Source organism: Populus trichocarpa, chromosome 11, assembly GCF_000002775.5.
Source record: "Populus trichocarpa isolate Nisqually-1 chromosome 11, P.trichocarpa_v4.1, whole genome shotgun sequence".
Classification (NCBI taxonomy): Eukaryota; Viridiplantae; Streptophyta; class Magnoliopsida; order Malpighiales; family Salicaceae; genus Populus; species Populus trichocarpa.
In genome coordinates this window covers 1631776-1768976 of record NC_037295.2, presented here as the reverse complement: position 1 = coordinate 1768976, position 137201 = coordinate 1631776, and the positions used below count along the sequence as shown (strand labels likewise).

Genomic DNA, 137201 nt, shown 5'->3' with positions numbered 1-137201 from the left:
ATTTTTTTCATCGGTTTTACTGTTTTATTAACATCAATTATTAGTTTTTTCTCAGGTTTTGCACCCCAAGAACCCATTTGCGCCTACTTTGCATTTCAATTATCGATACTTCGAGACGGATGCTCCTCAAGGTATTACTTATGCCCAATGCTCTGACATTTCGTCTCCATGCTCCGTTGTTCTTGTATTGGATTGCATAAGTTACCCTTTTGTTCTTGAATTGGATTGCAAATGTTACCCTTTTTGGCCCTTTCTTTTTTGTTCTATTGTTGGTGTTCTTAGAAGAATGAATTGGAAAAAATTTACTAGTTTGGACTAATGTCAAACTGGCTTTCTTGTTGGCTTTATGTGAAGATGTTCCTGGGGCACCTAGGCAGTGGTGGTTTGGGGGCGGGACTGATTTGACTCCTGCTTATATCTTTGATGAGGATGTTAAGCATTTCCATTCGGTAAATAAATGTTCAATTTTGCATTGCTGGTTCTATTTGTGATATCATATCTTGCTTCCAATGGTCTGCATTGTGATATGGATAAGTGAAATACCTAGTTTCATTTCTGTCTTACTTATTTGGTGATTTAATTTGTCTGTTACGTTTCTAAATTTTACCACACGTTTGTAGACTCAAAAAAAGGCCTGTGACAAATTTGATCCTACCTTTTATCCACGGTTCAAAAAATGGTGTGATGACTATTTCTATATCAAGGTACGTGTCTGTTTTAGGTGCTTAAATTATAGTACTATGGTGTATTTCTCTTGATGCATGGTTTCTGGTTCTTGAAGTTTATGTTTGCAATATTTTCCTTATTTCAGTTTTGCTGGCTAGTTGCAATTGTCCCCCATTCCCCCAACACCCTACACAAAAGGGGCAAAAATTTAACTGTTTGCATGCACAAAAGGGAGAGGGGGGAGTTAACTGTTTGTGTGCCACTGGATCTGCTGAGGCTACTGTTTTCTCACACATTTAACTTGTGCATTTTGAACTTGTAAACTGTGAGGTGGAATGAAATGGACAGGTCTGGTTGGATAAGAGAATAAAGCATAGCTTTGACAGCTATTGTTTCAGACTTGTTCATTTATGGGGCTGTTTCAAACTTAAAAGGAAAATTTCCTGCCATTGATGCTTGAAGTGCTGCGGCAGTTCCTTACCTGAATAGCCAAGCTGCTTAAATGGCTTTTTCTAGACTTCTTTGTAATGGATACCTGATTGATAGATTGATTTTGAGTCTGCTGGTGAAAGTGGTTGGACTAGAGTTTAGCTCCTGCAGGCCATGAATTTGTATCTATAACCTTGCTGTGCATTTTTTTTTCCTTCGTTCTGCTAAAAGGCTGCACAACATATAAGGTTGTATTAATCTTCTGCTGAAGTAGACTAAGAAGCTGGAAGAGACTTGTTTTATAATGACCTTATGTATTTGGGCTCATATTGACTATTGATGCTGTGTGCAGCACCGAGGTGAGAGACGAGGGCTTGGAGGAATCTTTTTTGATGATCTAAATGACTATGATCAGGAGATGCTTCTATCCTTCGCCACTGGTATTTTGCAATGCTAACATGTCTTTGTGGTTTTATCAAGAAAAAAGTCCTAATTCTCGTGAATTCCAATTTTACTAATTTATGCAATGTTTTTATGAACTCCAGAGTGTGCAAATTCTGTGGTACCTGCATACATTCCCATTATAGAGAAAAGGAAGGACACACCATTCACAGATCATCACAAAGCATGGCAACAATTGCGAAGAGGACGCTACGTAGAATTCAACTTGGTACCAAAACTAGTTCTGGAGAATCTAGACAGAAATTTTAACATAAAAAGCTCTTTTATATTGAGCCTTAAATGTTCTCTCACTTGCTTTTTTCCCCATAGGTTTATGATCGGGGTACGACATTTGGATTGAAGACAGGAGGTCGTATTGAAAGTATTCTTGTTTCTCTGCCACTATCTGCACGATGGGAATATGATCATGTAAGTTTCCAAGAACTTTTGTGCGCAACTATTTGATATGCATGATTAGGGGGTATAAGATTATGAACTGACGGCAAGAGGCTTCCTTGTTTCTTTGCAGAAACCTGAAGAGGGAAGTGAGGAGTGGAAGTTATTAGATGCTTGCATCAACCCAAAAGAATGGATCTAATTTGTCTTTTCTTTTAAAAAATGTTTCATTTGAGGTTTCCCCTTTTTTTCCCCGTATTTGTTTCCTCCCTTCTCATTTCTTGTAAGCTTGTATTTTGTTTAGCAAAGTGGTTTTGCTGCCGGAATTAGAACTTAGCATCCAGTTGTGTAATCTATCGACGATGGAAGTTAATAAGAGGATCTATAATATGCATTTCAATCCCAATCTTTCTGATTTCGTTTTTCTTTCTCCATATTGGAACTCGTAAAAAACAAAATTAATTGGAGTGGAATTTACTTAGCTATGATAGTTTGGAAGTGAACCCCTAAGATGGGAGATGGCTTCCTGGTTTCTATTTATCATGTCTGTGGACATACCAAAACTTAAAGAGTTTTTTCAACTCTCTGTGAAGAATGAAGATGTTCTGTCCCAAAAGAGAGTACAAATTTTATCAGAAACATTATCAGAATGAAGATGTAATCTCAGCATGCCCTAAAGCTCTTAACATCGATCAACTATTCCTTGAAACATTATCAGGAACTCCTCTGAAAATTTCCCAAAGAAGAAAAAAAAGATTCAGGGAGATTAATGATAATCGATAGAAAAGGAGTTTGCAGTACTGCAATGGGATGATTCTTTAACCCCTGTGCTAAAGCTTCTATACATTTATAACTCATAAGAGTTGTCTAATGCTATGTGCATAGTTGCTGACTTGCTTCCTTGCCACTACTCTATTTTAGGAAATCTAAAATGGAAACATCAGCTATAGAACCTCCAAGCAGCAAACAGAAAAACATAGTAACTCCAGGTATCACTCTAAGCAGAATCTTGATCTTTTCATAGTTTACGATCATCAAATACATTGGATTTTCCCATGCTCTTCTAAGCCATGTCTCTTAACAGTTCCAAAAATATCATGGCTTCGGAATACTAACAAAACAGCAGCAGAGTTTTATAGCAAAAACTACCAAGCGCACACCCACAACCAAAAACAGAACTAGCTCCTAATGGTCATTGGCTGCTGGCTTCCAAAATCTACGGTGGTGATCAAATAATTTCTTATCCATTATTGGCATTACTGGCTGGCCAATCAAGGAACTTGTAGCCCTGGAGTGAAGGTGGTAAAAAGCTCTGGTTTGCGGTGGGGTTATCAGGAGTGTAGATATAGTCCTTCCCATACCCAAGCTCTTTCATCAACTTGGTAGGCGCGTTTCTCAAATGAAGCGGCACTCCCTCGTTTTGTCCAACAGATTCTCTAACAACCTTCTGTGCAGCCCCCATTGCTCGATAGACAGAAATGGATTTTGGAGCCAAAGCCAAGTAAGCTACACACTGAGCAAGAATCACATTGCACTCAGGCATGCCCAAGAAATGGCAAGCTTGGTAGCAAGCAACAGCCTGGTTAAGTGCTAAAGGATCAGCCAAGCCAACATCCTCACTTGCAAACCTTACCAAACGCCTCGCAATATAAAGAGGCTGTTCGCCTCCTTCCAACATCCTCACCAACCAATAAATGGATGCATCTGCATCACTTCCTCTCATAGACTTGTGAAGTGCACTGATGAGATTGTAATGCTCTTCCCCTGCTCTATCATAAGCAAGATGCTTGCTCTGAAGCGCCTCCTTGGCATCATCCAATGCAACACTGGCCAACCTCAAATCACCATCACTTCCCACTCGGGCAGCTGCAGCTACAGCAGAAATTTCCAAGGCATTCAACGCCACACGTGCATCACCATCGCAATTCGTGGATAAAAATTCAACAGCGTCCTCACTCACATCAACTCTCAAACTCCCTAAGCTCTTGGACAATCCCTTGTCAGGATCATTCACCGCGCGCTTCAAAATGGTTTGAACATGGTGAGGCTTTAAAGGGCTAAGCGTGAGAACCCTACAGCGAGAAAGCAATGGCGTAACCAAATGAAAAGAAGGATTCTCAGTAGTGGCCCCAATAAACACAATGGTACCGTCTTCAATAACAGGCAAGAAAGAATCCTGCTGGGACTTGTTAAACCTATGAACCTCATCTAGAAAAAGAACAGTCCTTTTACTATTCTTGAGTTTAAATTTCCTAGCATCCTCAAAAGCATCCCTAACATCCTTAACCCCACAAGTAACAGCAGACAAAGAGACAAAACGGTAGGAGGAAGAGCCCTGAGAGTTAGCAGAAGTGACAATGGCACGAGCAATGGATGTCTTACCAGTTCCAGGTGGGCCCCAGAGGATGATAGAAGGGATGCGGCTGCAACGAATAGCAGAGCGGAGGAGGGAGTTTTGGGAAAGAAGGAGGTCCTGGCCGATAACATCATCAATGGTGCGAGGCCGCATGCGTTCGGCCAAGGGCTCATCATTGCTGATAGTATGATTATGTGGATTTGAGGGGGGTGATGGAGCGAATACTTTGGGACGTTTAGAAGGGGGAGGAGTTTGGGCTGATAGTACTTGATGATGAGGTGGTGGTGGTGGTGGTGCGGTGGTTGTTTGGGTGGGGGAATTGGAGGGGGAGGAGGGTTCTTGTTTTGGTTTTGATGATGGGAAATGAAAGAAGCGGTCTAGTTTTGGCTGCTGGAATGATGATCCATTTGGGCTATTATTGGGATGAGGATGAGATGTTTGGGAGAGAATCCACTCGGTGGCTTTCACTGTTGATTTGCCACCGGTGGCGGCCAGAGCTTGAGCCGCCAATTCACTAGGAAAACCCATGCTCAGTAGCTGCTCCATCTCCATTTCCCTTCTTCTCTCTTTGCTCTCAACGCTTGCAGATGCTGTATGAGGATGCCTCGCTATGCCTGTGCTGGCTTTGCTGCTGCTGGGGGCAAAACAAAGTGTCCGCCGACCGCCGACTGTCTGATTCGATGCCGGTTCGATCCCTGACCGAACCGACTCCTTTATCTCTCGTTCTGTTTCCTTAAAAATATTAAGGATTTTATAAATTTCAATTTAACCCCAAAAATATAATATGAAGGCCATCTCTTATAATATTTTCAATTTTATCCTACTTATAATCATCACCGGACAATATCATTGTCACCCCTTTATCAGTAAAACACTAGAAAGGTTGCCGCGAACAACCCTTTTAACATGTAAAAAAAGTTTTGTCAAAGTACGTGCATACAATGTTAACACGTTTTCAAACAGTAAGAAAATTTTAAAAAAATAAATCAAAATGCTATTGTTTTTTTTTACTAATATCTTGACAACAGTATAATGAATTTACTTGGATTAATCCCTTTTAAATACACACCCGTTTATAGACTCGATTTAATTCAATCACTTCGAATTTTTTTTAAATTATATTTTATTTAATAATATAACAATAAAGATAGATGTTCATAAAAAAAAATTTCATCCCACAAAAAACCTTAAGAAATTTTAAAAAATGCGGTTGTATCACGATGACAAGTTCATCAGCAATCAAAAACAGCAGAAAACAACCAACGTTATGATAGGGACAGCAACATCAGTAGGAGGAGGAAAATGAAAGTGATGATATGATGATGATGCTGCTGCATAGTTGTCTTGTAAGGCAAATATGTAGGAAAGTGAAAGTGATGATCTTATGCTGCTGCTGCTGCTGCATAGTTGTCTTGTACGGCAACGCCTTACTCTCAACAGCCACTTCTCCTCACTATCCACCGCAAGCAAAGTGCCTGTCAGAGCTCTTTTCCTGGGCAGAGGCGCCTCTGATCAACTTGTTGGTGGCATCGAATAGATAAGGCTCCACCCATCTCCAGCTACTGCCTTACTCTTTCGCTCTTTCTCCAACCACTGGCCAACTTGTTGACAATGGCAACAAATAGGGAGTGATTGTGGTGGGCCGTGGGCATTTCTGTTTCACTGGCAATTCTTGCTGATGGTCTTTTTTGGATACGGGGCAAGGGGGATGGAGGCCGTCTTGGCTTTGTACATGAGAATCCTGCTTTTCTTCCTACTCCAAACCTTTTTTTGGATTCCGTTCACTCTATTGCTTTGGGTGGCATTCGTTCTGTTGCCCTCACTTCCACTGGCCAGATTTTTGCATGGTTATTACTACATCCCTCCATCTATTTCCTTCCGTTGCAATATTTTTTCCTTCTTTAAAATGATTCTGAGATAAAGAAGCACATTAAGGATGTCTTTCTGACATAAAGTTTGCAGGGGCTATGGACTACGGTGGTTTCGGTGCATTGGGGCATGTATCATAGAGAACTGTTCCCTAGACTGGTGGAAGGTTCTTGGGATGGAAAAACACGCTACATTTCCACTCTGGCATACATACTTCTGCCATCACTGACTCAGGTATTCATTCTTTTCTTGATTTATGCAAACAAGTAGCAACCTTTTGTATATCTCAATTGCAGTTTATATATGCTTAGGAGATACATTTTCCACGTATCTTTTACCTGTTTGCAAATTGCAACTGATTGATTGGCTTTTATGCTGCTTTACTTGGGGATTCTGTGTTTAACCCTTCCATGAGCCCATGTCCACTTCTCTATCTAAATCCTAAAGTTTTGGATCACCTTACAATGTTATCAACAACTGATACAGGATTGGGAAGTTCTACTCTATATGATAGTAATGATTAATGGATATATCTTTGCTGACTTTTTGGTGCACGTGTGTGAACATAGTTCTTTCCCTTTAGCAATGCAATCTTTTCATTAATCTATTTGAGATGTCATTCCCTTGTTGTAATTGGGAATTCAATTGTTTTTCTTATGAAGAGAAAACGCATGAGGAGATCAAGGAGTTACAACCAATCCGTAAAGGATTAATTAATCAAACTTCCTCATACCTGGCCAAGTATAGACTTCCTCGTACATTAGTTCATATTTTGTCTTTTGCTTGCTGTCACTCATCTGGTTCCTACTATGGAAACAGGGGAAGTTTATACCTCGGGTTGAGAAGAAGGAGATGGCAGATTAGGCCTTGGCCCTGGTCAGGGTCCAAATGAAGGGGGTGGACTTAGTATACTCTGCAAAGTAAAGGCATTTCCGGTGCCTGTGGCTGCTGTGTCTTGCGATGATTTTTTCAGAATGGTGCTGGCAGAGGAGGGGCAGGTTTGGAATTGGGGAGGTGAGGATAGTACTTTTGTTTGCAGGATGTTCTCTCTCTTTTCTATATTCCTGCTTAGATGCTAGTATCGGTTTTATTTTTCAAAATGTAGCGAAGGAGCTTTATGGAGCAATATCATGCACCAATTGTTGTTTAGTGTTTGGAGGAAAGAAAAAAGAATAATATATATTTTTTAGTTTAGTCGAACAACCTATGAATTATCTACTGAAAATCTTGTATTTGTAAGACTTGAGATAAAGGATGGCACTACAGCTGTAGTCATGTGGTCTCATGCTTCTCGGGTTAATTCAAAAGGGCTGCTGCCATCTTAGGCTGTTACATGAACTGTCGTTTGCCATTCAGGTTATCTAGGGATGTGCAAAATTTTATGTTTCTCACTGCTTCTACTTTATTACATTTGTGATTTTGGCCTTCCTTGTGATTCTGTGTTAACTTACGCTGAATTAAATTCTGTCATTCCATTTTATTGCTGCCTATGTTGCACATGGCTAAAACTGTGCAGGCGTATGCCCCTCATCTTGTTTTCCATTAGTACCAATTATATGTTCTTACAGAGTTTTATTTATGCACTTTCCTGTCCTTGGAGTGTGTTAAAATCCTGGCTGCTCATAGACAACATCAATTACTGTACTAGGCACTTTCTGTGAAGGCTTGAGTAGAGTGGATAGTTTCCTCTGTCACAAAAGCACTATTTTTTTGTGGGCACTGTTATTATGTAAAGGTTTGTTCTGTGAATTTGCTATGGTAATAGATGGCTATGCTTTAAAGAAAGACGAGGTGAATGCTTCAATTTTAATGAAAATCGTGTCTCATCGTGTTCAAGATGCTGTGGAATCTTTTTGTTTGCCGAGTTTGATTTAAATTTGTCAAGACCTTTTTTGGGCAGTTAACCAGTGTGACAGCTGATGCATTTTGTCATGTTTTCAACATTGACTGAACATCCATTATTGCTGGAACAAAAACAACATAAATAAAGTGTCTGTGAACTTGGAAGAGGTGACAGGGTCAGTGCTTGGAGACCAAAACCAATTCCTAGCCTCAAAGATGTTTGTATCATTCAGATAGCAGGTGGTGGATATCACTGTCTTGCCTTGACTGGTAAAGTGACTCCTGAACGTCATGGTTACAGCAGCAACTGCAACTCTCGTTCCCTTTTCTTCTTTATTCTTTCCTCCTCTTTTTAGATTGTGTAGCCTTTTCTACTATTTCTGATTCTTGTTTGTGTTATCAGATGAAGGTCAAGTACTTTCGTGGGGGTTTGATGGACATGTTCAGCTGGGCCATTCTTCAATTCAATGTCAGAAAATACCAGCAGTGATTGATGCTTTGGCTGATCAGCATGTCATTCATGTCACCTGTGGAGGTTCATCGTTGGCAGCTATAACTGGTAAGTTGAGGCATGATCTTGAATTGCATCTTTGGTACACATTCTTTTTTTTTTTTTTTTTAATGTAACAGAAACTCTCCAATCTTGAAATCTGGTATATTCTACAAGGGTGCCACATGCTCTTATCATGAGTTTCTCCTTTGGTACATTAGAGTGCTGATGATATTATATATATTACTGTCAATTTTTGTACTGCTATGAAGTGATTCTAACTTAAGAGACGTACTCTTATTTTATCTCCTACATGAATTGGTAATTGGTTTGAATGTGCTCAAAACTCCACGCTAGATGGCTGGACTGTGATCTAGATGGAAAGTCCACCCAAATCTACCTGGTTTGTTATTTGGTCCTGCTGCCAACCTATCTGTCACTGCAATAAACAGTTTATTCTCCACCATTTTATGAATTGGTTTTAACTGTTTATGTCAAGTGTTGCTAATATGTTGACTAACCATTATTTTTTTTCATGTGAAGTTTGGTATGCCCTCATACAGAATCTAGCCTATCCAGCAATTTACTTGAACTTTTGAGCCAGTTGTTGTAGGTGTCTATGTTCTGTTCCTGGTTGCCTTTCATTATCAGTACACCAGATGTCACTGCTGTTTGTTGTTTAAACAAATATTTTTTTAAGGAGAAACTTTCATAGTTGGAGGCAATTGTTTTAAATTAATTAGTTTTTTTTCTGGTCATTAATAATGTAAAGCCAAGCTTGATATTTAATTGAATCCTGTTTGTTTCTAATCAGTAAGTTTATCTTTGGTTTGTTGATTAAAAACAAACGGGATTGATATGATTTCTGAAATGATCCCATGTTCTTAATTTTTCCATGGAGGTTGGAGTTATGTCAAGTTTTTATGATAGTTTAACATGGCTAATCTCTGGTCTTGTTGCTTTTTGCTGATGGATATGGTTTGGTTTGCTGTGTTTTGTAACCAAGCAAGCAAGCGAGTAACCTATGCTTTTGTTTAATTCTTGAAGAGGATTGGTGGATCTGGAATGGATACGAGGAGCAAAGCAAGGGTATATAATTTTATGCTTCGATTTTGTCATTGTTGTTCTTCTTGTCTAAGCTTTCTATTTAATTTAGCAGTGTTTGATACTGCAATCAGAAAGTACTTTCAAAAAAATTTAAATTTTTTTTTATTTTTTTCTTTGCTTTAAATTAATATGTTTTTCAAATCATTTTGATATGCTGATGTCAAAAATTATTTTTTTAAAATAAAAAATATTATTTTAATATGTTTTGGAATGAAAAACACTTTAAAAAACAATCGCTGCCACACTCTCAAACACCCTTAGTAAATCTAATGTAAATAATTTTTTAAAATTTTTTTTTATGTAAAGACTCTTTCTGGTCCGGTTAGTGATCCTTCAAAGCTTCCCAAGTGGAACTATGATGGTTCTCAATTTTATTGCAGTGCTGGCACAAATGCAAGGTAACCTCTTCATCTCATATAATTCTTGCTATGGCTTCATCATACGTGTTGTCCCAGTTGCAAGCACAATGTCTAGTGAATTTTGAGCTGGTTTTTATAATCAAGTAGCGCATCTATAAATTGCTGTTATCTTTTCTTCATTTTGTCTTTAGGCATGAGTTATTGCTCCATTTCCTGAGTTAAAGTCTGCATGAGACAAATCCATGAAATTGATTGTTGTTCAGTTGAAAATGGTGGTAATTGACCAGTCTGGCAGTCGGAATCAGTGTTGAAATTTGTGTGATTTATTATAGAAAAAAGACAAAAAGAAAAGAAAATTGGAGAACACCTAAGATATGTTTTGTGTTTGCCATAAAAATTTGATGTAGTTGAAAACGGTAGGATGAGAACATGTTTGAATGCTAACAATCACACAATCCCTCACACACTAAGTAACTCTAAATACCATTATAACATGCCTTTGATATCTAGTCACAGATGATCCTATAATTAACAATCCAGTGTGCTTTCTGATCCATAGTCCATTCATGCATTATTTGCAGGATCAGATCATTGTTATTTTATCCCCTTTCTGGTAGTGGGATGTGATATCTGCTAAAGGAAAAACACTGTTCTTGTAAGAAGTGCACAAAGGATCTCTTTTATCATATGCAGCTACTGGTTCTTTGTGAAAAAACGTTCCTAGAATGTTCTAACTATGATATTACTAGAGTTGGAATGAATGAAGAGCAAATTGGGAGCATGATCTCGCTTTTGCTGAATAGTATCTGTGAAGAAACGAATATAATTAATCCCATGAAGCTTTGAGCGTGCAGCCATCAATTGTAAGACATTTGATGTAGCTCCTCTTCTGATGCTAGACATGGTGCTAATGTTATATGTTGTAGCTGCATATTATCATATGAAATCATGGGGATTGTGCAGCTACTCATGCTATCATCAGTTGGCAGAAATCCATCATGAGAATGATCCCCATAAGTTTGCAAGTCCTGTATAGGTGGAAAGTTTGAAGCAGAAACTATTTCTTTCATGTTGCCCATTTCTGATACAACTCGTTGATCATCAAAAAGCCTATTTTCTGCAGAGACTGTTCTGTACGCGTTTTCTAGAATTGTTTGCATATACTTTCTCTGTGCATCAATTCTCTTTTGAAGGTGGTGCTTTACCTATTAGGACAATGAGAACAGAATACTCGAAAAGGTAAGGAGCTTTTTCCCCCCCTTTTTAAGACAGAGAACTTGAAATTTTTGTCACTAGCCTTAAGGTTTTCTGTAATTTCTTAGGATTTACCTTTAATTGCTCATCTAAAGTCCTCTGTGCTTGTATTTGCGTTCCAAGCACTTCGTTTCGGTGGATGTTCCTGATAAAATGTTGAAGGAAACCTATGAATGAAATGATGATAGTTTCCATGGTCTAAAATATACTTGAAACTGTTGTGAGTAGAAAACACTGGCTGAGTTGCCTTTATATACGTACTTGTTCAAGCCATCACCGAAGATTCTGGCTGTAGCAGCATCCTGTAGGTTTTTTAGATGACCAGTTGCTGCCAAAAAGAGAGAGACTGAATTAGATTACATACCAATACAAATGCCACAAGCTTCCAATTGCAGGATTGTAGAAGAGAAGTAGACTAGCAGCAGGAATTGAAGGATATATAGACTAGTAAGCAGAAACGGAGGCATGATGGCACCCTAGTTCCTTACCATCTCTAATTGCCTGTTCATTAAGATAGTTCTGTGGTTGCTTTCCAAGCCTAAATTTCTGTGTTCATAGTCAAAAAGTAACAGAAATAAGATATCCTAAGATGGGAAGATATGTGTAGCTGAAAATCTAGAGAAATGAAGGAGAAATTAACCTGAAGGTGGCTCTTCAAGTGATAAAGGGTCAGACCCTTAACTCCCATAATTCTCATAATGGCCTTAGGTGTGGCCTCTAGATTGGGTTCAGACATGGAAAAGAAAGCAGGAGAAACAAGGTGAGGATTCAGGCAGATTGTCAGTTAACAGTCAGTGACACAAGATTATTATATATATATAATACTCCATGCATGCGTGATGAATTCTTGAGCATATATATATATAGTGAGAAGAAGAGTTGATGACTAATTACTGTCTGGTCCTCCAAGCAGGGTGACAGCATCGACAAATCGTTCATGAAGCTCGAGAGTCCATCGGAGACGAGGCTTGGGGTCTGTTGTGATCAGAAGATGGTTGCTTTCTCTTTGAAAGCAGGGTGGCTCCCTATCATGTGTTTGCATCAGTGCTGAGGGCATGTTGGAGTGCAAATTGTTTGCAGTGCCATGAGATGAGAACAAATGCTATATATATAGAGAGTGAGGGAGGGAGAAAACAGGAAATAATCTGCGTATTGAATTCATCTAGACATCAATTATTAGATTTGCCATGTATAAATCATCACATATTTCCAAAACATATCGATCCGACATGTCAACCTGGAAAATAGGCTTGTTTAAAAAAACATAGTTTCAAATTAAACCAAGTGAGAGTTGATCATATTAACCTGACGGCTCAATTTATAACTTAATCAATTCGGTCAAAATTTAGTTTGATTTTTTTTAAAAAAAACATTGTTTTAACTTTTGTTTATAAAAAAATCTTCATACGTTATTGTTTTGAATTGTTTTAAACCGATCCAGGTCAATCTGTTAAATTCATAAACCAACAAAACTGTGGAAAAAGGTCGAGGAGACCCTACCATCTAATTATATATTCTCATCTTCTGTTTTGTTTAATGGGAGTAAAAATCATGTTGGTATCCTGTAAACTTAGAGGGAGCAAAATTCACGGGCTCTTTATTAACTTTTTACAAGTACTAGTAGTAATTAAAGACCCAGGAATCTTATATTGGTTGATCTAATGTCCTATCATTACCTACAAAATTGATGTTTGAAAAGCAAGACTTATTTAGATATAATATATAAAATAATTTATGGCATCAATGATCATCCATCTTATTCACTTGTTTACTGTTCATGATTGACAAAAATCTGAAAATTAGAGTGGCTAGTGTGAATTATATAGATATGAGACGTAGTAGTCAAACGAGGCACAACAAATTAATATATATGAATTCAATGTGGGGATGATATATGTTCTTAGACCTCCTCAACTTCGGAGGTTGATCCGAGACGTGTTTCTCGGCCGAGTTTAAGAAATTCTGAGTGGAAGTATACCTGGTAAAACCTGGGTAATGTTATCGAAATCTGTTGTAACTTTTGTTTTATGACTTATTTGATGTTAAATTAATTTATGTGGTTTTTCTTATTATTATAAATACATATATTAGATAATAAATAACACTGCTAATTATTTTTCTATTATTATTAAAAAATATCAGCCAGTTTTTCGATATTTTAAGGGGGAGATAAAAAAGAATAATTTAACGAATGATTCAATCAATAATATATATATATATATATACAGGAGGAAAATGCACAGTACTATTGATGTGGCCCAGATAATAATAGTTGCTTGCTTTTGTGATGTCATGATCATGGGAGAATATTTTCCTTTTCAAATATTCTGTACGGTTTACTAATTATAATATGCAATTCATCTGTATACCAATCCAATTATTAACATAAAATATTCACAGAAGTATTAGATATAGTAAAGTACTATGTATTGTTACATTAAAATGTTATTTTACCCTTTAGTGAAAAAATAGAAGCCTTGATTGTAGAGTAGAGGTAATTTGATCTTTTTAGATGTTAATTTGACCGCAAGTTATTTAGTTTTTTTCAAGAACTTTAAAATAGTTTATATGACAAAGTTGTTTGTGCATGCTCATTACAAGCTTGCACGTCGGTGGCACATGTGACGCCATTCGGAGACCGAACTTGCCCTTTCGCTGTGTTCTTAGAAGTATTATCATGTTATTTTCTCGATGACATGGCACATGGCAGTGGATGATGGATGGTATGTCGCCGATGATTGTTTCTTTTTTTGTTCTGCCTTTTTTCTCTCTTTTTCCGAAGAAAGCACAAGTTTGTCTTTTTTTTTTTATTATTTGTCAATTCTAGTCTTTATGTATTTTATTGCTTATTTTCATCCTTAGCTTTTTTATAAAAGTTTTTTATATTTTTAATTTAGTTCTTAAATTATAATTTATCATATATTATTTTTTTAATTTGATTCTTATTTTTTTAATTTATAATTTTTTTTCCTTGATTTTTTTGTTAAAATTTTATTGGTTTTTAATTTGAAATTTCGATCAAAATACACACACACTGTTGTGTACATATATGAAAGACAAATATCATACATTAAAAAAACACAAGTGAGGAGTTTATATAAATAAACTCCCGCTCTTTGGTATTGATCTCTTAACAAGGTGATAGTGGGGTATAATAAGTTTGTGTTTAAAAATGGGTTAAAACAATTTATGAATTTTTCTTATAATTTTGAATTGTTTTGATGTGCTGATATTGAAAATAAATTTTAAAAAATAAAAAATATATTATTATGATACATTTTCAAGCGCAAAATACTTTGAAAAACAACAATATCAAATACAATACAATATTGGTGCAATGAATGTAACCATCGAAATGAGTATCCAATAATGCAAGGGATTTCGTAAAATTTCAAACTCTTACTATGCTCTTTCCAAACAGTGTATTGTTGTTTTAATGGAAGGTTGGGACACCAAAGAAAAAGGATTTTGAAGCATGCATGATTAGGCTTTTTACAAGTAGCCTAGTTACAAAAAGGCACGCTGGCTGGCACTAGTGGCATTGATCAGCTTTGAGAAAAATCAATCAGAGACAACTAGCCAGCTTCTTACATCGACTTCTTTTGATTCCCTCTAAGAATCAATGACTTGTTTATTTTTATATTTTAAAAGTTTTTAAAAAAAATATTAATTTTTTTTATTTTAAATTAATAGTTTTTAGGTGTTTTCATATCATTTTAATGCATTAATATCAAAAATAAATTTTAAAAATATTATTTTAATATATTTTCAAATAAAATATACTTTAAAAATAACTACTATTACGCTCTCGAACATCGCAACTCCAGCACAAGGCAGGGTATCTAAGTCGAGATTGAAACCAATCATTTAAGATTAATCAGCTTGGATCATTACGATTAATTGGCTCTTTAGCCTTTACACTCTACATGTGTGATTGATCAATGTAGACGATGAGTAATACATCTATAATTCAACGTTTTTATTTTTTGTTTTTATTTTTTAAAAATAAGAATAAGATACGAAGATTTATTAGTCTTTATTATCAAAGTTTTTGATGACTAAGTGATTCAATAAAACTTGTTTTTTACAATGTTAATCTATAATTTAAAACTTGCAAGAAGATTAGATTAATATGGAATCTAAGGGTCAAGTTAGAACCAAATCTAAAATGCTTAGAAATTGTGTCGAGACATCTAAAATATTGGTTGGATTATGGTCAAGAAATATCTTTGAGTAGAGTTGGAATCGGGTCATAATGTTTGAAGGTCAATTCAAGATCGGGTCTTTGATCCTGAGTTGGAATAGGCTAATTCAGCTTTGAACTCGTGAGTTTTCTATTAAAAAAAACTAAAAACTAAAATAAAAAAATTGCAAAACATAAAAGAAAAAAAGGGTATCAAATGCTTTTAAAAGAATAATTGCATGTATAAAAGTCATAATCTGAGTTGTTAGGCCAGACAATTAAGCCAATATCTTCATTATTGTGGCTAAAAGGGCATGCCATGTGTGCCTAATTATCTTGGAAATCAAGCATCATCCAAATCCCAAAGTGCATGCATGCTTTATTGTCGAAAGGTTTTGCGCATTTCTCACCTGATTTGAAGTGACCATAACTTGAGTTAAAATCAATTCATTTGTTGCAGTCGTGCAATACACAGAAAAATGTTGTACATATCTTTCGGTAAAAAAAAAAAAAGGAAATTAAGTAATGAATGATTTGAAGTCGGTGTGTGTTTTGTACTATGATGCAGAGTTTTTTTTAATTTAAAATTTATTAAAATTATATTATTTTATATTTTTATTTTATTTTTGATATTAGTATATTAAAATTATCTAAAAATACCTAAAAAATTTAATTTTCAAATGAAAATTAATTTAAAAAACAAGTTTGTACATGTACTTGCAAAATGTTTGATACATTATGCTTTTTAAAAATATTTTTTATTTAAAAACACATCAAAATAATTATTGATACTATCAAATCAAATACATTTTTAAATGCAATTCTAAAATAAAATAAAAATAGTGGCTTCAGCGTGCACGCGCATGTCCATGCTAATCCACTAGAGGGCAAAGTCCTCTGCAGTACTGCTGTCGAATCTCTGGGTCATTTCTTTGATTGAAGAATAAGCAACACTACCACATGCAATGCAATGGATATGGTGTGATTTTGTGCTTATATCCAAGCTCTGTTAAAATCGTATTTTTGACATAATTGAGGTTTTTCACCTCCTGGAACCAGTCTTCTGGCCAGGCTTTGCCACCACTACTGTCATTCTTGATTGATTATTCTAAAACAGAATGATCCCATTTCCATTTTTTTTTTTTTTTTTGAAATGCGTCAAAATATAGCATGGAATGGATCATCCCCGATCCCTCTCCACCCCAGTCTGAATAAATAATAATAAAAAACCCCTCCCCATAACAGTGCCGCTACTGTGATATCACAGTGTATATAACTTGTGAGTGATTAAGTTAGATTACACACATCTCAACTAATCTCTTGAGATTCTGAAGTTAACGACCATGTAAGTCTTCAGTGGCTCTAAGATTTGTGACACTCGAACTGATGATATCTAGTGAGCAAATCTAAAATCTAACCAGTTAAGCTATACCCTTTTAATTATATTATTTTAGTTGATACTTACCCGGTGCAAAAAAGAGTAAAAATGTCTAAAAATACAAGTGTACAAGGACAAAAACAAGCAGAACAACCTATTATGGCTGGTGAAGAGGACTCCGCTGCCGTTCGTCGATGATGGGAAATTAAAAAAAAAAGGATGCTGCTAGTGGTTGATTGTTGAACGACAGAGAGTAATAGACTAAGAGAGGCTACGAAAAATGTTTATTGTTGCATTGCAATATATTATATTTTAGTTGAATTGTAAGAATTAATGATTTTAAAATCATGATTTTTACTTGATTTTAATCTGATTTTTGAATTTTTAAAGTGATTTGCATGTTAATGATTTTAACTAACGTTTGTTTAAATCCCATCTTACAAGTACAAGGCCTTACCACTATAGCTTGAACAAGACATTGCTCGCTCCCGATCTTCAAACAGCAGAAGCTGGAAGTAAAAACCAGAATAGGCACCGTCTCCGTTTGCACGCAAGCAAACCACGTTCTTAATAAATTTAATTTTTTTTATTAAAAAATAATATTTTTATATATTTTAGATTGTAGTTTAATGTACTGATTTTAAAAATAATTTTTTTAAAATAAAAAAATATCATTTTGATACATTTCGGTACGAAAAGTATTTTAAAAATCAACCGCAACTACACTCTTCATGTGACGTTATAAATTTTGTACAGAGATTTTTATAAAAATAAAATAATTATTCTAAATTATGTACGTACAAAGGTTTTTATAATATTCTAATTCAAAGTATTATTCTAAGATATGATTGGTCCCATGATGATGACAACTAATTTATTTTGCAGGACCGTTGTAATATTTTTTAAAAAAAGATGAAGTGACAAGTGTATGGTTTTTAAAAAATAAAGGTATCAAATTCAAGTATCATATGTTACAATTTTATTTATTTTTTCATTTAATTTCTTCAAGTGGGTTTGTGATAGACCCACCATTTAAATAATCGGGTGGGTTTTGTTTTGTTTTTCCGTCCGGTTTTACAAGCTTTAAGGCCCTGTTTGGGCTTCTTCTTGCGGTTATGCCAAGAATAATAACATTATTTTGATGCTTTTATTTTTAATGCTTTTGGAGTGGGCTCCCATGACAAAAAGCAGGAGAGAAGGGTGCCCAAAACGAGCACTAATTAATCTTTAATGTCGACCATATTGATTAGATGGCCAATTAATTAATAGGATTTAATTTGATCGGATTAGATCCGGAGTTGTTAACACTCATGCTTGAATAAATTAACAATAAGTTCACATCAATTTGTATGGTAGGAAAATGACGGGAGGGTAGGCACACACAAAACTCAAAACAAGCATGTGCGTTATCTGGTGTTTGATATTGTAATAAAATATATATTTTTTAATTTTTTAAGTTTTAATTTTTTTTGAATTTTTTTAATTTACTAAAATAAAAAATTAAATTTAAAAAATTAAATTATTTTAATATATATTTTTTAAAACACAAAACTCAAAACAAGCATGCGCGTGGTGAAGATAGTGTTTGGCGTTGTGGTCCAATTGTATATTTAAATTGTTTTTAGTTTTAAATTGATTTTTTTATATTTTTAATTGTTTTGATATTCTAATATAAAAAATAAATTTTAAAAAATAAAAAAAATATTTTAATATATATTTTTTAAAACACAAAACTCAAAAACATACACGTGTGTGGTGAAGGTAGTGTTTGACATTGCGGTCCGGTGCATTTTTAAAAATAATTTAGTTTTGAATTAAAATTTTAATGTTTTTTAATTGTTTTGATGTAATTTTAAAAATAAAAAATTATTTTAATATATATTTTTAAAAAACAACCTCTGAAAAGTATAATCATGACCGCTTGTAAATTGGAACTGTTCAGTGCGTGACAAATATCCGTGATTTATTTATTCATCCATTAATATTTTGGTGTTATTATGTAGATGGAGTCACACCTTTCTCGTCCTCTACAATATTTATCGACTTTGTACAATAAATTTCACGAATATGAAATACGTACCAAGCTAACAATATATTACTATCTTTAAAAGAATTGAAAACATCATCGTGCTTCATTATGAACAGTGAAGTGTTTCAATTTTTTTTTTAAAAAATTTTCAAGCATTTCTCCATTTATTTATTTTAAATTCTATCTTCCGATTTTTTCTTTCTTTCAATCTAATCCTTTAATATTTTATTGATTTTAAAATCATCATAATTTATCTCTGTTTTTTTATAAGGTTATCGCAGTCTCAAAAATAAATGTTTTATCATTTGATTGATACTCAATTTTTACGAGTATATGTTTTTGTTATCATATCATCAAATAAAAAAATTAACTCAATTGAGTTCATGATTCAGATCGTGAGTTTTGCAAGTAAAGTTATAAAATCTGGATTGATCTAATATGCTACCGTCTCAATATTAGAAGAATATCATTTTAAAACTCTTTTAAAGTCAAATGAATCTTTTATCAGTCATTCAGGTTGTTTTTAAACCCGTCTAGTTAACTGAGTCATGGAAAGTCAACTCCAATGCTGGTTAATTTTAAACTCGGGCTAAATAAGGAATCATGTTAGAAGATTTCAAGGTCGACCTATTAGGTCCAGTTTAATAACAAAGTCAAGTAGTTTTATTTTTTAAAAAAATCCATCTTCCAATTTTTTTTCTTAAGGTTGAATCATTTTTTTATTTTTTAACCAATTTTATCCTTCAATATTTAGTTGATTTTGAATTGATCTTTATAATTTGTTCTGGTTAGCTTTTTATGAGGCTATATGAGCATCTATTTTTGTTATCATATCATTAAGTATAAAATAGTTTAAAAAAACAAAGTTGTTACACATAATGAAGTCAATGATCCAGATCTCGAGTTTTGTGGGTTAAGCCATGAAACTTGGGTCGATCTAATATGTTGTTATCTCAATATTAAAAAAAATATTATCTTGAACTTTTTAAAGCCAAATCATGTTTTTTACAAGTTGTTTAGGTTATCTTTGAACTCATCAAATCAACTAAGTCATGTCAGAGCAACTCTCATGGATTGATTTTAAACTAAGGCTGGATAACAAGTCAGATTGGGAGAATTTAAGGTTAACCTGCTAGATCGAGTTAATAATAATGTCAAATAGTTTCCTGGGGTCTAAATTTTTTTTTCTAGATTAATTTTTCTTTTTAATTCAGCTTGTAGCGTAGTAAGGGCCACAACACTAGAATTTAACTATACATGCTAGATTGATTAAATCAAATCAAGCCGTGTATGGTGTTCAAGCTACAATTATTAGAGGTGTTTACTGTCTAGTTTGGTTTGAGTTAAAAATATCCAACCGAACTGGGAGATGCTATTTTTTGAGAATATGACCCAAATCAAATTGAAAACCGGTTCAAACTGAACGGGTTTGGATCAGTAAAGATTAGTTTTTTTGCATAAAAAACCTTGAAACCAAAAAGTTTCTTTGAAGTTTTGTTATTCTTGATCCCATATATATATATATTTAATTAATACACCTTGCCCAATTGGAATTGGAGATGACTGTTGTCTTTATTGCTGTAGTGTGAATAACTTAGAAACTATGCACTTAATTTGTATATTTCTCTTGCCATGCATGTATGATCTTGATCCTTAATCAGTCATATAAAATTGATCAATAATTGTTGGAATTTGGATGTTATCTTGAAGAAATTTTAAAATACTCAATAAATAATTATCAACATTTATTTAATGAGATCACTTTAAAGAGAATTATAGATATAAGAAGAAGAAAAAAATTATATTGGAACCCTCATTTAGACATGATTATTTTAAAATTTCTCTGTTCTTCTTATGTATACCTCTCCCCTATCCAGTATTGATGGCTACTCCAAAAAATTGTGAATGTTACATGTTATGATCACCCATCAATCAATGTTAAGGTATAGATCTTCCATGGTTGAACACCACACATTGCGACTCTGGCCTTGATAGCTGCTCGCCATCACTGGCGGCGGGGCATCCCTTGAACCCTACTGATGGAACCATGCAATTATACGTCAAGCATAACGACACTGTATCTGGCAATCCCAACCCTGCTTCCAATGGAAACCCTGTTATATAATTATGTTGCAAGTACAATGTCTTTGTGCTGCCTCCGTACACATTCTTCACGTACTCCTCCGGGACCCTCCCCGTCAGACGGTTGTTATTCAAGAACAGCGTCTCCACCGCGGCCAGAACGGGTGATAATTCACCTGTCAGGAGATTGTGGCTCAAGTCCACGATTGATCCCTCGCCGTACATTAAAGATGATGATGGTAATGATGATGGGACCCCACCTGATAAATTGTTCCGTTGCAAAAACAATGAAGAGAGGGGGGGCCTCAAGAGAGAGGAAGGTATGGGCCCACTGAATTGGTTCATGCTTAAGTCGAGAAACCCTAACTCCGACAACGATTGTAGCCCGTCGAGTGGGCCCCACATCATGTTCTTCGATGCTGACAAGTAACGGATCGTTGACGGCAGCCTTAACGGCAATGTCCCTGTTAAACTGTTGTCTTTCAAATCTAAATGCAGGATCTCTGCTGACACGATTCTTGGCAACTCGCCGGATAATTGGTTTGAAGCCAGAATCATGACTTTCAACTGGGACAACCCAGTGAAGAGACCCGGCGGGACTGTCCCGGTGAGCTGGTTGTAACTCAGATCAAGAGTGTGTAAGTTGGGGAGCGAGGATAGTGAACTGGGTATGGGGCCTTTTAAGCGATTGTTGGTTAAGGAGAGAACTCGGAGGTTGCTGAGCAGACCCAGTTGAGGAGGGATAGGGCCAGTGACGAGGCCGGGGTAGAGGACGAGCTGGGTTAATTCGGTGAGGTTGGAGACTGAAGGGGAGAGGAAACCAGCCAGTCCACGTGAGCTAGAGACACCAGTGCCGAGTGTGAGAATGGTGACTCGGTTGAGAGAGCAAGTAATGCCAGAGAAGGCTGAGCAGGGATCTGGCGAAGTGAAGTCCCAGGTGGAGAAGAAGTTTGAGCCTGGAATGTCCGTCAGGCTGTCTTTTACGGCTGCTAGAGCTGCAAGATCATTGCTGCTTATCTTGTTTTGGTCTTGTTGATGTGAGGGACGACAAGCATCGACAAGAAGCAGTAGCAGAAGCAGGAAGAGAGCGTGTGAGTTGGCCATGAACAGAGAGAGATGTTTGATTTGTGTGAGCTCGAGCAAAAAAGAAAAGAAAGGAGGCTATTGCATTAATTGTACTGCCACTGAGTACTGTCTGGACAGTTGATATTGTGCAGGGGATTGTTGGATGGATCCACTTACATGTATTAATGGACATGGAAGGTCTAGGAAAGATTTGGGATAGAAGACCTGTTGAATTAATTTGTGTTTAATCTTCGATGCAGTTTGTTTTTACATTTAAAATTGTTGTTGACTGTATTTTAAAAGTGTATTTAGCTTGAAAAAGAATATTAAATTATTATTTTTTTAGTATTAAACTATTAAAATATACACTGCAACACCAAACTCATATTATATAAGTGATGTTCCTCATTTCTTAATACATTCTTTATGTTGAAAAGGAAATACTTTTCATCTTTAACATGATTAACTACTTTCTGTCTAGACCATTTGCATAGCACCGAGCTGTGTTTCCACTTTTCAATCTTCCCTTTTATTTTTTCATTGGATGAATTATACCTTCTGAATCTTTCAAGATCGTGAAGACTTTATTCCAATTAAAAAGAAAGTGTGAAAAATCACCAATTATCTGTGTGCAAGAGATACATGTGAGCTGAACCGGCCGGTGAAAGTAAAGTTCATATACAAGCAATTAAAGGGGTATCACAAGAATTATTATCATAAATTATAGTTAGAAATAATAATTTAATTTGAATTCGATAGATATTCAAAATTGTTGTTCGACAAATAATCAATAGAGTATAGATATTATATTAAACTCAATTCAAATCCTATCCGAATTATATACATTAATGTATATATATAATGTTAAGTAATAAATAAATCTTAAAAATGGATACACAAGATCTCGATGAACTGAAAATGGGAATCAATGCACAACCTAAAAGAAGAAGTCTTGTATGTTTTTTCAAGAGATTGAAAGGAGACAAAAGGGGTTTGAACATAAGTTTGACCATCGAATAGTATTATAAATATAAGAACGGGAAGACAATGGTCTAAATTCTTTGAATTAAATAAATAGGCAGGGATTATATATAAGTAAAGATCAGAAATGGCAGGGCATGAGTAGATTCAGGAATAAATTATTGCTCGGAAGTGGTGAACGGAGAGAGAAGGGAGGTGGCAGCACATGGAAGAGTTGAGTGGTTGGCATACAAAATTGTTTCCTACGCAAGAAAAATGGTGGGGCAGTAAGGTATGGACGTACATGAAAAATTATTGATGCAGCTGAGACGTGTAATGTGACGGGTCCGCGCTCTGAGGAGGTATATGAGACGAAAATATAGTTACCATCTTTGTTTTTATGTTCTTAAAAAAATTAGATTTTATTTTATTTTATTTTGGTTTTAAATTAATATTTTCTTTATGTTTTTAAATGATTTTGATGTGTTAATATCAAAATAATTTTTTAAAAAATAAAAAATATATTATTTTAATGCATTTTAAAAAAAATATACTTTAAAAAACAATTACTATTATACTCTCGCACACTCTCTAAGATCCGACAAGGTTCATAATTTAGTGGGTTGATAAGATTCTAGTGTAGAATGTTTTTGTTTTTTTGCTTGAAATTATATTAGGGTGATTTTATAGATTTTTATTTATTTTTAATTGAAAAAAACTATAACATATTGATTTGATTCTTTTTTAAAGCAAACAAACTTTAAAAAACAACTAAAAGCATAAATTACCGTACCATCAAACAGGACCTTTATTTTATTTTTTTCAAATGAATTAACATTGTTTTAGATGTGTTTTTAAATAAAAATTAGAAATAAAATAAAAATCATTGATCTAGATCTCCCGCAGATGATGGGATCAACGGGTAAACCCAGTAGCCGAGTTTGATATATATGTGTGTGCGTGTGTGTGTGTGAAATTGCTTATATTATAAGGCAAATAGGACTGCTAGTTTTGGGATCTGCGCTATAGGATTACTGTTAGAGAATCTCATCCCTACGGATTGATGAATGGCCTTGCGTGACGATACAGTTGGACAGATTCCCTCCGGCCAGTCTCCTCCTCGTTCTTTAACAAGAAATGGCAGGAAGATGAGTATACGGTGGAGGATGAGTAGAGACTGTGGAGTCTTCATTGGCCTCCTCCTCCTCCCGCATGCATGCATGCCTGCCTGCCTGCCTGCCTTTTCTCTTCGTCAATGCCAATCCTGCTGAGCTGACCATCCTTGTTATTATGGACCCATTTCTTTCTGTGCATCAACAGAAGCTCCTCACGTCATAGCCGCCTCCTATTCCCCCTCGTGGGTCTCCGTTCATCATTACGCAAAAGTAAAGTTTTGGATCAATAATTGATGGTGCTTTTCTGGGTTGATGATAGATGTTTCTGTCGTCTAATAAGTTACCATCTTTTGCTTCAACAATAAGTTGTCCTCATTTTTTTATTTTTTTATTTAGATATGTCCACTCTTCTTTTTTTATATTCAAATTTTAAGATTCACACTTAGTTAATTTATTAAATTTGGGATCAACATTGTTTATATGATCTGGTTTCTAATGAATAATCTAATCAAACTGATTTTTTTTTAACGTAACCTAATAAAATAACCAAATTAATTCACCTTTTAGCTGGATTATTTCTTACTAATTTTGATTTAACATGCCTTTAGTTTATAGAGATATTTTTTGGTTTCACTCGATTTAATTTTTTAATTTTTAAGATTTGAAATTAAAACCGAAACAAAAAACAGTTTTTTTAAAAAAATCTTCGACCAAAATAATCCATTTAAAAAAAAACATTTGGTTGGTTTAATTTCATTTTGGTTTTACGGATATTTGGGTTAATTTGCTTGCCCTTTATTAAATTATTTCGGATGCATTATTGTAGATATGAAAGGAATCCTATAAAAGATCATTCGAGAAAACTTAATCTTGATTAATGTATAAACGGATTCGAGGATATTGATTTTATCATTAAAAAAAAAAAAAAACTTTTGCTTCAATGAAAAATATAATGGGCCGTAGGTTTTCTTTTAGTACAATACAACAATGGACTAAAGGCCCAAACAGAAAACAAGATCTATTTAACACAGGCAAAGCCGTGTGCCGTGTGTGGAGTTGTCTCTTCTTGTGATGGGTAATACGGTACCGTTTAATTTGATATATCAGCCCAATAAAAATAGTTTCCAGGCCCACCTCCTGATTAATGCTAAACCCAATTGGTCTGATCTAATGCTGGGTCTGCGTTACAAATAACAATTAACTTCAAGTCACATAATATAAATTTTTATTTATTTATTTATTTATTTATTATATCCTAATAATTTATTTTATCACTCAATGATTTGACTATCCTGTAATTTTGATCATTATGGATATTATAATATCATTATAACTTAAAAGATAAATTATCAATTTTAAAATATAAACTAATTATTATTCAATTTGTAATGAGTAAGTAATTACAGGATTCATAAGTAAATTCATTTAACGCACCGTTAAAGATTAGTTGATCTCTTTGGAATTTTGTTAATTTTTCTGTGATTATAATAAATAAAAAATTAACTATAATTTAAAAAAAAAATCACAGCATTAGAAAAGAAAAATTTATTATTTAAATTGTAAAAATATCATTTGTAAAAATTCACAGCAATAACTTAAAATGTATTATTTAAAACTGTAGAAATAGTTTCCAGGCCCACCTCCTGATTAATGCTAAACTCAATTGGTAGTAAAAAAGATGAAAATAATGAGAAGAGATTTCTAATAATGTTAAAATGAAGAGTCATGGTGCTGGAAATGATTTGAAAATTTAAAATGCTGACAATCTAGAGAATTCGAGTTGGTACTAATAATAGCATTATTGTTTATAATATTAGTATTAGTATTCATAGTAACATCTTGATATTAATGAATTTATAATGATATTAATGAATTTATGAGGAAAATAAAAACAATGAAACTAGTTTTAATTTACATGATACACCAGCAGATTAATTGTTTGAAGTTTGTTAGTTAATAAAAATTTATGGACATGAATAATTATATTGCATTTTTAAGTTATTTAAATTATATATAAATTTTTATTTAAACTATATATTTTAAAGTGCTTGAACTGGATATAAATTTTTATTTTATGATCTGATATAAAAAATGTAAGTATTTTTGACATCCTTGATGGTAGGTTTCTACGACATATAAAAGAAGCTATGAAAACCATGTAATCTGAAACTTCGAGCAGCAAAGCAAATAAATATGGTACATATTCTACTTAAACGAGAAGATTTTGACGTTTGCTTTTTATCCATAACATCCGTTTAGCTGAATGGAAAAAAAAAGAAAAAAAAAAAGAATGTTCTTTGCCTTCTTGTCTGCCAAAACTATAATTCCATCCTTTCACTTCTTTCATTGAGCTTTCGGTTTCTCAATCTTCACATATGGAAGAACACCCATGAAATGGACCACTTTGGGGGACCATCCTCGTTGCCGAGCACGGCAGAACATCAAGAACGTGTTTGCAAGGTATGAATTGAAACCCATAAATACATGCCACAATGCATGACCCTGTGGGTTGATAGGCCAGCTTGATATCTCCTTGCAGAAAATACGGTCGAAAAGCCAGCACAAAGTACCGATGAGAAGGGTGGCCACGTACATCTTTGCAAGCCGCTTGGCAGAGGCATCCTGCGTGTAAATGTAGTACTTATACATTCGAGGGATGCAGAGGAGGCAGAGGATCGCATAATGCACCTTGAAACCAATTCCAAAACGTACCACTGAATGGACTGCAGCAAAAACAACACCATACAGAAAGAGGAAGATGGGCATTGTACTGCGATAGTGCCAATCTGGTGAGTAGAGGATGTACATATACAGGAGCATCTCCCATACCATAGGGGTTTCATCACTCTGCTGTTGCCTGGAAACAAATTCCAACCATCATCTTCAAGCATGAATCCTCACTCTTTATAGATAAGCATAAAAAGTGTAGAAAGATAGAGAGGTTGTTGATTGAGGGGTGTCATTTCTAAGTGTTAGTAGATTGTATTCCAACGAGCATATGAATGTATTGTACTAAGCCTGCAGTAATGGTCACGGAGCTTTTAACCATTTTTATCTTAGGCATGCATAGCTCTTTTAACCAGACATGTCTGCTGTCAAGAAACCTATCTGTTTATAGCTGGACGACCGCCGAATGTTTTCATGAACACTTGGAGGCTGGAGCAAAAACAGATACTTCCACCCTATTCTCTTTCCCACCCTGAAGAAAATCTCTAATCAGACTCCGCCACTCTATTCATGCATATAACTCATGTAAAAGGGACTGTCCTAAATTTCTTCACATTCCAAAAAATTCCCTCAACTGCTACATCGGAATTTCGGCATCACTTAATCAAACATCATCAAATCCTTTAAGAGGGAGGGGAGAATAGGAGTTCACTCCTGGATATGGAAAATAACACAAACCTACAACCTAAATAAACTTTTGGTAAAAAAATGTCTTATCTATTCACGGCTCAAACAAGCAAAAAAATGCAATTTTGAATTTACTAGTCTTCACAGTGCAAATAAGAAGCTTGCACTGTAATACAACACAAACATTTCTCACATGGCAAGTTCACAGCCACCATGGCTCCACAAGCTCAGCTCGTAATGAGTTCTCTCTGTCTCACCATTTAAATGCTTTCTCCACAACCTATCCTACAGTAACCCTACTGATGTATACAAAACACCAATGCTCACATCCTTTTTAGCTCATGCATGGATACAAAAAAGGAAGGAGCCTTAACCAAACAAAAGGCAAGCAACGGTTCAACTTGCATCCTGTGACTATACACCGACGAGGACAAGAAAAGGTAGTAATGGAGTACTGCTATAAATTCTGCATTTTCAATATAAAACCCAACAGAAATAAAAACAAATTGAATCGAGTTTTATTTAGCTGGGAAATCCCGAATAAATTCCACAACTTTATGCATTGCATTGTTTTGAGATTTTCATTTTTTTAAGCTATCAGATGTTATACCAACAAGAAGCATGAAAAAGCTTTAAAATTGTTGAATAAGAGATGGGGAGTGATACTTACACACGTTGCAAAGTGGCGTGGAAAATCATGCTGCCAATAGCAAGAATCATGTTAGATATGTGAAGAACACTAAATCTCTTCTCAAACCGTTGCCTCAGCGCATTTATGAGACCCACGAGTGCCAAAACAATGCATGGAATGTTAGAAATGGTGTTGTGAAACTCAGCAATATATGAAGAATAGGCATAATTCTTCTCACAACACTCTGTCGTGGACGTTACAGGACCCCAGAAACTCGATATTCCTCCTTCAGCCATTCTCGCCAAAACCCTTCTACTTCAAGAAGATTGAGCGAAATCCCTGTTATCAGATCGAGTACCTGCAGATTCAGCAACCCAAAAATAAAAAAATAAAGATTGTTTTTAACTCTCAAAAATAACAATAAGATACAATCCAATCCCATTAATTAATCCTAATAATAATTCAGAATAAATAAATAAATCAAGCATACACACACACACACACACAAACCTTTAGGTGGTTAAAAGCAAAAGGAGGATGGTGCTGTTGCTGATGACATTGACAGCTGCTAAATAAATTAATCAATACCCAGGCGAGCAGGGGAGGAAGAGGGTAAGGGGAGGGGAGGGGAGGAAGATTCTCTTTTCTGCATTTCGAGACAAAGGGTATCTATAGGCACGAAGGGCCAAGGCGGAAGCGGCAGCGGCCAAAAAAAAAAGAAAACAGAGAGAGAATGAGAAAGGAAGAGACCCCGTTCCTTTCCTTCCCTTCCTTTTGTTTTGTTTTCCAGGACAATGCATCAAATTATTATGACATTCTCAATTTTGTAAATTAATTATTTTTATATTAATTTTATTCATAAACTATTAGCATTTTTTAAACCATGATTTGTGATAAAATGTTTTTTTTTTTTTTGAGAAAAAAATTAATGTGATGAATATATGAATGGAAAACCTTGAAATTAGATGAAAGATTATTTGAGATTTTTTCTTAAATCTTTGAAATAAAACAGATATCTTTTAGGTTTGTTTTATTGGGATTTCCCCCCTTTTAAATCCAAGATCTGAAACTTATATGAATTGGAAAAGACAAACTATACATTTTTTTTTCCAAATTAATTATTAAATTGAATCTAACACTACCTAAAGAAACATAAAACTAATGTTTTTTTAGTATTTTTTGTGATTTTTATGTAATGATATAAAAAGATATAAAAAAATCATTTATTTTCAATTATAAATCACTTTTAAAAAAAACACATTACACCATATTCGTCAACATGTCCTATTCATAAATATGGTGAAAATTGCTTTTCAAAATATTTTTATTTAAATATATATTAAAAAATTTTATTTTTAAAAAAATTATTTTTTATATCAACACATAAAAACAATCTAAAAACCATACCTTATGTGTTTTTCCATGTGTTCTACACACTCATAAATCAAAGTTGTCTATGTTTCCTGTTTTGTAAGGCAGTATTTGGAAACACAGTTCAAACCATGTTTCTCAAAAAAAAATTAAAAAAAATATTTAAAATTAATTGTTTTATATTTTCATATCATTTTGATGTGCTGATATTAAAAATAATTTTTTTAAAAAAAATATTATTTTAAAATAAAAAATATTTTAAATCACAATCACATTCTCAAAAACTCTTGTAATCATAATTATAAAGGCCTCATGCATCGAATACAGTCCATTGATTATAGGTTTAATAATACTTTTTTAGACTTCATTATACATATTTTATTTTTAAAAATAACAAAATTTGTTTTTATAAATAATTTATGATAAAAATAAATTAAAATAACTTTAAATCATAATTATGTTTTTACAAGATGACTTAAATCAACTTTTTTAAGGTCGAATAACTCAATAATTTGATATGTTGACTATCTCGATACATATGAGATGAAAATAGAGTTATGACGGGAGAGATATGAAAAAAAAAAATATAAAACGAACATGTTTTTAAATAAATTTAGATTGATTTTTTATTTTTTTGAGAATAATAAGGATATGAGTCCTATAAAGTTTATAGTTGAAGGTTAAATGAAGAAGCACAAATTATTTTTATCTTTATTTTTCAAGATAATAACCAAACGCTGTCTAAATATTAAATGATTTCAAGATTTAAACATGAGAAACATACATTTTAACCACCAAACCAATCATTTAAGAGGTTATTATTATAACTATGATGGATAGTAAACTACTTATTAATTCAGCTTTGTATTAAATAGTATTAGATGAATGAAAATTACACTATTATACTAAAATATATGGGGTTTCTTATGGTGTAATATATTTGTTCAATCATTTAGTTAACAATTATGTGTTGTAGCTTAATAATAATCATTTTGATGCAAGCCATGCACTATTTTCTTTTATGTGATGGATATTTTTTTTTTTAAAAAAAAGAATGAATAATCATTCACCTCGTATAAAAAGAGAAAAATACAGGCTTAAAAGTGTGGGCCTAGACTACTAATGATGGCCCATGCTCAATTCAAATTATTTTTTTATTTTTAAAATTTTTAAATAGAATTTGAATATGATTTTATTACATTTAAGATTTTTGAACATGTTATTTTGATATTTTTTGTTAATTTGTTTTAGCAATTATAAAATAATTTTTTGTTAACAAGAGACATGTTATTAAAAAATATATATCTTAATGGAAAATTTTTTAAACCAATTATATTTTTAGGTTTAATAATAATGTCAAAAAATTTCTTAAGACCTCAATTTTTATTTTTTTTTAAAATATTGGTCCCCCATAGCGTAGTGTTAGCATATAAATTAATGCTACTTAGAGCTTGTTTGTTTTGCGTAAAATATTTTCAAGTTTTCCTATATTTGTTTTCAGAAAATGTTTTCCTGTATTTGTTTCCCATAAAATACTTTACAAAAAACCTGCTTAACATAAAGTATTTTACAGTCAACTTTCAAACGTTGTTTATTTAACGAAAAATATTTTCAGCTCATGAAGTTTCGTAAAATATTACACGAATAATAATCCACTTAAAATACCTTGCAACTATTTCAACTACTACTCTCATCTCAACATTACTACAATCATCTCCCAACTACTATAATTATTTTATCATCACCATGATTATCACCACCATTAAAAAAATATTTTACATAATACAATATTTTACATTTATAATATTTTACATAACAATATATTTTAATGTTATATTTTTCAAGCCAAATATTAAATAAAATTTACAAGTAAAATATCTTATGAGAAATGTTATTACATATAAAACATTTTTCATCCATAAGATATTTTATGAAAAACAAAACCACCGTTAAATTAACTTAAATGATTGACTCGAAATGAATTAGCAAGGTAACCAAGCAGTAGCAAGTACTCGTCGGCACGTGAGGGATAAGGGAAACCGATAATTAAGTTCATTGAACGTAGACAGGAAGGAGCTCTGTGGAGTGATTAGATTCATTGAACCTGGACATGCATCATCCTATACCTATTCCTACTCCTCACCAACACTCCATGCGACTATTTTCCGCATCCAAAAACACATTTATCATATTCAATTTTGGGAATTACTCGAAATAGTTACTATTATTGGATTATTTACTTTTCAACTCGAGTTACTTTAATAAATTATTATTTTTTTAAATAATATTATTTTGTATTTATTTTTTGGTGGCTTGAGAGAGTTATCTATATTAATTGTTTTTATTAAAACATTGTTATTTTATTTTAAAAAAATTATTTAAATTTAAACAAATTAATTAAGTTACTAAAAATTTAGTTAGATTAACCATATTTACAGATAAACTCAAGTCAACTCGAGTCTATTATTATTGTTTTTTTTTGTTATGACTTGATCGAGTCAACTCAGACCAATTATTTTTATTAAAACATTGTTGTTTTATTTTTTTATTTTTTTATTTGGTTTTGAACATATTAATTGAGTTATTAAAAATTTAATTAGACTAACCTGATGTTATCCGGTTAATATTTTATTCCATCCAATTAAAAACTTGATTTGAATTACAAGTAGTTTAAATGAACTCATCAAATCAAGTCTAGCGGGATTTAACGACAACGTTTCCTACTATAATGTTGACATTCATTATAATCATAAGAGGTGGGCAATTAATCCTTGATTAGTCAAGTCTAAGCAGTGTAGACTTGACTAATTAGGCTCCATTGCTGGTCATGGATCCCAGCTCCTTCCAAATTATGGCATTAGCATGGCCTCATTACTATACTATTGGTGAATGGATTCAGTACGAAAGCCAAGCAGAAATGGGAGCCAATAGACATTAATACTCCATCATGAACACACATGCAACATGCAAGCTTCTTCTAAAACCCAGTTAGAAACTTATTAATTAATTAAAAGATTAATTAGGAGGAAATAAATTTGCCCATGTGAGGAGCAATATCCAATTCAAATCTATAGAAGACGTACGTACTTAACACTAATTGATGGACTCATACATAGTAATTAATTATGCGTACAAATCCTTGGAATTAAAGCCACATAATTTTAGTAATTAATCCTTGGAAAGCCACATCATTTTAATAATTAATTCTTGAGCATTAACCTTTTCAAGGAAACGAAGTTGGATGTGGCAACAATCAATGGTTAGGCATGAACCTAGACTCGAAGTAGCAGAGAGATTCATCGAAGGTTAGCATAATCAAGCCCGCATGCATAGACGAAACTGTCGTAGTCCCACACACTTAATTTTACCTTCTCTTGCCAGTTTCTGTCTTGCCTCTTGCCTCTTATATATATATATCACCATAGTATCGACATCTTTGTGCCATTGACAACATCATTTCCTCATCTCAATTTACACCATGCATCTTGATCTTCTTTTAAGTCTCAGATAAAAGTTAACCTGCAGACATCAAGCCCTTTCCAGAGTCTGCGTTTTCTAGACATCTAGCTACTTCAATCGTTCTCAAGAAAAGGGGAGGTCAAGAGAGTATACATATAAAGAAAAGGGTAATTGGATTTATATAGCGGTGAGACAAAAATGGCTAAAACCGGTCCAGTGAGGTTCAAGAGGGTAGCTGCAGCTTTCAACGAGGCATCTCGGGCTATTAGGCTTTGCGAGAGTAGTGGGAGCGAGCACTACTCTCCTGACAACAATTCTGCAGATCTTTCCGATCTTGTCAATTCTTTTATTGAGAGAGAGTATAGGAATCAATTTAGAGGCGGAGGAGATCACGACAAGAAGGAAGATGATAATCTTGCTCATCAAGATCAGAAAGATCATCATCGTCCACAATCAAAACACAGTATTGATCAACATGATGAGTCATTGGATATTTGCTCTTATTCTGAAACCAAGGATACGTTGGAGAATTTGCTAAATAGCATTGAAGATGATGATGATGTCAGACAAAAGATTCGCAAAGAGACAGAACTTGCATGTGGTATCATAGGAGAAAGATCCTCATTGTCGTCCCACCTCGACTTTAAGCGTGGATTAATGTCGCATTTACGCGACCGAGGCTTTGATGCTGGTTAGTACATCTTCCCATATATGTATAGCAATTATTGCAGAATTTTCGCAGTAATACAGGGGTTTTTGTGGTCAGAAATCGCACATTTTTCTTATTTAATCTGTTCTTGTGAATGACTCCAGGTCTATGCAAATCAAGGTGGGAGAAGTTCGGGAGGCATCCAGCAGGAGATTACGAGTACGTAGACGTGAATGTTAGTGGAAAACGCTACATTGTTGAAGTTTTTTTAGCAGGGGAGTTCATAATTGCTCGGCCCACCAGTCATTATACTGAATTGCTTCAAGTTTTTCCACGAGTGTACATTGGGAAGCCTGAGGAGGTTAAGCAGATTGTGAGATTAATGTGCAATGCAATGAGAGAATCAATGAAAGGAGTGGGAATGCCTGTAGCACCTTGGAGGCGATATGGGTACATGGAGGCAAAGTGGTTTGGTCACTACAAGCGGACAACAAATGAAGTGCCAAGTAGAAGAAAGGGAACAAAATCTGATCATGAGGTCATTTCTGCAAGAAGAGTTGCTGGGTTTGAGCCTTTGCCTGTGAGAGTTTACCATTGCAAAGATGATTTGGCAAGGAAGGGTGGTTCGGGAGTTAGCCATTTGACTGCTGCATTCAGAAGCGATGGCATTGATAGGTGATCATCATGATCGTTGTTAAATTAATTTCAAGAGGATTAAGTTTTGATTTGGTAGCAAGCTAGCACAGCTCTTCAACTAGCCAAAGGCAAAGGCCACGAGTAAATTAAGTTTGGCTTTGTGCATTGTGTATAGGGAAATAATTACCTCCCATTTGTAAGAGTTAAGGTGGGAGGAATATGGGTTTGAAGGTGATTGGATTGAAGGTGGGATGAATACGAAAGAACCCTTGATTTTGCTTTCTACTATATCATAATGTGAACGTTGTCTTGGTAAATAGATATATAGCTAGGTGAAATCATTGCTGTTACGAATGAATATTGCACCAAAAATTAAGTATAAGAAGAGTGTTTGTTATTGGAGTTGATCTGTATTTTTATAAAGTTATGAAATTTTTTTTAGTTTTGAATTAATTTTTTTATATTTTTAGATCGCTTGATATACTAATATTAAAAATAAATTAAAAATATATATTATTTTAATATATTTTTAAACTTAAAACACTTTAAAAATAACCTTCAATCATAATCTCAAACAAACACTAAAAAAGCAAACAACCACATGTATCCAGAAATGGCAAATCAGTTTTGTTATCTCTGTCTCTGTGCAATTCTTTTTAGTTTAATTACAATTATGATTTCAAGACTTTGATGATGATCGGCTGATAATTTATAATTTAATGGTAATACAGAGTATCCCAGTCGTTCATTTGAAGAATGATGCTCCAAGCCATAACTGATCATGAGTCCTAGGATCTTTTATTGTTTCATGCCAATGATCGTTGAGTCCTAGGATCTGTACCATAGTATACATGTTGACGATGCTAGGAGGTGTCAAACCTGAAAGTTGATTGCTGGCCATGTATAACTCTTTCAAGTTATTGGCAGACAAGTCCATAGCCTCCTTGTGATTGTGGGATGGAACCTGTGAAATAGTTCGTGAAGGACCCGAACCATGGTGGGATCTCCCCAATGAAGTCATTGAATGAAAAGCTGATGCACTTCAAGCGATTCAGTTGAGCCAGCTCAATGGGGATATAGAGCCATGAAAACTGCTGTTTCCAAGTCTTGGCCAACCAAGAAAAGATAGATCTCCCATTTCTGGAGGGATGGTGCCTGTAAGACGCATGCGAGTGAGATCTATAGCTGAATAATTTATAATTTTTACATCGGATCTTATACGAACTTTGATTTTGTAGAAACTAAAACCTGTTTTTCATTTATTTGCATGCGAAAATCCATCAAATAGTCTTTTAAAGGAGTTAGGACCTTCTGATATTTGAGAAGGTAAAAAGTCTGAGAAGACTGCAGCAAATAGTGCTGGCAACAAGAAAGAATATGGAGTTCTTGAAATAAAAGAAGAAATCCCTTGTATTAAGGGATATGATCAAGGCTATTTATAGAGCCCTGAGCCCATGTGCTATAATATAATCCTAGATTATTTAGGGACAAAAGGTCCATAAATCCAATAGGTTAATGTTAGAGCTGATGTTGTTGGCGAGGCTTGTGCTTATATCTAACGCACGCACTATTTATCTCTTTAATTGATGAAAGATGGGTTTAGGCTGATCAGAGAGGGTTAGAGCAGAACAGAATACTGTCCGAGACTTTTTCGACAATCTCAAGGAAAGCGGTTCTATTCCCATCTTAGGATAGAGAGTCTCCCTGATGAGTTTCTTACTGTGTCTGTACATGAAGGTCTATTCCTTTAGAGACGATAGGCCTATCGTTGCAATCCCAGGTATACAAGTACCAAGACAGCCTTCCATTGACCTAAGGCAAAATAGATCGGCTAGGAGTATCCATGTTCATACGGGGCATCCTTGCTCTTCAAATGACTTTTCTATTTTGTTTATGTAAACAGTAATTGCTAGGGGTGAGCAAAAAAACCGAACAACCGAAAAAACCGAGAAAACCGAAAAAAAAAATAACCAAAAAAACCGAACCGAAAAAAAAAACCGAATTAACCGATTAAAAAATTACAAAAAAATTCCGGTTCGGTTCGGTTTCGGTTTCTAAAGTCTAAAACCGATTAAACCGAACCGAACCGAACCGGTTCAACCAAGCCAGGCAGCACTTAAAAAAAGAAACGGGTATAAATAGCATGTTTTCCTATTCCTAAACCTAAATTAACTTTCCTCTAAAAACAAACCTAGCCGCCCCCTCCCTTACTCTCTGCATCTCTCCATCTCTCTTTTCCATTTGCTCCCTGCATCTTTACTTTTTAATTCTCCTTCATGCTCCTTTATTTGTTAAGCTTTGCTCCATGCTCCATGCTCCATGCTCCTCCTATTTGAAAGGCACGCCACTATCATCACTTTTGTAATTTTACTTTTAATTGTTTTATTCCTTCTATAGGAGACATGTTCCTTTTTAATTTTGTTTTTAATTTTTTTACCCTTCTTCTTTCTATTTCTCACATAATCCTGTAATTATTGTATAATTTTTCATGCATATGTAACCAAAGAAGATTATCATGTTGAACCAGTAAAGGGCTTTTCTGTGCTCTCCTTGATGTTGGTATTGTGAGAACAAAAATTCAAAATAAAGTTTGGCACTCGATGGATGATGAGCAGATGAGGATCTATGTAAACTATCTTTTGATCTTCCCTTTGTTTTTTTTTCTAGTCAAATGACCTCTGTTCTTTCCTTTTGTTCGTCATATATGCCCAACCATTTTAAGAAAAAGTCATGTTGAGAAAGTACAGATCTGTGAAAATAAGCACAGATCTGTGAAATTAAGAACAAGACGAAGATAGAATTCCTGAAAAAATATGGTTAGTGAAAAAACTCAGAATAAAAACTCAATTGAAATAATTTCGGTTTAAATTGGTTTGGAAGGGGAAAAAACCGAACCGAACCGAACCGAATATGGTCGGTTCGAACCGGTTTTCGGTTCGGTTCGGTTCGGTTCAAAAACTTGAAAAAAAATAATTTCGGTTTGGTTAATTATTTTGGTCCAAAACCGGACCGAACCGGAAATGCTCACCCCTAGTAATTGCTATATACATCGACTAACTACAGCACTCCTCGGAATGCCTCTATCTTTATCTCTGTGAAACCAGTATGTTCTCTTCTTGTTCATAAACTTCTTTGGCCTTGGACCGGCTAGAATCAATCAAGGCCGTCATCATCTGTACGATGGAATACAACAAAATTGTAAACCAGGTCTGAACTTGGAAAGGGCAAAATGCCTCACTATATTCTTCATCCTTTTTTAACAGATTGTTCTCTCGAACACTGGATTGAATGATACTAGTAGTGTCCAATAGAGTGGTTTTGTTGTCCATATGAAGAACAAGATTTAGGGAGAACAATCATTTTCTAAGGTGTTCGACCTGAAATTGTGAAAAGTTAAGACCTTTTTTGGTATTAACATGTGGGCAGAGCACGAACAACTCGTTCATCTTCTGGGATTTTTAGCTTTCATATTCCTTGGTTACCACTTAGGATAGTTTAAGTTGCTGGATATCACGGGATCGGGAGATAAAACTTTATTCATCAGTCATCAATAAGGTTAACATGCCGTTTCAAAATGTTCCTCCACCTCTTTGTTTCTTACTTAATGCCCTAATCCTAGGAACCCCAGCATGCCTAACCAGCAACCACCACATCTGGGCTGTTCTTGTCCTTCCACCAGGAAATGTTTCAGTTTTACAAGATCCCAAGGAAAGCTGAACTAGACAAGCCTGATCATATCAAATCATAAATCGAGTGACCTTTTATTGTTATAGAACATGGTTATTGTTTAAGGTTTCCACCAGATCGAGGAAAAAGTAAAAAGAAAGAGAGAAACTTGAGAGGAATAAATGTAGTCAGGGATAGACGCTCACTGCTGAGAAATTCGAAGCAGGAAGCCTGGAAAGTGACAATTGATCAATTTAAGAGAAGGGTCTCTGAAAAAGGCTAAATCCTATGCCATTTCCCTCTTCTCTCCCTCCTCTTCTTTCTTTCTGCACATGCCCCAGAAAGAGACAGAAAATAAACAAAACAAGAAGAAAATTTAAAAGAATGTGAGAAGCTCGGTAAGCAGATCTATCGATCGGAGATAGAAAATCAATCTCACACAATAGCCGGCCAGTTAGCTTCTCAGCCAGTTGGATTGATATAGCTACAGCCGCTTTGGCAACAAGGAGAAGGCCATTTTTTTAACACCTCCCCTTGGTACATGTAGCTTAGCTTAGACCTAGACAGTTCATGTACTATACTATGCAACATAAATGAAAGAAGATGATCAAAGGAAGGAGATCAGAAAGACAGACCCAGCTGAGAAAATTTGTGAAAGTGTAGATAAAACCCTAGAGCTGAAGGCTGCTATTTATACGAAGAGATCTTGGTGGTGGTGGTGGTGGAAGAAACATCTCAGCCGCCTAAAGATGTTATTCGATTCTTTCCTTTGTTTCCATTAAAAGGCCCATTGGACCTTTGCTTGGAATAGGTTGCCGGCCCGCCTCTTATCTTTTGCAGCCCCTTTTTGTCATACGTTTTACACCGGGAGTTGTATCCATAAAAACTTTAATTAAAATAATTATTTTTTTTAAAATTTGAATCAAATTAAATTGAGCCCAAAAAAGAATTATATTTATTTATTAAATTTTTTAGATTTAATTTTATTTTTATTAAAATTAAATAAGTTCAAATAGACTTTGATTAATGAGCTTTTAGTTAAATTATTTTTTATAAACTTTACTATACTTATTGATTCAATTTGGTCTAGTTTTTTTATATATAGAATTGAAAATCAAAACTAAATTAAATAAATGTTTTTGTGGTGTTTTAAAATCAATATAAAAATTTTAGTAAAAAAAAATGTTTGAAATTAAACAACAACATCCACATCATAGGCTAATAGAAAGAAATTTGATGGATGGATTCTAGGGTTTTAAACAGTTTAGGATATATATTAGTCATACTAGCTACTCATGTATAGGTTATTTAGCATTGCGATCCAACTATATTTTTATAAATTTTTATTTTTTTTATCATTTTGATTTGTCAATGTTAAAAAAAAATTTAATATATTTCTAAACGAAAAATATTTTAAAAAATAACATCCACCATCCTCCTAATAAACTTTTATGTGCTTTTCCAAAATAATCCACCTGCACCTTTAGTAAATAAGTTTTTTTTTAGTTAAATATTTTTAATTTTAATTTTTCACTTTTTGTAAATACATTTGATGTTGTGAGGGCTAAAAAAACGTATTGAGATACAAAAATTATTTCCACATAAAAACTAATAAAATAGTCATATATTCTGCATTAAATTGTTATTTTTTGTTAAATAAAATGGGTAATTTAATATAACAAATGAAAATTTTAAATGAAAAAAACTATTAAACTTCATAAGATTATTTTGAGCTAAAAAACAACCATGGATCGCAGTCTTCTAGTTTCACCTCTCATCTTCTAGCAACTCCAATCTCAGATAAGTGTTATCCGAAGATGTATCAAACTTATACCTAAAGAGTGTAAGTTTTATACAAGGAAATTAATACTCATTTAAGTAATTCAATACTCATGTGATCCATGGCTTAAACTTTTACAGGTAAATGCCTCACAAATCGCCAAAGTTTATAGTTATTATCAGAGTTTTTAAACTCGGCTTGATAGTCGATCCGACTCAAGATCCGGGGTTACCTGGAAAACCTCAATTTTTTTTATAAATTAAAACAATGTCGTTTTAGTTTTAAAAAATAAATAGTTAACGGGCTGCAACCGGGTTTTTGACCAGGTTTTGCCGGGTCAACCTGTCGGGTTAGCTGGGTTTTTGACTTTCCTTATTTTTTTCTTAAACCTGACCCGATTTCAGCCCTGGATTAGCCGAGTTCTAGTTGACTCACCAGGCCGGACTGAGTTTAAAAACTATAGTTATTATAGTCATTGTTTGACATTGTGTTTTAAACAAGGGTTGAACAATTTTTTAATTTAATTTTTTTATGTTTTTGAATTATTTTGATGTGTTGATATGAAAAATAATTTTTTAAAAATAAAAAAAATATCATTTTAATATTTTCAAATAAAAAAAACTTTTAAAAATAACCACTACCACTCTCTCAAACACTCTCATAATCTATTTGATGCTAGACTCCAAAAAAAAAAAAGTGTAAAATTATATATTCGACTGTGTTTTATAAAATATGCTCTTTTTTTATATTTGATGCTTTTTTTATATATTTATAATCAAGTTTGAACTTATCAATTAAATTATATAAAATAATAATCGAATTAACCAAATTTATCATGTTAATATTTCATTTGATTTAATAAAAGATATAATTTAAATTATAATTTTTTTAAAATTAACTAATGAGCCTGTCGAATTTAACAATTATATTAAAACCACTTATAAAGCCTTACAATATCAGCATCTATTTCTAAAAAGAAATAAAAATCCAAAAAATCACCAATTAATAAACCTTACATCTCCATCCTGGAAAGTGCCCCTGAAGTAAAATACCCATACCCGAAAACCCGAACCCGAAACCGAAACCGAAAACCCAGCTGTCCGTCCTCTCTGCCTATATTCGTTCCAAGAAAAATAAAGAAGAGAGGAGGCAAGAAGTCAATTTCAAAGAGAAGAAATTTTTTATTTTTTTTTCCCTTCTAATCAACTCTACAAGAAAAGAAAAGACAGAAAAAGATTAATACTTAGTTTTGGAGTAGTGGGTGCGCGATCCGGCACCGATTTGAAAGCAATAATGGAAGGAGTCGGGGCGCGGCTGGGGAGATCTTCGACTCGGTACGGGCCGGCCACGGTGTTCAGCGGGCCGGTTAGGAAGTGGAAGAAGAGATGGGTCCACGTAACCCCTCCGTCATCTTCATCAAACCATAACAACACTCATTCGCATCACCATAACGCTATTAGTAATGGCACTGCCGCTGCTAACAATTCAAGCTCTTCTAACGGTAATAACGGCTCCCATCTCTTGCTTTATAAGTGGACCCCTTTGTCTCAATCCAACGGTTCTTCTTCTCCTTCTCCTGCCACTAACAACAACGGTAACAGCAACAATGATGATAATAAAAACAATGCTAATCTCTCCAACGGCGACGCCCCCGATGAGCCTCCCAGGCGTAAATTCAAATACATTCCGGTACCTTTTCCCCCCTTTTGGTTTGGTTTCGATTGGGTTAATTTTTTTATATTTTTGGGATTTTGATTTTAGAAATTATTTGGGGTCGTGTGTAACTGGATTGGCCGATTTAGATCTGGGTTCTGGATGAACAGTGGTTTTGTTTTGGTAGTCAGAAGTAGAGATTTTGGAGTAAATTGTTAATGGGTTTTGTAAGATTGTTAGGATTTCATGAAATTGTGGGTCGGGCTTTTTGAAAGTTTTTATTTTTCTGCAGTTTTGTATTTTTGCTTGCTTGTTTTGATGTTTACTTTGGAAAATCTAAAGGATCTTTGAGTGAACAAGTCGTCCCGATGATGATTTTGTAGTTATGCGAGGATGGTTTGGGCTTGATAGGGAGAAAGATTGCGACTTTAGTAGGATTTCAAAGTTATAGTTCTCAATCACCCTAGGACAATGTGGACTTGGCGGTGAAAGATTTCTTCTTTAGTAGAATTTGTAGATTGTGAAGTTGAGATACTTTAACCATGTGACATTTTTTCTAGATTTTTCAGACATGTACTAGGGTATAGACTCCATTCTCATTCCATTGGTGGGTTTACAGCTAGTAATATTCTCCTGGTCCCAAAATGTTTTCCTTAGTCAGTTAGTTGTGAGGAGCATTACATTGTTGGATAGTGACAAGTACACGCCAGGTAGTCACAGTTATAAAGACTTTAAAGGATGCATTTGATTAAAAAAAAAAAACTTGAATGGGTTTTGATATGATTGGTTGTGTGGTAATCAGTATAGTTAGATTTTGGTTTAGATTCTAGATGGGTGCGACTAAGGTTGGCTTGATCAGCTGTGTTGTGTTTTGCGTGACCAAGTTCTTCTGAAGTCCATGTTCTTTAGCCATTAATGCTGTTGGATTTTGGCTGTTGACTTTTTACTTCTCTTTCATGCTTCATGATAACTCAGCATGGAAAGTAGAATAATGTTCAGCTGAAATGAATGCGAGAACAAAATCATGTTTATGCTGATCTTGTGTGTTTTCCATTTTTTTCATTCACTTAGTGCAAACAAAAGGGTAAACTAGGATTCTGGATAAACACTGGATAAACTAGAGGAAGTGCTGGTGGTCCAAGTCAGGCATCGGTGGATGCACTCAATGGTTCAATTGGAACTTGGGTTTGTCTGAGTAGCTAGCATATATATCAACTAACCTCGGGATATTTTCTTTTACTTTAAAGTGTATGGTACCCATGCCCTTGTTGGTGCTTTGTTGTCACTTCTTAATTTATTTGAATGGTTATAAGGACAAGGAGCTGGTAGATTCAGCTGTACAAATACCATATTTTGGAAAATACAGTTCAGCATCATAATCTCTATAAATGTAATCACCCTCATGTTCCAAGCTATGTTCAACAAGGCTTTTGAAATTGGAATGCCTTGAAGTAATCAACAAAAGCCTTCTTTGGAGAGATTTTTAGAGTCAGTTTTCTTGTCCTTGTTGAATTGAATTGCTCTTATCCTTAAGAATAAGAGAAACTGATAAACCGAGCTTGTAAATGATGATCTAGTGTGCCTAGAATTATTGTGGGTATTGTCAAAGGAATGCTATAGATTTTTAAATCACAAGGCAGTGGCAAAAATTATTGTTCAATTCTGTCTATTGATTGTTTGGTCAGTTTGTGAATTAATGTTATAGCAAGTCAAGAACCTGCAACTTGACTTCCTAGTTTAAGTTTAAGTGGTGATAGATCATTATTGGAATGTCAAGAAATATGCATGGCATTATCTGTCGTACAAAAGTGATTCAATGGATCTGACACGGCGTGCCTTAAAATTTTATACACTATGGGTATCTTTATAAGATTGAAGTAATCCAGTCTTACATCATATGTATAGGGCTACAAAACTATGCATCTTTAGAAACAAGCTCTATGCTCATCATTCTTCTAGCTTTCCAAGACATGGTGCTTACATGGTGGCATGAAGATGGTCCTACCACTCATTTTGAAACAGTTGCATGGACAAAATTCTTGTCAGTTTTTCTTCTGTTCTATTTGTTGCACACTATTAAAACATTGGTGTATTTGGTGCACATAAGGAGAGTGGTTTTTAATTGTTTGGTGGTTTGCTTGACCTGCGGGCCAAGCAGTAACTGGGTTGAAGTTGTTGTTGATAGAGATGCAGTGAAATGAAATTTTGATAGGAGAGTGCAAGGTCTGGAAACTGTGCTTTTTTTACTATTTTTTTTTAATTCACCAAAGGAAAATATGAGAGGCTGTCTGGAACCTCTTTAAGGGTGTAAACTTCTGTTTTTGAGGGCCTTGTGTAAACTTGAGCACACTGGTGTGATACTTGAATTTCATTGGAAAGCTAAATGGAAGAGCAGAAGCTTCTTTGGGTAGTGTTTTTTTTTCACGGAAGCTTATGGATCTTCGTGCATGGAACCATAGATTTCCATTGTGTTATGGTGGAACCAGTTGATAAGGAGCTTTTGGAGACTGGGAACTTTTGGATTTATGCGCTCTTACATGTCAAAATGTGGAACAAGGGTATGGCGAAAGACAATGGGGACTAAAGGGTAAGACCCCTTGGCAAGTATACTGTTAAGCGGCAGAAGTAATTTAGCAAAAACTGGTGGAAGGGTTTGGTTCCTACCAAAAATTAGTGTGATGGATCCAAGTTTTGTTTCAAAAGCTAAATGATTAATAATCAAATGGTCAAAATTCAAGAGATATTGGTGTGTGTTACTGTTGAAAATTGTTTGGGGGTGCTGGTTTTTTCTTTTTTTTTTCTTTTTTTTTTTTTGGGGGGGGGGGTGTTGTTGATGAAACCAGGTTAATTTAGATTTGTTTGGAATGACACCTGTTACTAATTTTTGTTTCACATGATTAATCATCGTGATAATACTACTTTGTAAAAGAGCTCTGCTTCCTCTGGCTTCTTCATGGAAAAATTCATTTTTTGAAAAAGCCAGAAAATGCATTTATGCTTTGGTGATGAGGTCCATTCAAGTATTAGTTTGCATTTGTGTTGTTAACTTAGCTTATTGCCCATTATTTTGGCTGTTTGACAACGCAGGTTGATCTGCTAGAGAAACAGAAGAAAGAGGCTGAAGAACAAGAGGCCTTAGAAAAGGTTGATGATGAATCTAAACTGAATGATACTGACCCTAAAGCAGAACTAGTTTCCAAGAGTGACAGCGCTGAAGAAAAACCTGACATAAATGATATACCCATGGAAGAAAATGAGGTGAATTGGCTTATGAATTTCTATTCTTATTTACCATCATCTATATAAGATTATCTTGTTTGAAAAGTCCATATCGCCTTCTTGACACCCAGAGTTTACTTAGCTTCAAGTTTTCGTCTAATTTTGGCTCAAACATTTACTTCATTCTCAGGATGATAATCAAGTGGTACGACAAGATCTGAATGAAAGCACTTTGGATTTGAGTTTAGGCTTGGTCTCTTGACGGCGACTCCGATTCAAAAGCAGGTCCAGAGATGGGAAGTTGAAAAGGGTTAAATTGAGTAGTGTTGGTACATTGCGGAATCCTTTCTTCAGATTATTTGACATATAGGATCTATGAAAAGGGTCTATTTGTTGGAGAGACAATTTCCCCAATGATCTATTTGCTTACTAGTTACCGAGGGCAAGTGTGTCAGTGGCAAAAAGCTTGTACCTTTGTAGCTCTCTACTGAGCTGATTGCAACTTGTACCGATTGCGACATCTATTTTTTAATCATTGAATTACTGAATTTTTCCCCTTCTTTGTTTTCGTTTTTTTTTCTCTTTTTTCCTGGTTATCTTGGAGATGGTTGGATCTTTATGTTGTAAACATAATTCATGACTTTTCTGAACTTTGATGTACCATGTTAGGATTGATCTGTGAATCAGTGGGCTTTGTTTCTTGACCAACAACTCGAATGCTATCTGTGAAGCTGCTTGTTAAAATTTGGATTGATGCCATACTGATGCATGCAGATGGTCTGCATTTATAAAAACCTACTGGTGTATATTTATTATAGTCTGTCTTCTAAAGATATAGATCATGATTGCATACAATGTATGCTGTTCGAACCTATGGAGCTCGAGGGGCAATAAAAACGAAAGATTTAAAAGCAATTTACGAAGTGAAATTTTACGGTGGCTCACACTGTTATAAACTGCAAATTATTAACTCAAGGGAAATGAGCAACGGTGAACACTTGTAGCTTGAAAAGCACAACAACAATCTTGATCGACGTGATGAACTGCAAATTATTAATTCATGGGGAAATGAGCAACGGCGAACACTTGTAGCTTGAAAAGCACAACAACAATTGCCATATTCAAATCATAACTAAACTATCCAAAGCCTTGCAAGAAGGCAGAATGACTTCATTACAGGAAGACCAAAGAGAGCAGCAGGTTTTCATCATTATTCCTTTGCAACAGCAGCTTCTTCCTCAGAAAAGTAATCGTGCCTGAAGATGTAGAAGAAGTGATTAAAAATCTGTCCAGCTAACGCCATGGCCAATAACAGTAGTGAAAAATGCGGACAAGAGTACAGCAAGAGAATCATGGATGATTCAACATATCAGGATGAGCTATCCGTAGCAATAATGGAACTAGAGAGAGAGAACCTAACTTTCTACTGCCAAGATTCCATAAGAAGATGCACAGCAATTCAAGAAAAACTTACTGTATTTTGCGACTGAGTTGGTAGATGCCTGTTGCAGCCATCGCAACATTTACACTAAATAGATTCCAATTTTTCTGCAATATGGAGCCAAAAAAAGGAAAAGGTTAAAATCAAATAACACAAATTTACAACCAACATGATAGCATATGCAAACATGACCATGCAAGGACCCACACCAGTCTACGTGCATGCACAAATCCTATCTTAAATGTTTGCAAGAAGTTCAGGGATAGCAACCAAAACAGATATTATTTTCCTTGATATGATACTAAGAAGGAAGAAGTGCAAGAGCAGATACACCATGCCCTTTCTTTTTCTTATTTTCGAGTTCCCTTCTCTGTGTTGGTTCAGCATCAAATCATTCACCTATGAGAATGAGAATGTGTATACACTATTCGTTATTACTTTTCTTTTCTTTCTTTCTCTCCAAGTAGCAAATTCCACTGCAAACAAGGATTTGATCACAATATACATAGAAATGGGAAATTAGCATCTGCTAACAAATTTTCAATTTCAGAGAAGTAATGCGCACAAGTGTTACTATTATTCCTATGAGATGAGAACTAGAATTGCATGATCCAATGCCTTGCCCAACTTGTCTCTCGTTTCCCAAATGTTGATGGGAATTCATTCATCAGACCAAATCAAGTTCCAGTGACTGCTCACCGAATAATACCACAATTTTCATTTAATTTATGGAGGAAAATTCCCCATGTTTTCTAAATGAGAAACTCACCGGAGCCTATCCATCATTCCACGGCACCAATTCAATTAAAATTACTAATAAAATTCAACCTTTTCCAATGAAAGCTTCTCTTGCAGGTTATCTTATAGAAGAGAAAATACACATGATCCACATACTCTTATTATAAAAGAGCAAATACATATGATCAGGCTATACAAACAGTAATCACTGGTTACTAGTATAACATTTCATTTAGTACTCCACCAAAATTCAGATTGCCCTCATCATCTTACCTAAAATCAGCAACTAGCACACTTATATCGTTCGGATCTAAATCTAAACTGCTAAAGCTAGAAACACCCAACATACAAATCACACACGCAAAGACAGGCATAACAAAAAAAAAAAAGGACCAAGTGGTTCTCAAAACTTACTGGTGTAATTACAGTACTGTAGCGTGACCATATAACTCCAGTACAAGTGACCGCTGGAAACCAACCAAATGACAAAAGTGAGAGTAAAATAGAGTAATACAATATTATCAGTATCGAATCAGGCAAGAGAAGAATAAGCTTCTGCTCTCAACGTGATGCAAGATGACGTGCATGACAGGTAGAGACAGCTATAGGCTTGCATACACTAAAAATGCACAACAACATACATGGAATATGAGTGCATAAAATATGAAAGAGACAAAGCCATGGATGGATGGGTACTTTACCTATTTGCTGAGGGTAGGACAGTTTTTCCGGAGGTTTAGCGAAGTCAGCAATATTGGCAATGCTAATACCCCATTTAAAAGTAGGTGCCCAAAAATGAACTGCAAAAACCAACCCAACAAACAATATTTATTGAAATCAAAATCAAACAGCATCCTCGCCAGCCAATATATTCAGAGTCTTAAAAGCACATTCTTTTAGCTTATATATACTAATAATACCAATATACCGCACCAGGAGTCGATGGCTTATACAGTTTATAAGCTATAGGTGCCACCTATCTACCCAGGACAAAACCCATCACGAGGCTGCAAGCCAAACTTGAGATAATCCCTCTTGATGAAAAGCCATTTAGCTGATTTGGGCCATCATATTATAGCCGTTCCCCGATTAAAATATATAATGGGATGAAAATCAATCCAATATTTATCAAAATAATTCTAAGAAAACAGAGAAGATTGATAAAAAAATAAAATACAGAGGAATGAAATTAAAAGAATTAAATTGGATTGTTTAACGTAGAACACACAAATCTGAATCCAATCTAATCGCAGGTGATAAATTTTTTAGTCGCGGATCGGATCGGATCGGAAGAAATTCTGAATAGCTAAGCTTGGAATGTATAATTCAGCGAAAGAAAAGAAAAGTTTTTTAGCAAAGGAAAACTGACTGGTTTTGGGACCGGCTGGGTGATTCCACAGAGCTTGTAGCTTCGATGTCGCCATGGATGAAGCAGTCAATAACCCTACCCTAGCTACCGAAGTAGAAAGAACACGAGGAGAGGTGACAGAGATTCGGTGTCGGTCGCCTTTGCCTGTTCAGTGGCTTGCCCTCCTCTATCTTGCTGGCGTCTCCGCAATCGTTTCGTGGTATGTGGCCACACGTTGACCCTCTTAATAATTAACAAATAATAATTAATAAATTAGCATTAACAAAAATTTGAAAAAAACTACAATAATATTTATTTATTTTTAGAAATCAATATGTTGGTAATTCACAGCTTGTTCACGGCATTATTAATATCATTTTTTTGGTTGAATATTTTTCACTGTTTATTAATTAATTATTATTATTTTTGTGATTGAATGTTATGTTGGAACATTCTTCTGCATTAGGGTTTGCTTCGCTTTACATGCTCTCTGTAACAAAATTTATTTTTACATCACACAGATTTTTATTATGAAATAAGATTATATGGTTCATTTAAAAAAAATATAAAAACAAGGACAAAAATTAATAGCATATATTCTATATTTTTTTTATGTTCAAGAGGCTTGCTTTTTTACAATTTAGTTCTTGTTTTTTTTAAAAGCTTACATTTTATTCATTAAACTTTATTTTTTTATATTTTAGTCCCTAATAATTGTAAGAGAGGAGATAAATTTTATGTTTCTGATGTTTTTTACTTTCTTGTACATTGTTTTCATCTTATATTTTCTTAATTTAAACATAAGACTTGTTTTGCAGTGATAAACTCAGTTACTTCACTAACCTAAGATTACAACCTATGAAAAACCTAATCCATTTTACAACTTCATCCCTAAACCTTATTATCTAAAATGAGAAGAGATTGATTCTTTTGAAAATAGAAAAGAAATTGCCCATAAAGATTATTTTTATTATACAAAAATCCAATTACTAGTATACGTCTGGCGGGTTAATCTGAGACCCGGACAACTTTAGCCAGGTTTTAAACGAGCAAAATTCAGGTTTGTAATTTGTTTTGGTCAAATCTAAGTGACTTGCCAGGTCAACTCAAAACTCAGGTGAGATCTATCTTTTATATTTTATATTTATAAATCTAAAAAATATAAAATTAATTTATGAATACATAGTGATGTGAGATAGCTATATATATAATTTATATCTATATGAAATGTTTTTTAACTTTTTAATGTAAGATAATTGTTTTTTTAACTTTTGTATGATAGATAATTATATATAATTTATATTTATATAAACTATTTTTTTATATAAAATATTTTATTTTTTTTAATTAACCTGAGACCCAATTTACTAGCCAGAACAACCTTGGCTGGGTTGAATAACCATGCTGAAATCAGTTAACACTTTAATTACATACCATTTTTATTTCATTTATAACTAAACCCAAAAAATTGGGAAATAATAATAATACGTTGAGAAAACAGGTTCGGTTTGGTTTTGGCAAAACAAAAATATAAAAAGGAAGTCGCCATGGAAGACCAAAAACAATGCATCAGGTTCTGCTCACACTCACAGCAAGAAGAAGGCCAATTGCAATCTTTTCATTAACCCTCCTCTTGAGCACCGCCATCTTCATAGCATCAGTTTTCTTGCAGTCGAAAAACCCTTCTTCTTCTCAAAAACAGCAATCCATGGCTGCTGCTCGTAGTTTTGTACTATGGCTTCATGGATTGGGTGACTCAGGCCCTGCCAATGAGCCCATCAAGACCCTCTTCACTTCTCCTGAATTTCGTACCACCAAATGGTCTTTCCCTTCTGCTCCTATTGCTCCTGTCTCCTGCAACTGTAAGCCCCAAGCCATATCCTTACATATATTGTAACAATGTTTCTGTTTTTGTTGTTTTTTCTAATGATCTTGTTCATTTAGTGCTATTAATTATAGGTTTTATGCCAAATTTAGTTTAAGTTTTTTTTTTTCCTTGTCTTTAAATCAGTGAATCTTTGTTTAGGGTTCTGAATGAAATTTCTAGTTATGTGGGACTTGTTGTTATGGGTGTGATTTATGGGTTTTATATATTTTTCCATCTTACGCATTGGTTTGCTCTTCAATTTTGATTGATCCCTTTTTGTGAATCCACTGAATGTAGGCTCTACCTATCGCTGATAGTGTTTGTATTTTCTGGACTGTTAATGGAAGAGATTAAGTGGTCAATTACATCTTGATGAGAATGAGATTAGATCGATGTTTTAAAATAGAGCATGTTAGCATTGTGAATATTGGTTATGAAGATAGAATTTTTATGAAGGCTGACAAGGAGTTGAAGTTCAAAAGTTGGAGATTTGATGCCTTTTAGTTCATTTATGAGCTGCTATTTTGGCGGTAAGGAAGAGAGAGTGTAAAATGAAGCTACCAAGAGTGGGAGAGGAGATCTTGAGAAGCCTATTTTGTTGCTCTGAGTTTTCAATAGTGTACAAGATTCATTACTTTTGGAATTTGAGACCGCGTAGGACATTGAATCAGTGGATAAAATGCAGCGATTTACCTTAAACAAAACCAATTTAATGGCACAATTCTCTGAGTTTAAGAATATCACACCATGAGGGATTTTATGGAGGTCTTTCCCTTGTTTCTTTTTTACACTGTTCTGTTGCAGTTCATCTGTTTTATGATTGTTCATGCCAATTATAAGGCTTATCACCTTTTGGTATTGCTTCATTTATGCTTACTTAACCTCATTTTTATGTGACTCTTTGTTGTTTTTTTTAACGATCTTGTTAATTTCAGTGCCTTAAGTTAAAGATTAACGATTCCATTTAGTTCAGATAATTGAGGAGGTGATGTGTTTGATTCATTTAATCTCTGACTGATGATCTGGACAACTTTTCTAGTTAGATTAGCCGGTCATTGTTGTGGGTGGTAGTAAAGGGTTTTCTGTATTCTCAGGAATTGATTTGCTTTTTCATGGTTCCCTCTTTGTGTGTAGTCATTGAATAATATTTTCATAGGGCTCAATATGAGAAAAATTCTCTGATCTTTGTGTGTATGTATAAAATTGTTGGAAATAGCTGTTGCATTGTTTGTTCAAAATGGTTAGACTGATCATGGAGGAGAACCACCTGATTGATCACTTCTCAATTGATGCTTAAACCCTGCTTGTTACCAGTTGCTTATCGATTAGGAATGATCTTAGAGTGAATGTTGCAATATACAGTTTGTTAGTACTGTGAATATTGATCAATTAATAATGTTAAGAGTTTGGCGGGGATTTAACAGGATGAGAAGTGAAAAGGCTGGAAATTTCATGTCTTTATCAACTATTTTATAAATTGTTATTTTAATGGTAACAAACAGAAAAGAATTAGTGAAAAGAGGATATCACTGTGAAGATCTTTACACAGGACGTTGGATGAGATAGTTTGCTGTCATTTCCCTGAAACAAATTAAATCAGTGGCAGAAGTGGGTTGAATATCATAGCATGTGGTGCTTTCTGTGTCTTTCTTTCAGTTGCTCTATTTTTCTTACTATTTATCTGTTTTATGATTGTTCAAACCAATTTGGCGGACTATCACTTTTGAATATTGATTTATTTTTTCATTGTTTCCATTTACTCTAATCTTTACAATCCCTCCTTTGTTTTTTTGGGCGGGGCAGGTTTTTACATAATTATAGAGTTCCAGACCATGTTCAGCCTCCTAATTTCCTTCTTTTGGGTGTGTTTTTCTGGTTGCTTGATGGATCCTATCCCCCCTTCTTTTCAAAATTTTTAAGTTCTGGTCTTATATACCAATAGCTTTGGAATGAGCTCATTCTGTGTGCGACCTTATAATTTCTTTTTAGCTGTAAGATATTTTGAATTTTTTTCTCCATGTAATCCATTGCTTTACTAATTAGTTTGTGATTTGTCCTTGTAGATGGTGCTAAAATGCCATCATGGTTTGACATCCATGAGATTCCTGTGACAGCTGTAAGTGAAGCTTTGTTACTTCTTTTCAGATTGTTCTCTTCAGACCTCTTGATCCCAATTCACCTATTCCAATCTCATGACATTAAACTATTTCATTGACACCTACTTTGTACTTTGAACTATTGCTGGAAATAAAATGGTGCTCGCAAGGGATTCATTGTTAATTCTTCTGGTTGGATATTTATTTTCCTTGCTGTCTGCAAATTTCTTAGCATAGGCAAATCCTTTTTCCACCTGTTGTTCTTGTTCTTTGGTTCACCAGCCAACTCTCTCCATCTTTTCCGGAAGAGTCTGACAACCCTTTTTGTCTAGCCATTTCAGCGAGAAGCTTGTGTACTCTTGCTTCATGGTGTTTCTACATCAATTTTTGATTGTTCACAATCCATTATTATCTTAATCTTCTGATACAGAAAGAATAGACCAGTTATATTTTGAATATTGTAGCTGGAGTTTGATTGAATTGTTACCCTTGACTGGCACGCACTATATCACTGGTTTCTTTGTTTGTTTCAGTTTTAAAATATCTAATTTTGTGTTGAAATAAAATATTCGCAGAGGACCTAGCTATGGAATAAGCTTTGCAAGTCTCATGCGATGTTGAGTGATAAAGAAACATATTTGTCATTTTTTGGTTCAAATCTTGAGATGGTCCCACCAGTATTTTCCTCAAACATCCAAGATGTTGGACGCTTTTGATGCCAGATTTTGCTTGTGTTTTAGTTAGTTTGTTTTGCTGACTTGCTCCAGGATTCTCCAAAAGATGAAAGTAGTTTGTTGAAAGCTGTTCAGCATGTGCATGCAATGATAGACAAGGAAATAGCTGCAGGGACAAATCCTGAGAATGTTTTTGTGTGTGGATTCAGCCAAGGAGGTCTCTTTCTATCCCTCAAACCCACACAACTTTGAAAATTGATCTCTTTTTTTTTTTTTTTCTATTTTTCAGGACCCCCTGATATCTAACAACTTCTTACAGGTGCCTTGACCTTGTCCAGTATTCTGCTGTACCCAAAAACTCTAGGAGGTGGAGCAGTCTTCAGTGGATGGGTTCCTTTTAATTCTTCTATCATGGAACAGGTTTCACCAGATGCGAAGAGGGTACGTCTTGCTAAAGACAAATGCTTTCTAATCTTAGAGTGGGAGCATGTTGATTCCCCAGTATTTTATTCGAAGATAGTTTCCTCTGCTGTCTTCATGTTTCTGTGGTAGCCAGCTACGTTGTTCTTTTGTAGTTGTATCCATTTATCATTCTCCGAGTGATTTACTTGTAACAAGTATATCACTTCTTGGATTTCATGAGATTGATCCATTGTTTAACTTTGCGCAGACACCTATTCTGTGGTTACATGGAATGGCTGACGCAACAGTATTGTTTGAAGCTGGACAAGCAGGCCCCCCTTTCCTTGAACAAGCTGGTATAAGCTGCGAGTTTAAGGTGATACATCATGTTCTCTCAATAAAATTTCATTTTTTTTATCATTCAATGTATGAAACCTGCCGATCATCTGCACTTGTGCAGGCTTATCCTGGTCTTGGCCATTCAATAAGCAACGCAGAGTTGAAATACCTGGAATCGTGGATCAAGACTCGCCTGCCAAGTTCTTCGTAGAGTTTTGGGTACTGTTGAACTTGCATAAGCTTCATGTCATAGCTCTAGGGTTATTTGGTAGAATCTATCACATTTAGGGGGGGGGGGGGACAAATATTCAGATATTATTATGCACGTTGTGGTAAAATGATTCCAGTGTCAAGCATTCAACTGCTGAAATATTTTGAGCATTGTCATATACTGATGGTGGATGCTGTATTTCTACAAACTCTTCTGCCCTCGACAGTTGGGTTGCGAGATCATCAAATAAAATGGTAACTCTGTATGCTTTATCCACTTCATGGGAATGCAAGCAAATGGCTTGAATTAAATCATGCCCCACTTATTGAGCTGTATTAAAACAATTCTGCTCAGGGATTGACATGCACCGGAGGCAGGAGGAAATTGCTAAGATGGCCACTATTTAGAGCTTGCGGTTAAACTGTCACAGCTGAAGACTGTGTGGCCTGTGGGACAGCAAAAAGTGAAGGTCTCGTGAATACAAGTACGAACTCGTGTGCTTATCTTCCAAGACATGGCTATGAATAATTTCATGGAAGCAAAGATGTGACCCAATGCTTGTTACAAGGGAATAATGCATAAATTTTTTTCAACATTATCAACCGTCCCAAGAAGTTTACCGGGGTGAAATTGGAGTTTTTGTCCAACAATAATAATGGAGAAAGAAGAGAAAAAAAAATGAAAGAAAAAATAAGATACTAGGGATACATGAAAAATATCCCGACAAGATAAATTTATAAACACTAAAAAAAACTAATTTAGAGTTGGAGGTGACTTACATATATCGTTTAAATAACCTACCAATGCTTGTAATGCATGTGCTAGATAAATTTTTGATGTGCTGATGTGTATAAAATTTTTTGATGTGCTAATATATATACTATATATACAGGTCATTAAATACAAAAAATAAAAATTTAATGTGTTAGTGTGTGTATCATATGGGCTAGGAAAAAAAATCATGTTAGAGGCTCTCAACCAATTAAATTATGAGAGTTTAACAATTATTTTTTTAATTAAAGAAAAGAACTTAGATATATTATATACAACTTATTAAATTAAATTGTTCTAGTTAGAAAAAAAAAATTTAAACTCTGAAAAAGAAATAATGTAAGATTATATACGTTTAGAAATTATTTCTTTAACTAAGAAAATAAATAAATATGCAATGTGGTATTGTTGGGAGAAATTCTTGAAATAGCCCTAATGGACCATCAATTCCACCACCCCTTTAACTGAAAAGCGGCGTCTAAAGAGGGGTAGTTTAGTGACTAGACAGGAACCACAGACTAAACATAACTATAGGTTCCGTAACACCGGTACTTACTTTTCTGTAATGTGATTCACTCTAACTCAGGTAATTGCATACTGTACTTTTTATTTTTGATTATATTTTAAAAATATATTTTATTTAAAAAAATATTAAATTAATTTTTTTATAATTTCAATGTGTTTATATTAAAAATAAAAAATATTTTAATATATTTTTAAATAAACAAACACTCGCAACAATAAATACATGAATCACAGCGTTGCCCACACGAGTTCTTTTTGAAACATTGGAATTTTTTTTGTTTTAGGTCAATTATTTTTTATATTTTAAATTATTTTCATATATTACACAATATTTTAAAATAGTTTAATATCTTTATTATTGTTTATATAGACATAAAATACTGTAAATTGAAGCAGTATAATGATAACTCAGCTATTAACCTAAAGAGTCGTAACGAAGCACGGTATCAGAGGGATGGGGTTTTAAAATAAAAAATATTTTAATATATATATATATATTAAAAAACATGAATTTAAAAACTATAACAAAGTGTGAGAGTGTTTGCCATTTGCCACACATATACTCTCTCCCCTCACATATATGATATGGCATCTCCTTCATCGAACTTTCAACGTCTTTAACTTCCAGTCTTTGCCTCTATTAGATAGCCCTCTACTATCCCCTTCTCCCTCCCTCCCTCCCTCTCTTTACAGCATCTATCCAGAGTCTCAATCATGAAGAAGCTATACCGTAAAGGCACGGTGCATCCATCGCCGCCAATAATATCAGACCATCTGTCCTTTCTTCCGGCCACCATCCTGACCCTCACAGCAGCTCTTTCTCCAGAGGACAGAGAGGTGTTGGCCTATCTTATCTCCTGCTCAAGCAGTAACAATATCCTCTGCAGCAACTGGTCCTATATGAATAGCCGCAAGAGTAGTTCTCGCCAAAAGACAACTTCTTACACCAAGAACAGCAGCAGCAGCAATAATGACCATCCTCCTATGTTTAACTGTGACTGTTTTAGGTGTTACATGAGTTACTGGATTAGATGGGACTCGTCTCCTAATCGACAGCTCATTCATGAGATTATCGATGCTTTCGAGGATTGGTTGTTGAAACAAGGAAAGAGTAGTTCTTCAAGCGGCAAAAAGAACAAGAAAGACAGGAAAAGGAAGGGAAATAGCCAAGGGTCTGGTGAGTTAATCAAGAGGGTAGAGTTGAGAATGAAGCACAGGATGGACGAGTCTAATTCAGTGGATGAAAATAGAAGCGGCGGGGGTGGGGGTGAAGTTGCTGCTGCTGCTGCTGCTGCTGGTGGCGGTGGTGGTTGTGGTGAAGAAGAAGTGACAGATAAAGGGTCTGTCAGGAGGTTTGTGAGCTTCATCGGGGAGAGGATTTGGGGTGTTTTGGGCTAGTGAATTAGATGGAACCAGGAAAGGAAGAGAGCTGGTGGGTTTAATTCGTTGTATAACCTGCAGGCTACTACTTTTCTGGCATTTCGCTATAAGATCATAAAGGGAAGGATTTTCTTCTTGTTTCTTTTTTATCTTCCTTGTTTATAGTCTTGAATCATCATCAATTTTGATGTTTTTCCCAGCAAATTTTATATCATCTCTTTAGCTAGGTAAGATAATCCATGAATAGCATTAAAATTAAAATCTATCAAAAAAATATTTAACATAACTTGATGATTTGTATGATCCAAGTTAATTAGGTGTTTGTTCTCTTTCTCATTAGAGTAGTAAATTTTGTTTGATAAATGAATAAAATTAATCTTGGATTTCACTGCTTTAGCAAACATTCAAGGATTTGGTAAGGGAAAAATCAAGAATATTAATTTAATCTTGGAGCATTAATGATTACTCAATTATTTTTGGATGTTTGGTAAGGTTGTTGAAAATAATTTTTATTTATAAAAAACATATTAAATTAATGTTTTTAAATAGTTTTTTATATATAATTTTAATGAGAATATGAAAAATACTTAAATAATCATTGAATCACAATCTCAAAGGGCAGAATTTTGTTTTATGCTTTGGTGAAGTTATTATTCATCAAACCTTTATATATCAAATTAAAGCTTTCTAAAATAACTTTTCACAATATGAAAAATACTTAAATTATCAATTCAAATAAATCTTTTAAACCAATATTACTGTTTATTTATTTTATCCAAATTAATATAAAAGACGATAGAAATGACTTGTCTCTTTATATTTTTTATTTTAAAAATTTAGAAACTTATTCTGAAATTATTTTAGAAATAAAATTATTTATATTTTCAAATCAAATATTATGTATTTTCTAGAATTAAATGCAACATAGTGTTTCGTTTTCTGCATAAAAATGGGAAGCAAATCCATGAAATTAAGGCTAGAGATCGAGGGATGGCCAAACATGGTTTCCAATTTTAGAACTCGAGTGGATAACATAGCATAGCAGAAATTGGCAGGACAAGGGTGATCACGTAGGCCACTAGAAGCATCGCTATCCCACAATTAGTGAGGAGAGAGCTAGCAACCTCCTCTTCGGCGGTGCGGTGGGGGAGGTGATGTTTGTGGTGGAGATGAAATGGAATAGATATAGGTGTCATCACTTATCAAGGTCGGCAAAAGTAGGCACAAGAATAAAATGCTTCGATTAAAGCAAAGGTGGTTGCATGTTCCCTTGCGTAATGGTAATAATGGGAGGTGCTTGTCATTTTAGTTTAACTGTATTTTTTTAAAAAAATTGAATTTATTTTTATTTTAAATTATTTTGATATGTTATTATCAAAAATAAAATTTAAAAATATTTTTTAATATTTTTTAATATATTTTTAAATAAAAAATATTTAAAAAGTATAACATACAAGCACCATAATTTCTTAAAAAGATGAATCTCCCAACAAAAAAGGGAAGGGAAAGAGGCCAGGCCACCCTAGTCCACTGTTCTTGTCCCCGCTTCAGTCCAGATATCTTTTCGTTGCTACATCAATGGCCACTGGCATCTATTCTTTAATGCAGAGTTTGTTTTTTCTGTTAAAAACGTATTTTAAAAATATATTTTGTTTTTAAAAAATATTAAATTAATATTTTTTTATGTTTTTCAATGAATTTGATAAACAAATAAAAAAATTTAAAAAAATTATGAAAATATATTTTTAAACAAAAAATACATTGCATCACAATAACCAATGCACAAGACTTCTTCCCATTTTCAAATTATTTTTACTAAAGTAATTAGATGTTTTTTTCGAAATAATTATCCTAAAATTTTGAGGAATGATTGGTTAAAAGTTTATGTTACGAGTTCATCAAGTTATCTTAACTTTAGTGAGTCAACTCAAACTAATTAAAATAATGTATTTAAGGTTTTTATTTATTTATTTATTTTAATTGATATCATTTTAAATAAAAAAAATAAAGTTAACTTGAAATGATCTCCCGTTGGTTTAACCGAGTTGCATGTTGACTCATTAATTGTCCATGTTTGGTACAGTCAATTCTCAATTCGTTTGAAAACAAGCCCGAGTGAGCTATGCCTCGAGTCATTAAGTCGACCAAGCTGAGTTTTTAATATTAGCAATGATTATATAAAAAAAATATTAAAAAAAATATTAACTCATGTTTAATTCCACATCAAGGGGTTAAATTGTGTTTTCATGCTTCCCAAAAATGTATTTGAACTCCAAGCGGCCTTTCCCGTGGGTGTAAGGGGAGATTCTCTCGTAATCTTCGGATAACCAGAAAGAAAGTGAAGAGCGTGTTTGGCAGTGTGGTTGCGGGTGTTTTTTAAATAGCTTTTCGTGCTGAAATATATACCAATAATATTTTTTTATTTTTTAAAAATCATTTTTGACATCAGCACATCAAAACAATCCAAAAAGTATAAACTACACTTAATTTTAGCACAAAAAAAATTTAAAATTCGATGAAATGCAGTTAAAAAATCATGAAGTGAAGTGAAGTGCTTTTCTTGAGGAGAAGGTTATGTCAATGTCAGTTGGATATTAATCTTTTCAGTCAACTAACTGTAACAGTAATAATGGCAGTGCTTTACATTTCTCATGCCAATCGCTGCTGATAAGTGGCATTTAGCAGCAAGACAGGATATATATGATGACTAGGTGTAGATACATTAAAAAAAACAAAGTTCTCTGGAAAAGAAAATACAAGAAGAAAAGTTAACTGCTTGCCAAGGTTTGATATCATCACTCCTTTTTTTATGTTCTTGACGAGCCCTTTTATATATATATAGTAAAGGAGAAGTTAAAAGGACTATATTGGATAGTTTTATTTCTTTTTTTTTTTTTATCTAAACTTTTGTATTTAAAGCTCACGGGACCTTAATGAATTCGGTCAAACCGAGTTGGCTCACTAAGAGATAAAACTTTTCCAATAAAAATGTGCTTCATGCATAAGATTCAAACTCAAAATCTTGTTTAAGAAAATAAGCACCGAACTGCTTGAATTAACCATTGTTGGTTTATTGGATAACATTTAACTATTAATAGCAAGGTTATTAAACCTAATCTAGAGTGAGGGTTGGCGTTAGGTTCAGATCACGGATAGGATCGGTTAACACCAAGTCAATAAAAAAAATTAAAGAAAGTTAATTGGATTTTGACTAAGTTGATCAAGTCAATTTTTGGTTAATTTTTTTTAACACTCAGCCCAAAACAGGAGGAAGATTAATTGGATCTCGTATCCATCCGTCGAACCAAGTTTAATAACAAATGATTATTGTAATGAGCATATATTTCACACCATATTTGATAATCTTACTAAGTGAATAAGAGCATCTTGTACTATCCAATGTTTTAGAGTGTAGTAATTTATTGTTTTTTTGTTGGTGTTTTCTTGATAATATCTATATGCTGGTACTGTTAAGAACAAATAGATAAATTTTTAAAAAAATTATATTAAAAAAAAAAGCACTTTCAAACAACTTCATGCACCACAATATTCAATCCAAGACACACACTAGGGCAGTAACCTACCGGAAAACATCATTGGAGTGAAGAGAAATGGATTGATCTCATGGCCATGGACCAGGTCAAAAGTCAAATTCAATTTTAATTTCTCAAGGTCCTCATGGATGCTCATGGACGTCTTTTGCGTAATTGGGGTAAAAAAGGTGGAGGGATCGTATCTTTTTGTTGTTGATGTATATCTATAGCTGGTTAGTGAAAAGGAGTGACCATCTTTGGAATGCGAATCTGCCTGGCTGCCTCCTCTGTGTTTGCCCAATCACATACAGGTGCGGCGGGACAACCAAGCCCCAGTTTCTTGGTAACCTCAGCTAATTTAAACGAAATAATATAGCTACAAAAGGTTCTTGATTAAATAACATAATATATACTTTTTGTATTTTTAAAATGTTATATATAAAAAAGTTGCGGTTATAAAACGTAACATTACATGAATATTGTGTTTTGAAAACGCAATAATCATCAAAACACTAGCAACTACTACATTTAATTGCTTTATTGAAAGGAATTGCTTACCTTGTTTGTCTTGGTATATTTCCAACAAGTGAAGGTAATTGGGCTAATGTTGTTAGAAAAATAAAGTGATTTATTATAATATTATGATTTAAGAATATCGCGTTTCTAAAATATATCATTGTAAGTTATTGCAATTTAAAATCACGTCATCATTAAACATCGCAATTGAAAATCATGTCATATATAAACACAACATTAAATAATGCTATTATGTCAGTATTTTTAATTTATTATATTATTTTTTTTAAAAAAAAATTCAACATGCATACATACTCACCCCAAACCTTATAAAGAAATTTAGCATTGGGTTACATTTTTCTATGTCATTGTTGGATTGCAAGTTATATAACAAAAATTAGAGTGGTTAAGTTTTTGTTATACCTCAATTTTATAAATATTTAACATTGATAATTTTTTTTTGTAATTTCCTATTTATTTTTTTATAATTGTATATATTAAGATTAACTTTATATTATATTACACTAAATTATCACATATTATTATTGAACCCACGAGGCACTTGTCATTCATTAAACATCTCAATGCTCCTAAACCCTCATATATTACTCACGAGCAATAGAAAAAGTTGTATACTGATCAAACCTATAACTATATTCATGCTCGCTAACTTTTAGAGATATAGCTCAACTGGTCAGATTTTATATTTATTCCCTAAAGGTCAGCAGTTCGAGTCTCACAAACCTCATGGTCACTGGAGGTTTACATAGTCGTTAACTTGAGAGCCCATGAGGTTAGTCAAGGTGCACACAAGCTAACCCAAATAACCACGTTAATAAAAAAAATAAATATTTTTATCTATTCATTTTTTTATGTTTATTTTCTTCTCGTGTTTATTATTTTTTTGTTGAATAATTGTTGATGGTTACTACTAGAAAACTATAAAATTCTTCAACTTGCTCTCCAATTTCTATATTATTATGTCCCAAATTTAAAAACACCAAGCTTGATTAAAAAATAAATAAATAAAGCACTGGATTGGACTTGAATAACCTATTCACAAAGGCATGCTTGAACTTGTCAAGTACTTTTATGATGCTTCTGGTGGGGATGCAGCCAAGATGAGCATCTCATTCGAATTAATTAACGATAAAGTCAATACCAAATGTCTCATTCATCTTAAGAGAGTGTATTAATTGGAATAAAAAGTTTGAATTGATTTTTGAAATGGTAAAGCAAAACCCAATAATGTTCTTGGTGATACCCATTCATGACAATGAGATTATACTTTGACTCTCTCTTTGTTAGGAATTAGTCAATAATCATAGAGTTAATTTCGGTGCAAGTCGACCCCAACAAAGCAACATCAACATCAACTTCATCCACATTTACATTACCCTCTCGTGATCTTTTGACATTACGGTATAATTTATACTGTATGATATTTTAATTTTTTATATATTTTTAAATCGTTTTAATGTGTTGATATTAAAAATAATTTTTAAAAAATAAAAAATATATGTACGTTTCTCAGAAAAAACACTTTGAAAATCAACTACAGTTACATTTTCAAACACCTCCTCATAATGAGTTATGTTTCAATACAACTTTGTATCTTTTTTTTTTTTTGTCTTTGCTCATCTGTTTGTTTTGTGACTTGAATTGAGATGAACAAATTAGCCTATTAAATTTAGATATTTGAATCCTATCAAAGTAAAAAAACATAAAAATAGATTTGAAATAGATTCTATTAAAAAAAATTAATAAAACATTTTCTCGTTGAAAGTTTCTATATGCCCCCTTTCAACCTATTTTTTTAGATAAGAACTCAGGTATTTTTTGTTTCTGTTTTGACTTGATTTTTTTTTTGTCTTTCATTGAAATAAAAAGAGTGGTCACATTCCACACACACAGTCCTTCATAATTTACACTTATAGTTTATAGATCAAGCAGCTTGCATCTCCATCCATTTGCTTCATTGGATCAGCCAACTTCTGGTCTCATCACAGTCAAAAGTTGAGAAATTCATGTAAGATTTGAATATATATATATATATATATATATATATATATATATATATATATATATATATATATGTTGTCATCTACTTTGAAAAGGGTAACTCATGATGCCCATGCTATCTAGTGGAAGTGCTCCATTGTCTTGCTTTTCTCAATACAATGGCATGTGAGCCAGCTGCCTAAAAGGCTCTTTAACCAACACAATTTACATAATCACTTATTATTGCTTAAACCCTTTCAATATTTCTTAGCTACAAATGAAAATAACACATGGAAATGATTCTAATATTAGTTTTTAAAGTATTATTGAACACTTAAAAACCAATGTCATAAATTCATAATCACAACTAAATTAGTGATTCCCAGACGATATGTTGTTTAGCTTAAATTATTTTTCCTCTGAGTTCATAATCACATTTTTTAATTTATAAATCAACTTTCAGCTATTTTTAGTGAAAAAAATACTTTAATTAGACAAAATATGGTAATGATTATTAAAAAAAACAAAAATATTGTCTGGTTATCGAACATCATGAGTAAGATATAGAGGTGATATGATATGAAATTATCCAATACAAATGGAGAACAACTAAAAACTGCTTGGATGATGTTACCATGGACGACTGTTGGAGGGAGAATTAATCATGGAGAAAAACAAAAGAGAGAAAGGGCAACAAAAAAGCAATAGCTAGTTAGCACAATTTTTATTTTTAATTGGATGAGGCATAGACGTGATAGATATTCTTCTATCGTGATTTAGGGCTAACCCTAACTTTTATGATGATCAATAATTAGGGTTGAAAAATGGTGGCATTAGGTGGAGATTCCTCTAACTGGATTGCTAGCTATCATATTCATCCATGATTGAAATTTGAAAATTTCTTTCTTTTTGGGAGACACAGACACCATATATTTACAGCTCTTTTCAAGATGATTGCTTGTGGGATGGGCCTATTGTGGGTCCTCCTCTTCTCTATTGGATAATTCAGTCTTTCTTCCTTGCTGTGGAGAATCCACAACAGGTCCAGCCTGCCTAACATTTCACCTGCTACAAGGGAAGCAAGGCTTCATTCAATTCCTGATGTATGAGCTTAATGCAAACTGAAAACAACATTGTTCATTGAAGAATTTAAACATAAGTTTTCTTTTACCCTTCTACAGAAACATGTTTGGTTGAAGAGATAGCGATGAAGATATAAAATAAATATATATTTGGGACAGTTTTGAATTGGATTTCCTGTTTTCTGTCTCAAGACAGGAATCAAACACTAATAGACATGCCACATTATCTAAATTAAGCGTAACAGCAGCATCCATGTTCAGTCTCTTCTCTAAAAGATTTAGCATTCTTTATAGTTCTTAAGAAGTGAAACAACCTTCCTTGGTCTGTCCAAAGTATGGAACCATTGGAAGGTGAATCCAAATCTGAGAGAACCTTATTGATATGCCTCCAGCATACCATAACCTTAGATTACTGGAAGAACATCATGTACAAGTGAATGGTTATAAAGGACTAGAGATATGGCAGTACCTTGAATTGGAGTTAGGCATGTACAGGTACAGATGAGCTCATGGATACGCAGCCTGTCAAGCGTTCCAGAATGGCATTCCGGCTGACGAGCCCTGAGTGTGAAGCAAGAGGAAGGCCTTCTTTGACGCACTCGTCGTACTTCTCCAAAGCAGAAACAATGTGACTAAAATCTGGTCGCTTGGATGGGTTGGCTGCCCAACAGCGCTTTATCAAATGTGCAAGTGCTGGCTGACAACTTGCTGGCAGTGGAGGCCGCTCATTCTGCCATGGAAACAAAAACAATTTATATAGAATTGGTCTGTTGCCCCAAGTTCTGAGGCCACAGGTTGCATTTCAGAGTTAAAAATATAGTTAGCAACAAAAGGATTATTTTCAATGGAAACAAAATGGGTCAGATATGTTTATCCCGCAGAGAGTTTTCCTTTTATTGTGAGATCAGTCATATGCATTCTAAGCTCCATCACATATCTTCTGCTACCACAGCTTTCCCCCATAATTTGAGCATAGGAGACTTACAAATGGTAGACCAGAGGAAGATTGCTCCCATAAAACTGACAGAAAATTACTCCAGACCATAGTTAAGACACCCAACCTGCAGTTTGACCCTGCTTAAGGCCCAGTTACGAGTTTGCCAGGTTAACCTAGCTTTATTTAAAAAAAAATAAAAAACTGAAACAGGCATCAAACTGCAGGATTTTTGAATCCAGGGTTTTCCACTAACTCTGCCTAGTCTAAGCCCCGGGTCGGCAGGTCAACCACCGGGCTAAGCCAAGTTTAAGAACCATGCTTATGACAGAACTTGAAAAAATAAGTATGGCATGCTTCCAGTTATTCACAGAGCCTCATATTGCTCAATTTCATCTAAAATTATGCTCCGGCTAATATGCCTAGCAGAGCCCTTTCATATTTCAAATGACCATAGTGGAAGCTCTCAGGTTCCATCCTTATAGTCCCTAAAATAAGTAACCATTTTCAGTTTTTATAAGCATTTCGACATGGCTCAATTGATGTCTACAAATCTTATTTTTGTACACACGGATCAAATGTTCTTTCAGAGAACTAGACCAGCAGCAAGAGTTTTGATGAGCAATCTCTGAGTCTTACCCTGAAAATACAGCATGATCAACCTAACCAAAACTGGTAATTGTCTGCCTTTTAGAATCTCCATTGAAACAAATTTAACACAACAGTAACACAGTTAAAGTTTACAGCCTCATAACAGATGGAAAACATTAAGTTTTGGAAACAGTAGTGGCAACAAGCAGCAGAACCCCGAATCATTTTATTAAGGCTCAAGTGGTCATAAAGCAATGTAAATTTACAGTATCATGGGGATAACAGAATTAGTCTACTCACTCCCTGAGGAAAAATTCAGGCAGATAAAGAAAGGAGATGCTCCTTCTGCTCATATGCCCCAAGGATGGAGAGGAATAAAGCTGAATATCAACTTTGTGTGATACATGCTCATCGAAACTAGTTTTCAACTTGAACTAATTTAGGAAAACTTGTTTTGCAGTACTGTGTTTGTAGCTAGATTCTGGAAATAATCTTTCTCATCATTTCCAAGTTCACAGAGCTTTTGCCCTCCAAAATTATTCTTCAAAGCAGATACCAAATTGAATGAACCCATCCAAGATAGTTCATTGTTACTGTTTTTGTTTATCCAATGGCCACCAATGAGTGATTTCACAAAAAAATTCAGATATCACCTAATTAATAGCAAGCATGAGTTCGGAAGGGGTGCATTGCTAAATAAGATACACATCTTGAAACTAGCAGATGATCAATAACATAGCAATACAAAAATAACAGACAAAATCGCCTCTTTTCTCCTAACGAGTTTTTCGTGCAAATTTTACTGTTTTAGATGATTGTTCTTTGAGATAATAGATCTCATTGATTTTATGAACAGTTGCTTTTGGTTAGCATACACGATAGAAGGGACAAATACTTAGTAGAAGAGACAGAGACAAAGACAGACAGAGACATAAATCCATGTTTATAATAGTTTTGGAGTGAATTTCTATTATTTCAAAACAGAGAGGACATGTCTCTATTCTAATTGTATCCGCGTCTCTAGTTTCAAGACTTTAACCAAACACTACCTAATATATTATGGGAAACTCCCACTGCTACAAGATGATCGTTTTATTTTTCTTTTTGGAAACATCAAATTGTAAGATAAAAGAAGCATGCAGGCAAATCTTTTTTCTACGAGAGCTCGGAATTAGCAAATGCGAGTTGAATCGAACAAAAATAATCTGCATACCTTCTCGGCTACAGCAAATGCAGCTTGGACAGGGGTCATTCCTTGAAAGGGAAGCAAAGCTGTAGTTAGCTCCCATAACACAATACCAAAACTATACACATCAACTTTCCGACTGCAATGTTTCTCCTTGATCATCTCAGGTGCCATCCAGCGGTAGGTTCCCTTGTTCCCTTTGGTTTCTTGGCACTGTGTTTCTAGACATGATGTGCCGAAATCAGCAACCTTAACCCTCATTTCATCATTCAGAAGCAAATTATTTGATTTCAGGTCTCTGTGGATGACTCCCTGTGAATGAAGATACTCCATTCCTCGTGATATATCAAGAGCTAATCTCAGTATTGTTTCTGTTGAAAGTGAGTATGGCTCTTTCTTGTTGAGATACATCCTCAGAGTTCCTTGTGACATGTATTCTGTGATGATACAGTACACAGGTGGCTTTTTACAAGCTGCAATGAACTGCAAAGAAAGCACTTTTACCATATTGCTATAACCAAAGCGAGGATGAGTTTTTAATTGAACATCCTTTCTCCGCCTATGGAAATTGAATATAAAGCAAGACTAAAGCCTAATTTTTTTCAGAAGCATCAATAGCATGAGCTCAGAAACTCATCGAAGCTTCAGGTTGAGGTACAAAGCACAGATACAGGTAAGAAATTTGAGGCCGTCTCAAAAAATCAGGCCAACCCAGTATGGCATCTTCTAAAGCTTGAAGACAACTTGGGATAACGAAGAGAATTCTATAAATCAACAAAGCTTTCACATTGGAACAGAGTTCCTTGTCCAAGTCAAGTTACAAAATTAAGCACATTAGACCAAGGAAATATCCGCAGGATACATTGATTACCTTTTATACCTTCACTAATTACTCATTAACATATTAATCATATCAACTACATCATTGCTAATTAATAAAAGGAAATGCTTTTTGTGCTTTTAACTGAATTGGAAAGCAAAACCGCACAGACCTGGACTATATTGGGATGAAAGAGACGCGAAAGCAAAGCAACTTCACATTTGAATTCCTGTTCAAGCAAAGTTTTAGTCTCGTCCATTTGGTTTGGAATCCTCACCATTTTGACAGCAACAGCTCTCTGCTTGTAAATACCACGATAAATCCTACTATGAGCTCCAGAAGCAAACTTGTTGCCTATAAATAACTGTGAAAGGTCAGCAGTCCATTCCTCTTCGTCCTCCTTTGAAGCCTCCCAAGTCTCTACATTCTCAGATTCCAGTATCATTGACCATGACTCCATGCTGTCAAATCTCTTCCTCTCCAAGTTCTCCATTTCAGAATTCAAATGGGATTTTGATGAGGAAGGAATTGTTAATGTTTTGCTCTTCGGTCTTCGAAGACGAAATGCATGGAAACATGAACTCGCCATTGAAGAACCTCTCTTGTTGTGTTTGATATGACTGCCAAAGATATGATTAAGAAAAAAAGAAAAGCTGTCAAATCAAACAATCAAAAGGAGCTTTCCTCCTGAAAGTGTGGATTGACTTTAGAAAGTGCATGAACTGATTCAGAAACATGGGTTCTGCAGAAAATTGAAAAGGAAAAATGGATTTTCATGAACTGATCAAAACCAGTACAAGAAACAGTCATGCACACAACAAAGAAAACACGCTGATCAAGTTCTTTAGCGCATGAAAAAACCAGCTAAATGACTACTTTCCATGCTGAAAATTTGTCAACAGAAGATGATAACTACCAATAAAGACAAGGACCAAACAAAGAAAGGTTATGAGGATTCATGGCATGAAGAACTGAAAAGTAAAGAGAAGAAGACAATTCATGAAAATGCAGGGGTGTGACTGTAGCAAAAAAAAAAAACAAGGAGAAGAGAGATTTTCACGGCAGGATCAAGAGATTAGGTCGTTTGGCAGTGGAAATATAGATGAATTCAAAGCAGAAACTTCATGGGGGTCTCGTGAATGCTCCAATGAAAAGTAAAAGATATCAAGAGAGAAGGAAAGAGAGGGGAGCTCTTTTCTGGACAGAAGCCAACTCCTCTGTTTTCTGCTGCATCTAATCTTCGTTTTTATCATCATTAATGCTACTAAGTGGGTACAGTGGCAAAGTGTGGCTTATGTTCATCAGATGATCCTGATTGATTCACATCTTCTGATTTTCTCCACCTCTTAAGCTAAGCTTTGCCTTCAACATTAGGATAAAGAAAAATCCAAACTTTAGGATACGCATCTTTTAATTACTGCTACACTACCATTTGTGCGCCACATACAAGTGGCTTTTACAGGTGGAAACCTCACAAGTGGCAAATCATACACCATCTGACACCACTGTCTGTTCTTAATTCCTTCTTGTGATGTCTTTGAACTATCTTCAAATATAGCAAGATCCCTCTGTATTTGGTTAAATAATTGCTCCCACACAAAAACAGTCATAATCTAGCCATGGTGCATGGTTACAAGACGCAATCAGATCTCTGACTAAGCCCAGGATCCAGATTTTAGATTAAACAACTAAACCTCTCTCATTTTGACTATGATTTTAAGATAAATCCCTTGTTGTTTTAGATATTTAAGTTTATCTTCTTCTATCTTCTAACATTAACTAGCTATGATCTATATATATTAACATATGTTTAAGGATTTGATGTGAAATGAACTCATTTATGTGGGTCGTCCCTTTCAGTGTACATAGAAGAGAGAGGAATGGATTCATCCAAGGGCTATTGGCAACTGTTTTGGTAGTCTGCATGTGATTTAGAGCAGTAAATGATGTTACGTACCACAGGCTATAATTTTATGATTAATATGTCTAAAACAAAAGCAGTGGCATATTCGATAATTAAGATCATAGTAATGAACATCGGCATCCCTTCAAAGTTCAATTTCTTTTTTCCCCCCTTCATTTATGTCTTCTTGTTTGAGATTTTAGTTGATCGTATTCGATGACACCAGTTAGTTATGCATGATTTGGTTTGGTAATTAGAGTGTTTTCAAAAGTAATTTTAAATTTTAAAAATATAATTATTAAACTCGGATCAGATTAACAAACAAACATGAAAAATACATAACTCAAAACCCAAATCAAATCAGGTTTTAAATTAAATAAAAAAATACATTAACATAATGAAATTCAGTTAACTTATGTGTGTTTTAATGATCCAGTTAACCAGATCAAATCTAATCCAAGTTTGACTGGATCACTTCCAATAATTTTTTTTTTAAAAATAATGAAAATAAAAATGATTACCCTAAACTATAGATTAATAAGATTTTCCAATGATTTAGATTTTTTTTAAGTAAATCAACTTATAAAACGAGTGTAAAAAGGCATTTTCATTTAAATAGAACATATAAGTATGTAAATTATATATATATAAAATCAATTTAGAAAAAAATCTGAATTGTATTACAAAAGCAAACTTTATCAAATGTCTAAGATTCCCACTCTGAAAGGAATATATATATATATATATATTACTAAAACAATATTAATTTAATATTTTTTATAAAAAAAATATTTTTTAAAACTTATCAAGAACAAAAGGTACCACGTACTCTCCCAGATAGGATCTAATTCTCAAACTCTCTCTTACAAAAGAGTATTCCCATCTTTTGATTAGAAAGAAATGGGGAAAAAGATTTTGGTTCTTTCTTTATTACTGGGCAAACACATATATTCTCATACTACCAAGAGAGTATCAATTTTATACCCAAACTATTCTTTTATGTCAATTTTATCCTCAAATTATTATTTTTTTAATTACGACTTGTACTATAGTTATTTAACCTATTAATTCTAGCTCCTTTTTATGCTGCAATGTGTTCTCACGATCATCATTATTTTTTCCAAATCGTGTTATTCCGTTAATATTTTTAATTTACTGTTACAATTTTAAAAAAATCAAATTATTTAAGACCCAGTTTGATACAATCCTCTGCAAGTTGTGGCTTCATGCATCGTCTTTGTCAGCTGTTCTGCCATTGTGGACTGGGTGGGATGGTGCTAAAGGGTCAAAACTCGGTCTGCAAGAGCTTAGACTACGAGCCTTCTTTATCCTTCATGTAATTTGATTTCAAAATGCCAAGGCAGCACCAATAAGAAAAGATACGATTCAATTTAGGCAAGGTTTATGGGCCATGAGAGAACCAGCAGCTCGAAACTGGACCATATGTGAAAGGTGCAAGAGGTTCTGTGGAGCTGGAATATCACTTCCATAGGCCACATCTGGTAGGGTTTGTGTTGAGGCTAATGCATCTGCCAGGTCCAGGTCCTCCTTAATTAGCTCAGGAATGATAATTGGACCCATTGTCTCCAGACCCACGATCACCATTATGGCCATGCTGCCGTATCATCAGCACCTGTATCTTGCCAAACAGTAAAACCTTGACTTGGCTGACGAGTCGATTCGTGACTCACCCAAGACATGAAACTTGGAATATGAATCAATCTAATTTTAAAAAGATAAAGGAAAAAAAAAAGTCAATTAACCTTATAAATCTGGTTAAAACCCGGCTTTCAATCCATTATTTTTTTTAAGAAAAAGAATTAGTTAAAATAACGTTATTTTGTTTTTTTAAGAAAAAAATTGGGGCTCGACCTGGGTTGACCCGGTTAGACCTTTCTGACCTGTGATCAGGCTGCAACCCGGATCAAGTTTTACATTTGTGGGTCTAACCTTATGTTAATTGATTTTATATTTTGTCAAAATATAGCAGTAAAACCTTGACTTGCTTGACGGGTCAATTCATGATCCACCCAACTCAAGACATGAAATTACCCAAGACATTAATCAATCTAGTTTTAAAAAATAAAGGAAGAAAAAATTCAGTTGATGTGATTGACCCAATCAAAACCCGGTTAGACTTTTTTGACCCGTGACTAGACCCTGACCCGGATCAGGAAGAAAAAAATTCAGTTAACCTTATGTTAATTGGTTTTATAACTGGTATAGAATCATACCTTCCATTTGCATCAATGGTGGAGCGTAGCAAGAGCAATAGTGTGTGTATTTGCCTGCTAGATAGGTATCTGTTAAGGAAATCTGTGGTAGAATGATCTCTAACCCTAAAATGGCTTGCTCAAAACAGATTTGCAGCCAACCTAGCGGCTGCAATGAGATTACAATTTTTTTGAAGTGCTTTTTTCACGGTAATTTTTATTTTTTAAATTATTTTTCATCTAGAAAAATTAGATATAGATTAATAAAATTTACAATAACAATAAAAAATCACCAAATAATAAATTCTTTTAAAAAAAGCTTTCGACATCACGTTACGAAACACGCATTAAACACAAGACATAGCATGAACAACCACATGCCATTGCATTAGAATAAATCAAGTGTATTTTTCTTGCTATGTCACTTGAAGATCACCCACCTTGCTTATGCAAAAGATATCCGAAAGCGATGGGAATGTAAGCAAAATATAAACTATACTTAATTAGGATTCCAGAACAGCGCTTGAAAATGTTGTCTCTCTCACTCAACCTCACTGACTACAAATCAAGCCCTATGTTTCCTTAACAGGATCTTGATTATGAGCTCCCTGTGCACTTAAATATTAATCAAATTCTCTCCTCTAAATCCTAATCGATCCAAGAGAAAGTGACCCCAGTTTTTGTAAATACACCATTGTTTTTATATTGGTGGTCCTATGCAAGCTAAGAGCAACCTATCACCTAACCTGTGGCCCATCGACATGTCCATGCATCTGAGAGCATCTCGTCTCTTATTTACTAGCCACTAGACTAGGCTTGAGGTGCCGACCATCTTCCACAAAATGAGCCTCCAAACAATCGATCGATGATCAATCCACGCTTTTAAAGTTCATAGGCTAATAAACTAAACAATGCCATACAACAATTGTCATCCCCGATTTCATGCCGTTCGTCACCCCCACTAGCTTCTTGTTTTTAGATTGTTTATGTGTTTCTTAAGTATTTCTTGATGGTTTTTCCATGCCCATATAAAATATTATAAAAAAATATCATTTTAATATACTTTTAATTAAAAAATACTCAAATTTTATATAAAAACACTCTGGTTCATCCCGTCCACACATGTGTGAAGGGATTTTCATTGTATTTATGATAGAGTCAAAGTTCAAGATATCTCTTAGAATATATAAATCTAGCTGAACTGACATAGACATATCGGTTTTATTATAATAAAGCAGCGGCAAAACTTGAAATCTAAGACCTTAAAAACTGAATGAGTATATATGATGCTACGTAAACTTTCTTAGTGCTAGATTTGTGAGTCTTCTAAAGACAGATTATAATATAGAAATATCATTAAACTTTAGGTTTAGAGATTTAAACTTGAAGGATAAGGAAGAATGAAACAACCTTTCTCAAGCACTATGCCCTAATTCCTCGAGTTATCAGTACAAGTCTACATAGAAAAACCATTCTTTTCCGTTCTTTATAGAGCAAAGAGGACAAGAAAAGATGCAAAGCTAGTAAAGGCTAGCGTAATTATGAAGGGGTGGGAGCAACGAGACAAAGAATCCTTTTGTAAAAGGAAATATGCTTAATGGGCACAGCAAAGTGACAGCAACGAAGCTTACCACACCGTTTTCTAGCTAGGAGGAATGGAATTATATTCACATTGGCACACCCTTGTAATTGGTTTGGTTTGGCTTGGCTTGATTTGATTTGATTTGATTTGGTTTGGTTTTAAATGAAAAGGAGATATAGTCATCGAAACCCCTTTCGAACACCGATGTAAAAAAGAGTTGGGATATTAGGTAAACCTGTAAATCATTATGCTAACCTCTTCTTTAAAAAAAAAAAAAAACCATGTGATTTTATTTTTATTTTCTTGGTAGTGATCTAACTAGTTTTAAATTGAGTTTGATCAGGGATACCATATTACTAAAAACCTAATCATGTTAATTGGGTTTTATTGAGTCAATGTATGGTTTGATTCAACAAAAACCCAATGACATGGACGAGAGCAAAGGGTTTTAACCAGATTTGTTACAAGTCGAGATCTTTAAAGGCCAAGAATATCATAGCTTTAAGGATAGACATAATATAATTAATTTTATTTATCAATATTTGCACTCGACAAAATGTTATTATAACGGTTTATGTGGAAAAAACTGGAACACTCAAGCGATTATTAATATAAAAAATAAAATAGGAAAAGTTATTCCCTTCAAACTAGAAAAACATGGTAATACAAAAAAGAAAAAATTTAACTAAAAAATATTTATATTTTTTAAAAAAGCTCTTGCATCAATCTTTCAACGTTAGAAGAAATTCGTCCTCAAGTTCATGCCTCAATCAGAAACAATCCTCCACCATCAATATCTTTTTTTTTATGGGGTCATCTTATTATGGGCTCTAATACTTTTGTGCAAGCCTTCTCATCATGAGTCCTTGTCACAATACTTATATTTATTGAGGATTGTCCCATTATGGATCCCATTACCAGGATTTTCACTAACAATAAATAACAAAAACAGAAACAACACACTAGCTCTTATATACCTCTTTCCTGATAGGTAACCTCCTCATCCCCTTCTACATGATCATGTCTTATTATGTGATCTTTTTTAACTATGGTTATTCAATAACAAACGACGATTAATCACCAGGGATTGTTGGGTCATGATACTAATTGACGCAAATGAAAGTAAATGATAACATAGTTTGTTAGAAATCCAAACCCTTAAATACCAAAAACATCATGATTACAAGGAGATATGTTACTTAATTTTATTCATCCATGTCTCCACTTAACGAAAAGCTATTATAACCCTTTATATAGAAAAAAAACTACAAAAACCTAGTGATACTGAATATAAAAAAATAAAATAGAAAAGCAATTCCTTTCAAATAGGAAAAAAAAATATAGAAAAGCATACCAATTCAGAATAAGAAGTATAAAATAGAGAAAAAAAAACTAAGAAAAATATTTATTTTTCAAAAAAGCTTATACATTAATTTTCTCAGGTTGGAAAGGACTTGTTCTTAAGTTTAGACCTCATTCAGAAATTATCTTCCACCACAAACATTCTTTTGTGTGTAAGTCATCCCATCGTGAATTCCTAAACCTTTGTGTTATATCATGGATCTCTAGCACAATACTGTGGATCTCTAATACAACACATTTGTGTGTGCCTCTCCATCACGAGTCTCACTATTAGGATTTCCAATAACAACAATTAAGGCGAAAGAAAATAACACCCTTGGTTTTTGGCATCTCTCTCCCAATAGGAAACCTCTCCATCCCCTCTTATATAAGCATGTTTTATTTTGTGAACTCTTCTAGTCATGGTTATTCAATAACACACTTAACCGCTAAGAATCGTTGGGTTTTAATTATAGTTTAATATGTCTTATAGTCAATCGGTTGGTTACACGTGATATTATTATATTCATACAAATACATATTTATTATTAATAAATGCTTAATTCATCTTTAATATTCATATAATATTAGATTAATGAATCTAATATTTGATTTGTGGATGTAGAGCAAAGATAAAGTTCATGGGAGAAAAAATATTTTGCAGGGAAAATTATAAATTTGTTATAATTATGAGATTCATATTGTATCAAAGCATTGTTCCTAAAATGTTATTGGTCGATGCTCTCTTAAATATTGGATATTTATTAGAGCCGTAAAGATTAGTACATATTGTGTTCTTTCATTTATGAAAGGAATCAATTGTTCTCATAAGTTGAGGTATAATTAAGAGATATCTAGAACTAATATGTAGGTGCTTGTCATAAAACATGTACATTGAATTGACCCGCATGAGAATTTCATATGAAGAGATCATTTATGTCTATGAAAAAACTCACATAATGGTTGTATAAATGATCTTTAAACTTTATATCACTAAGTTATTTTATATATAGAATGTTATTCTTTAATCATGTTACATGTTATCTTAATCGAGATAACAAAAAGACAGACATTGAATATAACATAAACTATATATATAAAAAAATATTCACTTTAAACAAAAACAAAAAATTGATAAAAGCATAATAATACAAAATAAAAAAAATTAACACAAAAATATCTATTTTTTTTATAAAAAAAAACTCTTAAATCACCCGAGCCATGTTAAGCTTCGAGCCTCGATCTGAGCCAAGTTCAACAACTAAAAAGCATCTCCAAAGATGCCAAATAGAACAAATTAATCAAAGAGATGGTGTTGTTTCCTAGCTGTGACAGTCCGTGTGGTTGCAACCACAGGCAGCCCAAGTTATGTTAGTACACATCAAGGTCGCGTCCAACCCTAACTACTTCTTCCTTGGTCCATGGAACCTAACCCCAATCATTTCCCACTTTAGAGGATCATTGCTATATAACAAACACGTTTACATTATTATTATTATTATTACACTAAATTATCAACTCAAAAATCTTGCTTCTTCTTCTTCTTCTTCTTCTGTTATTGCTTTGATTTTTCCTTCCATGATCGATGAATATGTAAAAAAATTTCGAGTGGAAGATAGATGAATTTTCAAGATTTACTTATTTAAAATTTAATTTTTAAAATACTTTTCACTTGAAAATATATTTTAATTGTAAAAATAATATAAATTATAATATCATCAGAAAAAAAATCACCACAAAATCAATAATCCACCCACCAAGTTGCACTTGTAATTATTAGGTTTAATCAAACAAAGCCTTGTTGTCCCTTTTCTAAGCAAAACCTTTACAGGGCTAAATCATTTTGTATTATTGTATTTATTTAACCCAGTTTGTTTTTAATGTAAAAAAATTAATTTAAAATTAACTGAGATAAATATTTTTAAAACAACATTATATTAACTATTTTAATTAAAATAACATTATTTTAATTAATCGAATTAACTTCCTCAATCTATAACTTAAACTTTAAATCTGGTGAGAAGCTGTTATCTTGAACCTCGGATTCTGTCAGCAGAATGAATCTTTTAACTGTTTCCGGAACAAGGATATATTCGACCTATGGCACAAACTTTGGTAACCACTGAACTGAAGCTGCCATCTCTATCACCACCGACTAACTTGGATAGGAACTTTCCAAAAATGCCCTCAAACTACTGGGAAATTCCCGCCACAGCTTAAAAACCATTCCTGCAATAAAATCTACTGCCAGTATATCCCTCCATTTTGCTTGTGGGAGCGTGGCCATCTTCTTGTTTTTAACTGCCTTTCATATATATATATATATATATATATATATATATATATAAAATGTGAATTGATGTGGATTATGGACATGTATATTACATCCAGTCTAATGGATTGATTGACCAAACTTGCAGTTAGAAGACTAATCATAGTCAAATTTTAAATTGAATTAATTTTTGATATTGACTTGATTAAATTTATAATTTGATTGATTGATTCGTCAAGCGAAACTCAATTTTTTTTAAATAAAACTAAACAACATTGTTTTTTTTAAAAAGCTAATATTTAAATCAACTTAATAACAATGATGAGTATTTTTGGTTTAATTTGGTTTTTGATAAAAAACCAGCTAAACCAAAATTTGTATTTTTTAAACCATGAACTGAACCTATCAACCGGTTCAAATTGAATGATTTGATTTGGTTTGTGGTTTTTTCTTTAAAAACTAGTTAGACCTATATCAATTTAATTGGCCTTTTAGGTCTTTTTATTATGGGCTAAGGTTTTCAAAACCTTTTTTTTGTTTTATTTTACAATGGAATTACAGTGTTTTTTTGGTTTTTTATTTTTATTCTTTGTTATGTGTATGAAATATTTTGTTGGCATTAATGTTTAGGGGTTCAAAATCAAACCGGTTTGATTCATCTTGGTTTAGTTAGTTTCAACTTTCTCATATTGAAATTGAACTAAATTAATATTTTTAAAAGTTTTATAAATTAGTTTTTCTTGATTTTTTTTGACTCGTTTTTTTACTTATCCCTACTCAATTATTCATACATTAATCCAACAATTAAGTAACTAGTGTTTTTTTTTACAAATAAGATATCTAACTGTGTACTTATACTATGACGGTAGATCTATTAGTATACTACGATTACTCAACAAGTCAATATATAGGAAGGTTATATTGGACACTCTCTACCATCCAAATTTAATTTCTTTTGGCTAGTCTGATTATGATTGGATTTATCTTGACCGTTCAATATGTCTAATCAAATTGCACAAAGCAACAATACAGATTACAGAATATACAAGGTCTTCTGGCAAGCAGATCTACACCGTAGAACCATTTGCAAGCAGCTAGACACTGACAGATGATAAGGAGCAGTGCTCCCCCACCTCCACTTTCTCCAACTCGGCCGAATTAACATCAATGATTTTTATTTTTTTTTTAAGAATGAAACTACAACATTTTAATAAATATAATTATTCTAAATTCATTCGATAATCAATGAGTTAACTTGGAAATTTAATAATCTAGTCTTTTTTTTCCAAACAAGTATCACGAATAAGCTTCCCCTTCTCTTTCTCTCTCGAAGAAAAGTGTGGTTAATATTGTAGTAGTTTTATGGTTTAAAAAAAATATAATATTTTTCAAACTTAAATTTTTATTATAATTTAAGATGAAAAATAAATTTAAACAATAAAAACCAAATAATTTTTGAAATTATGATTAATCTAAAAATATCTCTAAGCACACCGTACCACAATAAAAGAGTGTTTAATGTAATTTCTATTTATATTTGGAGATAATTTTTAAGAGTGTTTTTTAACTTGAAAAATTATCAAATTAATTTTTTTAATGGTTTTTGATGATTTTGATATGTTGGTGTTAATAAAAAAATATATATATAAAAATTATTTTAATATATTTTTAAATAAAAAATATTTTAAAAAACATATTTCAATACAATTAACAAATACCTCTAAACCTTTGTTTGGGAGTATGACCCGAACAAAAGTTAACTAATTTTTTTTATTTAAAATTATATTTTTATATTTTTTTAATATTAAAAATAAATTTTAAAAAATAAAAAATATTTTTTTAATATATTTTTTTTAAAATAAAAAGCTAATGATACCATAATCACAGACACCCCTGGACATAAGCCTCGAAGAGAAAATAACCCTCATAGTCCATTCCATACCATACCATACCATGCCATGCCATGCTTATATTGCCCATACCTAATTAAAACCTCAACAACACACACAAAAAAAGGTCTCAGTTCCATTTTCAAGACACATCATTATCACATTTCTCCAAGCCCTTTCTTGTCATTTCCCCCTTCACTACCCCCTTTCTCACTCCCTCTCCACCATCACCACCACCACCAAGCAACTGATCACATTACCGTGTCTTCCAAAAACGCTGTAAAGTTTCAAGCTTTGAGCAAATGGGTACCCGAATTCAGTCTCACCAGCTCAAAAGCGGGTTGGTGGTGTCGGGTCGACCTGGACAGCAACAAAAAGAGAAACAACCCACCATGGCATCACGCGCGGTTCCTTATACAGGCGGTGACATTAAGAAATCCGGTGAGTTGGGGAAAATGTTTGACATCCCGGCGGCGGTTGACCCTCCAAAGCAACCACCTTCACGTGCTTCTACTTCTTCAAGCGGATCCATGAGGAACTCTTCTTCAGGTCCCATGAGAAACTCTTCAGGTCCCCTGAACGTCGTCCTGCCGACAGGGCTTTTCACTTCCGGACCACTTGGTTCCGGCCCACTGGGCTCAGGCTCACAAAAGAGATCGGGTCAGCTTGACAACAGTGCTGTCGGTTCTGGTACAGGATCCGGATCAAGCAAGGCACTTTACGGGTCAGCAGTAACGAGCTTGGCTGATGATGTGAAGGTGGGGCTAAGGGTTTCTAGGCCAGTGGTGTGGGTGGTGATGGTGGTGCTTTTGATGGGGTTGCTTGTTGGTGCTTTTTTGATGGTTGCAGTTAAAAAAGCTGTGATCTTGGTGGCTGTTGGGGCTGTTTTGGTGCCTTTATTTGTGGGGTTGATTTGGAATTGTGCATGGGGAAGGAGAGGGTTGTTAGGGTTTGTGAGGAGGCACCCTGATACTGAGCTTAGAGGTGCTATTGATGGACAGTATGTCAAGGTTACTGGGGTAATTTCAATTTCTTTCTCTTCACTACTATTATTTATCATGTGTTTCTCTGTCTTATTTGTGATTAGATTAGTGCTAATTATGGTAAGAGTATCCAACCATCCATTAATCTAATTCCAAAGAATGTTAAACCGGTGTGCCTGCCGTTATTGTTTTATTATCTTCTGGTCAATTCTGACATTATGCAGGTCTATTTTCGTGGCTTGCTCTTAACTTAAAAGATTTATCATGGGTATGGAATTTGTCATTATTGAATTTCACTTTCAATGGTTGCTTGATGAAGAAAGGCAGCAAGGGGAAGAAAATTGAAAACTACCTAACGGAGAGATTTATGGAACAGATTTTGGATGAAAGGCCATTTTGACCTATGGACACGAATCTTCATCCATCAAGGGTTATTTCGGTGGTGTCAAAGTGGTTCCAGTGGCTTGTAGAAAGGGGGGACTTTTTTTGGTTGGAGAAATTTAAAGGAGGCTTGTGTATTTAGTACCAAAGGACATATCCTTTTGGATGTAGACGCAAACTTGCATATTATTTGGGTGGTATAGGATCGTTGTTTGCCTGGATGCTTTATCCAGGATTCTTTTCCGAAAGTTATTTATTGTGGGTGTTTTCCAAAAGGAGGAAATTTGATCTACTTGATGGGGTGGAGTTGAGCCAGTAAAGCTGTTATGAGCTTTTACTTTCTTGTATGTTGAGGCGGTGAGTGGACCATAATCTACTTCTTAGGGGTTAAAGTATGTAATTCTGAAAGCTGTCATCAATTTGCTTGATGAATTATTGCGAAGTGATTATATTTTTTTATGCCACTTTAGGAATTTACATTTTTGGTGGAGGCAATTTGTCGGTTTAGAATTCACATGACAACAAAAGTTAAGGAAGTGCAGCTGTCATGGTTGATTTTTATTGTTGCATGTGCAAAGTTGGAATTTGGAGGGAATCATAATTTGCTTCTGTCAGGGTTAAAGGATAGGAAAATGTGAGATGACTTTCAAATCTGCTGGAAGAATTATTGTGAGGTTCTTATTCTTTCTCTAGAAGAGCAGTTGATTCTTCCCCTAAATTTTCTTTGGAGTATATGTTCAAATCAATTGGTGCATATGGAAAAATATTATGAGGAAGAATGCCAATGAGTTCTGTGGTGTAGAAACAATTCCTGTGGCAAGTCTCATGGAGAAAAGTTTTGTTACCTGGAAGAAAATTTCTAAAGAGTAATGACATCATGCTTGCTTTTTTATGACATACTGTAACTTTTTGGAGTAGGGGATCAAGATGGTTGACATCTGATTTGTTAAATATGTCAAAGATCTACTGAGTTGAAGTTAGAAGGGCGTTTTCTTAATAATAGGCATGGGTGGTCCAGCTCTTTCTATACAAATATAAGAACTAAGCCATGTGAAGATGACCAAATGGATGTCTTGTCTATCATTCCTATCATTGTCTTGAACACTAAAGGTATTCTTGGTGACTTTGTTTCAACATGGAAAGTGGAAATAAGCCCATGTCATTTCGCACACACCGTAGACATTTGTATGGTGAACAGCATCATTGATTTAATAGGTTGAAGGCAGTGCTGAAATCATTTGTTGCTATGAAAACCAGTGAGCCTGAGTCTGTCACTGCCATTATTTTGTAGAGTATCATACTCTGAAAAGTCTACATTCCACATTGCAGTGATGCAGGCGTGGAGCTTGAAAGTAAAATTTAAGGGGGCAAAATTAAAAGATGAAAAGGGGTGTTAAGAAAGTTCAACAGAATGAAGGGCTAGAGGCAACATGGGCTCATAAGATATGGATCTCCACCATTGTGGTTATGTGAAACTTTGAATGCTCATTCTCATATGGAACTCATCATTAATGAAGTTTTCGGAGCTTGTTTAAGCTAGCTTTTTTTGCACTTGCAACAAATTTGTATCATAATTTGCAGTATAATGTCACAAATAATGTCTGATTTATCTTTTTATGTAGGTTGTCACCTGTGGCAGTATACCTTTGGAGTCATCTTACCAGAGGGTATCCAGATGTGTATATGTTTCATCAGAGTTGTATGAATATAGAGGGTTGGGTGGAAAGTCTGCCCATGCAAAGCACTGTTTTTTCTCATGGGGTTTGAGACATTCAGAGGTTAGTTTGCTGAGCTCTCATGTTGACCTGTCCAAATATTGATGTGGAAAACAGTTTAGGAAATGATGATTCAGCTTCAGCTCATGGCACTTAGGTTTTCATTAATGAAAGCATGATGAGTTCAATTTACTCAAATGCCAACAAATGTTTGAGCAATAAACAAAGCACCTGACACCTAAATTCTGTTTTTTATACTGAGATGTGGAGCTGACCGAGAAAATGTATTACTGACTAGGGGAAAACATATCAGGCTTTGGGGCAAGTTTATATGATATCGGAAACCAATAAGTTGACCAGCACTTCATGTTTACTGAATGCTTTGAGTTGTTAACACATTCATGACGATAAGCCGATAGGCGACGGGAGTTCTTTATATGATTCAGTACATAGCTATTTAATGAACCAGAAAATGCAGATAGTTCTAGTTTGTGTGTCATCAATGACAAAACATAATCTGACTCCCTATGATTACTGAAAACTGGGAAGAAAGTCTTTGGTATCTAATATTGTAACTGTGGTGTAATTGCGTGTCCGCCATTTACAGTAGCTAATTCTGCAAATTGCAACATTTCAGTTCTTGTTTTCCAAAGTTCTGTTTGTCTTTTCAAAAAAAGCCTCCAGCATTGTGGTGATGCTTGCTTTGCTTCTGGTGAACAGAAGTTTGTCGCTGATTTTTACATATCAGATTTCCAATCTGGGCTAAGAGCACTAGTAAAGGCAGGCTATGGAGCTAAGGTTGCTCCATTTGTCAAGCCAGCTACAGTGGTGGATGTAAAAAAGGAGAACAAAGATATGTCTCCCAGCTTTTTACGCTGGTTAGCTGATCGCAACCTCTCAAGTGATGACCAGATCATGCGTCTCAAAGAAGGGTATGGCATAAGAAAAGTGTTCAGCAAACTGATTCCTTGATTCCATGGCAGTTGTAGTAAGTGTTTTGGGTTGAATGCTTCTAAGAAATGTTTGCATCTCAGGTATATCAAAGAAGGGAGCACTATTAGCGTAATGGGTGTTGTACGACGACATGATAATGTGCTGATGATCGTTCCGCCACAAGAGCCTGTCTCAACAGGTTGTCAGTGGTTCCGATGCCTCCTTCCATCCTATGTTGAAGGCCTTGTTTTGACATGTGATGATAATCAAAATGCTGATGTGGTTCCTGTGTAGATATTTAGCTGTTCATCATCATCTAAGTTCTCTTTTAAACTGGATTTCACAAGTAAATATTTGAAGGGTGCCGACCAAGGCAATCATCAAGCACCCCAAAACCACTTGGTGCCTTCTTTTCAGGTTTTAAGGAGCATGTAAATGGCACAGAAGTTGCAAAGATGGAAGAATGAAGGCGCCATGTAGCAACGAAACATATTCTAGTGATAGTGCTAAAGAATTATGATTTTGGCTGATTTGTGTACATAAATCCCCCCAAGGGGTACGGAAATTGTTGCGTTCTTCTGAACTAAAATCTAGCAAATGTGCTGTAATTGTATTTAGGTTCCATCTAGAAGTTATAGAGGTTTAGGTGTGTTGTATTTGGATTGCTTGTTTTCTCTTTGGTCTGAAGGAGCCCACTAGGGCCTTGGATTGTGAACATGGCGTCTACGTACGTTAATATTCTGCTGTGCTCTGAAGGAGGCATATATATTAGTAAATTCAAGGGATAATCACCCTAGTATTTAATCTACTTTTTTTCGTTCTTCTATGGTTTTTACTATGTTATTGGCACGTCCAATGCAAATCTATGCTTCTTTAATAGAAAAAATAAATAAATAAAGTTTGGCTTGGCGTAACTAGTTGACTTATTGATCTAAAAAAAAAAATTTAAGATAATATTAAAAAAAAACATTAAAATAATAATATATTAGATTGATCTGAATTACTTTTTAAATACTTGATTCGGGTTATGAGATTGTTATAATATAAAAGACAAATTGAAATAAATTTAAAGTTCAATTTCTAAAAGATGAAATTAAAAAAAAAAAACTTTTTGAAAAGGAATAAAACCCGAGTTAACCTGAATTAACATGTTAAACCTATGACTTAAGTTATGAGATCGGGATAACATTATAGAAAGTAAATTAAAATAAATTATGAAGCTTAATTTCTAATAAACTCAATGTTGAAAGATGAAATTGAAAAAAAAATACAAAAAAAGACAAAAAAAAAACCTGCGTCAACCCTAGGTAACTGACCAAACCCATGAACCTAGTCATGAGATTGGGATAACTTCATAGAAAACAAATTAAAAAAATAACCCGAGTAAACCCGAGTTAACCTTCTAAGCCCATGCGCGACCCAGATCATGAGATTAAAATAACCTTATAGAAAACAAATCAAAATAAAAATACAAAGCTTAATTTATTATCCATCAATTATTGAATGATGAAATTGAAAAAAAAATTAATTTAAAAAAGACAATAAAATAACTCGGGTAAACCTGTAAAACTCATGACCTAAGTCATGAGACCAAAATAACCTCATACAAAACAAACCAAAATAAATTATGAAGCTTAATTTTCAATTAATTTAATATTGAAAGGAAAAAAACCAAATAAATAATGAAAAATATTCAAGTCAACCAGGCCAATCCTGTAAAGTCGCAACTCAAGTAAGGAGATTGGAATAATCATATAAAAAGTAAACTAAAATAAATCAATAAACAAAAAGTCGAAAGATTAAATAAAAAAAAACTAAAAAAATGAAAAAACAAAACATTATTATAATAAATAATATTTTACAAGGTGGTATACAATAATAAAAGTATTATCTCTTTTAATTTTTGTTAATCCATGTTTATTTAATATCGTGAAAGTTATTAGACTCAACTGAAGGTTGTTAAACTCAGTTAGATAAATAACACGACTCGATTGAAGGCTTGATTTACAGGGTGGGCAGGTTATTCAAATTTTTTTGGTCAAGAGTCAAACTAGCTTTAACTAAGTTGATCAGGGATTACTCTGTCAGGTCGACTATCCCACTACATCAACGAATCACCAGTTAACCTGTCAAATGGGTTTAACAACCCATTCTGTAATGAATCAGGATTCAGGACACTTGCATTATGGCAATCAAATGTTTTCCTTGCGTCAAAATATATATATGGATCCGTCTCATATCAAACTCTTTTTCAAGACTGCAGCATGATTTTCACACACAGCCACCAGCATATAATCAAATTGGGAGAAGTTGGATCAACGGAAAAATAATCTTTACCAAAAGGGAGGCGAACTCCCATCAAAACTTGAAGCAGAATACCAAAAGGTTCCAGCCGCAAGTCAGGTGGGAGAATACACGACTCCATAACATTCTGCCATGGAAATTATCTGATGAAGGGAATACATTGTGGCTTCCTCCATATACATTCTGTTCCACTTTTATATTTAACAAGCATATCACAAGTCAATCTTATCCGACAAGGAAATCTCAATGAAACAATGTCAATTTGCCTAAAAGAAATAAAACAAAGAGCGTCAGAGTAAATTTTCCTTTCATGAATTTATTGGCACGGGTTCTGAAAAATCATAACGTGTTTTTTATTCGGGTAAACTTTAAGAGAGGGAAACTAAAGTCTGGACGGCATCCCTCCAGCTACCACCAAAGTTTCTCCTGTTATGTAAGAAGCATCATCGGAAGCCAAAAAGGCGACTGCTGAGGCCATGTCGTCTGTGGTGCCAAGCCTTTTAAGCAAGGTCTGATCCTCAATCGTCTTTCTCTACAATATTTTGGAATCCAATTGAGTCCAAGACAGGTCAGCGGCTGCACTTTTTTTTAAATTATTGAAACAACTCAAAGCCAAAAGTGTAAACTTACAATGGTCTGATTGCCTGTAATGAAATCAGCAAAGTGTGTTGGTACAAACCCAGGAGCTATACAGTTCACTCGAGTGTGAGGAGCCATTTCAGCTGCAAGCACCTACAAAGTATCAAGAAAGTATTACGCAAAAAAATATTAGAAGCAATAGCCTGATGCTTTTGCATGCAATCCAGAAAGACTAAAAAATAATCATGTATTTGTCCATGTAAATTTATTGTCCATAAAATATAAGAGAAGAATCGGATTCTCTTTCTCATGAGTTTATTGGTAAAGGGAAGAATCATACATGCATATAAGCAGAAGAAAAGAAATATGCACATGATCCAGCTTATCTGTAATAAGAGATAGGTTAAAAAGAAAGCCGCGGTCTGTTATTTCAAACAAGGGTTATAACTTCAAGTTCATCATCATATTTCAGTAAGTTGAATTTGTCAAGTTCTTGATGAAACAGAAATGGAAGGAGAACACAACTGGAGGATACCTTGGTAAGCCCAAAAAGGGCTGTCTTTGTGACACCATACATAGCCATGGAAGAATGTGGATGGTAGCCACCAATAGAGGAAATCAGAATAACTGAAGAACCCTTCTTCATGTGAGGGGTCGCATCCTGAAAAAACAAGTGAATATCAAATAGGACTTGTATTACAAAACGACAACACATGGATACTAATGAGAGTAAACCTGACTGACCATGGGAACAAGAGCAGGAAATTCTAGGGGTGTAAACATTGAACAGAATCTCACAGGAAACACATCTGTTCTTGATGACATTTCATGTATTGATTTCTATATGTAAACATTATGTTAATCAAAATTACCTTCAGTAGGAGGATAGCTGCTTTAACATTAATTTCCCACAGCTTATCAAGGACAGATTCCTGGGTTTCCAAAATGGAATCTGTAGATGGATTGACAGCAGCATTGGATACAACAATGTCTATCTTTCCATATTTCTGAAACCAGAACCAGAAGCTTTCTATCAATCAAGATGATTAAATAATCAAACAAAAAACCTGCTCTTTCATTGCAAACAAACACTCTTAGGAGCTCGCAAAAAGAAACCAGATAAATAGGCAGAAACATATCACGTGCACAGAAAAGAGAACAAACAAGCTAAATGGCTAAACATCTCAAAATTACTCTAGTGGAAGCAAACAAATAAAGATTAAATGCAGTATCCTCTTTCATCTTACAGTCATCCTACATGAGCATGGTGGATGAAGAACACTAACCACAACCTTTTGTTGGACTAGTCTAACATTTACGAGCATTAACCAATAGTCCAATATGCAGCATCAAATTAATTAGACACCAATTCCCATTCCTGGTTACTTGCATACTATAAGAAACGAAGCTGACTTTCTCACCTGTACAGTAGTCTCTATGAGATTCTTCCTCTGTTGTGCATTTGATACGTGACAGACAACACCCAACACTTTGATGCCTTTAGCTTTGAGTTTCTCAGCTGCCTCATCTACATTTTTCTGGATCAATTCAACAAAAGACCAAAAGAAATTCCATCCCGAAAGTAATCCAAAGAAAAAGCCCATATCAGTTACGGCTAGAAAACAGCATAAAAAAGCTAACTTTAGTACTTCAATTTTCAAAATATCTTGTGATCAAATAGAACCAAAAGCCACGTGATACATGAATGAAAGATGGGAAAGGATGGCATCAGGAAGTAGCAAACTATGTATCGATACATCATTATTGGGGAGAAGAGGGTGGTGTGATTTTATCACTTAGCAGGATATCCTATTGTTATCTTGTAGGAATTTCGTATTTCTATATAATTGTAACAAAACTTATCTCGAGAGATATGGGAAATCAATCAATGAAAGTATGAAAGTCCTCTCTCTCACACATGTTCTTGTTTCTCTCTTTCCCTCTCTCTGTTATAGGCCGATTCTTTTCTACACCCCCTTGTGTGCTTAGCCAATTCTGGAAAACAACACTATCACAGCATTGATTCTCTACCAGTATCAATATATTTTGGCCCTCGCAATTTTTTCTTGCAGCACTCCATTTAGCAGTACTAATAGAATCACTTTCAGCTCATCCCATATGAGTTCAAACTTCAAACAACAAAATACAGACCATGATGTGTGCACTGGGAAACAAAACTAAATCCAATTCAAAGTGATGAATTAAGGTCATTCAACTGAACAGGATTTGGCATATCCTTGCTGCTCTTAAAAAATCAACATCTTCTAAACCATTTTAGGTGAAATCTAGTCCAAAGTCTATATACTTCCTCAAATCCAGTAGCAGCAGAAACCAGAAAAGGCCTAAGCAATCAAGATTCAAGAAACCAAAACAAACCCAGAAAAAAAAAATCAATCTTGATCGCTGAAAACAAGAAATCATATGATAAAGAAAAGAAAGGAAATGCTAAAAGCAATGAATATGGAAGAAAAAAAAAAGAGAGAGAGAAAGAGCACCTGCTTGCGAGAAGAGATAACAACAGAAGCACCTTCCAATCCAAACCTCTCAGCTATGGAAAAGCCAATACCTTGAGTTGAAGCGGTCACAATTACCACTTTCCCTTCAAATCTCTTTCCACTGATAATCTTACTAGTCATCCTTCCTTCTCTGATCTCTCTCTCTTGTTTGCAAATTACAAGACAAGACAAGCTTCAAAAACAAAGTTGGTTTTTAAAGGAAATATTGCTACTACTGTGATTAATGAAACAGATTAGTGATAATTTAAAAATATATTAAAATAAAAAAACATAAAAAATGAATTAATTTAAAAATAAATAAATTTTGACCACCCTCGACCACTTTATAAAATGGAAGGACGGACGGACGAGGATGACACCTTCTGTTCTGTCATTTGATCACACCGATGATTTTTTACTAACGAGATCCTTTTCCCCATTTCCATCCAACAATATGAAGATTGGTGTTGACTCATTTCATATAATTATTTACTCCATGATGATGGCATGGGGTCTATGATCCCTGAAGAAGGCGTATAAATCCTTACACAACATTAGGCAGAGTATAAATATAGGCTTAAAATCTTTGTCCAAGTTTGAAAACGCAGTGTGTTTTATAAAAAAAATTAATTTTTTATATTTTTAGATCGTTTTGATTTAATATGCTAATATTAAAAATATTTTTTTAAAAAAATTATTTTAATATATTTTTAAAAAAATAACTATTACTATAATATCAAACGCTTAGGAACCAAACACATGTCTAAAATCTGCTACTTGCTCGGGTTTATTGGCAACCCAACAACAACCCTAATCAAACTTGGTCCATCGGCCATAAACTAAGTAGACATCCTGGTATTTGTTATTAACAATATAGGGCTCAAAATTAACTTAATTTATCCTCAAATAATCTAACATATACATCTTAATTTTTTTTTATGTTTTTATTAACGTGAGTATTTAGATCAATTTACGTGTATCTTGACTAATTTCATAAGTCTTAAAATTAACTCAAACTCATAATTATTGATACTAAGGGTGTTTGACAGTGTGGTAGCAGTTGCTTTTCAAATAATTTTTTGTACCAAAATACATGCCAATAATATTTTTTTATTTTTAAAAAATTATTTTTGACATCAACATATTAAAACAATCCATAATATATAAATCATATTAAATTTTAATAAAAATAAATAAATTTTTAAAAATATGATTTACATCACGTTAGCAAACCTTAAGTCAAACTATGGGAACACACATTAATTGTTTTGTACTTGCATGACCACAAGGTCCACATCTACATGGATTTAAGGGTACATAAATATGACACATTCATGCATGTCAATTGTTTCAATTCATCGTTTCGTATTGGATTTTGCTTCAATCTTGTCATTATGTTAGATATTTTTATCTAAACTAACAAAAACACTCTTACGTGGAAAACTATAAACTAACATAATTCATTAAACAAATAACCATGAAAAAACAATGAATTATAACAAAAGAATATGTCATTTTCTTTTCAGATATATATATTTTCGATAAATTAAGTGGAGTTTGATCGAGTTTTTAAATGAGAGTATTTATACCCATTTGCATGAAAATGTCTATTAGAAAAATAGATAGGAGAATGAACTAAAATACATGAACAAGTCAAAATTAAGCAATTAGACTTGCAGGGAGAGATTGAAGAGAAGACATAAAATACAAAGATAAATCAAGCTAATTTGAATTATCACTTGAGAAATTAAATTTTTTTTATGTTTTTAGATCATTTTGATGCGCTGCTATCAAAAATAATTTTTTAAAAATAAAAAAATATATATTATTTTGATATATTTCTAAATAAAAAACACTTTAAAATATAACCGCAACCACACTTTCAAACAGGTTCTAAAACCTTGATTTATTAAAAAAAATAACTATGAAAAAACAATGAATACCACTAAATGACATTTTCTTTTTAAATCTATTTATTTAAATAAAGATAATGGAGTTCATGTTTCTCAAGTATTTGTATGAAAGAAACGTCATGTAACAAGATATCAAACTTTATTTTTATTCAATTTAGTTCTTATAAGTTTTATTTTCATTATTCTTTAATTTTTTTTCATTCTTTTCAAATTACATGTTTTCAAATAAATTTGGGGTGCTGGAGATCATTCCGAAGTTAAACGAGCTAGATACTGCATAATTTGATTTATGATTATTGTAAAAAGTAAAATAAAAGTAACAATAATCAAAACACAAATTAAAAGCCTTTTTTTCCATGTGTATTGTTCAAGGCTGCTCCATTTGTCAAGCCAGCTACAGTAATGGGTGTACAAGAAAGAGAACAAAGATATGCCTCCCAGCTTTTGACGCTGCTTAGCTGAACGCAAACTCTCAAGTGATGACCGGATCATGCGTCTCAAAGAAGGGTATGGCTTAAGAGAGGTGCGGCAAACTGATTCTTTGATTCCTTGGCAGTTGTAGCAAGTTTTCTGAGTTGCATACTTCTGAGAAATGCTTGCATCGATCTCAGGTATATCAAAGAAGGGAGCACTGTTAGCGTGATGGGTGTTGTTCGACGACATGATAATTTGCTGATGATCGTTCCGCCACAAGAGCCGTCTCAACAGGTTGTCAGTGGTTCCCATGCCTCCTTCCAGCCCGTGTTGAAGGCCTTGTTTTGACATGTGATGATAATCAAAGTGCTGATGCCGTTCTTGTGTAGATAGTTAGCTGTTCATCTTGATGTAAGTTTTCTTTTGAACTGGATTTCACAGGAAAATATTTGAAGGGTGCCAACCATGGCAATCATCAAGCACCCCCAAACCACTCTGTGCCTTCTTTTTCAGGTTTTAAGGAGCATGTAAATGGCACAGAAGTTGCAGAGATGAAAGAATGAAGGCGCCATGTAGCAACGAACATGTTATAAGTATACAGTAAGTGATATGGAAGAAATAGTATAAAATCTACATTTTCTATCTTTGCCAAAATATAAAAATAAAAAACTTCATTTTGATGATCTAAAAAAACAAGGTAAGATAAAATCAGCATCTATCTAACTATAGCCAATCCATTCCCATGTCATTTTTATTTTAAGCAATTTGATCCTTTAATGGAATCCCCTCAATTTCCCTTCCCAGATTTAGCACTGGTTTTTACTATTTAGAGAGAAAATAGGAAATTACACTAATGGAGGAGAAACTCTCTCAACTCAACTCAACTCACAAACCCTCAAATCTTTTCCCTGAAAATCTTCCCTTTCCATCCATTTTGATTTGCAGCTGTTTGTCTCCATTCATGAACAGTGATGGTGCTAAAGCATTTTGATTTTGGCTGATTTATGTAAAGTATATTTAACATTTTTCCCCTTCTTCTACCATTTGTATACATAAATGTAATGAAGTGGCAATTAAATGTTATGAAAGGAAATAAAATCTTGAAGCCGAAGACAAACGGGCCACACGTCAAGTGGGAGCATGCATGACTCCCTCACAATCTGCCATGGAATTGGAAATTATGTAATGAAGGGGATAAGTTATGGCTTCCTCCTTCTACATTTTGTTATGTTCGACAAGCATATCACACTCTAATCTTATCCGACAAGGAAATCTCAATGAAACAATGTCAATTTGCCATGAAGAAATGAACAAAGAGCATCAGCATGAATTTTTCTTTCATGGATTTATTGACGTGGGTTTTCGGTTGGTACCATGAAAAATCATAGCATGCTTTTTATTTGGGTAAACTTTAAGGGAGGGGAGCTACAGTCTGGACGGCATCCCTCCAGCTACCACCAGAGTTTCTCCTGTTATGTAAGAAGCATCATCGGAAGCCAAAAAGGCGACTGTAGAGGCCATGTCGTCTGTGGTACCAAGTCTCTTCAGCAAGGTCTTATCCTCAATGGACTTTTTCTACAGTAATTAGGAATCCAATTGAATCCAAGACAGGTCAGCAGCTGTTCTTTTTTAGAAATCATTGAAACACATCGAAGCCAAAAGAAAATGTAAACTTACAAGAGCCTGATTGCCTGCAATGAAACCAGTGAAGTGCGTTGGTACAAACCCAGGAGCTATACAGTTCACTCGAGTGTGAGGAGCCATCTCAGCTGCAAGCACCTACAAAGTATCGAGAAAGTATTACGCGCAAAAAATTTAGAAACAAAAGCATGGTGTTGTTACGTGCATTTGTCCAACTTATTGTCCATAAAATAAAAGAGAGGAACTGGATTCTCTTTTTCACGAGTTCATTGACCCAAGCAGAAAAACCTGGTAAAGGGAACAAGAAGCACACATGCATACAAGCACAAGAAAAGAAACACCCCCGTGCTCCAGCTTATCTATAATAAAAGATGGGCTGCTAGGAAAAGAGCCATGGTCTGCTATTTCAAACAAGGGTAATAACTTCAAGTTCATCATCATATTTCAGTGAGTTGGATTTGTCAAGTTCTTGATGAAACCGATATGAACGGAGAGCACAACTGGAGGATACCTTGGTAAGCCCAAAAAGGGCTGTCTTTGTGACACCATACATAGCCAAGGAATCATGTACATGGTAGCCACCAATAGAGGAAATCAGAATAACTGAAGAACCCTTCTTCATGTGAGGGGCCGCATCCTGCAAGTGGGGATATCACATAGATTTGTAGCAAAATCAGTTATGAACTAAAACTAGTGGAGGTGTATTGCAATGCTGTGAGTAAGGAAATTCTAGGGGTGTAAGCAATGAACAGAATATCACAGGTAACACAGAGCAAAACCAAGATGTTAGCCATCTTCACTGCAACCAAAATCAAAATTTCCCAGTAGTGTGGCCCGGTATGACATTTTGGATAATGATTTCTACAAGCAAACCTTTGTAATAAAAATTACCTTCAGTAGGAGGATAGCTGCTTTAACATTAATTTCCCACAGCTTATCAAGGACAGATTCATGGGTTTCCAAAGTGGAGTCTGAAGATGGACTGACAGCAGCATTGGATACAACAACATCTATCTTTCCATATTTCTGAAACCAGAACCAGAAGCTTTCTATCAATCAAGATGACTAAATAATCAAACAAAAAACCTGCTCTTTCATGGCAAACAAACACTCTTAGGAGCTCGGAAAAGGAAAACAGATAAATAGGTAGAAACATATCACGTGCACAGAAAAGAGAACAAACAAGCTAAATGGCTAGACATCTCGAAAACCGGGTAGTAATAGATCATTTTAAGAGAAATCACTCTCTATTGGAAGCAAATAAATAAAGATTAAACGCAGTATCCTCTTTCATATAACACAGTCATCCTAGAAGAAGACTAACCCGTTGTTGGAATAGTCTAATATTCACGAGAATTAACCAATATGTAGTCCAATATGCAGCTTCATATTAAGACGCACTTGCATACTATAAGAAACGAAGCTGACTTTCTCACCTGTACAGTAGTCTCTATGAGATTCTTCCTCTGTTGCGCATTTGACACGTGACAGATAACACCCACCACCTTGATGCCTTTAGCTTTGAGTTTCTCAACCGCCTCATCTACATTTTTCTGGATCAATTCAACAAAAGACCAAAAGAAATTTCATCCCGGAAGTAATCCAAATAAACCCGAAGAAAAAAGCCCATATCAGTTACTGCTAGAAATAGCATAAAAAAGCTAACTTTAGTGCTTAAATTTTCAAATATCGTGTGATAAAAAAGAACCAACCACTTGATACTTGAATGAATGATGGGAAAGGATGGCATCTGGAAGTAGCAAATTATGTATCGATACATCATTATTTTGATTTTCTATCACAGTATAAAAACTCTCTACGAGTATCAGTAAATTTTGGCCTTGGCAAATATTTCTTGCAACACTCCATTTAACAGTACTAATAGAATCACTTTCAGCTCATCCCATATGAGATCGAACTTCAAACAACAAAGCAAATACAGACCATGATGTGTGCATTGCGAAGCAGAACTAAATTCAATTCAAAGTGATGAGTTAAGGTCATTCAACTGAGCAGGATTTGGCATATCCTTTCTGCTCTTAAAAAGAACATGATTTTTTAAACCATTTTAGGTGGAGTCTAGTTCAAAGTTTATATACTTCCTCAAATCCAATACCAGCAGAAACCAGAGAAAGCCTAAAACAACCAGAAACCAAAACAAACCCAGAAAGAAAAAATCAACCTTGATCCCTGAAAAACAAGAAATGATATGATAAAGAAAAAGAAAAAGAAGGAAATGTTGAAGCAACAGAAAGAGCACCTGCTTGCGAGAAGAGATGACAACAGAAGCACCTTCCAATCCAAACCTTTCAGCTGTGGAAAAGCCAATGCCTTGTGTTGAAGCAGTCACAATTACCACTCTCCCTTCAAACCTCTTTCCACTGATAATCTTGCTACTCATCTTCCTTCTTTAATCTCTCTGTCGTTTGCAAATTACAAAACAAGGCAAGCTTGAGAAACAATGTTGAGCTTCTTATAGAAGATATTGCTATTACTATGATCAAAGATACAGACTAGAGTAAGTTGGAAATATAGTGGATCGGTGAGGATTCCAACACCTGTTCTGTAATTTGGTTCACACGTTGATGTTTATGCTTCTTTATTCTCTGGGTGAATCATGCCACTTGAGAATATCTGTTTTTTCAAAAGGTCTTTGTATTCTTAGTTTTATCTTACTTCGATCCTCCAACTATCTTTTGTTTTTCTTTCATCCCTCCATGCTTGTTCTCTCTTTTATAATGATATCCTTTCCTCATTGTCATCAAAGAACGTGAAAATTGGTAATGACTTCACCTTTTTTCTTTCTTGTCTACCCTAATATTTTTTTTAGCATCTAAACACAAACACTTTTAAGTTTACAAATCCCTATACTAACTTTGATATCAAAGAATTCCCAAATTCATTAAAAAAAAAAAAAAACATGTTTTTGTAGGTATTGTAGCTGTTCAAACCCAACATTGTCAGCCTTTTAGCCTTCGTCAACCTTAGAAAATCATTTACAGTAGAGATAAAGGTTTTCAGCAATTGTTACATGTTATCATTGTCAACCTTTTGGCTTTGCCGCATAATTGAAATTAAATTTAAAAAATCAAAACTACAATTTTTTACAAGTACAGATCAAGAACAATTACATTTGTAGGAATTGATCATAGATTTAGAAATTTGCTTTTAAGGTCACTTGTGAAGAGAGTTTAATTTCAGTTCATACAATCTCATTTAAATATGCCCAATTTGTCGTTGAACATAAAAAAATAAAAAAAAAAATTAAAAAAGAAGAAGAAGAAAGATGAATGATATGAGGATAAACAATAGGAGGACCAAAGTGAAATAAAATTGAGAGTAGAGAGACTAAATAGGCAAACACACAATCAACATATCGCCAAACCACTGGTCGCTATCAATCATTATGTTTTCACACTGCACCATTCGCATGTTTTTCCTTACTTTTTGGCTCAATCTTTTTCTATGAACAGTTTTTTTTAAAACAAATACAAAGCTGTACTATTTGAATCTAACCCCTAAAAGTACCTATTATGTTAATTACTAGATTTGGTGCACATCTTCCACCGTTGCGCTGAATATTTTTTTAAAATATAAAAAAGAATATTAAAGTATAAAATTTAAGATTCAAGTCTTTGATTCAATTAAAATTAAATAATATGAGAAAAAATGTAAAACTAATAAATAAATTTAAAAAAACAATGAAAGAAGATAAAAAAAAAAAATCAAATATGAGTCTATCTAAATTACTAAATAATTCAATAACAAAGAGTAAAATTGTAAAACAATTAAAAAAAACAAAAAAACCATGTTATACCGAATAAACTAGCAAATTTCATGACCATGAGCATAAGATTTAGATAATTTTATTTAAAAAATAGGAAAAAAATTTTGAAAGATGAAATCGAAATAAATCAATTTAAAAAAAAAATAAACTAACATTAACCTTTGAAACCAATTATTCAGGTTATGAACCTGGGGCTAACCCCTTAAAAGATAATTTTTTTAAAAAAAAACAACAAAACAAAAGGATAAAAAATAAGAAAACATCATCTTAAAAAAAAGAAAAAAAACTCGGGTGAACCTTCTAAACCTGATTTAATCTTTAAAATTTGCAACCCGTAAAATCTTGGACCCGAGTTCAATTAAGAAAATTAATTCTCAATTAATTTAATTTTGAAGGATAAAATTGTAAAAAAATATTAATAAAAGAATCTTGTGAAAGAAAAACATATATCAACAAAAAGAATGGGGATAAAATTTAATAGAAAAAAAACTCATGAAGGAGAAAATTGAAAAAATAAATAAAAATTATCTTAAACCAAACAAATAACAATAAAAAAATAGGGATTGAATTTTAAAGATTAAGAGATCATAAGGGGTAAAATTAAAAAACAATTGTAATTTGATATATTGTTTATAGATTAAAAAATAATAGGGGTGAAGTTAAAGAAAATATTTGTAATTTTATAGATTATTCAGAAAAAATATAATAAAAAAGCATAAATGAAATGTGATAGATAAATAAATTGGAAGGGCTAGTTTGATTTTTTTTAAAGGATTGACGTTGAATATGAGGTGAGAAGAGAAAGGAAAAAAAAACAATTTTCCTAATACATGTTAGTGACACACATAACCCCTTTGTATTGAGGATTTTGAGGCTTTTTAAATATCGCTCTAGAAAGAGGTGTTTGGTAGTGGACGTAGCACTTACCAATAACTTTTTTTTAATAATATATAATATGTATCAATTACAATAGTATCTATGAGTAAACTTTAAATTTACAATAAAATAATATAAAATGAGATAGAAATTATTGTGAGAGAGTAATATTGATTGTCTTTAAAGACATTAAAGTCATTATGCTATTTTGAAAATATCAAAACACCCCTTGCATTATATTTTCTTTTAAGGTTAAATTAGTAAAAAAAAAATTGTTAAAAAAAAGGGACCAATCTAGCCCCATGCAATTTATAAAAATAACAATTGTGTTATGGTATAAAACCATATTATCCCTAATACCTAGTTAAGATTTAATGAGTAAGAGGTAATTATATCAGTACACTATTATAATAAATTGTATTATGAATCTTAGTGAACTTGAATTTCCTTTAATGAAATAGTTTTTTAAAAGAAATTAAACTCAATTTAATCTAATTAACCCATCATCTAGTTTGATTAAGTGTCAAAGAAAGGTTTGATTTTAAAATTTTTATTTACAAAAGCATATCTTTATAATTCATCAAGCTCAATCAAATTAAGATTAAATTGTAAGTCAATTTATACATAAGCAATTAGATCAAGCTGGGTTTAATTACTAAAATTATAATGAGTCTCATTTTTAAGTATATTTTTTTACAATTTGATGATAATGTAATGTAAGGTATTTTTGAATTAAAATTATTTTAAAATAATATTTTTTATTTTATTTTTAATATCAACATATTAAAATTATAAAAAAATTAATTTAATATTTTTTTAAATCACCACACCGCAAAACAATGACACTAGGCCTATTTGTCTCTGATGGCAGAATTTGTATTTTTTCTAAATGCACTAATAATAGTATTTAATTATCGATTGAAAGTAATATATAAATTGTAGGCACCATCATTTATTTGATGCAAGACTTGAATTATAAAACAACAGTTTTTTATTGTTTATTTGATGCAAGACCTCAATTATTAAACAACAGTTTTTTATTGTTTTTTGCAAGTTCAACCTTTTTATATGGCAGACAGAGTGAATTAATTCACTCTGCACTGTTTACTGTTGTGAAGTGAACAGTACATAACAAAAGTGAACAGTATAGAGTGAATTAATTCATTCTGCATACCTTCACATGAGTAGAAAAAAAAAATTCAATTTTTTTTAATTGTATTTTATTTAAAAAACTAGTGTTTAACATTATTAAGAAAAAAATCCAATTTTTTTTTATCTTTAATTATGTTTTATTCAAAAAACTAGTGTTTAATATTATTCAATAACACTACATAAATTAGAAAAAAATCATATGATGCCATAGCATTTGCAGAATTTAATCGTAATCTAAATTTTATTCACGATAATATTTTTCCTGATTTTGTTGCATGTTCAAAAAACCATGGAAACTACAGTTCTTGTAGAATGAATTTCGTAAGTGATGGAATTGTAAATAGTTCAATGAATCAATAAAAAATATTTTATATAAAATATTATTTATTTCATGATGCAATAACAGAAGTTAAATCTACAATATTTAAATTAAAAACCATCAATATTAATATATATATTTTTTTTAGTTATTTTATAACATCAATTTAAAAAACATTCTTAACCAAACACATTAAATTATTTCTTGTTCAACCTCAATTTCAAACATAATTTTAACCAAATATATATAAATATCAAAACAACCTCAACCAAAAGTGTTTTTTATAAAAAAAAAATTAAACCATAACCATAAAATTTACCACAATACCAAATACATATAGACAAAATATATATATATATATATATATATATATATATATATATATATATATATATCATTTCACACAGCTTTTAAACTTTATTGATGTCACTATTCAATACCTGTAAACTGTACTATGCATCCATAATTAAAGTAGAGAAATGATGAAATAAAATTTTCTAGGCATTATTTATTCTGAGTTTGACAGTTGTTCTTTTCCTAATTAAATTTCTTGAACTTACCCACTTCTCTATCCCTTGTTCTATTTCTCAAAAAATAAAATAAAATGAAAAAAAAACATAAAATTAGAAACGTTACTGATTTATAAACGAATTTCAAAACATATTGATTAAATATAAAGTTGTTGAAACCACTGAAAGATAAATAATTAATCCTATTCAACAATAATGATTAAATTATATTTTAACTTGCAAACAACTCAATTCACGACAAAAAGGGAGCACAATCGCATCTGCCCTGAGATCTAATCAACCAAAACAATAAATGGATATTCATGAATTATCTTGTACCTGCTCAAAATCCAAATTTTCGTCAAGGCATCATCACTTTCAAAAACTGACAATCATGCTTAAAATCCAAGCAGATCCCTAAATACAGAAAGCTCCAAATGTATATTAACAAGAATGTCATAAAATATATTTACTCAAGAATCATAAGCATAGCACTTTTGCAACAAACAAACTTCATCTCACCGCTCTATTTCGATTCTAGATATGTCCTGGAGGATAGGACTTTATGCATAAGGATTCCTAAAACTTTTCAACAGCTCTGGGATTTCATAGCCAAGCATATCATCAACAGCTTGTATCATCTTAGGCTTCAGTTTCTCAAATTTGTCAATGCTGTAACCATTCAAGACTTCTTTGAAGTGTTCTACATTTGGAAAATCTCCAGGTGGTAAATGAAATTCCCTCTGGACCTGCTTACAGAAAAGTTGGTGTTTATACACGATGTAAAGACGGAAGGGTGAATAGAGAAAAAAGGTCAAGAGAGAAACCTTTGCAAATTCATCTTCAAGATTATCAATAAGGCGTTGTTGAGTCTTAGCCTTGCCCATTATAGCAGGCATCTCCTTCTTGAGATGGCTAATTATGTACGCATGCATCTTAGCAGCTCTAGCACGCTTTACAAATTCATTGATCTACAATATACAAATACCATAATTACAATAACATTATAACTGCCCAAGAATATGACATACACCGATATTCAAAGAACACATTATACACAGACACGGGTACCCATTAGCCTCATGCACAAAACAATGAAAATCACATACAAATATGAATGTGAGAATAAGCAAAAAATATCAAAAACCACATACTCGACGATCACAAGCTTTCTTAGGAATATCAACCAAGTCCATCAGAAGGTCATTTTGTTCTTTTTCAAAAAGTTCACAGAACATTTGGCTAGCAGTTTCTTCATTGATAGGTTTGTCATTGAACGAGCTGCAAGATGAACAAAGGATTAATGAACTTAAAATATACAACTGTGAAAAATACAAGCATAACTTAAATGACATTGCAAATACACTGAACAAATAGAACATCTTGGGTTGAGCATTTGGATTTACGTTCCACAGCTGACAGAAATTGTACATACATAAAAGAAAAATCTTGCAATAAGATGATAAAAATGAATCACATGGATATAACAATAAGAAAAGACAGAAGCAAATGAAATGGGCAAGGTGGTGGCATGGTAGTCTAAAGAGAAGATAAGATTTAAACAGCAAAAATGAAAAAAAGCAAAGAGAAAGTACATACCCAATATAAACACGCATAACCTCAGGGGTGTTCAAAACTTTTCCAAGTGACCACATTAGTGCCCCATAAACTCTCATCAACTATACAACATCAACAAATATGCAAGTCATATGGAGCTGTTAAACTCAGTTTTTAAAAGTGAAGGTGGAAGAAAAACAAGCATCCAACCTGTTGTGTATCAACTTGGTCAGCCTTGTTCAACACAACTCGTATCTTGTCATCATTGCCTCGTAAAGATGCAATTACTCGCTTAAACTCATCACTGATATCAAGTTTATGAGGATCAAATAAAAGAAGAATCAGATCACATTTTGCTGCAAACCATGATATAACCCCAGTAAAATCATAACTCCTTTGTGTTCGTTGCTTCTCTCCAGAGAGAACCCCAGGAGTGTCAACAATTGTGATTTCATCTAGCAACTGCATGTGCATCAGCAGCAATAAAGGTGATAAATAACACAATGGAGAGCATACAACAGCCTTACCAAAAATAAGCACAAAACCAAACTTACTGGATGAGGCATTTGTGCACACTCAAACTTTGATAAAAATGCTCCTCCAAAATGTGTCAGGCCACTAAATGGCATATCTGCTTGAACAGCAACAGTGTTCCCAGGTATGCTCCTTTCATCATGTCCAGACTGAGCATAAAAAGTCTATCAGCAAGTGGAAACCACCATGATATCATGAAAATAAAATGAAGCAACTGTTCTTGATGATCATCAAATCACAAGAATCGTTAGCAACTCAAAATAATGGGTTACTTCTAGGCTTTTGGCATGTTGGTATGAGCTTGATAGATGTTAACAAAATGCAAAAGCCATGAATATAAAAACAAGTGAGAAGTCATATACATAAAGATAACAAATCCCTTTTCATTTAGACAGACATTAGCTACTTTACAACCTCAAACAAAGAAATCAGATTTAGAAAGTTCAAATCTGCACTCAAGTTCAGTTTTCTAGCTATGAAAAAACAAAGCTCAAACAACTCCAGATCACATCCATGTTGAAATAAAATATTTTGTTACTCCATTTGAATGCTTATTTAAGAATACATAAAGCATGAAAATGCTTATACCATTACAACAACAAATCTGTCAGTTGTCGGCTCTGGTCCAATGTGAGCTCCTGCAAAGAAAAAAAGAAAGAAAAATGAGCAAGATTTTTTTTTCATTGATGACTGGAAATATTTACCAATAGGAAAAGAAAAGAGAAATGGAAGTACTAAACAAACCTGGATAGTTACATCTAAGCAAGTGTTTTATAAATGTTGTTTTCCCAGTAGAATACTGACCCAAAAGCATAACCATAGGTCTAGCATCAAAATCACTGTTTGTCTGGAAAATCAATGCAAACAGTTGGTGAAAGCAACATTAAAACCAAGAAAGGAATAGAGTGGGAGAAAAAAAAACGGAGACGGGGAAGAAAACAAGATATAAGCAACTACGAGAATTAAATACCCAACTATCAGCTTTTAATCACTGTATTTATATTAGAATTAACTAGTTTAATCCAATTATCTATATTTTGGAAATAGAGCAATAGTAATTAGATAATGCCTGCCCAACAATAGCCAATCCCTGTAGTGCAATTAATCAACCACTATAATGCACACAAAAGTCTTGCACCTCAATTAACACGATATCCCCAAGTAGTATTTGTGTGGGAGTTGAGAAGCTATGATACCAGTTGATTTATGACCAAGACAGAGAATAAACAGACATTTAACCCTTTTTAGCTTGCCCTGGCATCATATATCATTTGTACTTAGTGCTTATGACTTTGTTAAAAAAAATAGGTATATCATAATTTTCAAAATCACATAGAATTATCAATGTTGAAATAACAATAAAACATATTAAGTGTCTGCTCAACCACTCACCAACAATGGGGAAACAAAGTCATTAAAATGATAGGTAGCTTCCAATGGCTTTAGCTTTTCTATATACAATCGCTTTAAGCCATCGATAATTGATGTAACTGCATTGAGCGGCATCTGAGCAAAAAATGAAAAAAGGGAACTCAATAAAAAATAAATAAACATACAAACATCCATTGCGGGAAAGATGAGAACAAGTAGCACGCTACTATATATAGACAAGTAAACAATACATTTTTGAATTCTTTGATATAGAAATACGTTGAGCTTCTCATGTCACGAGATAATTTGGCATCTTTCAAAATCAGAATCTAGTGCAAGATAACTGTTCCCACAAAGTGTAGGACACAATTCCTAAACGGTGTAAATTACAAGGTGGCAACAAAAAATGGTCCGATAACCCAAACTAAGAAGAAAACAACACCAAACCAAGCACAGAGGTCATATTTTCTTTAACAAATGATGGCACATTGTTACATGTCGCTCACCTTTCTTGATGATTTTGCACCAACTTGAGGAGTCCCTGTTGATAGCCTTAGCTGCGTGGATCCTACATTATGACCACAAATCAAATTAACTAACAATCAATGCCGCTTGTGACACCAAAGTTAAAGAACAACTTACCATTGATATCATTCTCACTAATCCTCGAACTCTTATTTTTCTGGAAAAAAAAAACAACATTTTTTAGTTCAACCCAGTAATCCAACCATACAAAATAAGGTAAAGCAGACCACTTACAGCTAGTAAGGCATCAATGCCATCCATCAAAGGCGGCTTCACATCCTCCATTTTAGCTGCAAGATTAAAAAAAAAAAAAACACTACTTACAGCGCAAACTTAGGGTTTTAAAAACCGCTAAATAATTAAAAAAATATGAAAAAAAAGTCGAAAATCAATTTATCTGAACGTACATGCGGTTTTAATAGTATCTGGAGTTAGTTCATGCCCTGCTTGCGCCAGAGAAACAAGCTGCAATCAATTAATCAATTAATTAAGCCAGATTCTTACGGTTTAATTAATTAATTAAGGGAAAGCAAGGAAGATTAGAAGTATAGGAGGACCTGCATTGCCGTAACAAACTCTGTAAGCCCTAAAAACCCTTGTCGTTTCGAATCCGCCAGTGCCCAGACCTTCATAATAATTAAATTAATCAATTAATAAAAAAAACCTAAGCAACTCCAAAAAATAATAATAATAAATTAAAAGATGAAGTTCTTAGTACTTGTTTAAGTTGTTGGCGAGAAAGATTGGACATGGCGAAAAACTTCGTAGCGTCATTTCCAGTAAAGCGGCCATCTCCATCTACAAATTAATAAGTTAGGGATTGAAATGAAAAGAGAAAGAAAAGAAAGGGATCAAATCAAACCTGAATCGGCTAAATTGAACCATTCTTTGTAGATCTGTTGCTGTTCTTTTGAGAAGGAACTGCCTGCACTTTTCCCTATCTCCTCCATTCCTTCTTCTTCTTGGATTTTCAAATGCTAGCAAGAGAAACTGCTGCTGTGCTGCTCTCCTTTCAAGGGAAGTGAGGGTTGCTTGCTACTGCTGGTAGCAGTTGTTTTAATTATTATTACTTTTTAATAATTATTAATTTAGAAGAAAAATGTTTTGGGATTCTCAAAATTTAAAGCGAGAGAGCCGGGAATTTGAAATTTAAGTGGTTTTATTATTATTATTATTTGGATTGGCGCTGAGGTATTTTCGGGAGCGTCGTCGTTTTGTAGGGTATTTGTCAGGGAAAAGACGCCGTCGGTTTGGCATGTTATCAACATTGTGGGCTCCTGGGACTATTGTGAATGGTATTTGAAATTTGAAAATATGAGGATCAGAAATAGTTGTTTGGTCCCGCCACGTGTCTAATCCCAGTTAAAAAAAAAACTCGAGTCTTGGATTGCTAGCATACCATCAACCTCAATTAATTTTTTATTTTAAAAATTGACTTAACTAAATTAATTCAAATATACAAAATTATAATATAATAGGTTTCACGAGTTATTTAAATTAAAAATAAACATGCAAGTCAATTGAGTTTATTAAAATTATTGTGTTTTTTTTTAAATTAAAGTTTGATATTAATTAACCTTTATATTATAGATTTTGTAAATCATTTAGTAGATCTAATCGGGTTTAATAATTATAAAAATAATTTATAGAAAAAACATAAAAACATGTTTTTTTTTATTAGTAGCATGTTTTTGGAGTAAAAACTAAAGGCATTAAAATAAATATTTCTAAAAAGTCCAATAACTTTAATTAAATAGAAAACATGTATCTCTTCCATCAAGACTTTTTTTTATTTATTCATGTATTTATTTTTTGTTTCAATAAAAGTATATCTTTTTATCAGAAGCATTGCTTTTTTAAAAAAAATAAAAAAAATAATGACTAGATAAATTGAATGCTATTTAAGGAAAAGAAAATAAAGAATAATTCTCATTTCTTTTTAATGCAAACCTTGAAAGTTGAAATCATTATTTAAGAGAACTTATTTCCCTTATAACTATTTGAAAAAATAATAATTCCAGTTGATATATAAATATTAATCCAAGGATATCCTCGACTCTCGTGTGTACAGGAGAGGGCCTCCTTGATTTATTTATCATGATCTCTGCCTAGCTGCTAATAATCTATTTTTCTTTGTGATGGGCAGGATAAAAGCTGCTGATGAGGAGTGAATTCATCCGGATGGTTTGCGGTTATTTTTTTAAAAAAATTTTATTTAGAAATATATTAAAATAATATTTTTATATTTTTAAAAATTATTTTTGAAATCAACACTTATTAATTTTAAAAATTATTTTTGAAATTAAAAAAAGTTAACATTATTAAGTCATATTAAGTCAAGTGTTTAAGAATATTAATTTAAAAGATAAATTATTAAGATATTAGTTGAAATTCTAATCTAAGTAGGAATTGTTGAAAAAAATATATTTGTGTTTATAATATTTATTGAATTAGTTAATTAGAATAGTAGTTTGACGTTATAATCTGTTATGTATTCAGAATTCAATTAGTACGTGTTGAAGAATGTTGAATATCAATAATTAATAGCATGGAAAGTTAAATACTTGGATGTTTAGTGTTTGCAACGTCGATAACACTACATGTATAAATCCAAGAAATAGGTTTTGCTTGTTGGTAGCAAACAACAGTATAAAAACACAGAGTGTTAAAGGAAACTAAGCACAGCATAGAAAATCAACCACAGAATAGAAAATCAAGTTTAGGCAAATATTATAATTAAATCTTTACTTATTTGTTTCCTTATTCATAGATAATTAGGTATGATCGTCTTTTTGTATTAAGCCATTAGTATAAATTGTAACCTTTGCTTACTCTGTAATACAATAAGAATATATCATTCTCTTCATGGTATTAGAGCAATTAATCTAGGTATCAAAATAAAATACAAACCCTTTAGCCAACTTCCATGGGAGACGAAAACCAAGGAAGCATGTCTTCAAGAGCAAGATGGGATCATCCCAATCATCAGCTTTACCTTTACCATTCAGATCAACCTGGCGCTGTTCTTGTGCCACAACCTTTGGTTAAAGACAACTACAGCACATGGAGCCAATCCATGACTATGGCTCTGATAGTTAAAAACAAGATTGGATTTATAGATGGCTCAATGAAGGAGCCTGATGAGAAGAAACCAGATGAGCATCAACAATGAAATCGGTGTAATAGTTTGGTTAAAACTTGGCTGCTAGGATCTATATCCAAAGATATTGCAGCCAGCGTCATCAACTGCAAGGATGCCAGACAAATATGGCTTGATTTACAAGAAAGATTCTCACATGTGAATGTGGTTCAGTTATTTAACATTGAGAATGAAATTCACAACTGTGTGCAAGACAACATGTCTGTGGGATCCTACTTCACAAAACTGAAAGGTTTATGGGACGAGCGTGATGCACTATGCACCTTTCCAACATGCACTTGTGGATCAGTCAAGGAAGTGGCTGTATACCTGGACACACAGAAAACCATCAAATTTCTTATGGATCTCAATGATTCGTATGTGGGTGTTCATAGCAACACTCTGTTGCAGGATCCATTACCAAAATAAAAACAAGGCATATTCACTGGTTCTTCATCATGAAAAACAATTAGAAGTGACAACTGGGAAAAGTCTTGCTCAACCAGAGGCTGCTGCCTTTGCCGTAAAGAATTCAAGCCATGAAACTGAAACTGAACAAAGATGCTCTAGATGCAACAAAACAAATCACAACACTAAGGATTGTCGCGCACATCTCAGATGCACTTTCTACCGCTGGAAGGGACATACGGCTGAATATTGTCGCAAGAAGAAAGCAGTAACTAAAGCTGAGTTTAATATGGCAATTTCCAAGGGAAATCAAGTTGCATCCCATACAAATGAGAGGAAGGAGATGAACTTTCCTTTCACACCTGACGAGTGCAAACAGATACTCAGCATGTTAAAAACTAAAACATCCTCTGCCAACCATATTAGTAACTGTCCAACTCATGATGAGCTCTCAAGTAAAGCTTTTTCACTCTTCTCTAATGGCAACAGAAGCACATGGATTTTGGATAGTGGGTGCACAGATCATATGATTTATGACCAAAATCTACTCACATACTCAAGACCGGTTAATGGCTGCAATGTTGAATTACCGAATGGATCAATAGCACAAGTAACTCACATAGGCAGAGTTCATTTATCTCCTGATTTGATCCTTGATAATGTTTTATGTGTCCCATATTTCCGATTGAATGTAATTTCTATTAGCAAACTAGCATTTGATTCTTCTTGCATAACTATTTTTTTAAGCTAATTTTGTGTGATTCAGGACCTACGTTCGGAGAAGATGATTGGGACGGGAACGAGAGGGTCTCTATTTTCTCAACCAAGCCAAGAAAGGAACCTGCAACCATGCCAAAACTTCTAACCCGAACCTTTGGCATCAACGTCTTGGGCATCCCTTAACCAAAGTCTCTCCATTATTTCTTAAAGTTAATTCTTGCTCTAACGAAAAGTGTTTGATTTGTCCGTTAGCAAAACAAACCAGACTTCCATTTTCTTCAAGTTCCATTACTACTACATCTTCATTTGATTTAATCCATGTTGACATTTGGGGTGGTTATAAAATTCCTTCTATTTTAGGTGCCAGATATTTTCTTACTATCGTTGATGATCATACTAGATGCACATGGATTTATCTTAGGAAACACAAATCCGACACTAGGGATCTTCTAGTTAATTTCATCAACATGGCTGAAAACCAATTTGATTCCAAAGTCAAAATGGTTCGTAGTGATAATGGTCTTGAATTCAAACTTGAAAGCTTTTACGCTCACAAAGGTATTATTCATCAAACTAGTTGCATTAATACTCCACAACAAAATGGCGTTGCCGAACGCAAACATAGGCATTTGTTAAATATGGCACGTGCTTTACTTCTTCAAGCCGGTCTTCCTCACTAATTTTGGGGTGAAGCTATTCTTGCTTCCGTTTATCTCATAAATCGAAGGCCAACCCCCATTCTCCACAGAAAAACACCATATGAAAAACTCTTCAACATAGTTCCCAATTACTCGCACTTACGAGTATTTGGTTGCTTATGTTTTGTTTCCACCTATGCCCAAAATCGCTCCAAATTTGATCCTCGAACATCTCAGTGTATTTTTCTTGACTATCCTTATGGGAAAAAGGGGTGTAGAGTTTTTGATCTAGCTACATAACGAATAATAGTCTCCAGGGATGTCGTTTTATTTGAATCCATATTTCCCTTTCTTACATCTGCATCATATACTAATACCCCATCATTTTCGCTTCCCACCCCCACTCTCACTCCATCCTTACCTTTCGACATACATTTTGAACCCCCTCCTCTGCCTCCCTATCCTGCACTTCCTAGCTCACCCAATTCCCAGACCCATCCTTCCACCAACTCATCTACTCCTCTAGCTCCCCTCACAGAGTCCCCATCTCCAGCCAGTCCTACCGAAAGTCCACTTCCCGATTTATCTCCCATACAGAACACCTCCTCACCTGTGCCCATTCCTACCCTTCATCGTGGCAGTCGTTCTATCACCACTCCTTCTTACTTGCAGGATTTTCATCTCGCCATGACTCTTCCTTCAAGGCCTGACCCGATATCATCCACGAACATGGTTCACACTTCAGGTACTGCTTATCCCCTCTCTGCCTATTTATCTTACACTCACCTTTCTCCCCATCACAAAGCTTATACTGCTCAACTCACTCTCCTCAAAGAACCCACCAGTTTTTCACAGGCTGTTCAACATCCTTAGTGGTGTGAGCCCATGCACCATAAGATAACTGTTTTACAGGCCACTGGGACTTGGAGTTTGGTACCTTTACCATCCCACAAACAGCCGATTGGCTGCAAATGGGTATATAAAATCAAGTTGAAGGTCGATGGGACAGTGGAACGCTATAAGGCACGATTGGTGGCTAAGGGCTACAGCCAAGTTGAAGGCGTTGATTATCAGGAAACCTTCACTCCCGTAGCCAAGATGGTCACTGTCCGCCTCTTACTTAGTATGACATCTTTGTGTGGTTGGCATTTACATCAACTTGATGTCATGAGTGAACCAAGCACATAGAAATAGACTGTCTTTTGGTACGTGAGAAAATTCAAGCAGGAATGATTCAGACAGCCTACATTTGAACTACACACCAACCAGCTGACTTGTTTACTAAGCCATTAAACTCCACATAGTTTGAGACTTTACTTAGCAAGTTAGGTGTAATTAACATACACTCCAACTTGAAAGGGAGTGTTAAAGAAACCAAGCACAACATAGGAAATCAACCACAGAATAGGAAATCAAGTTTAGGCAAATACTGTAATTGAATCTTTACTTATTTGTTTCCTTATTCATAGATAATTAGGTCTGATAGTAGGAAATAATATAGGCTCTTTGTATTAAGCCATTAGTATAAATTGTAACCTTTGCTTACTCTGTAATACAATAAGAATATACGTATGCCTGAGAAATAGGCAAAGCATCAAGTCCAGCCAACCAAAGTTCATAAAGGCAATTAGCACCTTTCTCTGAACAAAGAAAGATGGGGTTGTATTCTGTTTTCTGGGCAGTGATTTTGCTTGCGAGTGCAAACTCTGTCCATGGCAGCGATGCATGCACAGGCTTGCCTGGATTGCTTAACTGCGCCCCGTTCTTGCTGGGTAGTGTCTCATCACCTGATGCTAAGTGTTGTAAATCTCTAAAATGGCTAAGTCAGCATGCTATCAACAGGGAAGACAAAAGGGAACTCTGTAAATGTTTAAAGATAGAAGATTTGAAGCACAAGGGCGTTATCCTCGATAGAGCCAAAGCACTCCCTCGCCTGTGCAAAGTCCAGCTCCCGGTGCCACTCATACCTGATAATATAGACTGTGACAAGTAAACATTGATATTATTTCTCTTTATTTATTTATTCATTCATTTATTTTGCTTCTTTAAATATTCCAGGAATTTATTTTTAAATGTTTAATTTAATTCTCATGATCTCTGCCTGCAGGCTGCTAATATATTGATCTATTTTCTTTGTGACGGGCAGGATAAAAGTTGCTGATGCGGAGTAAATTGAGATGTTTGCTTAATACTAAAGGAATAAACTGCATGGAGGCATGTGCCAAGATATCTTAGAGCCTTTCGTAGCTCATTATATAGGTCCAAGCAATTTTATGAAGAACACAATATATAATAAATAAATAAATAAACAAAATTATTGAAATAATACAGTCTCTTTTTATATAAAATTTCTATGGTTTCGAAATTAATGTGGTGATATTATTTCAATAATATTATGATCCTTGTTGCCTGCTTTCTTTCTTTATTTTTATATAAAATTTTATGGAAGGTTAGAATTGAAAACCTTAGATAACATTAACATTAAGGGTAAAATTAACAAATATGATTGTTGAATGATAACATTGATGGGTACTATATAAAGTATTTTTATATTTAACCCAACAAATCTATAACTTATACTAACATTTGTCATTCTGTGATATTGTTCAGAAACTCCTCAAAATTAAAAGGTAAAAGTAATATCGAGAAAAATTAGAAGTCATCATTTAATAATTATAAAAAATTAAAAAACATGAAATATATATTGGTTTCAAAGATTCAGATAAGAAGTTAGTTATATTTAAGTGAACAATAACATTATTTTTAAAGCATTATTTCTTATGAAAAATTATATTTACTATGTTTTTAATCTTCTAATCTGAATCTGTCTTTGTGATTATTATTAATTATCTTAATTGTTTTTTATTTTTTTATTTAATTCTAAATACACAATTTAAATGTTTATATTATCTCAATATACAAAAAGTTATGTGTTTAGACACTCATTAATTTGTCACGATAGTCATAAATGGATTGAGGAGCCCAAAAGAATGCATGGATAGGCACAGATGTCAAGGTAGTCCTGGCAAGAATAACACGACTTGAAAGGATGAATGTGCTTCACTGATGTAGTTTAACTCGTTAAATTTTAAATTTATTTTTTAAAAGTTATTAATTTAAAAATTATAAATTTTAAATTTATTAAAAATTTATATAATTATTAATTTTAAGATTTTAAAAAATTAGTCAAAATACATGTAAATTAGCCAAACACTTATAAAAAAAACATGATGTAGTTTAACTCGTTAAATTTTAAATTTATTTTTTAAAAGTTATTAATTTAAAAATTATAAATTTTAAATTTATTAAAAATTTATATAATTATTAATTTTAAGATTTTAAAAAATTAGTCAAAATACATGTAAATTAGCCAAACACTTATAAAAAAAACATGATGTAGTTTAACTCGTTAAATTTTAAATTTATTTTTTAAAAGTTATTAATTTAAAAATTATAAATTTTAAATTTATTAAAAATTTATATAATTATTAATTTTAAGATTTTAAAAAATTAGTCAAAATACATGTAAATTAGCCAAACACTTATAAAAAAAACATAAAAAACAAGAAGGAATTAATGTTGAAGCTCATTCGATTAGCATGTTAACCATCACATATACAATCACCTGCACGTCAGTATCGCTTAAGAAATACTTCATGCACGTTGATAGGATCGAGGAGCTGATTAAAAAAAACAAAAAGGATTAACTATAAATTAAAATATTCCCTTCAATGCCTATATGGCAACTTCAGAATTTAAAGGTCTATTAATTTAGTGTGGGATAAACATGATTGATGATATCAAAAGATTGAAAAAAAAAACCCTGAAAAATTCAATTTAATTTGTTTTTAATTTTGAGTTTGAATGAGATTCAGATTTTCCCTTTCTTTCTGTTTATTTTTTAGCCGCTAACCTTATATTTTCAAAATATTTTCAAGAGTTTAGATTAAATTACAGTTTTATTTTTATCATTATTTTTTTTAAAGAAAAATTCAAGAGCTTTTGCACGGGTTTTCAATGATTTTTGTTAATGGATTTGGATGTATAGTTTATGGAAGAGATTAGAATTGAAAACCTTGCATAACATTAAGGGTACGATTGATATGAATGGTAACATTGATAGCTAGTTTTTTTTATAATTAACCCAAAAAAAAATTCTATAACATATGTTAAGAATTTAAGTGTTATTTTCTATTTTTTTTAAAATGTGTTTGGACAATAATTTCTCATATTGATGGACAATAAAGGTTAGCTACAAGAACAACAAGACTTAAAAATTGTTTGAGATTATACTATCGGTTATTGATTTAAAGTGTTTTTTGTTTAGAAATAATTAAGATAGAGTTTTTTATTTTTTAAAAAATTATTTTTAATATCAATATATCAAAATAATTTAAAAATATAAAAAATTTATTATTTTAGAAAAGAATTTAAAATTTTTAAAATTACATTGTATTTCCAAACACTGTCTTCGTCATCTTTGATTTTCGAGTAGAAAGCGTAGACGGAATTTGATTCACGACATATGAGTGGAACGAGAATGATGGAGCTCACTGGATTTGCATGCATGTTAACCACTCCCATGTACAGTCACGTGCACGTTAGCATTTCTTAACAAGTGTAAACGTTTGAAAGGAGGAGGTCTGAAACTCTACGTTTAAACCTGGCAGAATGTGCCCGGATGGCCCGACACGTCTAGTTCTTAATAATAATAAAAAAAATCTCCAGCTCACGCAATTAGTTTTTTTTTTTAATTATTATTATTAAAGAGTGGATAACAGGATGTCCTAGTGTTTTTTGAAAAAAAATTGCGAATAATATGTAGCCTGCGTGCCTGGAATCCGGCGATCCACTGGTTAATTGGGAGCAAGGGGTGTTATACACCCCCAAAATCTATTTTTTAATAATTTTTATTTAAAAACATTTAAAGATCTAAATAAATTTATTTATACCTTCAATTAACTTAAATTTTTTTTTTTTTAAAATCAATCTAAAATCCAAAAACTTTCCAATATCAAATCTGGTCTACAAGGCAATTTAAAAATAAATAAATATCTAAATGGAAACTCTTACATTGAAGGGAAGTCATCGACATCATAATTAATTATTTTGATAGTTAAAATCCGTATTAATTAATGATTTTATCTTTATCATGAGAATTTGATGAATCTACAACTCCTCACTCAAACTAGAAAATGTAAATTAAAAGAAATAAAGTTTTGATTGAAAATTGAATTTTTAAAAATTAAAAAAACTAAAAACGAGTTAATTTTGAAATGGACACCTAGTTTTTTTATGTTTTTCATTTTAATTTTTTATCTTTTAATTTTAATTAAAAGCAATTCACCTTTAATCTAGTATGAAAGATTTAATCCAGAGGAGAAAAAAAGTTTGATGATAAAATAAAAATAAAATAAGAGAAAAAAGAAATCAGCACCGTGGATTCCCGTAGAAAATGCCTATGAGTTGCAGTTGATTTTGTATTTGTAATTGGAATTGTAATTGTAATGGAATGATTTATTGATAACTTAGAAGAGACATTATATAGGAAGAAATCAGACCCACATTTTTCGAGAGGAGGTCAGATAAACCCTGAACAAGCTCAACTTCTGACCAAAACGAGACTCATGGAGGGATCCCTTAAGAATTCAAACCTAAATCTTCTCCACCAGAAAAACAGAATAAATGGAAATGGCAAGACATCTAGTATCTCCAGATCTTAAGCAAAGGTTGTAAGAAGCTGAAGTAGCCATCTAGTCACTCATTTCCCTCGCGGAAAGAAACAGCAACAGAACTGCATGGTAGTAGAATTGTTCGCTTAAACGAGACAGAAAATGGAAGCATAGAAGAGGAGAACATTGAAGTTCGTAAGGGTTTTTTTTTAAAAGATTTTTAGATTTGAAATTATCTTAGAAAAGGGCAGCATAAAACTTCTTCAATGCCTGGTGCTTGTGCTGCGTGCTGCAGAATATTTTACAGGTTATATGGTATGGAGTTGATCATACGCAGTGCTTACCTTTGATAGAGAGGAAGAACTTCCTTGGTTTCTTTGACTAGTTTGACGATTTACTGGTTGGGTTGGCACAGAAGGAAATGTCGTTGATGCAATTTGTTTCTCCTCTTTCACTCTGTTGAAAACCACAGTAAAACCTTCACCTGAGTTTGGATCTGTTTCATCCCATGCTCCAAATTTGGGAATTGATGCTCCCCTCTGATGCTGTCATCCCCATTGAACTCAAGAAAATTAAATTTAAGTAACAGTAAAAATATTTCTCTCTGCCTTAAAAATCATTTTTTCTAATTTTCTCTGTCATATTTCTCTCTTTTTTTTCTTGTGTCTGTCTTTCTTTTATACAATACGTATTGATAATTACAATTCGAACATGCACAATAATTTTTAAGTAATAGGTGAGGAGGATTTTTGTACTAACCCAACAAATTCCAAAAAAGAAAAAAGTTAGCAGCAGCAGAACGACTGCATACAATATGAAGATGTTGAAAAGAAGAAAACAGTAATGCCTATTAGTTTTGCTAGGAATTAAGAAGGCTTACACCATCATGATTAGTTGAATGAGTGCTTCTACTTCTCTGTCTAGAATGTCTTGATGAAGACAAGGCTTTATTTCCCTCGGAACTACTCTTCTCACTTCCTGATTCTGATGTGATGCTATTGTGGCTTGCACTCTTCTGATGATCATTAGCAGATCTTGTCCCGTGTGCATTGTGCCCTTTGAGTCTCTGATCAATGTTGTGATGTTCTGCAGTAATTCCCTGATAGGCGCCAGAAGAGAAATCAACATCATCTTCCATGCCCCCTCTAGCCTGCATGAAGGCCTCTGGATTCTCCTCCGGATCATTTGGGTTCATCCTCATGCCGGATTTTTCCTTGCGTGCAGTGTCGAAGTAGGCAGTGTAAGGAACATTATCATTATCCCAGCCACCAAACTTGGGGACATGGTGACGTTGCTGTGACAGAATCATGTGTAAGAATGGGAAAATTTTGTGCAGATACACACTTGATAAATTCAATCTCAGTACCACCAGTGTATTTAGATTCTTTAAGGCTTCAAATTAACACAGCAGGTTGTTATACTGTTCACAGATGACACATAACGCGTAGCAACTGGCGTGAGAAACCTTAGTTCTTTCCTTTCACTACGCGTTGCGTCAACAAGGATATTATCATATCTTAATTTTCTGTAATAATAATAGATTGATATAGAAATGATTAAGAAATACTAAAATCCAAGCTAGCTCTGTCTTTTCGCCATACGCTGCGTCAACAAAGCTATTGCAAGATAACACAGGATACATTGGAGAAATCATCTCAATACAAAATACTAGTTCAAGCAAAGACGATCCGACATAGAGCAAGTTGAACAAGAAAAACAAACCTAGAGACGAGACACCAAGAAACATCTTTAAAACAGGGGAGAAAAAGATCAAGAAAAAGAGAACTAAGCATTATATTTTAGCTGCGAGATCACTTACAGCCATTGATGGAGCAGGTGATGTAAAGAACTGGCTGATTTTGCTGTGGAGATCAAAGGAGTTTAGCTTGGGGTGGGGGTCATTTAATTTGAAGACGTATAGGAACCTGCTGGCAAAGTTTGACACAATAAGTAATCGATTCTTACAAAGTTTACAAAAGCCAATGAAAAAGCTAAATTCAGTATAAAAAATTGAGGTATGCTGCTAGAATCTTGTCCTTTATTTGCTATGAATCAATCGCTTTGTTCTCATCCTTACAGCATGTAGTGTTTGTACATATTGTGCTAAACTCTTTTACGAAAGCTACATAGATTAGATATATATTGACTGTTTTTCTCCCTTCATTCACCATGGAAGAAAACCAGTGAATACAGAATTTAACAGTTAACTTTTCAATGAATTTGCTGGTTCCAATCTTTTTCCTTCCCCCTTGAGATTCTTTTCTTTCTTTGCTTTTACGCCCCTTGAGAAACATGCAATCCGAAGCAGCTCTATGATAACCATTTGTGAAATAAATAAAATAAAAAAGGATTCTCAATTCTTTATTGTGGGAAAAAGATGAAATAAGTCGTATAGAATCAATAAATTATGATATAATACCCTTTGATGCAGTTTTTTGTTTTTTGTTTTGTTTTTTTTATGATAGAGGGATCAAATAAAATATATATATACTCGAACATGATTTATATTTTTATATCTATATATGATTTATATTTTTTGAATAGCATAAAATCATACCAATTATAATAAGAGTTGATGTGATTTTTATTTTTGTTCTTATATATTATTTACATTTTTTAAAATCATATCAATTATAATATAATATTGGTCAATTATGACATATACTTGGACTGATATTGTTTGTTTTTGTATTTGTAATTGTGTTTGAATATGTTTCAAAAATATATTTTACTTTAAAAAACATTTAATTAGTTTTTCTAGTGTTTAATTTCTGATGATTTTAATGTGCTGATGTTAAAAATAAAAAAATTATTTTAATATATTTTCAAGTGAAAAATACTTTAAAAAAATACTTTATACTACAATATTAAACTTACACATGGATGTGAAGTGATAGGCAGGGGTGATCATTTTCGGTTCGGTTCGGTTTTTATAAAAATAAGTAACCAAACTGAAATTTATTTTTTTTTAAAAAAACCGAAACCGGTTCAAACCGACCGGTTTCGGTTCGGTTCGGTTTTTTAGGAAAAAAATCGGTTCAAACCAGTTTGGCTTGGTTTTTTCCGGTTTGGCTCGGTTTTTTTCCGGTTTGACTCGGTTTTTTTTCCGGTTTGGATTCGGTTCGTTTTTTATTTATTTCAGGCTTATAAAACCAAAACCGAACCGAATTGGCCAGTTTTTTTAAAATTTTAATCGGTTTAATTGGTTTTTTTTTCACGTTCGGTTTTTTTGATTATTTTTTTTCTAGTTTTCTCGGTTTAATTGATTTTTCGGTGTTTTTGTTCACTTCAAGTGACAGGTATCTATGAAATATTAGAGTTATTCTTGAGATGATAATCATCAAATTTCTCAATGAAATAAATCCCATTTAAAATATTCCAATGACATGTATTGTAATAATAAAAACAAAATAAGTGAAACTGATTGCCATAAATCACCTATAAAATATAATATTTTGAACTACTTTCCGTTACACAAAGCTTGAAAATTTGAAAGAATATACATGCACATTCAAAGGTAGAATCCAAACAACATTAAAACCAGAATCCATGACACCCTGAAAGGCAAATGGCTGGAGGAAATTAGAAGTAAAACGTATTAAAGCAGTTAAAACGCATCAAACACTTTGTCAACTAGTTAATTAATCAGGCTTTGGAAATTGAAAATCGAACCACTTTCCACTCAAATCCAAAACCAGAAAGAAAGAAAAGGTGTGTAAAAGCAACTCCATGCACACTGAACAGTGTTATCCTGTGGGCTTACTGCACTATAAATAGGCAGCTTGTGCAGAGCATTCAGCACTAAGCAAGCCCAGTTGATCATATAGGTAAGTAGCATTAGTCTAGCTAGAGAGTGAAGAGAGATGGAGAAGAAAATAGTGGTGGCTGTGATTGCTTTTTGGCTAACGCTTTCTTTTGGGAGTGGAAGCACAAGCGTGGCTAACGACATTTGCACAGAAGCCATGACTAGGTTGCGCAACTGCCTCCCATTCTTGACTACTACTGCCCCATCACCATCTCTTTCTTGCTGCGAAGCTGTGGGATGGGTGAGTCAACATGCTACCACCACACAAGACCGTAGGGACCTCTGTAAATGCTTAAAGAGCGCATCTCTTGCTTACAAGGTTGATCCTACCAGAGCTAAGGAACTTCCTGATGTGTGCAAAGTCTCTGTCCCCGTGCCCATCTTACCCCAAATCGACTGTGACAAGTAAACGACTGACTTCTCTCTTTTCCTTTTTCTTTTTTTGTTAAGTGAATTGAATTTCTCCTCACATTAATTAATCTGTTCTTGTTCATGATGTGTGCAGGATCCAGTAGTCTTCCATTGATTGAGGAGTAGAGATGTTTGCTTAGAAGAATAAACTGGAAAGATTAGTAGCGTTGTGTTACTGTGGAGAGATTAATGCCATAATATTTAGAGCCTTTCCCTGTTATGTGTATGCATGCAATATGATGCAATGTACATATTTTAGGGGAAGCATTGTGTCAATGAAATGATATATGGCCTCTTTTCGTATTTTCTGTTTCAATTAATCCAGTTATTTCAATGAATTTTTATGCAGAAGATTGCACCCACAAGCACTTGATTTATGGACCAAGCTAATTAACAATAATTCGTATTTAACAAAAAAAATCAAATTAAATAGGTCGAATGTTATTAAAACCAACCCAACCGACAAATTAACTCATGACCTGACCAATTGTCACATGCTCGAGCTGGGTTCTTAAAAAGATAATACGCATTCTCGGCCTGATCAAAACCTATCTTACAGCTTCAAAATAGCAAGGGGGTGTTTTTTTTTTTCCTTCCTTTAAATTTGATATAATTGCAGATTTTTAGCAACAATTATAAATCTTTTTAATTGTTTTGTAAAACTAGTTATAATTTACTAAAAATTAAAACCACCATCTCACCCATTTCTACCAAAAAAAAAAAAAACCAGAGACTATGTCCGAAAATTCATTCAATCTGGCATATTACTTACAGCTCAGTGCCTTGCTCCATGCAGCAAAGGCCAAACTCAGAAAGTTTCTTTCAAGTCTTTTCCCTCCTCACTTCACTCGTCTATTACCTTCTCTTTTTCCTTTTCAAGTATGATGCATGAACGACGCGTCATTCATTGATGGATTTTCTTTTAAAAAATTAAGCGGGCTGAACTTGACCTTAGGTGCACTTGGAGAGAGCCCAGACGCGCTTCAACTAAGCTCTCAGCCTAGGGTCCTTCCTTTTCTATATTATTATTCTAAGTTTTTGAGGTTTTTTTTTTAATAACTTCCTCTATTTTAATTTCTGATTTTTATATATTATTATCTAAGTTTTTGAGTTTTCTTAATAATATCCTCTATTTTAATTTCTGATTTCTCTTATTTATAATTTATTTACAGTGAAGTATATTAGATTTTTTTTATGTGTTTTTATATTTTTTCCATGTTAATTTTTTCTATACTATCATATTTTTAAATCAATAATCCTCTTAATGCTATTATATATATATATATATATATATATATATATATATATATATTATTAAAGAAAATTATTTTAAAAAGTAAATCATAAATTTATTTGTTTAATCTTTTGTCATTGAATTGAATAAAAAAATAGAATAAATAAAAAAACATAAAAAATACATATAGTGTAGTGGTATTATAAAAGAAATATTCAAATTTATATTCTAAACATAAAGAGGAATATGTATAAACATAATGTTATTAAACCCTAACTAAATAGATTATTAATCTAATTGGTGATTCATCAATTTTAAAATTGACCTGGGTTGAATTTTATATTAAATTGGATGAAAATTAATAATGTAGATAAAAACATAAAAAATAAAATAATAATAAATAGAATATATGAACTATAATTCATAATTTTATTAGTAAATAGAAAATTATAATATGGTTTGTTTATTTAAGATATTTACAACTTCTTAAATAAATTTAAAAACCATCATAAATAAACTAAGAAACTAAAAAATAAAATAAAGTAATATAAATTATAAATAAATTAGAAAAACAAAATTATCAATTTCAATATTTTATTTCCTAAACTAAATAAAAGATTTTTTTTTAAAATTAAATAAAAAAAATAATAATTAATTTTTTTTCTTGAAAACTCTCCTGCATCAGTTAATTTGATCAAAACCAGTCATTTCTTAAATTAAAACTTGAATAAAACTGAATTTAACTTTATAATTTATTTTTAAATTTCATTTTAAATTAGTCAACCTAATTTAAAGTAGGGTCCAACCCGGTAGGCAGCAAAGACGAAGACAAATTGAGGAATATACCACTACCATGGATTCGGCCACAGAAAACGCCCAGCTTGCCACACCATAAACGACGACACTACCCGTTACGACCGTTTCCATTTCCTTGCCTTAAATCAATCAACCGTACTCACACTGTTCTTCTTCTTCTAACAACTTCTGCAATTTGTTCTCATTTATGTTCAGACAGCTTCTCAGCAGCTAATCTCTCAAAAATAATAAGAAAATGGCAGCAGCAGGTCTCTCTTCTTCTTCATGTACTGTATTCACACTCTCCTCATCCTTTAAAACCAGAAGACATCTCACTAAAACCCCACAAAACCCTTTGCTTTTCAAACGCAACAACAGCAGCAACCGCACTTCACATCCCTTTCTTCCTTCCAGGTATTTGCTTTTGTTGTTTTTAGTTGCTAATCAAGAACATTAATCACCATCAAATTTCTAATATTGATTGAGATTACTGATGAAAGTTTTTGTTTTTTATCTTTTTTTTATATATAGAAAGTTGTGTAGAGTTCAAGCAACAATTTTGAGAGAAGATGAAGAGAAGAAAGTTGTTGTTGAGGAATCATTTCAACCAAAGACTTTCACTCATGAGCCTGTTCGGGGCTCACCACAATCTTCATCGCCTGGTGGATTAGAGACTTGGGCTATCAAGCTTGAGCAATCTGTCAATGTCTTTCTCACTGTATGATTTACTGATTTATTTTCATTTGCTTGCATTGAATTGCAAGGGTTTCTGGTTTGTTGATTTCTATTTAATAATTGATTTCAATGTTCCCAATTTGGTTGTATTATAAGGAAATTGGGGTTTTTGTATGTAATTGATTGTGCTTTTCATTTCTTGATTGTTTTTTATTGGCAGGATTCGGTGATAAAAATTCTTGATACTCTTTATCACGACCGCGATTATGCTAGGTTCTTTGTTTTGGAAACTATTGCTAGAGTTCCTTATTTTGGTCAGTATTACTAATATATATTGATTTCTCTTTCAATTTTGATAAAACCCAATAAGGGTTTATTAGTTTCAAACTAAACAAGGCTTATGTGATTAAATTTTAGAACCGGGGTTATTGATGGGTTGGAATATCGATGGTCATGTAGAAAATGATCTTTTGGGTGTGATTATGCTTTCAACAAGAGAAAATTTGATTGCACATTGTATTAGTGTATATATCATACTTCCATGATGCGATGAGAAATTATTGCAGTTCGTCAAAATTGAATTTGCTGACTTGGTTTTGGGGTTCTTTGAATTGCTCTCATTATGCTGTACAAATATTGAATTTAATAGTAACTGTCGATTTCTGAACAATGGCAGCCTTTATATCTGTTCTTCACATGTATGAGAGTTTTGGTTGGTGGAGAAGAGCTGATTATCTCAAAGTGCATTTTGCTGAGAGCTGGAATGAGATGCATCACTTGCTTATCATGGAAGTAAGTATCTTTTGCAGTTTAATGGTTGCATGTTTCTATTATTGATTTCTGTTAGTGGGACATTTTGTCTTTTATGTTTTCTCTGTTGATTATGGTCAGCAGTCATGGTCTCAAGTCCAGTAAATGTTGTTTCACTGTTTCAATTTGTCATTTATTGCATGGGATGGCATTTGAATACGAGATGATCTGTAAACTTAATATAGATGAAGTAAAGATGAAAGAAAATCGAGGAAGAAAATGGATAAACATGCTCCTTTTCCAATGAAGATTGGTCATAAAATACAGAATATGCAAACTCAACCCGTGACACTTAGGGTTATTTATATATGGTTCAGTGGCTCCACATACAAAACACTATAGCATAATTCTCATGATTCTGATGGCATCTTGATTTGGCTGCAGGAATTGGGTGGTAATTCTTGGTGGTTTGACCGGCTTCTTGCTCAAGTTATAGCAACCTCTTATTATTTCATGACAGTCTTAATGTATGCATTGAGCCCAAGAATGGCATGTAAGTACGCACATCTGGTTTTCTGGTTAATAACTTCCTTGCATTGTAACATCTCATTCAATCCTCTTTAGTCTTGAGTGATTGAATGATATGAGAATTTATCAATTTATGAGAACATAACTGAAACAAAATGATGAACCAGGTATGCCTGTCTAAAAATTTCAATTTTGAACATATTTTTGGAACTCTCATAAGCATTATTTGATCTCATAGAGCTCTAAAAAGTTCCATGTTTGTTGGTTTCTATTTTAGTTTGAAACAGATAAACATGATTTATTTTATAGCCACTTTTAATTTTTTTTTTTACTCTTTTCCCCATGTTGCTTCAAGCCACAGGAAAAGCACCCTTAATAAATTGTCTTGCTGAAAATCTACAGTCATTTATCTCAAATTGGTATTTTGATATTGAGCTCAAGTTGGTGATTTTGATAACTCAATTCCTTTATATTGCTCTAATCCCATTGGAAAAGCACCCAAAATAAATCGTCTTATGGATGAGTCTTTTGCAGAATAACCTACACGTAGTCATTTATCTCAAAATGTCGAATTTGATCAATTCAACCTGATCATTTTTTTTCAGATCACTTCTCTGAATGTGTTGAGAGCCATGCATTTGCAACTTATGACAAATTTATCAAGGCCCAAGGAGGTATGTTAAGAGTTTCATATGTTTGTTGATGATACTAGAGTAGTTGCTTGCACGTCCATCATCTGTGAGTATTGATGTTGAGAAAAAACCAATTTCCGTTTCCTCTGTTTCACTTGTGCTTGTCATTTGGCTACTGTCACTTCATATTTTCATTCTGTACACGTTTCCTTTTCTTATTTTTTTGAGTTAAATTATGTGAATAGAGTTGCTAACCCTTAAGACAACCATTTATGATTTTTCATGTGATACAGTTAATTACTAGCAGTCATCTATAATTTGACTGATAACTTCTGAGTTAGGATGCCTTGGATGCTATTAAACCAACGGCTTGATGATACCAAAAATCTTTATGCATATGTATTCAGGTCATGGGTCACCCCAAAAATCTATCAGCACGCAAAACAGTTTGATGAATGATCTCTATCATATGCTTAACTTTATAGATTCATCTTGTCCAACATCAACGACCTTTATTCTGATACATTAAGTTTGCTTCTAATCTTTGTAGATGATTTGAAAAAATTGCCTGCACCTGAGGTTGCTGTAAAATATTATACCGAGGGTGATTTGTACTTGTTTGGTAAGTTTTTTTTATTTAACAAACAATGGTTGCATCTTATATGATGTGAGACATTGGGATAACAACTCTGATCACTTCCAGATGAATTTCAAACTTCCAGAGCTCCCCATTCTCGTAGGCCAAAAATAGGTAAGAATAAACTCCGACTCTGTTGTCAAAATTTTTATTTTAAAGAGAATTAAGGGAAAAAGTAGGAGTTGAACTATTAAAGTGACACTAACAGAACTTTTGTGTTCTCTTGTCAAATTCCTTTTCTTTCCAGAGAATTTGTATGATGTATTTCTGAACGTCAGAGATGATGAGGCTGAACATTGTAAGACCATGAAGGCCTGCCAAACACATGGAAATCTCCGCTCTCCACATTCATATCCAGAGGATGCTTTTGAAGATGATACTGGCTGTGATCTTCCTCAAGCAGATTGTGAAGGTATTGTTGATTGTATAAAGAAATCTGTAACATCTCCTCCATCAAAGCAAAATATTTGAAGGAGAACAAGGAAACAGTATACATTTCAGGTGATGGATAGTGAGATATTGTATACATAGAAAGAAACATTACAAATTTACATAATTTACATGCCTTCAAGCTAAAAATGAAAATTGAATCATTTTTTTAGCTTGGTTAGTCCATCTTAAAATTGTATTTTTAGAAACGGTGTTTCCTGGACAACAGAGCTTGCAAATCTTGATGCACATGGTCCTCTGTTAGCTGCTTAAATGGCATAGCCTGTGATAGCCAGAATTTCAATCCAGAAACCTGGCCCAAGTGCTTTTCCTGGATCCTTGTTGGATTGACTGGAACGATGAACATTTAAAGCTTCTCCATGATCATGGGCCACCCTTTCAACCATCTATTAATAAGAATCCTTGTTGGATTGACTGGAACTATGAACATTTAAATTTTTTGAGATGTGCGCTGTCTGTTAAGTAGTTCCATCCCCAGAATGAGGTCATCGATTGAAATGGACACAACGTGTCTGGTAATCTTCAACAGAGCGTTACCAATGCCAACACAGAAAGCTGGTTGTGCTTAGCACTTGTTCCCGACGAGGATACGGCATGTCCAAAATTTTCTCGAGTACTTCAAGATGCATCTTTCAAAAATGGATGAAATATTCGTAGACAATAAAAAATTCTTAGACGAGCCCGTGGCATCACGCGGGCAGTCTGCTAGTAACAATCTAATTGGTCACTTGACAACTACCACCAGAAACCGTACTAGAGACATTAAAACATTATCAGAAGACAGAAACTCTTTTCCAGAAGGGGAGAGTTAATCTTAATGTCCCATCTATATATATATATATATATAAAACACGACGGAAGACCAGTGGGTTTTAATTTTCTTGACAAGAAAACATGCACCACTGCATTTTTAAAAAAAAAAAAGAAGAAGAAAGAAAGAAGCAGCACCAGCCACATCCTTTTGCCATAAACTTTTCTACGTTTTGATTGCTAAATGACCCTAAAGCACCCGCCCAACGTGGGCCGTTTCCATCCTCGTAACACAAGCATTCTTTACTCTCTCAAGCTAACAAACACCTTGACTTCCTCCCTTTTCCTCCCTTCTTCCTTCTTCCACTATCAAATGCCAAAGCAAGTTCTCCCTTCACCAACTCTTCCTATATATGATCACATTCACATCACTCACTCACGCCACAAGATTTGGTTTTTTTCTTTTTAAGGAAAGAAAACAAAGATAGACAAGGATAGCATATTCTAGCTATTATTCATTATGGAAGGAGAGAGCTCAGTAGGGGCACTAGTCCTCACCGTGAATTCCGAGGCAACTAACTCCAAAATGCCACCACTAACGGAGGAGTTAGACAAGGATTTGTTTCCTATTTGCATGCAGATCATTAAGGATGCTTCCGTCACTTCTTGTGGACATAGCTTCTTGATGCCTGTGAAAGCTAAAGATAGCAAATAAGCGTAGAGCATAGAAATTTAATGAGTGAAAAGTACTGTAGATATAACTCTAAATTCACAATTCTATTCTCTCTGACAATAATATCCAAGAAGTCTCTCAAGGTTTATAAAATCTTAATTAAGCTAGAAATCCTATCTTAATTAGAAAAAAAAATTCAAAAAATTAATCATGAAATCTAAAATAATGCATGAAATTTAAGAAAAAAATAACAAAATTTTCCTGAATCAAGAGCTTAAAGCGAAATTTTGGATATATAAAGATCCGATATCAACGTAGTGCAATAAGAGTTATTATAAGAAAAATATTCAACAAATATTTCTGTAAAAATTGAAATCCGATCTAACAATTAAATTAAAAATTATAATTTTTTAAGTTATTATTTTGATCTAAAATTACCGATCTTCTTTTGGATGTAAACTTCTCCTATCGATTTATAAATACATATGCTAAACTATCTTTATCTTCTATCTAGCACAAATTTTCATTTACAGATGCACACTTAACTGCGTATAATAACTTGTTATCTCAAGCCGACTACATCACTTCTGTTACATGTGCATTACTACTCATTTAAGAATGATTGTCCTTGTTGCGCTCATTACCTCACCTACAACCATATCTTTCCTAATGTTTTGCTAAATAAGGTTTGCTCATCTTTACTTTATCTTTTCTGGTGTTTCGGGTGCTTTCTTTCTTAGAAAACAAAGCTTTTGTGTTCATATATAATGTTCAAGCTCGTTTACAGCTTTACAAGTATTGAACGAATGATGTAGTTATTGGAGAGAACTTATGCTCGTCAAGTAGCCAAGACTGCATCACCTTATGAACATCTTCGCCAGGCATTACAACAGGTTTGTTATTGTAATTTTAATGGTTCATTGATGGGATTCAATGGTTTCCTACTTGGATAAATTCATTGGTGGGCATTAATATGTCCTCTTTATTTTTGAATGACTCTTTCACGGTATTCGTATACAGGGTTGTGGAGTGTCATTTACGGTGGTAGATGGCCTTATGGCCCTCCTTGCAGAGAAAACGAGAAAGATGGAGCAAGAAGAAGCAGATACAAATATGCGAATTTTACTTGACTTCTTGTATTGCCTCAGCAAGCAAAAGCTTGATGATCTCAATGAGGTTCTTGAATTTTTTTTTTGTTTGTGTCTTAGACATACTGGGTTTTAATGTCTCATATTTCCCATTGGTACCCGTTCGAGTGCCTACTGGTGTTTCATTAATATGCAGATTAACAGACACTTGTACCTTTTGCAGATTCAAACAGATCTCCAGTACATTGAGGAGGACATAAATTATGTGGAGAAGAAAAGAATACAGTTATCCAGGGAAAATGACAGATTCTCACTGAAACTTGGGATGTTCGCTGATGATCCAAATTCTAAGTTAGTTACTCAATCAGGACCAAATGCATCTAAAAAGAAATGGGTCCGTGCAAAGGTAAGGATCTTCTGAACTCGCATATATGCCACTCTCTTGTTGTTTAAGTGATTGTGTGATAGCATCACTGTTTCCAACCTACTGGTCTTGCTGGACGTACACTTGGGGTTATATCATTTGATTTCTTGCAGCGGATGTCAGACTATTCAATCTGATTCAATGTCTAAATAGGTTCTCATTTGTCTTCTCTTGCTACAGCTCAATGCTTTGCAAGAATGTTACTTGCAAAAGCGTCGAAATTGGGTTAGACAAGCATGTAAAGAGCAAGAGAGGGGTACAGATACTTCAAATAGAGAAGGATACAATCCAGGCCTTGAGGATTTCCAATCTGTGCTAACCAATTTCACTCGATGCAGGTGGATGAATTTCTCAATGTTGAATATTGTTATTTCCTATCAATCTTTAGTTTCTTTCAAAAACCTGGCCACTCATTTGCTCTATTACATTTGAAAACTGCTTTGTTTCTTCTGACTTCTTGTTGGTTGTTGTGTTAGTCAATTTAGGGTTGTCGCTGAACTTAGACAAGGTGACCTTTTCCACTCTGCTAACATCGTGTCTAGGTTAGTTGGTCTCGATCGGTCATTTTCAAGTAGATTCATTTGATTTCATATGTTTTTTGCTTTGTTCATAAAGTTTGCATTTCCCAGGTTGTCTTTCCAACTTTTATATGTTATTACAATCAAGTATCTTAATCATCATGAAATCACATTGTGTTGCAGTATAGAATTTGATCGTGATGATGAACTGTTTGCTACTACTGGAGTTTCTAGGCGCATTAAGATTTTTGAGTTTTCCAAAGTAAGTGTGGGAAGAGTGTTATACTATCTTACCAACTTAAGTATCATGCACCTTAGCTGCTTAATTCCTCATTAGCAGACATCTCATCAAATTGATTGAATTGATCAAATGATTAAGAATATTGGTTTTGATTCATGTGCTTAATCTATAAGTCTTTCGAAGAACTCAGGGCTGATGATCATCGCGAAGCAAGTTACAATTCAGTATCCATTATGACAATCATGTCTCTATTGACTAATCAGCCTTGGCCTGCATCATTTCTTTCTAGGTCATGAACGAACCGGAAGATGTGCATTGTCCTGTTGTCGAAATGTCCACGCGATCTAAACTCAGTTGCGTGAGCTGGAACAAGTATATGAAAAATCATATTGCTAGCAGTGATTATGAGGGGATAGTAACCGTGTGGGATGTAACTACTCGCCAGGTACTTCATGATACTTCATTTTTGTTGTTCTGTTCTATAAGCTCATGACAGACTGACACCAGTGCAGGAAACTCTGGATGTAGCCCTACCCTTCAATTTCTTACACAAAGTGTCTGTTTTCAGGCCTGAAACCTGCGAAGCTGGAATGCAAATTTATGATTTCAGCTTTGCTCTGTCAAATTGCCTTCATGTCCCATAATTATAAACTTTCATTTCCTCAAATTTTTCTGACTAATATGTTAAATTATTTTAACAAAGACTCTTTTCTCACCAGAGCATAATGGAGTATGAGGAGCACGAAAAGCGAGCTTGGAGTGTTGATTTTTCACAGAATGAACCTTCAATGCTTGTATCTGGGAGCGATGACTGCAAGGTACTTGGAAATAACCATAATTCTAAGGCAAAATTTGATACCATCCATTTATCAAGAAGCCTTTCAATCCAGCCATTTACCAAAATATGAACAGAGCCAGGAGCTATTTTTTTCATTGCTAATAAATTGATGATTGGTTTCATTATGCATCCATGCTTAGATTCGATTCTGAGTTTAATAGGTCAAAATTTGGTGCACAAAGCAAGAGGCAAGTGTTCTCAACATTGATATGAAAGCAAATATCTGTTCTGTCAAGTATAATCCTGGATCCAGCATTCATGTGGCGGTATGTCTCTGTTTGATTCTTGCTAGATGAATCATGTTTCTTATGAATTTGCTAACACAATAAATATAGAGAATTTTACACAAGATTTTTTTCCTTCCAGAGTCTATGGTCAAGAAAGTTACACCAATATCATATTTTCCATTAAAGCAAAGAAATATAACTCTTCTTTCTTCTTGCTAATCAGAGAGCATGCAAGAAAATTTTATAATGCCTTCGCATGCATCCTGTTTTTGTTTGAAAATCTAATGGATAGCACACATTAGATTAATCCTGAACGGACTCATGTTTAAGAAATGATACTTGGTATCTTGCAGGTGGGATCTGCTGATCATCATATTCACTATTATGACTTGAGAAACATTAGCCAACCACTTTACGTGTTTAGGGGGCATCGGAAAACTGTTTCATATGTAAAATTTCTATCTAGTGACGAACTGGCTTCTTCATCTACTGACAGCACATTGCGCTTATGGGATGTGAAGGAAAATCTAGCAGTAAGTTATGGCCCTTTGCAAGAAAAAAGGATACAGTCCTCGACATATTACCTCTACTTTGATTGCTTTCTCTGGAATTGTGATTGCATCTGTGATACTGGGTACCATTTTCGATTTCTTTCCATGGAGCTTCCAAATTACCTTGATCCTTTATTTTTTCAGCTGCGTACATTTAGAGGCCATACGAATGAGAGAAACTTTGTGGGTCTTACGGTGAATAGTGAATACATTGCTTGCGGCAGCGAAACGAATGAAGTGTTTGTGTATCACAAGGTTAGAGAACATTTGAATAAGCTGGTTCCTTTGGCTTCAAAATCCTTTAATAATATAGTTTTGACAACAATTGCAGGCCATCTCTAAACCTGCAGCTTCGCATAGATTTAGTACAGATTTGGAGAATGGTGGCGATGATGCTAGATCATACTTCACTAGTGCTGTGTGTTGGAAGAGTGATAGCCCTACAATGCTAACTGCAAATAGTCAAGGAACCATTAAAGTGCTTGTTCTTGCTGCTTGAATAATTGAACTCTTCGAATCCTACTCAAGATTAACTATGTACATACCCAGATAAAGAATGAGTTTTGCTGTGCTACTGGCAAGTGACATGCATATTGCTGTAGTCATTTTCTTTAGTCTTTTGTTAAGGCTATGAAGAAGCCTCTAGTCATGTTGGGTTTCCTAGTGATTTCATTTCGTTTGTCGAATGGGATCTTCTACCAAGGAGTTGAATCGACTTCCATTCCTTGTCTACAATGTTCTTCGTTGGCACGTCAGAGATTTTCTTATTACTCACCTTGTACCAGATAACAATTCTTGCTTCGTCATCATCAACACCACCACAAGCTAATACCCACCACCAATGCCTTGATCACCAGAAATCTGCCGCGCAAGAAAATTTTCTCGGCTATTTTTCTTTAGAAGGTGAGTTGTGGGACCTGAAAACAGAATGTTGCTCTTGGGAGGGAGTCTGATGTAATGGTGTTGGTCATGTTACTAAACTTGACCTGAGCCCTCTAGTTTATCAAACACAACAACTGATCAGTCGGCCAAACCTTGAGATGCTTTTCCAAAATCTGAGTTTTCTAGTAGAACTCAATCTTGATTGTGTAGATATGTCAGCACACAGTAGTAGCTGGTGTGAAGCCATCTCCCATGCACTTCCTAACCTTAAAGAGTGTTGAGTATGGCTTACTTTGCTCTTTCTAGTCGTATTTGTTCCTCTCTCGTGGGTCTGTTTTCTGTGTGAACTCCACCTTGATGGGATTTCACTGTCGTCCATTGCTCCCAATCTCCTGGTAAATTCTTCTACTTAGTGACGCAGCCTGTAGTGAAAAAGAAGAAGTCCAGGATTCACAAAATTTACAACTAAACTGTAAAAAGAATGATGATTTAATAACTTTAAATGTCAAAATAATTCTATGTCAGTACAATACTATTTAAAGTTTAAAAATCTTAAGCTTATTTAGGTAATAAATTCAAAAATTACATGGAAAATAAAGAAAATTCTAAACTTGAGTATGAAATCGATCTTAGCATGCCAGATTTTGCACTAGAAAACAATATGCAGCCACTCAAAATTAACGGCAATATGCTGCAGGTTAACAGGAAACTTTGACTAGAACCATGGAAGAACTAGGGAGAAGGACGTTAGAGAAAGAAGAAAAGGATTTACACGTTCAGGACGTGTTGAGAGAAAGGACAGGGGAGAGAATCTAAGAAATCTGTTATAATTTTCCACACCATTCTGTTCCAATCATTAGGGAATTTAAAGACAAAAATGCAATTGCCAGCGTGGCCTTAATCACGTGGTTATGCCAACTGGCCTACTGTTATAAAAATGAAAATGCACAAAACGCAGTCATTAGGTCTTGTATTTAAATTTCAAGCTTTACTGCAGCTTTCTTCTTTTAAGTTCGCGTCTGCTTCCATTCTGTTTGTGACAATGCCCCTTTCATGAGATCAACCTTGTCCTCAAGGTGAGATTGAGGGAATCGCCAATTAAACTCCTCCGCATCTTCCCAAGTCGCTTCTGTCAAAGGTAAGTTCTTCCATAGAACCAAGTACTGGGTTGTTGCAGTATTCCCTCTTTTAACCATTCTCCTTTCAATAATTTTCTGTGGATGCAGCAGTGGTTTGTCCGAAAGAACAGGAAGATCAGACTGCACAACATGATTGCCTACATGTTTCTTCAACTGGGACACATGAAATACCGGATGTACCACAGCAGTAGCAGGTAATTGTAGTTTGTAGGCTACAGTTCCAATCTTCTTAATGATAGTGTAGGGACCGTAATACTTTGCTGATAATTTGTAAGAGCTTCGTTTGTGAACCGATTGTTGTCGATATGGCTGTAGTTTTAGATAAACTAAGTCACCTTCAGAGAACATTCTTTCGTTCCTTTTCTTGTTTGCTTGCTGTGTCATTCTGTTTTGGGACTGCAGGAGGTTGTTCCTGATGAGCTTGAACATGTCTTCCCTTTGAGTTAAGTACTGGTCCACAACCTCCAATGGTGAGTCCTTAGGTGTATAGGGAAGGTGAATTGGAGGCGCCATTCCATATAGGATCTCGTAGGGTGTCTTCTTAGTAGAGGTGTGGTAGTTCGTGTTGTACCACCATTCACAGGAGCTCAACCATCGTCCCCATTGTGCAGGGATGGTTCCTGTCATGCATCTTAAGTAGCCCTCGATACATTTATTGACCACTTCTGTCTGTCCATCAGACTGTGGATGATAGGCTGTAGAGTATTGCAAGTTGACCCCCTGCTGTTTAAATAGCTCTTTCCAAAACTGGCTGAGGAAGATGTTGTCCCTGTCACTCACAATTGTTGTTGGCATCCCATGCAGCTTATACACATTTTCCATAAAGACTTTGGCTACTGTAATTAATGGCAGAGTAGGGGTGGGTTAGGGCCATAAGGTGGGCATATTTGCTAAACCTATCGACCACCACAAAGATGACTTCCTTTCCTTCTGATTTAGGTAGCCCATCAATAAAATCCATGCTAATATCTATAAAAGAAGCATAGGGCACTGGTAAGGGTTGCAGCAGACCTGGAGGCTTGACATTTTCCACCTTGTTCTGCTGACAAATTGGGCATTCCCTGACATATTGTCTTACCAGCCTTTGGAGTTTCTTCCAATAGAACACCTGCCCCAATTTTTTTGAAGTTACCGTAGCTCCTGAATGCCCCCTACTGCAGAGTCATGATAGAGTCTGATAAGTTGGTTCTGCAGGTTCGGTGCTTGTCCCACTACCACCTTTCCTTTTTGAATAAGAGTGTCATTGACCCATGAGTAGTTGGGGTGTGAGCTAGCATCCTTGGTGAGGTCTGCTATGAGCTGCTGCAGGTTTTGATCAGTGTCCCAAGTCTTCTTAATGTCTTCCATGATAGTGGTGGAAATGGAAGAAAGGGTTAAGGCACCTAACTCATTGTGAGAAACTCGGGAAAGGGCGTCTGCAGCTAGGTTGTCTTTGCCCCTTCGATATTCAATATCATAATCAAAACCCAAAAGCTTAGTTAGCCATACCTGCTGGGCAACATGTGTAGTCTTCTGGTCTAGCAGAAATTTTAGGCTGGAGTGGTCTGTCCTGATGAGAAACCGTCTGCCTCATAGATAGTGCTTCCATTTAGTAACAACAAAGACAATGGCCAACAACTCCCTCTCATAAGTTGATAGTGCTAGCTGTCGAGGACCTAAAGCTTTGCTCACAAATGCAATGGGGTGTCCTTCTTGCATCAGAACTGCCTCTATACCCACTCCTGAAGCATCAGTCTCTACTACAAATGTTTTGTCAAAATTCGACAGAGCTAGCACAGGGGGCTGGGACATTGCTTCTTTGAGCTGCTTGAAAGCCATGGTAGCCGTGTCTGTCCATATGAAGGAGTCCTTCTGCAATAACTGAGTAAGAGGTCTGCAAATAGTTCCATAACCTTGCACAAACTTTCTATAATACCCTGTTAAGCCCAGGAAACTTCTAAGCTGTTTGATGGTTGTAGGTACTGGCCATTGCAAGATAGCAGTAACTTTATGTGGGTCTGTTGACACTCCCTCCTTAGTGATCACATGTCCCAGGTATTCCATTTGTTTTGTCCCAAACACACACTTGCTTTCCTTTGCTACTAATTGATGGGTACATAACAGTTCAAATACCAACCTAAGGTGTTGTATGTGGTCGGCCATGGTCTTACTGTAAACTAGTATATCATCAAAGAAAACCAAAATAAATTTCCTCAAATGATCTCGAAAAATATCATTCATTAGACTTTGGAAAGTGGCCGGTGCATTAGATAGGCCAAAGGGCATGACTAGGAATTCATAGTGGCCATTGTGTGTTCTAAAGGTTGTTTTAAAAACATCTTCTGAAACCATCCAAATCTGATGGTAACCTGCCCTTAGATCAATTTTTGAAAAAATGGCTGCCCCTTCTAGTTCTTCTAACAATTCATCTATTATAGGAATGGGGTACTTATCTTTGATAGTGATTTTGTTGAGAGCTCGAAAATCAACACAAAACCGCCATGTCTGATCCTTCTTCTTCACCAGCACGACTGGAGAGGCAAAGGGGCTATTGCTGGGCTGCACTATGCCTGCCTCCAGCATTTCAGCCACTAGAGTCTCTAGAGTATCCTTTTGTAATCCTGAGTATCTGTAGGATCTCAAATTGACAGCCTGGCTCTCATCCTTCAGGGGTATTTTGTGATCATGCCTCCTAGCTGGGGGTAATCCTCTTGGATCACAAAAAATATGCTGATAGGCTGCTAGTAGAGTCTGTAAAGGTGAGTTTTCATTGTCTTCCCAAGCATGGGGTACTCCCTGAGCAGGGCTTACCAGGTCAGCCTTCCCCACCACTCTTAAGCTGCAAAGCTTGACTTCTGATAGTAGGGTTTCAGTGCTTAGCAGTCCATTTAGTTCCTCCAGGTGTATAGATTGAGCTAACCTAGGATTTTCTCCTCTTAGAGTTACTTCTCTGTTCTGCCACCAAAAGGATACCCATCTCTCTTCATAGTTGGACAATACATTTCCCAACAACTTCAACCATTGGATTCCCAGAACCATATCATAGTTCTGCAACTTCATAACAAATATGTCGACCTGGAACTGAACTCCTTGCATCTTCCATTGCAGGTTCTTACATATTGAAGTGCAGGACATGGTGCCACCATTAGCTGCCTCAACCATCATAGGTTTTATGGTTGTCGTGGGGCATCCTAGTTTGTCCACCAGATCAGCGTGGAGGAAGTTGTGAGTACTCCCCGAATCAATCAAAATTAATATGGGACATTTGTTTATCTTTCCCCATACCTTGATGGTTTGACACCCTGCTGTGCCATGGATTGCCTGGAGTGATAAATGAGGGGTGAGAGCTTCTGCATTCATTGTCTCCACTGATTCCTCTTCTTCTGAATTGTCTCCATCATCTTCCACTATACATAGTGAGTATAGCCTTCGATTTCTGCATCTATGCCCTGGTACGAATTTATCATCACACCAAAAACATAGGCCCTTGGCTCTTCTTTCATCCATTTCCTTGGTTCTGATAGGTCTGGTAGGTTTGTGGTTGGGGTAAACAGTATTATTGTTGAGGGGTAGGTTGGTAGGTGTAGGCAGCAAGGCTTGTGGGGAAGGTTTTAAAGGATTGAGGGGGTGATTGGGGTTTGCTTTGTAAGTGTTGGTAGGGTATATAAATTTTGCAGGCTATGAGTGGGGACTCGCCTGACTCTGTTGTTTTGGGGTAATGAGGGGCTATTTTCCGGTATGTGAGAGTGTTGTTCTGCAACCTAGCTAGGTTATAGGCTTGTTTGAGTGATTTTGGCTCAAACATCTTTACTAGGTTCTTAATCTCTATCTCCAAGCCTCCTAGGAAGAACACCAAGGCTTGCTTCTCAGAAATTTGTGCTCTATTCCATAACATATCAAAGTCCCTGATGTCGCACGTCGAAAAACCACGCGCGGCGTCCGCTCCTGGCGATGGCGGTTTTTCTCTCTGTTATTGGAATTGATTTTGTTTGGAGTTGCCACCTAGTATTTAATTGAGGGTTACTAGGAAACCTAGGTTGACTGGTCTTGTCAGAGATTCGCGGGTAAGGGACTGATTGTGGTTAGGGAAGGTATTAGCACCCCTAACACACCCTACCTGAGGTAAGCTGCTTCGTGGCTGTGATGTGTTAAAGAAGTTTTAAAAATTTTGTTTTTTCATCGGAATTTAGAAATACAACTTTCGTACAAGTTTGTATTTCTACACCGTGATCCAATCAAAATATTAAATCCTTCTTTATTCTTTTGCCGTCTCATTATAAAAAATCCCTGAAATAAAAACAAACATGCATTTTTCATATTTTTTGTTTTTTTTTCTTTTTGCTTTTTTTGTTTTTTTTTTGTTTTTTTTACATCCACAATACAAATTATAATATTCAAAAATAAATAAAAATTACATCAAATAATTCTAACTTTACAAAACAGTCCTCAAAACTCCAGGAACTGCAAAGTAAGTGCTTCAGGAACTGCAGAAATTCATGGTGGCGCGTCTTCCCACGCGCCGCCGTCACTGGCGGCGCGTGGGTTCACGTGCCGCTGCTGGCAACGCCAGAAACGGGCGGATCTGCCCTGCCTTCTCCTTCTTTTCCCTTCCCTGCTAGAAGTGAGGTACACCACTCCCTGCAAAACACAAAAAAACGCAAGCAACGGTCTGTTTTGCTTCACTGCAGATCCGGTTTCTTCTTCTTCAAGTGGCCGGTCGCTGGACCATGGAGCTGCTGGTCTGTGGGCGCTGGTTGAAGGAGACGGCGAGGTGGCTTGCTGCCGTGTGACCTTGTAGAGCCGGCGTTGATGGAGATCGGTCTGTCCGTTGACCCGGAGGGAAGTGGGGGGGTCGGTTGAGAGAGACCCGGCTGTGGGTTACTGCTGCTGCTGCTGCTGCTGCCACCGCTGGGGGGAGGAGCTGGAGACAGCGCCGCTGTGATAAGGAGACACTGCTGCTGTTGTGGTGCTTGCTGGAGCTGGATCGGAATGGGAGGAGCTGCTACAGGTGTGGGTTTCTCCAGGTGTGGCCGGCGGCTGTTGATGGAGGCGACGAGGTGGCTGGCTATGTAGCAGCTGTGGCTTGGAGAGAGTCCGGCTGGAAGAAAAGGGAAGGGATGATGGCGCCGGTTTGAGGGAAAAATGGAAGGGGAGAGGCCTTGGTCGGGTGTGTGTGTTGGTCTGCTGTGGGGAAGAGAGGCAGAGAGGTTGAAGGCAAATGGAAACCACGGGGGGCTGTGTGCGGCCTTGGTTCTGGCCGAAAAATTCAACAAGGGGGGGGGGGGGGCGGCGGCTGCTCTTGAAGAAGAAGAAGATTAAGTTTTTTAGGGTTAGGATTTTTCTTCTTTTTTTTGTTGTAAAAAATGCCTCCCCTGCTTAGCTGAAATTGAAGGCTATTTATAGGCAAAATAGTTTTTCGGGCTTCAAAATTGGTCCCTCAAGTTTTGTGTTTGACCTCTAATTTCAATCAATTCACTTGGTAAAAATTAAATTGGGTCTCTTAAAATTCTGATTTTTCAATTAAGTCCAAATTAAGCTCCCAAACTTAATTTTTCACCAATTAAGTCCTCAAATTAATTTGACCTGCTTAAAGTATAATTAAGTCCTTGCACTTAATTAAATCCTTCAATTGGACCTAAATTAATTCTTAAACATAATTAAAATTCAATTTGGCCCATGATTAAATCAAATTGGCCCATTAAAAAATTAATTATGTCATTGGACTTAATTTTTATGCAAATTCGTCCAATACTCATTTAATTTGACCTTTGAATTTGCATTTTTCTATTTTTGGGCATAACAGCGTACACTTGGGCCTTGAAATTCCTCCGAAAATTGCAGCTTGATTTTCGCCTATTTTTGCAGCCTTTCTTGGTCGGCTTTCTCCGCATTGCCAGCCTTTATTTTATTTTTTTGATTTTTATTTTGAAAAAAAGTGAATTTTGGGGAATCACCCAAAATTGGGTGATGACAGTTGCCCCCCTCTTTACAATGCTTATGGTAGAAAGTCTCGTAAGAGACTTTAGATAGTAAGCGTTGTAAAGAAGAAAAACAAGGATGAGATATGATTGACTCATCTTGTTGAGGAATGATGAATCCTCTTGAGGGTTAGAAAGCGCACTCGAAAGGAGGTAGGGTTAGAAAAACACACTACCTAAAAGGTTAGGACTCGAAGGAGCTCTTAAAAAGAGGCAGGGTTGGACAACGCACTACCTAAGAGGTAAGGGCTCGAAGACACATTCAAAAAAGGAGGTAGGGTTAGAAAACACACTACCTAAGGTGGTTGATGGCTCAAAGGCACATTTAAAAAGAGGTAGGGTTGGAAAACACACTACCTAAGGTGGTTGATGGCCCTAAGGCGCACTTAAAAAGAGGAGGCAGGGTTGGGAAACACACTACCTAAGGTGGTTGGTGGCTTGAAGGCACACTAAAAAGGAGGCATGGTTGGAAAACACACTACCTAAGATGGTTGACGGCCCTAAGGCGCACTAAAAAGGAGGCAGGGTTAGAAAACACACTACCTAAGATAGTTGGTGGCTTGAAGGCACACTAAAAAGAGACAGGGTTGGAAAACACACTACCTAAGATGGTTGACGGCCCTAAGGCGCACTAAAAAGGAGGCAGGGTTGGAAAACACACTACCTAAGGTGGTTGATGGCCCTAAGGCGCACTAAAAAAGAGGAGGCAGGGTTGGAAAACACACTACCTAAGATGGTTGATGGCCCTAAAGCGCACTAAAAAGAGGCAGGGTTGGAAAACACACTACCTAAGGTGGTTGATGGCCCTAAGGCGCACTAAAAAGAGGGAGGGTTGGAAAACACACTACCTAAGGTGGTTGATGGCCCTAAGGCGCACTAAAAAGGAGGCAGGGTTGGAAAACACACTACCTAAGGTGGTTGATGGCTCTAAGACGCACTAAAAAAGGAGGCAGGGTTAGAGAACACGCTACCTAAGGTGGTTGATGGCTCTAAGACGCACTTAAAAAGAGGCAGGGTTGGAAAACACACTACCTAAGGTGGTTGATGGCCTTAAGGCGCACTTAAAAAGAGGCAGGGTTGGAAAACACACTACCTAAGGTGATTGATGGCCCTAAGGCGCACTAAAAAGAGGCAGGGTTGGAAAACACACTACCTAAGGTGGTTGATGGCCCTAAGGCGCACTAAAAAAAGAGGCAGGGTTGGAAAACACACTACCTAAGATGGTTGATGGCCCTAAGGCGCACTAAAAAGAGGCAGGGTTGGAAAACACACTACCTAAGGTGAGTGCTCGAAGACGCACTCTAAAGGAGAGGTGAGACACTAATATGTCAAGGATG

At 34.2% G+C, this 137201-nt stretch overlaps 20 protein-coding genes, 2 long non-coding RNA genes and 1 other non-coding gene across 32 annotated transcripts in view; 11 read left to right on the top strand and 12 right to left on the bottom strand.

Moving 5' to 3' along the window:
- Positions 1 to 2338, top strand: part of LOC7485528 (coproporphyrinogen-III oxidase 1, chloroplastic) — a 3097-nt gene extending 759 nt beyond the window's left edge. Inside the window, exons 2-8 of one of the 2 annotated variants that reach the window (XM_002317163.4) lie at positions 56 to 131; positions 355 to 449; positions 621 to 704; positions 1448 to 1535; positions 1641 to 1765; positions 1867 to 1965; positions 2066 to 2338. In XM_002317163.4, coding sequence (XP_002317199.4) covers positions 56 to 131; positions 355 to 449; positions 621 to 704; positions 1448 to 1535; positions 1641 to 1765; positions 1867 to 1965; positions 2066 to 2134 — 636 coding nt within the window. In that variant the 3' untranslated portion in view covers positions 2135 to 2338. Of the gene's footprint in view, positions 1 to 55; positions 132 to 354; positions 450 to 620; positions 705 to 811; positions 1064 to 1447; positions 1536 to 1640; positions 1766 to 1866; positions 1966 to 2065 lie in introns of those variants that run through there. The other variant, XM_024581117.2, reaches the window with a different exon arrangement.
- A 350-nt stretch (positions 2339 to 2688) lies between these two features.
- Positions 2689 to 5119, bottom strand: LOC7485422 (uncharacterized). The gene has a single exon (XM_002316563.4). It carries the CDS (start codon positions 4838 to 4840, stop codon positions 3173 to 3175), a length of 1668 nt encoding a protein of 555 aa, XP_002316599.4. The 5' UTR covers positions 4841 to 5119; the 3' UTR covers positions 2689 to 3172.
- Positions 5120 to 6255: 1136 nt separating this feature from the next.
- LOC7484267 (uncharacterized) lies at positions 6256 to 12489 on the top strand. Its single transcript, XR_002976758.2, has 9 exons — positions 6256 to 6391; positions 6820 to 6898; positions 6977 to 7171; positions 8058 to 8269; positions 8403 to 8558; positions 9496 to 9578; positions 9903 to 9994; positions 10537 to 11194; positions 12123 to 12489. It is a non-coding gene; the product is annotated as an uncharacterized LOC7484267 (long non-coding RNA).
- Positions 10423 to 12266, bottom strand: LOC7484551 (myb family transcription factor IPN2). Its single transcript, XM_002316562.4, has 6 exons — positions 12104 to 12266; positions 11850 to 11926; positions 11698 to 11755; positions 11471 to 11537; positions 11285 to 11354; positions 10423 to 11160 (listed from the first exon to the last, which is right to left on the bottom strand). Exons 1-6 carry the CDS (start codon positions 12264 to 12266, stop codon positions 10813 to 10815), a joined length of 783 nt encoding a protein of 260 aa, XP_002316598.1. The 3' UTR covers positions 10423 to 10812.
- An 8042-nt stretch (positions 12490 to 20531) lies between the features above and the next one.
- LOC7484335 (LRR receptor-like serine/threonine-protein kinase FLS2) lies at positions 20532 to 22179 on the bottom strand. Its single transcript, XM_002316561.3, has one exon. It carries the CDS (start codon positions 21983 to 21985, stop codon positions 20738 to 20740), a length of 1248 nt encoding a protein of 415 aa, XP_002316597.2. The 5' UTR covers positions 21986 to 22179; the 3' UTR covers positions 20532 to 20737.
- A 3985-nt stretch (positions 22180 to 26164) lies between these two features.
- Positions 26165 to 28785, bottom strand: LOC112326086 (alkaline ceramidase). 2 transcript variants are annotated; one of them, XM_024593380.2, is made up of 4 exons: positions 28517 to 28785; positions 28046 to 28364; positions 26734 to 26878; positions 26165 to 26643 (listed from the first exon to the last, which is right to left on the bottom strand). In XM_024593380.2, the coding sequence occupies exons 2-4, from the start codon at positions 28300 to 28302 to the stop codon at positions 26365 to 26367; spliced, it is 681 nt and encodes a 226-aa protein (XP_024449148.1). In that variant the 5' UTR covers positions 28303 to 28364; positions 28517 to 28785; the 3' UTR covers positions 26165 to 26364. The 2 variants fall into 2 exon arrangements, with proteins under 2 accessions (XP_024449148.1, XP_024449147.1); XM_024593379.2 differs by having other exon boundaries at positions 26165 to 26878; positions 28517 to 28784.
- A 4019-nt stretch (positions 28786 to 32804) lies between these two features.
- On the top strand, positions 32805 to 34409 carry LOC7484509 (uncharacterized). The gene is made up of 2 exons (XM_002317162.4): positions 32805 to 33527; positions 33650 to 34409. The coding sequence occupies exons 1-2, from the start codon at positions 33035 to 33037 to the stop codon at positions 34162 to 34164; spliced, it is 1008 nt and encodes a 335-aa protein (XP_002317198.4). The 5' UTR covers positions 32805 to 33034; the 3' UTR covers positions 34165 to 34409.
- A 3760-nt stretch (positions 34410 to 38169) lies between these two features.
- LOC112323441 (small nucleolar RNA snoR109) lies at positions 38170 to 38280 on the bottom strand. The gene has a single exon (XR_002979814.1). It is a non-coding gene; the product is annotated as a small nucleolar RNA snoR109 (small nucleolar RNA).
- A 2338-nt stretch (positions 38281 to 40618) lies between these two features.
- Positions 40619 to 44995, top strand: LOC7484334 (uncharacterized). Its single transcript, XM_002317161.4, has 3 exons — positions 40619 to 41256; positions 44308 to 44478; positions 44630 to 44995. Exons 1-3 carry the CDS (start codon positions 40861 to 40863, stop codon positions 44699 to 44701), a joined length of 639 nt encoding a protein of 212 aa, XP_002317197.4. The 5' UTR covers positions 40619 to 40860; the 3' UTR covers positions 44702 to 44995.
- Positions 44996 to 45386: 391 nt separating this feature from the next.
- On the bottom strand, positions 45387 to 48204 carry LOC7485419 (mitochondrial pyruvate carrier 4). The gene is made up of 5 exons (XM_002316559.4): positions 47988 to 48204; positions 47320 to 47418; positions 47033 to 47085; positions 45914 to 45987; positions 45387 to 45695 (listed from the first exon to the last, which is right to left on the bottom strand). Exons 1-5 carry the CDS (start codon positions 48040 to 48042, stop codon positions 45650 to 45652), a joined length of 327 nt encoding a protein of 108 aa, XP_002316595.1. The 5' UTR covers positions 48043 to 48204; the 3' UTR covers positions 45387 to 45649.
- A 1243-nt stretch (positions 48205 to 49447) lies between these two features.
- LOC7485418 (probable carboxylesterase SOBER1-like) lies at positions 49448 to 54153 on the top strand. 3 transcript variants are annotated; one of them, XR_002984615.2, is made up of 7 exons: positions 49454 to 49828; positions 51897 to 51949; positions 52697 to 52820; positions 52923 to 53044; positions 53274 to 53381; positions 53466 to 53809; positions 53910 to 54153. XR_002984615.2 is itself a non-coding variant. In XM_002317160.4 (6 exons), the coding sequence occupies exons 1-6, from the start codon at positions 49531 to 49533 to the stop codon at positions 53553 to 53555; spliced, it is 795 nt and encodes a 264-aa protein (XP_002317196.1). In that variant the 5' UTR covers positions 49454 to 49530; the 3' UTR covers positions 53556 to 53831. The 3 variants fall into 3 exon arrangements, 2 of the variants coding, with proteins under 2 accessions (XP_024467481.1, XP_002317196.1); XM_002317160.4 differs by lacking the exon at positions 53910 to 54153 and having other exon boundaries at positions 53466 to 53831; XM_024611713.2 differs by lacking the exons at positions 53466 to 53809; positions 53910 to 54153 and having other exon boundaries at positions 49448 to 49828; positions 52923 to 53151; positions 53274 to 53387.
- A 1226-nt stretch (positions 54154 to 55379) lies between these two features.
- On the top strand, positions 55380 to 56435 carry LOC7484333 (uncharacterized). Its single transcript, XM_024611849.2, has one exon. The coding sequence runs from the start codon at positions 55566 to 55568 to the stop codon at positions 56247 to 56249; it is 684 nt and encodes a 227-aa protein (XP_024467617.1). The 5' UTR covers positions 55380 to 55565; the 3' UTR covers positions 56250 to 56435.
- Positions 56436 to 62977: 6542 nt separating this feature from the next.
- Positions 62978 to 68649, bottom strand: LOC7485417 (serine/threonine/tyrosine-protein kinase HT1). 4 transcript variants are annotated; one of them, XM_002316558.4, is made up of 5 exons: positions 67955 to 68642; positions 67067 to 67514; positions 66102 to 66557; positions 63833 to 64093; positions 62978 to 63349 (listed from the first exon to the last, which is right to left on the bottom strand). In XM_002316558.4, the coding sequence occupies exons 2-4, from the start codon at positions 67481 to 67483 to the stop codon at positions 63845 to 63847; spliced, it is 1122 nt and encodes a 373-aa protein (XP_002316594.2). In that variant the 5' UTR covers positions 67484 to 67514; positions 67955 to 68642; the 3' UTR covers positions 62978 to 63349; positions 63833 to 63844. The 4 variants fall into 4 exon arrangements, with proteins under 4 accessions (XP_002316594.2, XP_024467418.1, XP_024467417.1 ...); XM_024611650.2 differs by having other exon boundaries at positions 67172 to 68648; XM_024611649.2 differs by having other exon boundaries at positions 62978 to 63346; positions 67067 to 68641.
- A 9505-nt stretch (positions 68650 to 78154) lies between these two features.
- On the top strand, positions 78155 to 90215 carry LOC7484332 (uncharacterized membrane protein At1g16860). Of its 2 annotated transcripts, none has more exons than XM_052456941.1 (4): positions 78155 to 79113; positions 81081 to 81236; positions 81894 to 82105; positions 90009 to 90215. In XM_052456941.1, exons 1-4 carry the CDS (start codon positions 78397 to 78399, stop codon positions 90157 to 90159), a joined length of 1236 nt encoding a protein of 411 aa, XP_052312901.1. In that variant the 5' UTR covers positions 78155 to 78396; the 3' UTR covers positions 90160 to 90215. The 2 variants fall into 2 exon arrangements, with proteins under 2 accessions (XP_052312901.1, XP_002317194.1); XM_002317158.4 differs by lacking the exon at positions 90009 to 90215 and adding an exon at positions 82208 to 82914.
- LOC7484272 (tropinone reductase-like 3) lies at positions 84417 to 88005 on the bottom strand. The gene is made up of 6 exons (XM_002316557.4): positions 87485 to 88005; positions 86411 to 86527; positions 85862 to 85996; positions 85525 to 85650; positions 85041 to 85142; positions 84417 to 84942 (listed from the first exon to the last, which is right to left on the bottom strand). The coding sequence occupies exons 1-6, from the start codon at positions 87623 to 87625 to the stop codon at positions 84793 to 84795; spliced, it is 771 nt and encodes a 256-aa protein (XP_002316593.3). The 5' UTR covers positions 87626 to 88005; the 3' UTR covers positions 84417 to 84792.
- A 718-nt stretch (positions 90216 to 90933) lies between the features above and the next one.
- Positions 90934 to 94041, bottom strand: LOC7484330 (tropinone reductase-like 3). The gene is made up of 6 exons (XM_002316556.4): positions 93713 to 94041; positions 92889 to 93005; positions 92344 to 92478; positions 91964 to 92089; positions 91489 to 91590; positions 90934 to 91386 (listed from the first exon to the last, which is right to left on the bottom strand). The coding sequence occupies exons 1-6, from the start codon at positions 93851 to 93853 to the stop codon at positions 91237 to 91239; spliced, it is 771 nt and encodes a 256-aa protein (XP_002316592.3). The 5' UTR covers positions 93854 to 94041; the 3' UTR covers positions 90934 to 91236.
- Positions 94042 to 98450: 4409 nt separating this feature from the next.
- On the bottom strand, positions 98451 to 103209 carry LOC7485415 (EH domain-containing protein 1). The gene is made up of 16 exons (XM_024611747.2): positions 102945 to 103209; positions 102801 to 102880; positions 102640 to 102708; positions 102490 to 102547; positions 102317 to 102372; positions 102200 to 102239; positions 102064 to 102125; positions 101579 to 101692; positions 100931 to 101033; positions 100775 to 100824; positions 100207 to 100335; positions 99863 to 100114; positions 99695 to 99774; positions 99250 to 99376; positions 98923 to 99066; positions 98451 to 98844 (listed from the first exon to the last, which is right to left on the bottom strand). The coding sequence occupies exons 1-16, from the start codon at positions 103030 to 103032 to the stop codon at positions 98659 to 98661; spliced, it is 1638 nt and encodes a 545-aa protein (XP_024467515.1). The 5' UTR covers positions 103033 to 103209; the 3' UTR covers positions 98451 to 98658.
- Positions 103210 to 112678: 9469 nt separating this feature from the next.
- LOC7485414 (RPM1-interacting protein 4) lies at positions 112679 to 114620 on the bottom strand. Of its 2 annotated transcripts, XM_002316554.3 has the most exons (4): positions 114479 to 114620; positions 113540 to 113953; positions 113004 to 113204; positions 112679 to 112781 (listed from the first exon to the last, which is right to left on the bottom strand). In XM_002316554.3, the coding sequence occupies exons 1-4, from the start codon at positions 114482 to 114484 to the stop codon at positions 112749 to 112751; spliced, it is 654 nt and encodes a 217-aa protein (XP_002316590.1). In that variant the 5' UTR covers positions 114485 to 114620; the 3' UTR covers positions 112679 to 112748. The 2 variants fall into 2 exon arrangements, with proteins under 2 accessions (XP_002316590.1, XP_024436870.1); XM_024581102.2 differs by lacking the exon at positions 114479 to 114620 and having other exon boundaries at positions 113540 to 113968.
- Positions 112713 to 114021, top strand: LOC112323345 (uncharacterized). The gene is made up of 2 exons (XR_002976770.2): positions 112713 to 112850; positions 113752 to 114021. It is a non-coding gene; the product is annotated as an uncharacterized LOC112323345 (long non-coding RNA).
- Positions 114621 to 115872: 1252 nt separating the features above from the next.
- LOC7485413 (non-specific lipid-transfer protein P3) lies at positions 115873 to 117178 on the top strand. The gene is made up of 2 exons (XM_002317155.4): positions 115873 to 116869; positions 116970 to 117178. Exons 1-2 carry the CDS (start codon positions 116523 to 116525, stop codon positions 116977 to 116979), a joined length of 357 nt encoding a protein of 118 aa, XP_002317191.3. The 5' UTR covers positions 115873 to 116522; the 3' UTR covers positions 116980 to 117178.
- Positions 117179 to 118948: 1770 nt separating this feature from the next.
- LOC7485412 (ubiquinol oxidase 4, chloroplastic/chromoplastic) lies at positions 118949 to 122727 on the top strand. The gene is made up of 9 exons (XM_002317154.4): positions 118949 to 119318; positions 119436 to 119622; positions 119800 to 119893; positions 120256 to 120371; positions 120774 to 120882; positions 121463 to 121531; positions 122040 to 122111; positions 122193 to 122240; positions 122374 to 122727. Exons 1-9 carry the CDS (start codon positions 119161 to 119163, stop codon positions 122595 to 122597), a joined length of 1077 nt encoding a protein of 358 aa, XP_002317190.1. The 5' UTR covers positions 118949 to 119160; the 3' UTR covers positions 122598 to 122727.
- Positions 122728 to 124573: 1846 nt separating this feature from the next.
- LOC7485411 (E3 ubiquitin-protein ligase COP1) lies at positions 124574 to 128621 on the top strand. The gene is made up of 12 exons (XM_024611734.2): positions 124574 to 124892; positions 125020 to 125175; positions 125311 to 125493; positions 125692 to 125849; positions 125988 to 126053; positions 126213 to 126291; positions 126560 to 126715; positions 126990 to 127088; positions 127270 to 127374; positions 127689 to 127868; positions 128031 to 128141; positions 128218 to 128621. The coding sequence occupies exons 2-12, from the start codon at positions 125056 to 125058 to the stop codon at positions 128383 to 128385; spliced, it is 1425 nt and encodes a 474-aa protein (XP_024467502.2). The 5' UTR covers positions 124574 to 124892; positions 125020 to 125055; the 3' UTR covers positions 128386 to 128621.
- Positions 128622 to 129775: 1154 nt separating this feature from the next.
- Positions 129776 to 132469, bottom strand: LOC127904001 (uncharacterized). Its single transcript, XM_052445390.1, has 4 exons — positions 131504 to 132469; positions 131126 to 131395; positions 130919 to 131015; positions 129776 to 130743 (listed from the first exon to the last, which is right to left on the bottom strand). Exons 1-4 carry the CDS (start codon positions 132467 to 132469, stop codon positions 129776 to 129778), a joined length of 2301 nt encoding a protein of 766 aa, XP_052301350.1.
- Positions 132470 to 137201: the final 4732 nt, after the last annotated feature.

Excerpts from the sequence above, each read along its gene's own strand:
- LOC7484334 (XM_002317161.4), top strand. The coding sequence starts at position 40,861 with ATGGAAGGAGTCGGGGCGCGGCTGGGGAGATCTTCGACTCGGTACGGG. Across the intron at positions 41,257-44,307 it reads GTAAATTCAAATACATTCCG|GTTGATCTGCTAGAGAAACA; the intron begins GTACCTTTTCCC and ends TTGACAACGCAG. Across the intron at positions 44,479-44,629 it reads TACCCATGGAAGAAAATGAG|GATGATAATCAAGTGGTACG; the intron begins GTGAATTGGCTT and ends CTTCATTCTCAG.
- LOC112326086 (XM_024593379.2), bottom strand. The coding sequence starts at position 28,302 with ATGGCTGAAGGAGGAATATCGAGTTTCTGGGGTCCTGTAACGTCCACG. Across the intron at positions 26,879-28,045 it reads CACGCCACTTTGCAACGTGT|GCAACAGCAGAGTGATGAAA; the intron begins GTAAGTATCACT and ends ATTTGTTTCCAG.
- LOC7485414 (XM_024581102.2), bottom strand. The coding sequence starts at position 113,968 with ATGATTCTGTCACAGCAACGTCACCATGTCCCCAAGTTTGGTGGCTGG. Across the intron at positions 113,205-113,539 it reads ATTCAACTAATCATGATGGT|CATCAGAGGGGAGCATCAAT; the intron begins GTAAGCCTTCTT and ends TGGGGATGACAG. Across the intron at positions 112,782-113,003 it reads GTTCTTCCTCTCTATCAAAG|TTCTGTTGCTGTTTCTTTCC; the intron begins GTAAGCACTGCG and ends ACTACCATGCAG.
- LOC7484272 (XM_002316557.4), bottom strand. The coding sequence starts at position 87,625 with ATGACTAGTAAGATTATCAGTGGAAAGAGATTTGAAGGGAAAGTGGTA. Across the intron at positions 86,528-87,484 it reads TTATCTCTTCTCGCAAGCAG|AAAAATGTAGATGAGGCAGC; the intron begins GTGCTCTTTCTC and ends GAATTGATCCAG. Across the intron at positions 85,997-86,410 it reads TCATAGAGACTACTGTACAG|AAATATGGAAAGATAGACAT; the intron begins GTGAGAAAGTCA and ends TTCTGGTTTCAG.
- LOC7485415 (XM_024611747.2), bottom strand. The coding sequence starts at position 103,032 with ATGGAGGAGATAGGGAAAAGTGCAGGCAGTTCCTTCTCAAAAGAACAG. Across the intron at positions 102,126-102,199 it reads TAGTGAGAATGATATCAATG|GATCCACGCAGCTAAGGCTA; the intron begins GTAAGTTGTTCT and ends GTCATAATGTAG. Across the intron at positions 100,336-100,774 it reads ACAGATTTGTTGTTGTAATG|TCTGGACATGATGAAAGGAG; the intron begins GTATAAGCATTT and ends TTTTATGCTCAG.
- LOC7484333 (XM_024611849.2), top strand. The coding sequence starts at position 55,566 with ATGAAGAAGCTATACCGTAAAGGCACGGTGCATCCATCGCCGCCAATA.
- LOC7484551 (XM_002316562.4), bottom strand. The coding sequence starts at position 12,266 with ATGCCCTCAGCACTGATGCAAACACATGATAGGGAGCCACCCTGCTTT. Across the intron at positions 11,927-12,103 it reads CCTGCTTGGAGGACCAGACA|AGGCCACACCTAAGGCCATT; the intron begins GTAATTAGTCAT and ends AACCCAATCTAG. Across the intron at positions 11,161-11,284 it reads CTTTAGATGAGCAATTAAAG|GTAAAGCACCACCTTCAAAA; the intron begins GTAAATCCTAAG and ends TTGTCCTAATAG.
- LOC7485411 (XM_024611734.2), top strand. The coding sequence starts at position 125,056 with ATGGCCCTCCTTGCAGAGAAAACGAGAAAGATGGAGCAAGAAGAAGCA. Across the intron at positions 126,292-126,559 it reads AGATTTTTGAGTTTTCCAAA|GTCATGAACGAACCGGAAGA; the intron begins GTAAGTGTGGGA and ends ATTTCTTTCTAG. Across the intron at positions 128,142-128,217 it reads AAGTGTTTGTGTATCACAAG|GCCATCTCTAAACCTGCAGC; the intron begins GTTAGAGAACAT and ends CAACAATTGCAG.
- LOC7484509 (XM_002317162.4), top strand. The coding sequence starts at position 33,035 with ATGGCTAAAACCGGTCCAGTGAGGTTCAAGAGGGTAGCTGCAGCTTTC. Across the intron at positions 33,528-33,649 it reads CGACCGAGGCTTTGATGCTG|GTCTATGCAAATCAAGGTGG; the intron begins GTTAGTACATCT and ends GAATGACTCCAG.
- LOC7485412 (XM_002317154.4), top strand. The coding sequence starts at position 119,161 with ATGGCAGCAGCAGGTCTCTCTTCTTCTTCATGTACTGTATTCACACTC. Across the intron at positions 119,894-120,255 it reads TGCTAGAGTTCCTTATTTTG|CCTTTATATCTGTTCTTCAC; the intron begins GTCAGTATTACT and ends GAACAATGGCAG. Across the intron at positions 122,112-122,192 it reads GGGTGATTTGTACTTGTTTG|ATGAATTTCAAACTTCCAGA; the intron begins GTAAGTTTTTTT and ends GATCACTTCCAG.
- LOC7485418 (XM_002317160.4), top strand. The coding sequence starts at position 49,531 with ATGCATCAGGTTCTGCTCACACTCACAGCAAGAAGAAGGCCAATTGCA. Across the intron at positions 49,829-51,896 it reads TGCTCCTGTCTCCTGCAACT|ATGGTGCTAAAATGCCATCA; the intron begins GTAAGCCCCAAG and ends TTGTCCTTGTAG. Across the intron at positions 53,045-53,273 it reads TTTCACCAGATGCGAAGAGG|ACACCTATTCTGTGGTTACA; the intron begins GTACGTCTTGCT and ends AACTTTGCGCAG.
- LOC7484332 (XM_002317158.4), top strand. The coding sequence starts at position 78,397 with ATGGGTACCCGAATTCAGTCTCACCAGCTCAAAAGCGGGTTGGTGGTG. Across the intron at positions 79,114-81,080 it reads AGTATGTCAAGGTTACTGGG|GTTGTCACCTGTGGCAGTAT; the intron begins GTAATTTCAATT and ends CTTTTTATGTAG. Across the intron at positions 82,106-82,207 it reads ATCATGCGTCTCAAAGAAGG|GTATATCAAAGAAGGGAGCA; the intron begins GTATGGCATAAG and ends TTTGCATCTCAG.
- LOC7484335 (XM_002316561.3), bottom strand. The coding sequence starts at position 21,985 with ATGGCCAACTCACACGCTCTCTTCCTGCTTCTGCTACTGCTTCTTGTC.
- LOC7484330 (XM_002316556.4), bottom strand. The coding sequence starts at position 93,853 with ATGAGTAGCAAGATTATCAGTGGAAAGAGGTTTGAAGGGAGAGTGGTA. Across the intron at positions 92,479-92,888 it reads TCATAGAGACTACTGTACAG|AAATATGGAAAGATAGATGT; the intron begins GTGAGAAAGTCA and ends TTCTGGTTTCAG. Across the intron at positions 92,090-92,343 it reads CAGCTATCCTCCTACTGAAG|GATGCGGCCCCTCACATGAA; the intron begins GTAATTTTTATT and ends CCCCACTTGCAG.
- LOC7485419 (XM_002316559.4), bottom strand. The coding sequence starts at position 48,042 with ATGGCGACATCGAAGCTACAAGCTCTGTGGAATCACCCAGCCGGTCCC. Across the intron at positions 45,988-47,032 it reads ACAGTACTGTAATTACACCA|AAAAATTGGAATCTATTTAG; the intron begins GTAAGTTTTGAG and ends TCCATATTGCAG. Across the intron at positions 45,696-45,913 it reads CAACTCAGTCGCAAAATACA|GCACGATTACTTTTCTGAGG; the intron begins GTAAGTTTTTCT and ends CTACATCTTCAG.
- LOC127904001 (XM_052445390.1), bottom strand. The coding sequence starts at position 132,469 with ATGCTGGAGGCAGGCATAGTGCAGCCCAGCAATAGCCCCTTTGCCTCT. Across the intron at positions 131,396-131,503 it reads TGTTGGCCATTGTCTTTGTT|GTATGGCTAACTAAGCTTTT; the intron begins GTTACTAAATGG and ends GTTGCCCAGCAG. Across the intron at positions 131,016-131,125 it reads CTCTTATTCAAAAAGGAAAG|GTGTTCTATTGGAAGAAACT; the intron begins GTGGTAGTGGGA and ends AAATTGGGGCAG.
- LOC7485417 (XM_002316558.4), bottom strand. The coding sequence starts at position 67,483 with ATGGCGAGTTCATGTTTCCATGCATTTCGTCTTCGAAGACCGAAGAGC. Across the intron at positions 66,558-67,066 it reads TTCATCCCAATATAGTCCAG|TTCATTGCAGCTTGTAAAAA; the intron begins GTCTGTGCGGTT and ends CTTTCTTTGCAG. Across the intron at positions 64,094-66,101 it reads CATTTGCTGTAGCCGAGAAG|AATGAGCGGCCTCCACTGCC; the intron begins GTATGCAGATTA and ends TTTCCATGGCAG.
- LOC7485422 (XM_002316563.4), bottom strand. The coding sequence starts at position 4,840 with ATGGAGATGGAGCAGCTACTGAGCATGGGTTTTCCTAGTGAATTGGCG.
- LOC7485413 (XM_002317155.4), top strand. The coding sequence starts at position 116,523 with ATGGAGAAGAAAATAGTGGTGGCTGTGATTGCTTTTTGGCTAACGCTT.